The sequence below is a fragment of the Miniopterus natalensis genome, chromosome 14 (genome assembly GCF_054644295.1).
Source record: "Miniopterus natalensis isolate mMinNat1 chromosome 14, mMinNat1.hap1, whole genome shotgun sequence".
Taxonomy (NCBI): Eukaryota; Metazoa; Chordata; class Mammalia; order Chiroptera; family Miniopteridae; genus Miniopterus; species Miniopterus natalensis.
The window spans coordinates 48,125,501-48,269,679 of record NC_142094.1 but is presented as its reverse complement, the minus strand read 5'-3'; the positions used below and the strand labels follow the sequence as shown (position 1 = coordinate 48,269,679).

The 144,179-nt window shown below is 43.3% G+C and overlaps 2 protein-coding genes across 5 annotated transcripts; one reads left to right on the top strand and one right to left on the bottom strand.

The window, feature by feature from the left end:
* The first annotated feature begins 61,896 nt into the window (after positions 1 to 61,896).
* Positions 61,897 to 71,158, top strand: SMNDC1 (survival motor neuron domain containing 1). 2 transcript variants are annotated; one of them, XM_016212125.2, is made up of 5 exons: positions 61,897 to 62,016; positions 66,631 to 66,773; positions 67,357 to 67,518; positions 69,294 to 69,447; positions 69,904 to 71,158. In XM_016212125.2, the coding sequence occupies exons 1-5, from the start codon at positions 61,897 to 61,899 to the stop codon at positions 70,039 to 70,041; spliced, it is 717 nt and encodes a 238-aa protein (XP_016067611.2). In that variant the 3' UTR covers positions 70,042 to 71,158. The 2 variants fall into 2 exon arrangements, with proteins under 2 accessions (XP_016067611.2, XP_087680065.1); XM_087823939.1 differs by lacking the exon at positions 61,897 to 62,016 and adding an exon at positions 64,669 to 64,757.
* Positions 71,159 to 76,430: 5,272 nt separating this feature from the next.
* Positions 76,431 to 142,407, bottom strand: MXI1 (MAX interactor 1, dimerization protein). Of its 3 annotated transcripts, none has more exons than XM_087823938.1 (6): positions 141,939 to 142,407; positions 122,833 to 122,965; positions 106,822 to 106,851; positions 83,991 to 84,105; positions 83,217 to 83,388; positions 76,431 to 78,961 (listed from the first exon to the last, which is right to left on the bottom strand). In XM_087823938.1, exons 1-6 carry the CDS (start codon positions 142,198 to 142,200, stop codon positions 78,798 to 78,800), a joined length of 876 nt encoding a protein of 291 aa, XP_087680064.1. In that variant the 5' UTR covers positions 142,201 to 142,407; the 3' UTR covers positions 76,431 to 78,797. The 3 variants fall into 3 exon arrangements, with proteins under 3 accessions (XP_087680064.1, XP_016067615.1, XP_016067614.1); XM_016212129.2 differs by lacking the exon at positions 141,939 to 142,407 and adding an exon at positions 139,728 to 139,798; XM_016212128.2 differs by lacking the exon at positions 141,939 to 142,407 and adding an exon at positions 125,209 to 125,387.
* Positions 142,408 to 144,179: the final 1,772 nt, after the last annotated feature.

The following is a 144,179-nucleotide window of genomic DNA, read 5'->3' as shown; positions in this document are numbered from 1 at the left end:
CCACTCAACCACCAAAGGGGTGGTCTCTGGGCACACGTGCACTAACAGCAACCCTGTGGGGTCACAGGCTAGGTATTATTATGCCCATTTAATAGAGGAGAAACTGAAGCTCTGTAAGACTAATTGACTTTCCTAAGATCATAGGTTAGAAGATGTGAAGCTGGGACCCAGACCCAGCTGGTCCGAATCCCTGGGCACAGGTCCCGCCAGCCTCACCGCCTTGGACATCAGCTCCAGGCCATGCTAGGCCCACTAGACAGGGGCACAGGAGAAGAACCTGCCATCACCTCAGCGAAGCATGAAAGGGACTTTCGTGATGCGTGTCTGGGCAGCTGCCAGGAATGCCTCTCACCCACATCCTCCAGTCCTGCTCCTGCGACCGCCAAGAACACGTCACCTCCTCAGCAGGTGCTCAGTGCATATTTGTGGAATGAATGAGTTGCCTTGTATCAGTACAGATTCTTCAACAAAAAGTCATAGGCTGCAAAATCCCCCAAAAAGCAGGTAAAATTGACTCCACGTTTCCTCACTCTGCGCGGGATTGGAATGTGCCTTCTGGTAGCAGATTAAGCCTCCTGCCGCCCTACGCAAGCACATGGTAACCATCACTGCAACCATAGGTGCCGCTCATTGCACCAAGCACGTGTGTGCAAATCGTCTCGTTTAAGCTTCAGAACAACCCGACGGGGTGGGTATTACTGCCACCCTCATTTTATGGTTGAGGAATCTGGAGCTCAGAGAGGTTAAATGAATTGACCACGGCCACAGAGCTAGTAGGGGGCATAATCTGATTTAAACCCAGGCCTTTTGCCTCCGTAGAATAAGAGGGGAGGTGCGGGAAGGCTGGGTGGCTGGATCTATAGGATGGGTTGGGGGATATATGTCCTCTCTTTTAATCTGTATGGAGTGTTGACAGGGAAGAGAGAGGGGCTGCTCACAGAAGCAGAAGTGGGTGAGGTCTCGTATGCCCACAGGACTTGTCCTTTCAACAGTCCTGTCTCTGTCCCATGCCAGATCAGCCCTGGTGTGATCACTCAGCCGGCCTGTGTGTGTTTGGGGGTGAGGAGGGCAGTGGATTAGAAGGGGCCGGGCTGGGCTCAAATGATTGTGACTCTCGCCCACATTAGACTCTCCTGGAGGTGCTGGTGATTCATTTACCCTTCCCAGCCAGCGGGGCCTCTATCAGGGTGTGACCTGTAGGGAACAAACCACAAAATGCCATCTGGGCAAGGGGAAAATGAGGAGGGCAGGGTGGCTCAAAGGGTAGCCCTTGGTTTCACCTTGGGCTGTCCGGAGTTCCTGTGCTCCTCCCAACCTTGGGAGGAAACCTTTCCCCGGCTGGGGGAAGCGTGCTGGAGAGTGTCACTGCTGATCTCTTTTTCCACAGAGGTTCCAGGGCCCCCACTGCCCTGGGCTGGACCACAGGTATAGCTGTTCTAGCCTGGGCCATGGGTCTTGGTGCCCAGAGGCCACCTCCCTGGGGGCTTCTGAGAGGTGTGCCTGGGTAAATCGACCTGCACGTGGTCATCGACACCTACTCTAAGTCCAGCAGGTTAACATGGCTGACCTGGGATAGGTGCTCAATAAAGGTTGCTGCCCGACTGAGTGATTAAATGAACCTACAAGAGGAGAAACCAGAGGCGGCATATCCCAGCCCTCAAGGGACTTAAAACCTCACTCATATGTAACAACACAATGAATAGAACAATTAAGTGTTAAGTTGTGGGACTCTCCCTGGGTGCTCTGAGAATTTAAAACTGGGTTTGGACTCAGGCAGGCTTCCTGGAGGAGGTCGACTTAGGTTGGTTCCCATGCAGAGCCTGGAGGTGGGTCTGAGAGTGGAGGGAGTTCAACATGAGAAATGTGATGATTGTATGATCCTTTAAAGTGGAGATGTCCTTAACTATTGGGTCTGATGCCCTCAGGCCTGTATCACAGTAACGGTGCTCAGTTATAGATTTATCCCATGCTAGGAACCCAATAAGCACACGTGCATCCTTCTTAATCCTCATGCCAACGCTGTGGTGATAGTATCATTATTGACCCATTTTACAGGTGAAGAAACTGAGGCTCTAAGAGGCTCAGTAAATTGCCCAAAACCACATGGATACAGAGGGGAGAAGGAACTGCACCTACATGTCCAATATGGGAGCCACTACCTGCGTGTGGCTATTGAGCACTGGAAATGTGGCTAATCCCAGCTGACCTGTGCCGTGAGCGGAAAATCACGCACTAGATTCCAAAGACTTAGTATGAAACAAACAAAAAAGAATATAAAACATTTCAATAACTCTCTTTAGTACTTACGCTATTTCAGATAAATTGCATGAAATAAAATATATTATTAAAATAACTTCATCTGTTGTTGTTTTTTAAATGTGGCTAGTAGAAAAATTTTAAATTACTTGGGTGGCTTGTATATTATTTCCATGGGACGATATCCTGCCACTTGTCGACCTCAGCATGAACTCCTCTAGCGATGGTGTTTTCATGTCCTAGGGGGGCCATAACTAGTGCCACAAACTCGGTGTCTTAAACAACAGAAATTTATTGCCTCGCAGTTCTGGAGGCTGGACGTTTGAAATCAAGGTGCTGGCAGGACTGGTTCCTTCTGAGGCTGGAAGGGAGACTCCGCCCCTGCCTCTCACCCAGCTGCTGGGTTCCCTGGCCGTCTTTGGTGTTCTTTGGCTTCAGCTGCATCACCCCAATCTCTGCTTCCATCCTCACGTGGTGTCCTCCCTGTACACGTGTCTGTGTCCGTATAGTCCTCTCTATAAGGACACCATCATATTGGTTTTAGGGCCCATCCTACTGCAATATGACCTCATCTGCAAAGACCCTATGTCCAAATAAAGTCACATTCTGAGGTACTGGGGGTTAGGACTTGAATCTGTAAATGTGGGGCCACACAATTCAACCCATAACACATGGGGAATGCCCTCCCTCTCCCATCACTCATTCCATAGTATTTGGATCGTCCTAGCGATCTTCCTCTGGGGCCAGCCAGTAGATCCACTAAGGATTCCTCCTTAAATCACTTGCAAATGCCTGGTGCACCTCTGTAAGGTGGCATTAGGGGCCAGGGACATCCACAGTTTTTTCTCTGGAGCCCACGTGTGACTGGCCCCTCCTTGGGTGAGACTATCTGATCATGATAACTGGAGGGCAGAAAGGAGAAAACTGATAAGGGAGGGGCAAAGCCCAGAGGACCTTTGCCCTTTCCACTTTGATTTACAAACAGCACAACCAGGAGGTCACCTGGGTCTGTGGTGGTTGTAAAACCCTCATCGGCTGACACAGCATCTGTTCAGCGGCCTGGGAATTTCCAGTCCTGGGAACACGAGACCATAACACCGGGGCCACTTCTCTTTCTGTGTTCTGGCAGCACCTCAACCCTTCCTAGGAGCGGGAGGGGTTCTGGTGAGGGCTCTGTCTGCAGACTTACCCCTGGCAGAGGGGGTCGGCTGAGGAGAGCAGGCTGGTATCTGGGGCCCAGCTCAGCTCCTTGCCACAGGTGTGACTTAGAAAGTCGCAGGACTTATTTGAGCCTGTTTTCCCACCTGCCAAACAGGAATAAGAAGACAGCTTGCCCTTGTTCGGGTGAAAAGCGACATAAGAGGCATGGCTGGGCCTCAGGAGATAGGAGGGACGGAGGTGGGCACCGAGCCCATCAGCATCTTGGTTCCCTTCACTCGTTGCATGTTCGGTCCATTAGGGCCCTTGCGGCTCAGAGTGTGGGTCCCAGGGGAGCAGCAGCAGCATCCCTGGGAGCCTGTCAGAAATGTAGACTCTCAGGTCCCTCCCACCACCCCACCCCTGGACCTGCTGAACCAGAATCTGCATTTTAACAAGATTTGATGTGTCCTCATGAAAGTTTGAAAAGCACTGTTTTCAAGGACGTTGTTTTTGCCTGTCCTGAGTCCATTCCCCCTTCTTCTGGTAAAAGTGATCTTATTTTCTTTAGAAGAATCATGCCCCCCCACCCCCCGCCAGCTCTGTGTGCTTCACTGGGGCTTATCTATGCTCCAGATCCCCAAGGAGGCATGAAAGCTAGTCCTGGCAAATCAGAGCCAGCCCTGGGACCCTGCCTGGAGCTGCTGGGAAAGAGGAACTCCCCTCATGTAGCCTTTATTTGGCTGGAGCGAGTGGAGCCATCTAGGTCACCAGTGGGGAGAATCTGAGAATGGAGGTCTCAGAGAGAGGAGCTAAAGCCTGTGTGGGTGGGGGTGGGGGTGCTGAGCGAGGGGAAGGGTCTCACTTGACACTGCTGGGTGTACATCGTGAGAGCTGTGAGAGTCACCCGCCATCTACATGGGTCAGGGCAGGGTCCCAAAGTGGCGGGTGCAGGTGTGGGAGGGCGGGCCTGGGGTTATCTTTGCATCTGCGGATCTGCTGTGTGTGCACTTGGTGGGCGGAAGTGAGAGTGGTGGGAGGTGTGAGTGGGGTATTATCTGCTGCCTTTGGGAGCTGCGATGTGGGTAAATGTGATGAGGCTCTGTCAGTTGAGGGAGTGCCAGAGGGGAATATTGTTGTCTCTCTAATTGTTGGATTTAGAGATGAGTGGTGAGCTTGTGTGAGCAGGTGAATCATCTGCTAGATGCACGAGTCCATGCGTCTATCATGTCCCGTGGGTTGGTTGGGCATGACCCCTCGGTGATGTGACAGGAGGGTATCCAGTGTGAGCCCATTGAGTGGATGGGCAAAGTGTGTCCAGCCAGGGTCAGGCCATGCAGTTAGTCAGTGCCCACTACTGCCCCAAGGGCAGGAGTTTCTAGCCCAGGGCGCAAGCTGTCCTCAGTTAACTCCCAGTAACTGCCTCAGCCTGGGGGAGTTGACTATGCCCCTTTGGGCTTCTCCCCCCGCCTCCCTTGGCCTTTTCAGAGCTAAGGAAGCTGCAAACTCCTAGGCTGAAGACTCCCTCATCGCCTGCTTCCAGAAAGTGGCTTTCAGAGCAGATGTGCCTGGAGTGCCTCATGATTCCTTGGCCTTGTCATAGATCTGGGGAATGGTAGAATAGTAGAGCCCCGGCCCCATTGTGAAAGGGGGAGAAAAGATGCCCTGTGCCTTTGTGTGAAGCTGAGGGGAAGCGGGGCAGAGGGGAGGCAAGAGGGGAGGGGAGGGGAGGGGAGGGAGGAAAGGAGCGGCTGGAGATTAGGAGAGGCAGGCTAGGAGGGGCTTCCTGTCCGGAAACAGGGTGACCCGGCCAGTTGTGAGGTGCCAGGGAGAGGCTGGCAGGGATGCAGGGGGCGGAGGGGGGCAGGGAGGAAGGGAGGAGCCTCTGGGTAGGGTCTCTGTACCCCGTCAGGAACAGTAGGAGAGCTCAGGGAAGAGGCTTCCTCGGCACCCACATCCCTACCTGACTCCCAGGTCTTCTCACCTGGTTGGGGGTTGTGGCGCTAGAGTGATAAGTGACATAATTGTGTTGGGCCAGGTGTCAGCCCCACGTCCTCATGGCTCCTTTATCTCAGCCAGAGGAGACCCCAGCAGGGGAGGGTCTCCCCGTCCTGCGCATGTAGGGAGGGCTGGCTGACACCTGGGGCGGGCGTGCTCCCTGGGCCTTACCCGCACTCCAGCCACACCTCTTAAAACAGAACCCCCAGCGTGGCAGGCAGGGCCGGCCCTGGCGCAGTGGCTGGATGGCCGGGCTGAGTGGTGCCAAATGACTTCTCCCCCCGAGTTCCGCTGAGGGAAACTGTGAGGAAATAAATTTCCTCTCAATATGCTGTGGATTGACTCCAGCAAGCTTCCCACTGGCCCATAAAATAATAGTAACATTTATTGGTACTTGCTTTGTGCCAAGTGCTATTAAGTAGGTCTTAAGGAGAGAAGCTATTAGCAGCTCCATTCGTGAGAAGAGAGGGCAGGTGACTCTGCCAACCTCACAGGGACCAGGAAATCCCAGTGCCCAGGGTGGGAGCCCAGGCGGTTGCCCACCAGAGCCCGGTGCTTAATCACGAGGAACCCTGAAGGGAGGTTTGCGAAGCGCAGCGAGGAGCGGGCAGGGCAGCATCTCAGAGGCTTACAGGTGTCTGTCTCCGCCAGGGAGCCACGCTCACTCCCTGCTCAGAGTCTTCGCACTGCTGTTCCCTCTGCTGGAAATACTGTCCTCCGATCTTCACACGCCGACCCTTCTCCTCAAAGTTGCCTGATGCTCTGGCAGGCGTGTCGTGCCAGGTGAGCTCCCCTTTCGGACACCGTAAGCCTAACGTGCTTACCTCCTTGTTTCCGTGCCTATGGCCTGTCCCTGTGAAGGCTGGGCCGTGTCTGTGTTGTTCATTTTGTCCCAGTGCCCGGCACAGTGCCTGGTACAGAGAAGGCTGAGAAAATAGAGACCAGGAGGGTCTCCGAGGGAGGAGCAGGCCACCCTGTGTGCTGTAGAAACACACCCGGCAGGTGGGGCTGGGCTCTCCAGGGGCCTCTGGGAGCAGCCAGCCCGGAGGAGGGGGCCTGGCAGTGCAGCTCCCCCAGGCCAGCATTCAGGGGCTTCTCTGCCCGACAAGGCTCTGCGGCCTGGGGAGCCCTTTACACTCCTCGTGAGAACTACAGGCTCACCAACAGCCAGGGAGGCACGTTTTAAAGTGTGGTGTTTGGAATCCAATCTCAGGTTTATAAGTTTTAGTTCTAGTCTGGAGACAAGGCAAAGGAAGACATTCCCCCAACCCCCCCATAGGTCGCCCGAGGCATCAAATACAACAGCCCTTTATTTCCCTCCCTCATCCCAGCCAGACATCTCTAGAGAGCTGTCCCTCGGTGGGGGTCGTTAACCGTGTGGTCTGTCGCCAGTGACACAACCCAGCTCTGTGCTTTACATCATAGTTAGTAGGGTCACAGGAGGTGCACGGGGTCTCGAGGGTCACGCATCTCAGACTTCCCCTCCCACCCACTGTGGACATAGACACAGCCACCCCCCATCTCTTCCTCAGGCCCCATAATACCCTACCCAGGGCACCCAGGACCATTTCTCCCTCCTGCCAGGAGCCTCCGCGGGCATGCTCACAGACTACAGTAGGGTGTCAAGTAAGAAAACTCGGTCCAAAATATACATCCAGCAGCAGGGAGATGGTTACGCCAACCAGGAATCGTCTAGACAAGGGTTTCTCAACCTCAGCCTGATCGACCTGTGGGGGACTGTCCTACACTGTAGGATGTTTAGCAGCCTCCCTGGCTTCCATCCACCAAATGCCAATAGCACCTCCTATCCCCATGTGACAACCCAAAGTGTCTCCAGATGTTGCAAATCACCTGCTAGGAACCAAATCCATTGGTCTATACAATGGAATTCTATGCAACTGTTAAGAATGACAAATAATAATAAAAGTAATCATAACAAACACTTATTGATGGAACACTATGTACCAGGCCCAGTTCTGAGCTTTACACATAATTTCTTTAATCCTCACAGCATCCCCATTTTACATATCAGGAAATTGAGGCACAGAGAGTTTGGTTAATTTGACCAGGGTCACACAGCCAGTTAGGTGCTCATGACAGTGTTAAGAGAAAAAAGATAAGAAAACTGTACATGTAGTATGATTTTACTTTTTTTGTTTAAAAACACATGCACATACCCCTCCACACACATACACACACACACACACACGCACACATACATAATTATGTATCACAACCTATATGTGTTAACAGTGGTTCTTTCTAGGCCATGAGATTGAGGTTGAATGTTATTTTAGTTTTGTTTCTCTGTAGTTTCATATGTACAACTATATTTATATTTAAATACTTTATTTATTTATATATAAATAACCTATAAATTTTACGTAAATATTTATGTAAGTTATATATTATATTATTTGTGTAACAAGGTCTCATCTGCAGGCTTGGAGGTAAGGTGTCTGCAGCCCCATTTCAAGCCCAGGTGACAGGTGGGGATGCCAGTGTAGTACTTAGGGCTCAGGGTGACTCTGGGGTCCTGTCTGGAGTTGCAGGTTGGAATGAACTTCACCAGACACCGGGGGGGGGGGGGGGGGGGGGGGGCGGAGAACACCTTCCCAGAAGCCCAGACTTTTTGGCCCTTTCCAGAGTGTGGTGAGGTGAGGACACTTTGCCCAATGATTGGCGTGTAGAGAAGATGTCAGAGTACGAACCTGGCTGAGCTGCCCCTTGAGCACGTCATGGGAAGAAAGAAGAGGGCCCAAGTCGCCCCAGCAGGGCAGGGGTGGGAGAGGAACAGACAGACAGCCGCACAGTAACGTGGGCCTGATCCTTTCTCAAACAATTTTAAATAACACACAATGCAATCATTTCATGAGTAAACGATATTATAAATAGCATAACTTGTTATTCCTAAAATACTCAAACCAGCCCACATTTCTAAGGAAATTTTGAAATGTAAAACAATTATTTTTAAGGCAAGACAAATCCAAATATTAACAGCAGCAGGACAGAGGCTAAAATAGAAAACCTGAGCTGAGCCCCCTTCTGCTCTCCCTAGCCTTTCTTCATTCGTGGCCCAGTTTCTCCGGTCCTAAGATGGGGTTCATATTGATGGGGTGCTGAAGGGGAGTGCCCAGGGTCAGAAGCCCAGTTCCTGGCACAAGGTCTACGCTCAATGACTGGCAACTGTTATTACCGGGGGATGGTGGCCTCACATTTAGTTGTATCCCTGTGCACTCTGGTCAGTTTACAATAGGCATGTTAATTTTAGAATCAGAAAAAAAACATATCATGAAACAAAGAAAGGTGAGGACTGATAGGTGGCGTAGGTGGCAAATGATCTCAGGGTGCAAAGGGCGGAGAGACAGCTGCTCTGTAGATACTATGGTTCTGGGGTCTGGAATTTAACCTGCAGTTAACAAGGCTGAGAAAGGCAGGTGGGCGCACCCACAGGTTTCCTTACTGAGAATTTCCTGCCTTTGAGCCCACCCACCTGTTCCCAGTTTACAGATCGGAGGGAAACCCCAGGGTCGCAAACCCCTTCCCACACGCCCACTCCTGGTGAGCAGACCCGTAGGGAGGGCCGGGGTTGGGGTTTACCGGAGCCCACCCAGCCTCCCCCTCACAGCTGCTCTCGTGGGCTGGGCCCCTGAGCTGGGGCCTCTGACATGCAAGTGATGTCATGTAATGAGCAAAGGCAAAGGGCCACAGAATCTGAGTTTTGTTCCACATATCTCTGCCTCACTTTCCTGCCCTTTCTTTGTTTCTTTTCTTCTTTTTGATTGGTAAATATTTTTAAAGTCATTCCTTTAGATAAATTGGGCTTCATCAAAATTTAAAACTTTGTATATGATGGGATTCTACCAACAGAATAAAAAAAGCAACCTACAGAATGGGAGGAAATATTTACAAATTATATATCTGATGAGGGATTAATATGCAAAATATATAAAGAACTCCTAAAACTCAACATCAACAAAACAAACAATGCACTTCAAAAATGGGCAAAACACTTGAATAGACATTTCTTCAAAGAAGATATACAGATGGTCACTGAACAGGGAAATGCAAATTGAAACCACAATGAGATGCCACTTCACACCCATGTGGTAGCTATTATCAAAAAAGCAGAAAGTAACAAGTGTTGGCAAGTATGCGGAGAAATTGGAACCCTGTGCATTGTTTTTGGGAATGTAAATTGGTGTAGCATCTATGGAAAACTGCTTGGAGGTTTTTAAAAAAATTAAACATAAAATTATGTAATCCAGGATTTTTCCATTTCTGGGTATATATATGAAAGGTTTGAATCAGGGACTTGAATAGATATTTGTACACTAATGTTATAGCAGAATTATTCACAATAGTGAAGGTTAAAAACAATCCAAATGTCCAAAGATGGATGACTAGATAAACAAAGGCACTATATACATACAATGCAAAATATTCTGCCTTTCGAAGAAATGAAATTGATACACACTACAATACGGATAAACCTGAAAGACATTATGCTAAGTGAAATAAGCAAGGCAAAGAAGGACAAATAGAATTCCATTTATAAGAGACACCTGGAACAGACAAATTCATAGAGACAGAAAGTAGAAGAGTGGTTACCAGGAGCTGCCGGGAGGGGTAAGGGGGGGGTTAGTGTTTAATGGGGACTGAGCTTCAGTCTGGGATGATGATAGTAGCCATGGTTGCACAACAGTGTGAATGTATTTAATGCCACAGAACTGTACACTTCAAAGTGGGTAAGGTAACACAAGTAAATTTAACGTTATATATATTTTGCGACAGTGAAAAATTTAATGGAAGGACCATTAAACATCTCCTAGTGCAGAGACTATCTCGCTCATGCTACAGAGAAATAAATTGCGGCTCAGAGAAAAGGGAAAAAAGGTCATTCTTTTAAAATCATTTTTGATACCTGAAGTATAACAGGTATTCTTGAATTTAAACATTACAGATAAAGTGAAACCCCCTTCAGGCCACCCTCCTTAACCACATCCCCTCCCAGGGGGTAACCACGGCAAAATCATTTGGTGTGAATTCTTCTAGATCTTTTTTTAGACTTACAGAAATAGAACCATTGGGTACCAGTTTTGCAACTTACCCTTAACACTGAATGCTATTTCTTGGAGATCTGTCCGTGTCAGTCCATATGAGCTACATCATTCTTCGAAACTGCTGTGCAGTCAGTCTTAGAATGCACGTAGTTAGGCGTTACGTGTTAACATTCCCCTACTGTTGGACACTTAGGCTCTTTTCAGTTATTTGGCTATTTAGCATAAATTCCTCTTTGTGCACATGTAGAAGTGTTTCTTTAGGAAATAGTTATTAATTATTTACTTATTAAGGTTTCAAACATACATAAATGAAAGCCAATAAAATGCTTGGCATTTATTAGCGCTCGGGGAATGCTAAGTATTTTCCATAATCATCTCACTCGTTCCTTCCCCAGTCACCCTTGGGAGGAAGTCCAGTCACTCTCCCTACAGATGAGGGAAAGGCCCAGAAAACTCGAGTAATTTGCCCTGGATCACAGAGCCCATGAAAGAGCCCTGGGCCTTCAGGTGTGCCTGGTCTGACCATGCAAGACATCTTCGTCTGTGATCTCCTGGAGATCTCTTTCCTGCTGGGTCCTCACATCTAACACAGGTCCAGAATGTCACGGGCACGAGCAAACACTTTTTGAATATTGTTGAGCAGATGGAGGAGTAGATGGGGGTTGGAACCTACTGCAGCTCCTGGCACTCTGCGCCGGCATATGTTCACCCCTGTCCACTCCCCTGTGCCACCTGCTGTCCCTGCCCTGGGCCCCATCAGGAAGGGGAGTCGGACACTACCAGTCTCTCAATCTCATTCTCAGCTGCCCCACAGCATGTCCCTCAACTTTACCCACTGGGGGGTGACCTCTCCATTGGACACCCAGCCCCCATCCTGACACAGTCCGTGTTTCCAGACACCTGGCCAGCCCAGGTATTCCCAGAGCTCTTACCCTCCTCCATTTTATATACTTCCTTTCTTTTTAAAGTTTAAATGGCCATTATTCTCTTGGAAAATGCTACCCTGTGTGTGTTCAATACAGATGAAGAGGCCAAGGGGCAGAGGGGTCGCACGACTTGCCCAGGGCCCCGGCCAGGGGCACAGCAGTCACACCCAGGTGGGTCTCCGCAGCCTCCAAGGCCGATGCCCTTCCTGCTACACTCAGGCAGCTTCCGAGATAAACCTGGAGCCTCACTTGTTATCCAACGGGAATTGCACAGGATCCAGAGCTGGGAGAAACATTCATTTCCTGATACCAGCTCTGTCCCCAGAGTCACGCAGAATAAATCCCATCCCCCACTTGAGCTGGGGGTTCAAGTGCCTGAGTGGCCGAGGCTGCAGTTACTCGGGTCCAGTGGCCCCGCTCATCCCCTGGCTCCCTGGAGCTCCGTCTTGACTTCTCCACTCCGAGAAATCAGAGGATTATCTATGAAGATGTCTCTTTATTCTTTTAACTTGAATCTATTGCTTTAATATGTTAATTTACCTCTTTAATCGCATTATGTGAGGTTTATAACTGTACTGAGAATTTGTTATTTCTTCTGTTCCTTTGACAACCAAAGGGGTACAGTGGAAGTCATCCGTCTTATTAGGAAGTAGAGCCCTTTAAAAAAAAGCCTTTGAACTTGCCTTTTCCTGCCTTCTTCTATCATTTCCTGCCCCTAAGTTCCCCAAAAACAGGTGGGTACAGAGGACTCAGAAAAATATTTACAAAATGTTTACAAGAACAAGAGCATGCATTCAAAACACGCCTGTGTTCCAGAATCTGGAATCTGGTCTCCTCAGAATAAAAATATATTTTGTGAATTCAAATTTTAATGCGTATTTGCGATTTTACTGATCTTTACATACAGTGGGGGAAACTATATGGAAGCTGATTGAATCATCACCTCAGTAGAAAAGGGTAAAAGAAAAGTGTGAAATACAAATAAAGTTCATTTAAATTTGATACCGAATTTGTATATAAAAATAAGACTTGCTAAATAAATCAAGTAACTCTCTTTGAATAGGAAACGAATGGTTTTCTGTTGTATAATAACCATCTTATCTTGAAAAATAGCTTGGTCAAACAATAAAGTCCATTGTTATCTTAGAAAAGAAAAAATAGAAGTACTTATACACGACACAACAGAGCTGGACCTTGAACACATTACGCTAAGTGAAAGAAGCCAGGCGCACGACAGACACTGTGTGACCCCGTTTACATGAAGGGTCCGGAGCAGGCACATCCATAGAGCTGCTGGGCGGCTGCCAGGGAATTGGAAGAGCGGAGGAAGGGGAGTGACTGCCAAGGGTGCTGCGGGCTTTATTTTAGGGCGATGAGAATGTTCTGGAATTAGAGAGAGATGCACGATTTGGTGAATATGCTAAAAACGCTGAGTTACACACTTCAGAAGTGTGAATGTTATGGTATGTGAATTATATCTCAATACAAAGAAATAAAGAGAAATGAGGAACAGCATAGAAGTAAGTGACACACAGAAGGGGAAGCAGGGTGTGGACAATCATGTCTCTGTGGGGAAGTTTCCCAGAGAGGAAGCACCATCTGAGGCTGGTTGTAAAGGATCAGTGGGATTCATCAGACCGTGGGGAGGAAGGGCTTTGCAGGCAGAGGGAACAGCATATGCAAAGGCCGGACATGAGGACAGGAAGCAGTGTGGTGTTCTCTGGTCACGTCCGGGCCTCTGGTGGTTGTGGATAGAAAATCTTGGTGCACAAACTCGGAGTTATGTTTTCTTATTCATTTCTCACTGTGGGGCCCATTCCTCCAGGCTGCAGAAAAGGTTTGTGAGATGTTCCAAGCTCCTACACTGCGTCAATACCCGGAGTCAGCCACCAGTCTCCATGGCTTAGCATGGAGATGCCATCGTCCCATCTTCTCCCGGTCTCTGTCGTGTGCTGGAGCCGTCAAGGCCAGGAGCCCGGTGCTGATGGTCCCACGTGCCTGACGCACTGTGGGAGCCACCCCTCCCTGGGCTTGCTGTCTCCACACCCCGTGCCAGGAAGCAGGGCTGGGGCTCCTGCTGCTGAGGGCCTCCCGCTGGAGAGTCACTTTCTGGTCTCAGAGCAGGCAGAGTAGAGGAACCTGCTCGCACTGCTCCCCGGGGACATTTGCCCACCCCAGTAAACTTTCTCCCTTTAGCTCTTCTGCAAACTCCCTAGAGAGTCCTCAAATTCTGAGCAAAGGCCCAGCAAGACTGTCAAACTACTCCTGCTTGAACAGGAGAGAGGGAAAGGAGATACCACAGAGAGAAAAAAGAAAAATTAATATTCCAAAGTATCCAGCTTTATAAGTGACCACAGTGTCTGATGTAATGGGCCCAGTAAGGCCACAGGGCAAAGGTCCCGCTGGAGGGTCCCTCTGAGTAGGAGTGTTTGGCTTCCCGAGTCTAAGAGAGCCACAAGGACAGCCAGGAAGAGCAGGTGAAAACGGAAGGGCACAGAGCAGGAGGCTGGTCTGTTACCTTGGCCCTTTGTTGGGTTGGGTGGCAGGAGCCATTGAAAGGGTCAGCGGTAGCAGAAGCTGTCAACCTCAGGACAGACAGCTGGGGATTGCAGGTGGCAGATGGGGGCGGGAGCTTTCCCAGGCGTAAGAGGGGTCTAGGAGGCTGTAGCTCAGGGACAGTGGGGATTGATCTCCAAGCTGTTCCCACACACAAGTGATAGGGGAGAGGAGAGCACAGGGAACCAGAACACAGAGGTGAGAACAGTTGTGGGGTCAGCTGGCCGGTCACCAACTTTACTTTGTGGGGAGGATGTTTATTTAAGGAAAATCACTATGTTTACTCAAAGCTTTGGGCTGCAGCCCTCAGGGGTGGAATTATCAGTGAAAGCTGGGCCGTTAATCAATGGTGGGGCCTGGTGACAGGCCTTTTTGGGGGAAAGTGGGAGGGACAGAGGTGAGAGGGAGGACCGGAGACAAGGGGGTGGCTCTGGCTCCAGCCCGTGTGGGAATAACTCTGATCCCGGGAGCAGGAAGGTCGCATGGGAAATGGCCTTGAGGTGGCGCCAGGGGTGGGAGGGGAGCAGAGGGTGGCGTTTCCATGGCATAGGAGTCATGGGACAAAGCTGGGCGGAAATCACACTTCGGGATGCTCCCTGGCCAAGGCCAGGTTGCCTGAGGAGGAAGGGTAAACTTCCTGGATGGACACCCGGACGCCGAGCCCTGGGGAACAGGGCAGAGGTGGGGGCCGTGGTGTTGCTGGGGCAGTGGGGTCTCTCCAGGCCATTGCCAGGACCTTGGACAAAGCCTGAGCAGAGCTTGCTCTCTGGGTCACCAGCGGGAGGTGGGGCTGAGCTAGAGGCATGGTCCTCAGTAAGTTTCCACTTGCCCTCGACGCCACTCAGCCGGCCTGGCTGGGTGAGGAGAGGGGTGTGCGCCTGGCCCCACTGGTGAGCAGCCTGGGCAGTGGGGCAGGAGCTGGCTGGGCTGCTGCGTGAGTGATGCTCAGGCGTGAGAGCCTGCACAGGAGGCCGAGAGGAGCCTCGGGGCTGGGAGGGCAGCTGGTCCAGAGAGAGGACAGGTGGAGGGGTGAGATGCCCAGCATGTGTGCCTGGGGCCTCAGGCGACTGGGGCCATGTCCCCTGAGCATGGCATGGCAGCAGGTCTCTTTATAGGGGACTCAGGACAGAGCAGGGCTGCTCTCACTGGCCAACTGGTCCATAGTTTGGGGCAACTGCCCTGTGAGAACACAAGAAGTGATGGATGGAAGGAAGGAAGGAAGGAAGGAAGGAAGGAAGGAAGGAAGGAAGGAAGGAAGGAAGGAAGGAAGGAAGGAAGGGAGGGAGGGAGGGAGGGAGGGGGGGAGGGAGGGGGGAGGGAGGGGGGAGGGAGGGAGGGAGGGAGGGAGGGAGGGAGGGAGGGAGGGAGGGAGGGAGGGAAAGGACCTCTCCTAATGAGGACATCAGTAGCACCTACCTCATCACGGTGTTAGGAGAAGGTGCATGTAAAGCCCGGGTCCCAGGACACACTAAGTGCTTAGTAAATGTCACTGGCGTTAAGATTGACTGCTTTTCTTACATGCACTCCCCCACACTCCACTCCCAGGAGGGCCTCCTCCCTCTGCACAAGCCATAGAACCACCAACTATGGGAACATTCAACATGCTGACACAGGTTCATCGGGCCTAAGGGCCCTTTTCCACCTCTTGCTAGCTGTGTTATCTTGGGCTACCTACTTAACCTCTCTGTGCCTCAGTTTCCTCATTTGCAAAATAAGGATAATAAAAGTATCGGATAGTGTCACAGGGACGAAATGAATTAGCACATGGAAGGTGTTTAGCGTAGGGCCTTGGCCCAGAGCAAATCTAGATGAAGGTTACTCTTGTGGTGGTGGTGGTGGTGGTGGTGGTGGTGGAGGGGCTGGGGGTTGCTCCTGCCTCTGCTCCAAGGTGAGGTTCCCCATGAGTGGACCTGCCAGGCTGGGGCCACAGGCAGCGGGCGGACCCTTCCCTGCAGGCTGCCGAAGGGTCATAACATCAGCTCTCACTGAGCCTGGAGACAGAGCTGCAGGAGGACGGCCCTCAAGGTGGGTTTTGTGTCCTAGCTCTGAGTTGGCAAGGGAGAGAAGAGACCTGCAGCCTCCCACCCGCCATCCTTCCCGACCTCCTGGGCAGATCCCTCATCTCAACTGTGAAAGGTCATGAAAGGTCAAGCCAGGAGACCTCTTCAGATAACAAGCCCCCTGAGGATGCTTCCTGCCCCATAAAGCAGTTTCTTTTACAGGAATACAGAGGCAATTAAGTAACCTACCTGGTCCCTCTGTGCTATCTTAAAAACCTTACACACAGCATGAAATGGGGTTAAACATCCGGTCAGGTGTCTTTTGAGGGAAAAGAGAACTGGAGACTGTTCTTTTTAAGGGAAGAGGTGCCTCTCAAGGAGTTTTCTGTGGTGGTGAGTTGGCAGGTGGCAGGTGGGGGAGGGTAGCCAAGGGGGCCCATCTGGCTGGGGAGGGGCAGGGCGAAGGAAGGGGCCTGAGCTGCCCTCGAGGCTTGCTGGGGAAGGGGACCATGGAGTGATTTCCTGGGAAGGCTTTGCAGAATCAAGCTGCTCTTCCCTGCCCCTTCATGGTGGCTGGAGGTGGGCAAAGCTGCCCTGTGCCCCTGCTGCAAGATCCTGGGCATGGCCAGTGGCAGAGCTGGCTGGCCCCAGTCCATTGGCTTCTCCTACTCTTCCTTCCCTACACAGTGATGAAACGCCTTCCCCCGCCAGCTCTGGGGCCCTGGTGGACACCTGTGGCCATTGCAGTTCCCATGGGTGCTTCTTGTCCATCACCACCTGCCACCTCACCACCACTCCCCGCGTGGCCCATCCTGGCCCGGCCCACCCTCGCTAGCACACGGGACTCCAGCAGGTGGAAATATTGGAAGATTCCTCATTTTCTCTCCCACTTCTGTTGTCTCTGCCTGGATGACCCCAATCTTAGACTCCCCCAAATAGAGTCTGCATAAGAACTAGGGGGCAGGTAATTTGTGTGGCAGGTGACCCTGGGAGCGAGGGCTGGGGAAAGCGAGATGGGAAAGGAGGAAAAGCCCATAGGAAGGTGTGTTATCAAGTTGGCCTCCGATGGAGGTGGGGCTCGGCTCCCCTGGAAGCACCTGAGAAGTATTCAGCAGGCTGGCCGGAACTGTCTACCCACTGGCTCCATCCCTCAGGGGAATGAACTTCTGCCCCTGCTGGCCTAGGCTCTCCTGTGGCCCCGCAGGCGCCTGCAGCGTGGGAGATCCTCGGGGCAGGAACTAGAGAGGCTGGGGCTGGGCAGGCGGGGGGGCAGTGTCCACTGCAGCTGGGTCTGGGAGCAGAATAGCCCAGGATGTGGAGGACGGGCACCAGAACCCCCCTGTAGGACCCCTGAAGGGCACTGTGTTCTGCCCATCTTGGTGTTACTCACAAGTGCTTAGTAAATGTGGGATGCCCAGGGCACCAGGGTACAGAGAGCCCAAGCGACCCAGCTATGGTGGAGGTCTCCGGCCGAAAACACTAGGCTCCTGACTTTCCCTCCAGTGGGGCGGGGGATTTCCTCCCTGTTACCCATCTCCTAGCTACTTCTCAGCTTAGGCCATCCTCAGATACTAGATTCCATGGAATGAAGGGAGTGGAAACTCTCTGGGGATCAGACACAAGGAGGAAGGAGAATTGCTGGGTCATATAGTGAGCCCCAAATGTTGTCAATCCCTGCAAGATTCACATCCTAGGAAGAATGTCTGATTGGCCTTACTCAAGTCATATGAACACCCCATGGCCAGGAAAGGGCAAGGCACTTTGGCAGACAGTCTCACAACACAGTGCAATGGGAGAGGGGTGATTCTCAAAGCAAAGTTGGGGTGTTGTTACCAGCAGAAGTGTTGGTGGATGAGGGCAGCCTAAACCCACAGGCTGTAAAACTGGGCACGATAGCTAACCTTCCATGCTGTGCAGATGTACGGCTCCCACAAAATCATGTGTGTGGTGGGACTTAGAAAACTGTGAGATACCCTCAAACAGGCCTTCGCGAGACCAGAGGTCAACTGAGACCAGGAAGGAGCTGACCATGGTGCCAGGATGCAGCCCCCCCTTCCCCTGAACACTGCACTAACTGGGCTGCCCTGACCAGCACCCAGGAATTCTGTCCCCTCTCAGATCTGATGACCCATTGAGCCATATCCTCATGACCAACTTCTTCCTTCTTTGGACGCCAACTATAAACCAGGTCTTTGAGTCTCCAGAATAAGACCTCCTTGCCTCAAGAAGCAAGCAGTCTAGGGGCAGGAATACATGAGGAGCTATTCCTATAAGAGTCAACAGTGATGGCTTCTAGAACCCAGACAACTAAAAGGCATCCAGGTGCTGAAGAGGAAGAGAAGGGGCCTGCTGATGCACTTGTCCAACAGGAATTCAGGGAGGGACCACTGCAAGTTTGGCTCTGCAGGATTTGCAGCGGGCAATGCAGTCTCCTCCCTCCTGGCCCAGGTCGTCCAACCTGTGCCTCTGCCTCCCGAGCCAGGATCTGCCTTCTCAGCTGCCCACACCTGCTGGGAACGTCCAAGAAGTGCCACCTCTTCATTCAACCTGTTCTGGCTTCCCTGGCTCAGAGTGAACACCCGAAACCTCTAAAGCTGTGTTAGGCCGGGTCCTCCAAGGAGCAGATGCCAACACAGGATTGAACACGCCGGGGTCTTACTTGGGGACATACTGTACTTGGGGACATGAGAGAAAAAAAGGAGAGGGAGCCAGAAAGGTTGGGGGGCCGTCCAACACGGATGCAAGTCTTACTGGGAGGGAAGGACAGAGGGAGTTTGGGTGAAAGCAGCTAGACTGTCGTGCAGACGGGCTGGGAACAGCCTGAGGGATGTGATGGATTTCAGAACACAGGGCTGCGAGGCTCATGCAAATCAGCCTCCCCAAAGCACTGGGCTCTACAAATCACACCCTCCATCTGCTGCTTAAGCCAAGATTATTTTCTGCATTTGCAAATCCTTTTAGGTCCATCTTGACTCCTCCACTGGCCTGTGAGCTGCTCAGGGCGAGGGTGGCATTACAATTCCTCATTTGTCCATCTGCATTGATCCGTTTATTTTTTCCAGTGTGTATCCACCCATTGCCCTGGCCACCAAGGGTACGGGACTGAACAAGGTGACCCTCAGGAGCTTAGAGAACAGAGAGTCGCCGCATACGGGGAGTTTCTAGATAAAGGTCAAGTGGGTTTCTATTTCCCCTTCCCCACGCCAGGAGGGGGTTTTCTCTGAAAGGGCGGCTGCCTCCAGGGCCCATCTCCTGCCCTGGGAACCTGAGTCAGCCCTGGCTGGGAAGAAAGCTCAGGCCTGCAGGACCCGAGATGACACAGCCCCTGGGTTCTCCCCGGGGAACCTGCTTCATGCCACTTCCCGGGACCCTGGGGAGCAAGAAAAACATCACTGAGGGCAGCCTTTCTGCAAAGGAGGAAGGAGAGATGCAGCGGGGCTCTCCCCTCCCCCACCCCAGGAGCTTCTCAGTGAGCTCCCCGAAATACCAGGAAACCAAGTCTCTTTTCTTGAAAGTCTCTCAGGAGTGGTCTCTCCTCTCCCACAGAGGAATAAATAAAAATACCCTGAATGAATGTTGAAGTGCAGACAGAACAAAGGAAATCGCAAGCACTAGGGTCTGTCCCCCCGAGTCGGGCTCCGAGTTAAGTGCTTTCCTGGCAGACCCTGGGCAAAGCCACCACAGCCCAGCTGGGGTCCCATTTCACAGAGGAGAGGCTGAGGCTCAGCATGGTAAGGAACTCGCCCACGCTCGCACTGCTGGTGGGTGGCAGAGTTGGGACCTGGCCCCAGAGCGTTTTGGCCTCAGAGCCTGGGCTCTTAACCACCTACCACACTGCCCGCGAGATGCCTCCCTCTGCGGCTTCTCTTCAACTTTGCAGAAGGAGCGTGACCTCAGAGTCTGAGAACCGGGGCTCTCACGGCGGCATCCAGAGACCTCCGGCCTGGGGGCTTCCCAGGACGCTTGCTGGAAGGGCAGCGCCCTGGGTCCTGCCTGGGTTTACTCAGATAGCGGTGAATGCGGCCCCGAAGCTGCGATTTTGAATCTTTCCAGGTGGTTCTGATGCACGTAAGGTTTGAAACCTCCTGCACTGGGCTCTGCTGTCCACTCAGCCGGGAGAAGTGGGTGAGCTGGGGTGGGTGAGCATGGGGTGAGAAGGCCCCAGGTGGCAGAGGGTCCTGCGTGATGCAGTTAGGAGTTTGGGGTACTTCACTGAGCAGGGGCCTCCTTTGGAGAGCTCCCCTTCCCCTGGCAGCTCTCCTTACACTGTCTGCCTTAGCTGGGACCCAACCAGCTACCTGCCCAGTCCCAGGCCCATGCTGTCCAGGCCCACAGGAGATTCCTCAGGAGGCCTGGGTGGTGTTTCTATTATTTTAGCCCCAGTTCTTGCCAGGACTAGGGACAACTCATCCTGAGAACATCTTGGCGTCCAGCCCCCCAACCCTTCCATCAGGAAAGGCTGCCCTGAGATGACTCTCCCCCTTTCTGTGAGCCTCCTCTTGACCTGGCCAGTCTCAGCACAGCTCTTCCGACCAGGTCACTAACCCAGGACGATGCTTCACTAGAGTTAGTGACGGTGATTTACCGGGTGGGGGTGGTAGGTGGTGGTACAGCCATCTTCCGAGGCACAGTTAGAAACAGAGAAGGGGGGCAGGTGCCAGTGACACATGATCAGCCACGCAGGCCTGCCTGACTCACTGAGGCAGTGACAGGTGACCTGTGGGACACAGGGAAACAGAACGACTCCTCCTGGCCTGGAAATGCCAACAGGCGGGGTAGAGGGAGGTCTCTGCTAAGACCCAGGACTCACAGTCCCTTCATAGACTCTATAACCTGCCCCTGCCCCCCAGGATCTCCCCGGGAAATGTGTGGGACCCACTTTCCATAAGCCCTTGTGACTCAACTTTTATTCACAGCTGCCCTGGATGTTAGTTTTAACCTGACTGCACCCGCATGTGGCAGGGACCACATTTCCCTGGACAACTCCATGGATAGGGCTGGTCCCAAGCAGCAGAAGGAGGTGACAAATCCCATTTCCAGCACCTCGAAGCGTCTCTGCCTTGGACACCTTCCCCTTGTGTGAACCTGGGAGAATGAAGCCTGGTCTGCGCGGGAAGTGAAACCACACAGCCCACCTGCAAACTGATCTGCCTTGGCTCCCCCTTACCTGACTCATGCCCTGGCCGTGTTTTGTCTTGGGGTGGCTCCTGGCCCCCCATCTGGCTGGCATCTCCAGGCCAGGAAAGAAGGCAGCCCCAGAGGCCGTAGAGCTATCGGAGATGGAGGCTTCCACGCAGGCCGGGAGCTGCCCGATCTCTCCATCCATTGAACCAACCCCCCCCACCACCACCACCATGCCACCTCCTCATGTCCTCCAGGGAAGGTGTCGCAGATGGACAAGCACTCTGTCTGCTTGGCGATGGCTGGTCCAGACAGCAAGTTCTGTTCCTTCTCCATCTGGTTCCTGGTGAACTTTCCGCTGAACTCCTTCCAGCCCTGCTGGCAGCTCCCCTGCCAGGAGGAGCCGGTGCCAGGGAGAGCAGAGTAATTGCCTCCCGTGTTGTGCATGCGGAGCCTTCATTAACACATCCCTGGAGTGGCATTTGCAGCCCTCTGTCCCAGCCCCCCACCAGTGAACAGTGCGCAGTCCATCACCCCCAGACTCTCCCTGTCCTGAAAGAGCCAAGGAGCCCTGTGTCTCTGCGTGTTGCTTTGGCTCATTTGGAAAGTCACGTCACTGGCACTGTTATTTACAGAGGCGATTTCTCTGTGGCCCTGCTCGCTCGATGGCACGTGTAAGTGGACTGACCCAGTTACTCTCCATTTTCCTTCTGATCTTTGGCACGAGAAAGGGATTCTTCTGATCCACAGAGGACTTGGAAGGAGAGCTTGGGGTGGAGAGGGCGTAGGCAGAACTCAGGAGACCTGGATCTAGTCATGGCCCTGCCAATGGTCAGGTGTGTGACCTTGGGCAAGACAGTATTTCCGAATGTCACCTTCTTCACTCACAAAATAAGGGGGTTGGCATTGACACACAGGCTGATGGGATCTTAGGCTCACCTAGGCTTCCTGTCATTTTACAGTAAGTAAAGTGAGATGCAGCGGGGCCACTCGACTCACCAGAGGTCATGCAGCTAGGTGATGTTAGGACTTGAAACCTCAGTTCAGGCTTTCTGCCTCCTGGATTTGGGTGGTATTGGGTGAAAGACGGAAGCGTTTCAGAACAGGGTGAAGGAATACCACCCTTAGTGCATGGAGGGAACTAAGTAAGGATGACTTTTCCTTCGCATCAAAGATTTGGGGCTATTTTGTCCTGCAGGGGACATCTGGCAAATGTCCAGAGACAGTTTTGCTTGTTAAGGCTGGGGCAGGAGGGTGCGGAGCATTTAGTGAGTAGAGGTCAGGGTGCTACAAGCTCAGGACAGAGAATGACCCAGCCCCCAAAGTCAACGGTGCTGAGGTTGGGACCCCAGTTGGACGTCAGCTCCCTTCTCTACGGCCACCTTTCCTGGGGTTGTGAGAATTTTGCTTCTTTGCCTTCAGCCTAAGGAACTACCTCTTTGCTGATTTTGTTATTGAAGCTGACTTTGAAAACTATTTTTTTCTTGAATATAAAAATCATCCATGCTCATTTTAGAGAATTTAGAATATTCAGAAAGGTATATTAAAAAAACAAAACAAAACAAAACCCCAGAAAACAATCAGCCCCAAATATTCTGGTATTTGGTATTTTTCCCAGATGACCTGAGAGTCACTGAGTGCCCTCTGCTTTCTCCTGTGTCCTGGCTTTTCTCGACAATCCTCTCGCCCTCTTCCCCCACCCCCATTGCCACCTTCGAATCACACCTCCTCCAGTAAGCGTCACCAATCGCTCAGGACCCCGCCTAAGCTGGAAGTGGGCTCTCCCATCTCTATATCCTATGGCACTTTGCACCTCACGAACGTCAATTTTGACAATCTTTGAAATTTGTTTTTATTCCAGTTTTGTGTAAATGCTTTGAAGATGGAGACTGTTAGCCAGTTGAATGTGTGTCCCCTTTCCTGCTGGCTCTCTCACCCCACACACAGCACCTAAGATGGATCTGCCCTCTTTCCTCTTCTGACATCACCATCCTCTTGCTTCCAGACTAAATAACCATCTTTTAGTTCTTAGTCACAGAGAACAGTTCAATCTGTGGCTTTTTTGTTCCGTCTTATGGGGTTATTCTGCAGCTCTTCTTTCTGACTGCATGAATCTTAAAGATATATAATAAAAATGAAAAGCTTTAATTTAAAGAGCCCCTGCTATGTGTCAGGCCCTGGGATAGTTGCTTATGTAAGTTTTCTGATTCAACCAAAATGATGGCAGAGGTGCTATTGACATCTTTTTACGAATCTGAACACTGAGGCTTAGCAAGGCATTGCAAGTTGCTGGGAATATGGGAAGAGGCGCTGGGATTTAACCCAGGGCTGCCTGACTCCACGGCTACCTACGCCTCCCTGAAGTTTCTCAAGCCCTGTGCAACTGGCCTGCGCCTGCCCACCTCTGTTTCTAGAGCAAGAGGCAACAGGCAGGTGCTTCAGAGCCTGTGGTCTGGGAGGCCCCAGGCAAGGCGTCTCCCCAAAGGGAAGTCACAGAGCCCAACCCGGCTCCTTGGCCATGGGAACCTCTGGCCTGCAGCGGGGTGAGCTGCTAGGGAGCCTGGTGGACAAGGTGTGTGCAACCTGAGGTCCCAGGGAGCCGGGCGTTCCTGGTCTGGACGAGTGGCCTGTGGACGGCGGCATCTGAAGTCACACCTCTTGGTCTGGTGCGTCTCAATGCTTTGTGCTAAGTGTACTATACAGGAGGCCAGCAGCGGGGGGCTTACTCCACAAACGTCTATCTGCTGGAGGCCCAGAGTCCTCCTTCTCCTTGGCAAGGGGCTGATCAGCTGGGCTGAGCAGGAGAGGCCAGGGGCTGAGCTCACCAGAGGGGGGCACATCTCTCCTTCACAACCACCCCTTCCTCCCAGTCAGGCGCAGCCCCGCTCTCCATGCTTCTGATGTTTTTTCGGTTACTTCCGAGTGGTCCTATTCTTTTGTGGTGGGGTAGTCCAGGTACAGGCTCTAGGTCAGGGTTAGCTTTGCCTCAAGCCCAGTTCTTTCAATGGAATGATCTTGAGCAAGTTGCTTGCCTTCTCGGAGCCTCAGTTTCTCCATCTATAAATCGGTTAGAATGACACCCAACCTCACAGGCTGGGATCAGAACCATAGGGACGGCAAAGGGAAACTAAGGTGCTGTAGGTGCTCAAACCAACCTCTCTCCTCCTTACTGGTAGACATTGGAAGGTGGTGGGAGGCTGCTGGAAAACATGTGGGAGAGAGAAGTGGGCTGGAATGGGGAGGCCGGGAAGGGCAGGCAAGGAGTGGCCCGTTCCCTCCTGTTTGTTTTTCCACCTGGAGCCCTGGTGGAGGGAAATCCCTTGGCTGGTTGCTGGAAGTCTGGCTCAAGCACACTCAGGCATTCATGCTGATTAAACCCGTGTGGGCTCAGAATCAGCTTCACTCCTTTTGTATAAACAGGCTCTGGACAGCCTGGTACATGGCTCCACCATTGTGTGGCCTGGGGCCAGTTGCTCAATTTTAGAGCCTCGGCTTTCTCTTCTGTAAAATGGGGATATTAATATCTGATTGGGCTGTCCTTGGCACCAGGTTGTGCTTGGCTCAGAGACTGGTAAATAGGACAGGCTTTAACAGGCTAGCTACTAGCATTCATTTTTGTGGTTGTTGTAATCATTCCTGGCCACAGGCTGAGTCCGTACCCTGGGCTGCCTGCCTTGGGGACGTGCTCATTGGGAGAGCGTGGCTGGCTGACCAGAGGTGCCTTGGCCCACACCTGGGAAGCCACATCATTCGACGGGTAAGCCAGCTGGGTCAGCCTCCTGGCCCACGACCAGCAGCCCAGATGTCAGCAGAAGCTGCATTCCAGAGGCATTCCTCCCTGGCAGAAACTTCAAAACCGGAGGAAGACATCACTCAGGCAGATTCGGAGGCATACCAGGATGTCAAACCAAGGCTCTGACGCAGGCGTAACCTGATGGCAGCGTGGAGAGGCACTGGCTGTACTCCCGGCCACCTCCCGGCCACCTCCCGGCCATCTCCCGGCCACCTCCCAGCCATCTCTGGGGGAGAGGGTGGGGCCAAGGATGGCGCCTGACGCGACCCACTCCACCCCATCCACTCCACCCCAGGCCTTACACAAAGCCCCTGAAGACAGTGCTCTGGCTCTTTCCACCAGAACATCCCAAGAACAGGCCTCCAAAGGCTGTGACTTCCTCCTCCTGCCTTTATGAGGAAGTCACCTGGGAGGGGAGGGGTGGCAGTGGTGGCCCCGCTGACCTTTGCTCTCTCCTGGGAGACTGAGAGCCCCCTGGAGCTTCTGTGCTGGGACAGGCAGGCTGTCAGAGGCCGGGCCCTCCCTTGGGGACTTTTAATGGCCCCTGATTGTGGGCCTGACCCCATGCTAGGTTTACTGTTTTGAGCTGGGAAGGACCCTAGGGGAGAGCTCCCAGCACAATGGGAGGGGAGCGGGCCTGTAAACACAGCAAACAGAGTCAGTGAGTTGGCAGAACAGCATCTTGCTTAAGAGCACAGAGCCACCCTAAGGCGGGGGGTGGGTGGGGGGCAGCAGTTGCTGGATTCCAGGTCAGAGACAAGAGTCCTGGCATCGCGATGGGTTGGGGAAGAAATCGGAAGCCAGACACAAAGGCAGGAGGACCCACAGGCCTCTGTGGCTGCTGAACGGGTGGGGAGGAAGAGGGAGGCCTCCACTGCCCGAGGGACCAGAGGGTGAGCACCTTCACCTGGAGACGGTGCGGCCAGAGGAAGGGGAGCCGCTCAGAAAGAAGGGAAAGAGGAGGGGGCAATGATAAGCGCTGATGCCTACTATGTGCCTGGCACACGCTAAGTAGTGTTCCTTTAATCCTCCAAACCTCTCTCTGATGTGGGTGTTAAAGTCCCCTGCAAACGGGAAAGGGAACCCCAGGCAGCATCAGGGACTTGCCCAATTCGTGTGTATCTGAAGAGGGGGGTTCATCATCACCTCTCTTCGGAGAAACTGGACTTGTGGGAGGGGTGCCTGGCCTGTGTGGTGTGAGTGCAGCCCCTCAGAAGCCTGGCCGCAGGTCAGATGTTGCAGACCAACACTGGTAGGTATTTTCATGTATACGTTTATTTTTAACTCAGCCAAGAACCTCCAAGGAGCATCATTCCTGGAGGATTTGTTCATGCACCAGTCATGGTCTATCTAGCTGCCCAGCCTGCAAGCAGGAAGGAAATGGGCAGGTCCAGAGGCCAGAACATCTGTCCGTGTGACTTGTAAAGGTGGGGAGCTGGGACTCTTGTGAGTCAGTGGAGACTGGGCTTCCCTTGGACTTGGAGGGTGTGGCCACCCCAGGAATGGCCAGAAGCTTGGACGGTTGGCCCCACCCTGCATTTGGGGTAGGAGACGGTGCTGGCCAGAGGTGCTCCATCCGGGCCAGTGGTGGCACCTTACCCCCAGCTACTTCTTGCCACTCCAGGAGGTGCACGCTGGGTACTGGTCGCATGGCCAGGAAGGCACTGACGTGCGATTTGAACGGGTCTCCAGAGCGCCCCCTGATCGCCTTCCAGTCCTGAAGGCAGCACTGTGACTCTGATCAAAGGCTTCCTTTGAAGCCCAGCTCCTTTCAGGTGTTACTTTCTTTCTGCGTCTTTTCCTCTTTTAGCCTTGGGGGCTGGGGGGGGGAGACCGAAGCTGAGGCGCTATTTTGCGCAAGCCTCTTGCCCGCGCGTCATCCGCACACCAGGTTCCGTTCGCAGAGGAAGTGAGAGGTGTCCGACTCGGTCATGCAGAGCACAGCTGGGCTGCCTCCAACGACACGCAGCCGCGGCTCCGAAGGGGGTGTCGCCGGGCCCGTGCGGGGGTTGAGTCACAGCACATGCCTCTCCCACGTTAAAAATACCGGGCCATTGTCCCAGGGAGCTTGGTCCCTCATTCAGGTCATTTCCGACCCACTCCCTGGAATCCACGGTAGAGGAAAAGGAAACGGGGAAAGGAAGGTTCAAGACGGCTAAGTTGCCAAGTGAGAGGAGAGCTGGCCAGTGGGAGCAGCACCCGAGTGTGGGACCCCATCCTCCTACCCCCAGGTACCTGACTGCCCCTGCCTGGCCAGTGGTTATGCCCCTTGGGTCATCTTAGTTAGACTTACAATTTGGGGTCTCTCCTTAATAAAAAGAGTACAAAATTATGCAAGCAAGGTTAAGTGCAAAGTGACTATGTGCTTAGAATGAGGCGACCGGAGCCAGGTGCTGAGGCCCCCCCCCAGAGTCAGGTGTGTTTCTTCAGAAATCCCTTCACGCAGTTTACCAGAAACGCCTGCGACACTCCCAGCACCTCCCTGCTCTCTCACAAGACCCTGGGAGCTTAGGTCTCTGCAGTTTTACAGTAAGGACACCTCTCTTGAGACTTCAGAGTCAACAGTCTGACGATTGTGAAACCTGTGGGCTCACAGGTATCACCCAGGGTGGGTGTTCCTAATCCATTTTGGAGTCCTAGTCCCCTTTGAGAATTGAGAGCCATGGACCCTCCCCAGAAAAATGCATAATATTCATGTCCATTAAATTTCACATACAATTCTGGGGATTCTTGGATCCTTCCTTTTAAAGCCTACATATGGATCCCAGGTAGGCACCCCATAATGAAGTGTGATCCATTTATTTCACAGATGAGGCAACAAACACCTGGAAAGGTGAGTGACTTATTCAAGGTCACACAGTCAGTTGGGAGCAGAGTCAGGGCTCAGATTGAGCCCTGGCTCCCTCCTCTCCTGCACGGTGACAGCCTTGCCTTCAGCACCGGACAGAGTGGGATCCCCATGGAAGGAACCCCCAAGTTAGGGCCTCTCAGAGAGTCTTTTTCAAGACTCATGTCTTTTGTTTCTTTCCTAGACATGCATTTCTTCCAGTATAGCTCAGAGAGGGCAAATGATGGCATTGAAGCACAAAGACAGGAAGTAAAAGCCTGCATTATCTGGGTTTAAATGAAACGACAAATATAAAGTTGAGAGAGAGCAAACAATACCCAAACATCCTGATAAACAACCAGGGGCTGCACTGTTTGGTAACTGGAGACCCGAGCCTGGGGGAAACGCAACAACAGTCACATCAGGTTGGGCCACGACTGGGCCCCTGCACACTTCTCATATCACTCTCTCCCTTGAACCTAACTTGGGTCACTGGTGGCCTCTTGGTGGCCTAAGCCACATGCTCACAGGTGTGGTCTCTTCTAACTGCATAGCTTCCCCCTCCCACAGTCTCAGCAGCCCACCCACCACACAGCTACACAGCTACAAGCTGCCTCCACAGTCCCTCTGAGCCTGCAGCTAACTCGGGGCTCCTGGTGCCTCCTTCTCAGCACCCGGCCTTTCTCTTTCAGAGCACATATTTTCATTTACAGTTCTGTGTTTATCTGTTTTGGGTCCGTGTCCCTCAACCTGGCATTCAGCGCTGTGCGAGCAGGGTCTGGGCCCTCTGAGTGGCACACGGAGACTCTCCGTAGTCACTTGCTGATTTAAATGAATGGGACGTTTGCTGGTTTGGACCCGGCACCTGGAACAAAGGCCTCCTGGCCAGCTCACTCACGAAATCCTGGCCAGGCCTGCCTGCAGCTGAGAGCTTGCTTAAGCCTTTTGCTTTAGGCACAAGGGGAACGTGAGCAGGTGGCCGGTAGGGAAAGGTACCCAGCCCCCCAGAGCAGGGGCACCAGCCAAGTAGGCGTAGAGGTGCTGAGGCAGAAGTCAGGCTCTGGGTGTCCTTAAAGTGGGTTCTGGTGCTTCCCCCTTTTCTCTAGAGCCCACCTCTTTGCGCTGTGAGGGTCCCCCAAACCCCCAGCCTGCCAGCTCACCAGCAGTGTGCCAGGGGCTGTCAGCTGAGGTCATGGGCAGAGGCAGATGTCGGAGGTGGATGTCCCCCGAGGGTTGCAGAACTGGGAATGATTAAGCAGCTCAGGAACAGTTCCCTCTCCTGCCTCCAGATAATTGGGCTATCTTGAGAGGGCAGCCTGTTATTCATACTCAAGTATTTTTTCTCATTCCATTTAGTCTGGGGTAGAGGGTATTCTTTTTCTTTCCAACTTGACACTCACTACCCCATGACTGACGCTGTGTGCGATCCTCGCAAGGCCCAGGGAGCCCCCATGGATTCTTCCTTCTGCTGCTTCTCAGCGCTGGGCTGGCGGGGTGGGAGGGGGACTTACGTGGCTGAGCATTTAAGTACAGCCTGTTTTCTCCTCCCAGACTTGCTGCCTGGGGAGCAGGGGTTGTGGGCGGAGAGCTGATACCAACTGAAGACAGTTTCTCTTTCCCCTCCCAGCTCCCAGCAGCTGGGGGTGGAGTGGCACGGGGCCAGGGACAGGTGAATGCACCTCCGCAGGTGGGTGCCTGCTCCAGTGAGCCCTTGTTTCCCCTTCAACACACTGCAGTAGAGTGGCCTCCTTCTGATCAGCATGAAAGCTTGTGTTTCCCAATAAGATGCCAGATACTTAATTTTCTGGCGCCGATCACCTTTGCGGGGGGTGAGAAACAAGCCACCCTGGGATGTTTAGGCAGCTGAACAAAGCTGATTGGCGCTGCTGGGCGGGGTGCAATGCCGGAGCTGGCTGGCTTGCCCATCACTCTTAACCTCCAGTTCATCATGATGCGGCTCTCAGCAGTCCCTCGGTGGAGGGAAGACGTCCTCAAGGCCAGCATGACGAGTCCCTGGGCGTCACGACAGGGCCCCGCAGCCTCCCTCCCTGCCTTACTCAGCTGGTGACTCTGTCTTTGATCACTGCCTCATGGCTTTTGCACTTTGTCTCTGTTTTGGAAAAACCTTTGCATTTGCTCTGTCACAGCTTCCCTAACATCCCAAGGCCAGTGCATCAAGAGATAGTCACCATTCTGCAAATAGTGGTTCTGCTCCCAGGTGAGTGGGAGGGTGTGTGGGGCTGGCAGGAAAATGCCTGGGCAGAAACAGTTGGCTCTTAGTACAGCACCTAGCACTGGGCATGCATCATAGCAGGGCGCCGCACATTCTTGTTGAATGAATGAATGAATGAATGAATGCTCGGGATTCCTAAGGGTGTGGGGAGTAATAAGGAGGCAGCTCCACACACAGCCTCTAGCATGTACTGCTCAGCTCTGAACACTGGCTCTGCCACTTGCTGGCTGTGCAAGCTTGGGCGTGCTGTTCGACCTTTCTGTTCCTGTTTCCTCATCTACAAAATGGGGATGATAGTAATAAACAGTTATGTGTAAAGCAGTTAAAATACTGCCTAGCACATAATAGGTACCACAGAAGTCTTTGCTATTATTAGTAAGACTAGAAAAATAGTTACTCCAAGGAACTGAATGTTACTTTTAACCAGAAGCTGTGGATTTCCTTATATTGTAGGCATCTACCCTCTACCCCCACAAGCTCCTCCCACACACGGACCCATCTACTGCAGTGGTCGGCAGGCTTTTTCTGCAAAGGGCCACAGAGTAAATATTTTAGACTTCACAGGATGCACAGTTCCTGTCACAACCACTCAACTCTGCTGCTGTGGTGTGGAAACAGCCACAGACAATGTGTAAATGAACGAGCAAGTCTGTGTTCTAATAAAACGTTATTTACAGAAACAGGAGGCTGGCTCAACTTGGGCCACAATTTTCCAACCCTTGATCTATCAGGATTCTACCATTTTACAAAACTGCTCAAATTCTACCTCTTCTAAGAAACTTGCCTGGATCCCTGCTGTGAGAATTTCACTTTCCTCTCCTCAGACTTCCAAAAGACTGGTTTTGGAGGGGGCTTAGTGCTATGGAAATAGACAGGAATTTGGGGTTTAAGCTCTGCCCTACTGCGCGACGTTAAGTAAGGCACTTAATACCTCCAGAGCCTCAGTTTACTCATCTGCAAAACAGGTATAAAATGTTTTGCCTTATCTTACAGGGTGGTGTGAATACCAGACTAATGCATGTAGTTCTGACTTGGAAACTTGAGTGCAATACACAATGAAGGGGGTCTTTATGGTGCCCCTGGTGTCCAGGGCAGCGCTTAGCACTTGGTCGGTGTTGACTGCACTCAGTCCCAGTGGTGGTATTAATACAGATTTTTATACCAAACATGTTGCTGTGTGTCTATGTATTGATCTCCTTGACCAGATGGAGAACTCAAGGGACACAGGCCCAGGAAAGAGGGGACAGCGGTTCCTGGGGCAGAATCTACGGAATGCTTGTCAACTTGAGGTGTAGGTTGGGGTCAGAGTGCAGTGGGTCTGAAGCGCATGACAACACTGAAGTTTCTAAAGGGATATATGGAGGGAAATCTTAGTTTCTTGGGGCTGATACAACAAATCACCACAGACTTGTTGGCTTAAAGCAACAGTTCTGGAGGCCAGAAGCCTGAAACCAAGGTGTCAGCAGGGCTGCACTCTCCACAAAGGCGGTAGGCAAGGACCTGTTTTTGCCTCTTCTGGCTTCTCATGGTTCCTGGCATTCCTTCGCTTGTAGCCACATCATTCCACTCTTTGCCTCCATCTTCACATCACCTTCTACACTTGTCTTTTTTTCTCCTGTCTCTTATAAGGATGCTTGTCATTTGATTTAGAACTGCCTGGGTATCCCAGGATGATCTTACATCTACAAAGACCCCCTTCCAGATTAGGATTTGACGCAGACGTATCTTTTAGGGGCCACCATTCAACCCAATACAGTATCTTATTTTCACTTGGTGCTGGAGACCTCATCGGGCATGGCAGCATGACTCGGTGGCAGTGCTTATGTTACCTGACATACGGATTCCTAAGCCTGTCTCACACCCTCCTCCACCCCTTCTCCTGATGACCAACACCAAACTTGTCAATCTCCAAGCTTGAGGGTTGCCATTGCTTCCTGGGGCCCTGAGGTAGACAGATCCTACTTGTTCCAGTCCTGGGAAGCATTAACCTGGTGCTTTATTATCAACTTTCCAGGCCGTAAGTGTCCCCAAGCCAGTGTCTCTTGCAGGAATTTCTTATGTCCTGCTATGATGCATTCCCCAGGGGAGGGCAAACACCTGATGATTGACCAGCTCTGTGTTCAGCATATTCCAGTTGGTGGCAAGGGTTAGAGGAGGAAAAATGGGGGACTCTGAAGGGACTATGGGGAGGCCCCCATATGTGCAGAAAACCCCTGTTCCAGGCTCCTAAAACAGATTACCATAGGCTGGGTGACTTGAACACCACAATTTTTATTTCCCAGTCCTGGAGGTTGGGAGTCTGAGGTCAGGGTGCCAGCAAGGTTGAATTCTGGTGAGGACCCTCTTCCAGGCTGCAGATGACTAATTTCCCCTTGTATCCTCATATGGCAGAAAGAAAGTGAGCTAGTTCTCTAGGTCCTTTTCATAAGGCCACTAATTCCATTTGTGAAGGCTCCACCCTCATTACATAATTACTTTGCCAAAGCCCCACCTCCTAAAACCATCATATTGAGGCTTAGAATTTCAACATGAATTTGCACAAACATGTAACCCACAACACCAAACCATGAGGGCCCACTTCTGAATCACAGGCTCAGTGGGTGGAAGTGAGAGGTTGGGCTCATTTAGAGCCTTCACAGATCACAGAAAGAGCTACTTCTCTAATCTCCTCCTATTCCTGTAAATTGGACTTCACAGTGCACCCACTGTCCAGACTGGCACCATGACTGTCCAGGGAGACAGGCAAGCACACTGAGGCTGCCACATGGTAACCATGCTCTGGGGCTTTCCTGGGTTTCAGTGCAGGGGGAAAGCATTACATCCAGTGACCCTGAGCTCGGGGACCCAGGTGAGTCATCAGAGTTAGTTCTCTCACAGAGCAGAAGAGGCCAATGCTGGGCAGGGCCACCCAGCACAGGCTGGGGTCAGAGCTGGCTCAGCACCCAAGCTCCTGCACCCAGACTGGCTCCCCTCCATTACTCTGTCAGGCCTTCAAAATGTGGTCTGTCCTTCTTGAAGGTGATTTTCACCAGTGGAGGGAGTTTCAGCTTTCTATTACTTGGCACATTCCTTTTTTATTTAAAAATAGCAACGTTGCTGATTGGGTCAGAAAAATCAAAGGATCCATTTAAACCTCAAATAAAAACAATTCAGGTACAACCACAAACATTTAGAAAAACTTGTCCCTACCCCACTAAGTGTAAGTGCTGCTGCGGGCCAGAGTGGAGATGGAAAAAGGAAAAACCAAGGAAGATCTAAGCAAATGACCTTCATTTCAGGAGGAAATGGAGCAAGGGGTTTAAACAGAATGGGGAAGGTGAGAAAAGCTTACCAGAGGGAGTGTAAAAGGGGCTTTCTGGGGACAAAAGGACCCACGGAAGCTGGGAAACCCTCTTCTGCCTACTCATGGTGGGCCCTTAGGACACAGTGGTGAGGGAAAGGATGATGGTATGACAGCCTCTGGTTCACTGAGGTGCCTTCAGGACATCCAGCTCACTCACGAAGGCTGGAATTTATGAATGAACTAGACTTCACATGGTGCAGTTATAAGCTCCATGCTGTCATAATCTGGGCCCTTTGTTCATGCTGTTTTTCTCCTGAAATTCTCCTCCCTTCCACCTCAGTCTGATGACATCCTGACCATCCTTTCATTCACTTCCTCACTCATCAATATGTAATGAGCACTCAAATTGTGCCAGGAGCTGGAGATCTGACTATGAACAATACAAACAGTAACTGCGTTCCCTGAGTTCATGTTTGGGAGATGGTGGAGGTTGGGGTGGGAGGCGGGAGGAAGGCAGACATCAGTTAATAGTGAATTTCATAGGTAATTACTGCAAGACAATCAGATAACTGCTATGAAGCAGAAGTACATGACGTTCTGAGCATGTGACGGAATCCAGCCTAATCTAGGGCAGTCAGGAAGGGCTTTCTTGAGCTCTAGAGGCTGAGTATGAGTTAATGAGGAAGGGGAGGAAGGCATGGCAGGAAGAGCAGCCAGAATGTGTGCACATCCTGAGGGGGACAGCTTATTTGAAGACATGAAAGGCAGATGTGAAGAGTGGGACCCAGTGGGGCCCACTGAAGCAGTGGAGGCAGGGGAGGGGGCATACGGTCAAGACTGAGTGTCATTCTTTGAGGCTATTTACTTCAGAGAAGGAGAAAAGAAGGAGAGAATCAAGGTGATAAAAGTGAACACACCAGCCGAAAGTCAGGGTCAGATAAGGTATAATGGAGCAGGCATGTGAAGGCAATAAGGAGTGGTGGGGACTGTGGAAAATGAAAGGATATATATACTCTACCCAAGGGTATTTGCATTTAAAATGTTAAAAAGTTGTCAATGATCAAACAAAGCAAAATCTGAGGGTTTAGGGTACTTGATTGTTAGGGAATAAGTTGCCTGGAAACAAAAAATGTGAAGGAGGGAGCTGGGAACTGACTGACCATGGAACGAAAAAAGGAGCAAAAGAGCCCCTGGTGTCCTGTTTCCTCCTTAAGGCTGTCAGATGGTCTGTTCTCCACTAGGCCCCTGTGGCTCCCTCCAGCTTGCCTACTGCGGCTCACCTGTCCCTAGAGTTGCCCCTTTCTCCAAAAGCAAAGTCAAGGGCAGGATGGTAACTGCTCACTTATCAGAATGAGATGGGAAAAGGGCCCTGAGCAGCCATGCCTACAGCTCAGGAAGGCCTGTCCACTGATTGCCAGCCCTGCTCGGTTCCCCTGAGCTCAGTGAGAATGACAAGAATATTTGAGGATGGAGTGGAATTGGGAAAATAGAAGAAAGGCACAGAAAGAAGTTGAAACAGATGCATAAGCTGAGAAAATAAGATCAGAGAAATGACCTGCTCTTCCATTATTTCAGCGTTAATTTCCTAGCATAATTTTGGGTAATTTGCATCCCATAATTGGCTCTTTCAAAACTTGATGGTGAGGGAGCTTATTTGGGGACCTCCTCCACTTTTCCTCTGTGACAATAAATGCATGGCTAAGCTTGTCTTAAAAGCAATCACATGTTGGATCAAAAAAACATTATTGCCTTTCTCCTCTTTGCTCTGATTTAAACATCCTTACACCTAAGTGGGGGTTCCTGCACCTGATCTCTGCTGGGTTGTGTGGAGGGAGGATGGTCAGCCTCTTGTATTTGCTTGCTTTCCCTGCAGCTCTGATGAAAAACTAAAATCATTAGCCAGCTCTCTGCAGGGCAAACCTCTTTATTCAACAGGAGGAAGTTTCCTTCTGTCTCATAAAGGAAGAAACATTTTTAAAGCCCATTTCAATATGTGAACATTTCTCTTGCCACACACATGCATAGAATTGTTTCTACCACCCCCTAAAACAGAAAGCAGAGATATTCCTTGACAGAACTCAGCTGTCTGAGCCAGAGTTTGAAATGACAGGCTCATGAAGAGCAAGTCCCCAATTGCAGTGAAAATGTGTGCCCTCTTGATGGTCCAATGTCCACTTAACACCAGAACAGCACTGGGTTTATGTTCATATATCTACTCTTTTCCTCTCTGATCACAAGATGTCAGTGGAAGTGACTCTGCCTTCAGTCCCAGGAAAGGTTGGGACAACCAGAGAATCACATTCTCCAGCTGGTTCAGGGATGGTCACCTGACTGCAGACTATCCAATCAGAGGCAAGGAGCCTCAGTTTGGGTCTTTGGTTTCAGCTACTAGAGAAGATGATTCTCTCCCTTTCCTGCTGTACAAAAGCGCGAGGGGCCATAAGGCTTGAACTATTATGGCCTTTTTGTCCCCACAAGGGGGAGACAGATGAGAATGAAGCCAATACAGTAGCCCTCTCTTATTCACAGTTTCCCTTTCCACAGTTTCAGTTTTCCATAGTCAACTGTGGTCTGAAAACATTAAATGGAAAATTTCAGAAATAAACAATTCATACGTTTTAAGTTGCATGCCAGTCTGAGCAGCATGTTGAACTCTCGGGCCATCCCCCCCCATCCTGCTTGGGATGTGAATCATCCCTTTGTTTAGCGTATCTGCTACCTGCGCATCAGTCACTTACTAGCTGCCTCAGTTATCAGATCGTTAATCAGAGCGAGCGAGGGAGAGAGCGAGAGAGCAAGAGCACGTTCACATAACTTTCAGTACAGTATATTATAATTGTTATACTCTATTATTAGTTATTGCTGTTAATCTCTTAGTGTGCCTCATTTATAGATTAAACTTTATCATAGGTATGTATATATAGGAAAAAACATAGTATATATAGGGTTTGGTACTATCTGCAGTTTCAGGCGTCCACTGGGGTCATGGAACATATCGCCCGCAGATAAGGGGCGACCACCGTACATTACAAGATGGAGCCAAGACAGAGAAACTGAATCCGGTGACATCATTCAAGCATTTGAATCCAGCGGGGCCTAGAGCCAACCCTACCCCATGAACTCCCACACCAGACAACAGATTTCCAATTTTCCCGAGTCAGTCTGAATTAGGTGCTCTCAATTCTGGATACCATCTACCCAGACACAAAGCAACGTGGCTGGTTCCAGGACACAGTTCCAGCAGCATCTACCCCATTGGTTTATAGTCACATCTTCTCCTATCTGTATAACGTTTTCAACTTCTTAAAGCACCCTGCCCAACGTGCTACTGCACCTCACCCAGCCGTTCCCGTGGGTTTCCCCACGCCATCTCCATGTGGTGAGCGGTCTCCCAAGGTGACAGCAGGGCCCTGACTTCCCAGCAGGCCCCGGAGGACCCCTCCCTTCCCACATCCCCTTTTCTGGAAATGAAACCTTACATTTTAATAACTACTCAGGGAAACGCAGTCTCGAGAAGGGCGTCAAAACACAGAGGTTCTTACAGCAGCCTCATTTGTAACAGACAAAAATTAGGAAAAAACCCCTTGTTCAGCCACGGGAGCCTCTACATGGTGGAGCAGTGTGAAGCCTTCCACAGGGAGGAGCTAAATGTGCAGACCAAGGAACACCAAGTGAAAGGCAGGCACTGTGTGTGGTATGCTATTCTTCGAGGTTTTAAAAAGAGCACGGCTACTTGTGCATGCGATCTGCAGTCTTCTACATACAGAGACCGTCTCTGCCAGGAACTGGTGATAGTGATGCCTCTGAAGAAGGGTCTGGGAAGCTGGGGACAGGATAAGAGAGACTTTTTTTTCACTATGTACCCCACTTTTTACCTTTCAAATTTTGTACAATGTACATTTTTACCTATTTTATATTTTTAAGACTGACTAATTAAAAAAAAATAAATATAACAAGTAACAACTATAAAAATACACCCATTTCACTGGCTTCTTCCCCCACCAGCGAGCTGCTGCTGCTCAGCGTCCTCACCAACGTTGGGAGTTATGAGGCTTTCTAGTTTCTGGAGACCTGGGGGTTGTCTGGCTTTCATTGTGGTTTTAATACCCTTTTCCTTGGTGATAGTGAGGTTGAACACTCCTCACATGTTCACCAGACATTACGATCCTCATGTAAAATGTCTGTTCATGTTTTTTGCCCATTTTTATTTGGACTGATTCTTTTAACTCCCTTAATAAATAATGTACTGCAGACATTCCCCCCCCTCCCATTCTGTGGCTTGTTTTTTCATCCTTCATGTGCCTTTCCATAAATAGAATTTCTTGATTCTAATGTTGTCTATATCATTGCTTCTCAAACTGTCTGTGGATGATGAACCGTTTTTGTTTTGTTTTTTTCCCATTTCCATCAGTGTCACACTGATATGTTCTAAAATAAGGTTAGTATAAATTAAAAATAAAAAAACAAAAAAAGCACTAAGACAATTGTCAAGGAAATCTTTGTGTCTTTGACTTTTAATTCTCTACTAGGTTTTCTTCAAGTGAAGCACCTGTACTAAGCCAGACACATTTAGACACTCGGCAGATGCTGTAGAATCTAAAGTGGGGAGGTAAAGATATCACGCTGGCCTGGAATGCTGAAAATGGAGCGTGACAGAATAGAAATTCGAGCTACCAGACATGAAAAAGAGGAACATGAAAACTCGTGTAATGACAAAATGTTCTCAAGCAGAAAAGTCTGAAAACAACCAGACTAAGAATGGAATACATCCGTTTCTAGCACATCTCTTGCCATATGAATGATCTACCAGAATCAACAACAGGGAACACAGTGATCTTACTCATTTACATCACCCAGAATGCTCTATGGGTTTGTATTTTGAGGGAGAGGTCTCCTAGCATCCCAGCTGGGAAATGAAAGCCAATTAGTTTCAAATGTGCCAAGATTATCTACTCCACTTGTTCAGCATTCTTCATTAAAGTTTTGGTTTCATAGCATTCAATGTCAATTAATTTGCCCGTATCGTAAGTGGAGTATTTTCTAAACTTTCAAGCTTTGGGGGAGTAAACTCAGTGTGGCTTATTTTAAACAGTTCTTCTCAAAAGGCCATAGTGCACATTAACTTTTTGTTGAACTCAGTTCTAAATGGATCACCCTTCTGGGCCAACTTTTTCATAATTAGAGCTAGAGACAGAGACAGAAAGAACCACTGGATGGGGTGCATTTCACCAAGAAAGTGTGTGGGGCAGGGGTGGAGGCAGGGCAAAGACAACAAATTGACTGAGACCTTGCTCACAGACTTGTCCAGCTACCTATGTGTTTTTCTGTCTGTTCCATAACAAAAGGGGTAGAATTAAACCTGAACTGCCTTGTTGATGGTAGATAATGATATATGATCATTTCCCCACAAAATGTGGCCCAACTCTTTAGTTCTCAAACTCGACCAGTCATCAGAACCACCTGGGGGAACTCCTAAAATGAAGAGTCCCACCCAAGACCAGGGACTCAGAATTCCCCAGCACAGGGCCCAGAACTTGTATCACCAGAAAGCTCCCTATGACTCTAATGCTCGGCGAAAATTGGGAACTGCTGGCCTCCAGTATGCCAATTCTGTTAAAATCAATGTTTTTTGCAATGTTGTTTCTTATGGCCTCTGAAGATGCTCAAAACATGACTCATGCCAGACAGAAGCTGGTTAATGCAACAACGTGTACATTCTGCCGACACCCTGAACTTGCGCCTATCCTTTACCTTACTTCTGATCTTTCCCTTGCTGTGTACATGGAAATAAGAAAATATATGCAAGTACAACGTGTTGTAAGAAAAATCCTTCAGCTTAAGTACCAATTATACAAATGATCGCATCCCTTCCTTCTCTTTAGCTTTCCTCTCTCTTGACACCTCCTGGAAAAAACCCCGTGTTGCCTCTGCAGGGAGGTCAGGATCATAGGTGGAGGCACTTACACTTATGTGGGAATTGACCAGCCTGCTAACTGAAATGAACGTAGCAGCAGTCAGGTGCTACACCTGCTGAGAAGGCCAGAGCAGTGTGCTGGTCGGGGAAGGAGGAGTTCTCCGCACTCATCTTTAATCTAGAGCCGCCTGAGAAACCACAGTGACCGGGGCTGCTCCGGGGAGGGAAGAGCAGAAAGGCTCAGATGGGGGGTGATGTCTTAGAAGGTGAGAGCTGAGGCAGCAAGAACCAGCCTGTGATCATGATCAAGACTCCCAGAGGCCCTAAAGAAGCCAGCTCTGAGAGTATCACTTTCTCTCATTCTCTAGCCTAGAAAGAACACAATCAAAACAGTTTCAGCTGCGGCCCTCCCCAGAAAAGAAGGGAGAGAGGAGCTTGAGTTCAGGACTTGCTTTGCAATTCGAATCTCAGGAATGCATAAGAAACAGCAGTGCCTGAGCAAGGATGCACTATTGAAAACTTGACTCATCCTTGGCATGTTATTGTGTTTCTCCCCCTCTCCTTCCTCGTGACACAGGACTGAGGTGAGTAATGCAGTGAGAGAGAAATAGATCCCCAAAAGCCTTCCATTATGCTAAAAGCCTGTGTCACCAGCTGTGGCGGCAGGGGGTGTGGTCACCATCTATTACAGGGGAAGAGTCAGAACTTCTGACTCCCCTCTCCAGGGCTATTTGTAGTACTAAAAGCCCAAGAAGCAGCGACTAAAAACTGGTAAGCACAGGGAAGTCTAAAAGCCCTGCTGGGGGTCTTGGGAACACCACAGTGGTCGAGAGCCCTAGCATGTAGGAGTCCCCAAGGCCACACAAAAGAAAACCAGTCAGATCCACTGTCTGCTGCCTGCCATTGCCATCCCCACAGGCCTGAGAACTACCTCTTCTCCCCAGAGTTAAAACAGCCAATATTTACTGAGCGCCTGTTACACATCAGGCACTAAGCAAAGCATTTCTCATGAATTATTTAAACTAATTCGTGTGTGCGCGCGCACACACACACCCGAGGTGGGTACTAACAAGTATCTCCTTTTACAGATTAGGAAACTAAGGCACAGGAGATTTCAGTAACTGGTCCAGAGCTACCTGGCTAATGCAGGACATAGATGCAGGTGGTCTTCAGAAGCAAGCTCTAAACAAACACAGGCATATTCTATTACCTGCCTAGATAAATACAGTTATTTGAACAACAAGAGAAATACAGGAAAAAAATTCTGTTGCTTCACTTACTTGTTTCATACTCTCCAGGTCTTATCCTAGAGATTGGGACACTGGTCCATGACCCCAGGAGGCCTAGGAGCATTTTTTGTTACCAAAGGCCTCCCGAGGAGGAAGCGACGTGGGCAGAGCCAGCACGAAGCTTGCTAATAAGGCAGCACTGGGCATGAATCACAGGTAACTGTGTGAAGCTTCTTTCTCCTTTACAAAAACTTCAAAAACAGCTTAAAAGCCTCTATCTTCCCCTATGCAAGTTTAAAAATATATGTTAAGTTCCAATGCATCAGAAACACATTTTCCCCTTCTGGAACTGACCAAATTACCCTCTTACCCAGCTGGAACCAAGCTGGGGAGAAAAAGAAATGTTTTTCTCAATGGCATTTTCTTATTCAGCTAATTGATTTTTTAAAATAACAGTAATGCTTGAACATCCAGCCGCCTAATTACCAGCAGCTTTTTATTTGTACTGTCATTAACTTCCCAGCTGCCTTGCCGGTGACAAGTGGCACCACAGAGATGTCAGCTACAACTGTGAGCTTCTGAAAGGAGGAACTTGAAAAAGGCCTGCTTCCCCCTCTGCCAAGGTCAGGGAGGGCTTCAGGCTATTTCAGCACAGGTGCCTGACCTTGAATGGAGGAAACCTCAAGTGGAACCATGCTGGGTGGAAGGGACCTTGGAGGGCACCTGGCTCAATCCCCTCCATTTACAGATGAGGGAACTTGAGGCCCAGAGTTAGTGGCTTGCCTACGACCACACAGCTAGTCACCTCCAGTGCTGGAACTGAAGCCCAGGCTTCCTTTTTTTTTTTTTTTTTTTAATTGAAGCATACATACAGGAAAGTGTACATATCCTAAGTATACAACTTGAATAATTATCTTTAAGTGAACACACTTATGTAACCACCACCCAGGTCAAGAAATAGATCATTTCTAGCATCCCAGAAGACCCCAATGCTCTCCTTCCATTCACTACAAAGTCTCCTCTCGTCAAAGGTAACCATGATCCTTCCTGGCTCTAACAAATATACTACTTTGGCTTAGCTCATGTTCTTTCAACAAAGAGCTGTTTTATGTGGAGTTTAGCTATTTGGGCCTAAAAATAAATCTATTTTTTGGAGTGTAGTAGTATATTAAGAAAGCATAAAAAGGAAACCCCACACCCATTAAAGAGTATGGGGTCTCCCTTGGGAGTGATGAAAATGTTTGGGAACTAGATAGAAGCCATGGTAGGACAACACTGTGAACGTACCAAATGCTACTGAACTGTTCACTTTAAAATGGTTAATTGTATGCTATGCGAATTTTACCTCCATTAAAAACTCATCACTTAAGATATGTGCATTTCATTGTATGTAAAAAACTAAAAAGAAACTAAAACTATTCAACTAAAAACAGCACATATCCCTAACAAGGACCCGATCCACTCCATAGGTCCAGCCCGAGGCACCCGGCAGCAAGCCCCACTGCGCCTGGGCCTCCCCGGCTCTCTCCTCACTGCACCACTGCATGGCTTCCGTCCTTGCCCCCACTGAAAGGCTCCCATCAGGGTTACCTCGCCAAAGTCCATGGCTGGTTCTGTCCTGTCTCAGTCAACCTCTGGTTAGCATTCGACCTAGAAGATGACTCTCGCTCTTGAAGCCCTTTCTGGGTTCCCAGGCGTCACGCTTGTCCGGTTTCCTTCTCATCCCACTGGCCCTCCCCCGTGCTCCTTGCTCCTCCCCTTCTCTGACCGGTGCAGGGCCCAGGGCTGTTTTTGACCCTCTCTCCTCTCCTCTCTAGCTGGGTGACCTCGTCCAGCCCACCGGTGTCTATAACTTGCAGATAAGTCTCTCCAGTCTAAACATCCACCCTGAACTCCAGGCATGGCTGACACCACCTGCCCACTTGACATCTCTACTGGGATGTCTCACACACTGAGACAGAAATCTAAGTTCTTTCCTTAAGTTTGCTCCCCAGCTCGGCTTTCTCATTTTTGCAAATGGCACCACCATCCATCTATCTGCTCAAGCTAAAACTTAGTCATTGTGCCTGAACCACCTCTTTTCCTCAAACCTCACTTCCAACCTATCAGTACATTCTATTGGCTCTGGCTCCAAAACGTATCCTAAATCCAACCACCTTCCTCCATTTCCATCTCTGCTGCTTCAACCGTTGCCCAGAGTCCCTCACCATCTTGTGTCTGGACTATTTCATTATCTCCTAATGGGTCTTTCTTACTTCCTTCTAGTCTTCCTTTAGCCCAACCTTCACCCAACAATGGGAATACTGATTTTAAAAGGGAAGTCAGGACCTGTTAACACTCCAGTGAGTACCCGATGCATTCAGAATGAAACCCAAACTCTCACAAGGTGAAGGGGTCTTCCCCAGCTTACCTGTCCAGTCTCACTTCTCTCCACTGTCCCCTAACTCAGCACACTCCAGCCATACTCACCTTAGTTCTGTCTCCTGAACAGGCCAGTCGTATTCCTGGCTCAGGGCCTTTACATTTGCTCTTCTTTCTGCTGAGAGCATTCTTCCCCAGTCTTTGAACAGCTGCCTCTTCTTACCATTATGACCTCTACTCAAATATCACCTCCTCTCAGAGACCATTCCCTGGCTACCCTCACTAAAAACAGCCTCTCCTGCTCATGATCCTATTTAATCTTCTTCATATCTTTTATCTGTAGCTAAACTTATGTATGGCTGACTTGCTGAATGGCTTTCTCATCCTTCTAGAATGTAAGTTCTCTCAGAGCAAAGATTCTATTGTATTCATGGCTGTATCCCCAGTGCTTAGAACTATAGTTGACAATAGACAACACTACATAAATATGTTGACTGGCTGAATCTCATCAATTCATCTGATAAGATGGGAAAGCGAAATTATTTATTATACAATGGTCTCCATTATTTACCATTTCAGGATGCCAAGCTGCAAGTAACAGAAACCCAATCCAGGTTGTGTTAAGCAATGGTAACAGAAGAGCAGTAGACCTGTTTTCAGGCACAGCTGGTATGAGAAACTCAAATTATACCACCAGAATTACTGTCTTTCAAATTCTCCTTTTTGCTTAGCTCTGCTTTCCCCCGGACTGGTGGCACTTGCTAGCAAGCCCTCTCCATGTGGTGGCTCCTGCCAGCTGTGCTCATGTTCTATGTTGTACCATTCAGCAACCCCAGCAGGAAGAGAGCTGTCCCTTCCCAGTTCCAGCAAAAATCTCAGGATTGACTTTCATTGGACCAACCTGGGTCACATGCCTGTTCCCGAACCAACCACTATGTCTAGAGGGATGGAATATGCTAATCAGTGAAGTCAAGTCACACATTCCTAGACAGGAGAGAGTGATTGGGAGCTGGCATCACTTGAGTCACATGGTTTGGGAGCAGAGGAGTGGTGTTCCAAAGAAAGCTGCAATGCTATGGAGATAAAAACTGGGGGCGGGGAGGTGGGGGTTGAAGGTTGGGGGGGAAGATGTCTACCATGATTGTCTTTTTGTTTCAGGGGGCCAAAGTTTTTACCAATTCCAGAAGAACCTGTAATTTTAGAGCTTAAGAATGAAGAACTGTCCGATTGCTGTCACCTTATAGGGCAGCCCGATGAGCTCACTTTCCCAGTATTTACACAGTACTGACCATGCACCTTACCTCACTAGGCCTATGTGAAAACTCCTACCCTAGAAGGGGTCATGCTTTGCCAGTCTCCTATCAGCTGGTGCTGAGTTTTATTACTAAGGCCTGAGCTCAGAACCTTACAGTCAATGTAATTAACTCGTTTCTCTGAGTGTGAGGTTTCAAAGTTCCTGAGCCCTGCTTCACGAAGCCCCATCTCTCTAGGTCTAGAAGGTTTACCTTGGTTTTGCATGATAGTTAATCTTCCCAATTTTGCCCCTCACTTCATTTTGCTGGACTGCTCCTTCCTACCTCATCTGCTGAATCTGTTTTCTGACCACCCAGTCTGAATCACTAAGCCTATTACTCCCCAAACTCTGTCTTCGCCTCAATCATTTTCCTTACCAGGTGATTCCTCCCTTAATCTTCAGTGATGGGTCTACTCACTCACTAGTGTTCACTTCCCCAGAAAAGTAATGAGACCATCCCATCATGTGCACAAAGAATACATGTAAGGTGGTCTTACATGAGAGTCTATCTATACTAAAATATCTCTAAGGCAGGCCAGTTCCAGATTCAGCTGGCACTGGGCAATCTTTAAGGGATTGCCTTCACACAGAGGGAAGACCTGGAGATGAGTTGATCACTACCTCCTGTAACTACCTTTAACATAGTTACAATTTCACCTCTCCAAATTCCACTCATTTATCAAAATCAAGTTTTCCTAACCCTTTCAGATTGTTACTCCCCATGGGGTCCTCTGCAATTACCTGTCTTAGGCTCTGAGGCTGAGATATGATAATAACAGCACTGTAGTTTCCCCTGAGTCATAAACTTGGAGACAAAGTATTCTTCATGATCTCACTTGTCATTTCCTTTTCCTTTAAGTGCAGAAAGTCACTCTGGTGGTCAGGTGAATTCCTAAGCATGATCCTTTGGCACAGATGCTTCCATTCTAACTACTTATGTTGGTAGAACCCATTTCCTTTCTGCGCAAGGAGAAACAGAAAATTTATTTCTCTAGAGAAGCTGCTAACCTGACAGGGACTTTGTTTAGTTACTACTTTATCTCCAGTACCCGGCATATAGAGGCACTCCGTGACTACAAATCCATTCATTCATTCATTCATTCATTCATTCAACAAATGCTTATAGAACTTTTACTAAAGACGGCATTTTGCCAGATAATACTTATAGACTGAAGGAACAAGTGTATCTGGGAGGGTATTTCAGCCACAAGTAATTGAACCATCTTAAACAATTAGGCATTTATTAGTATGTATAAGTGGAAGTCTGAATTTAGATCAACTCAGGTTTGCTTGAGCCACCATTAAGGATCCAGGTGTTTTTTTGTTTGTTTGTTAAGCTTTCCTTTGCATTTATTGATTTTATATTCTCTCTCCTTCCCTCTCTCTCTCTATATATATATGTATGTGTGTGTGTATGTGTGTGTGTGTGTGTGTGTGTGTATATATATATATATATATATATTTTAAGGATCCAGGTTTTTTTCACAGCTGCTTCTTCTTAAGACTTATTCCCACTGGGGAAGGGAAGGGGGCTGGGGAGAAAGATCATAGGTGGCTGCCAGTGACAACCAAGGTAACAGCAAGAGAAAGAGTAAACCTTTCTGTGAGAGAAGACCCTTCCCAGAAGTCTCCCGCATTCCTCCTGCTTCTCAAAGGCCTGAATTGGGTCACACACCCATTCCTGAATCATGGACTTAACCTCAGTCCTCCCCCTCTCCCTCCCCCTGGGGGTAAGGAAGTGTCCCCCCTGAAGCAAGGGGACTGTGTTGAGAAAGGGAGGCCCTCTGAACACATGGAGGCTCTGTTAGAAACAAAGGGAGCAGGAGCTGGGGGCTAAGGGTGGGGTTAGGGGGCAGCATTAGCATTCATTACAAGACACAATTCACATTTATAATTAAAGTCCATAGTTTTAAAAAGTGTCTGTCTCTATATTAGCTTATGTAACCCTTACAGTAATGGCAAAGTGGTAGTTCTCATCCTGGGGTAAGTCAGAGCCATCTAAGTAGTGATTCTGACTCAGAAGGGCTGTTATGGGGCCTGGACAGGGGCTATTCTGATGCCCAGACTGCACTGCACACCAGGGCTGTAAGCTAAGTACCAACCCCCCCCCCCCCCCCCCCAAGGCATGGCAGTAAGATTTCAGCTTGGTCCCTGCCCTGGAAAGCCTACACTCAATGTCAGTTAAGACTTAACATAGGTGCCAGAGGAGTTCAGGGAGGAAAAGCTCCCTCTATGCCAGTGAGTTGGGGAAGGTTACTGGGTGAGAGTGGGACCTCCAAAGACAGGTAAGACTCAAAGAGAACCCGGGGAACAATGTAGCCAGAAGGACCCAGCGTGAGAGGGTAGAATAAGATGGAACACTTGTCAAACTCATGTGCTGTGTTTGTCAGAGCACAGACTGGTCTCTGGTTTGTGGCCGTATCAGTGTGTGAGAAAGGGGAGTTTTCTCATCTCCAGAGTTTTCTCATCTTGAACCACTGATTGGAGAAACTGAGGTCTGTTTCCAGGACTCAGGGAATCACTGCTATCTGACATTCCGGACACTCTGCTGGAACTATTCACCAAGCTTCCTCTTTGAGCACAAAGGGGATTTTAAGAGACAATGAATGGGACTTTCACATATTTATGTTTTAAAAATTAGAATCGTTGGGTGGAAAAACCCTATGAGATCACCTTTCTGCTCTGCCTGACCTGTGCGGGGATACACGACGATCTTAGAGAAGCATTTAATTTCTCCTCAAAGCAAACTGAGATAAACCTGATCAGATGTAGCCAGGCTGCAAAGTGATGAGGAGGAAGGTTAGAAACAACCAGGAGAATACGAGAATACGGAAAAAGTTCGTAAATTGGCTGGCAATTGGATTGCATTTAAAGATTCAATTAGTGATAGATTCAGAATAGTTTCCTTTAGTGAGTCTGTTAACTCCCAGGCAAGGGCTGGCGTTTCGCTGATAGCACAGAAAGTGAGTCATGCAGCACTGGCTCAGCCAGGCTGGGACAAATGTCACCCACTCACTTTGATGAAGGCACCCCATGCACAGAAATATGTGGACAGATACTGATTTTTAAAAACTCTACCATTACTCATTGATCTTGACAACTTGTTTCCCTTCTTTGGTATACCGTCATTATTACCATTTCTGTTGCATCTAAACTGTGAAGTCTCAAGCGGTCTCCTTCAAACTAAAGGAGCGTCTCAGATGTAGAAAGAGAATTGGCAACAGACTTGCCATGTGTGGTCTCAGCTGGACATTCTGCTGGAATATGGCCTCTCCCAGGTTTCAAGAGCTCTGCCTAAGTTTATGTATTAAGTAGGTTCAGGGTGAGAACTCTGGGTAGGTCAAGAGGTATCTACAGAAAATACAAATGTGGTAATTAGATACAGCAATTAAAAAAAAAAAGTGCACACTTTTAAAGTAGGGGGTGATACTATAAACTTTCTAAGAGCCTGGTTATTGTCTGGAAGCCCCTAGAAAGAAATCACCAGGCCACAGAGGAGTTGCATAAGCCAGTGAGGGCAGAGGTAAGAACCGGCTGGTTCCCAACCCTGTACCCAACCAGTTTTGGAAGACAGAAGATGGAGCAGAAGCAAGAACAGGCATGTGCAAGAGGGCAGCTGATATGGGGGTGATGCTGTGGCAGAGGCCTCCCTACAAAGTTAAAGATGACTCCACTTGTTCAGCTGGAAGAGACAAACCTTTCTGTGGTTCCATCTTTCCTGGACTGAGTGGATTTCTAAGTTCAGAGAGAATCATTTCCCTAGTGTCAACTCTGTAGTCTTCTCTTCATAGTGGATCTAAGAGGCTGAAAAGCTGAAAATGAAAAGAAAATATTTTGAAAAACTTTGGGCCTTGTTTTGGCAAGTGAGTTGCTTAAACCCATTCTAGGCAGACTCACAGGGAGGCCTACCAAACACAGGTTATAAGCAAAGACCCCATGAAGATGGGTGATGGGCATGAGAACTATTCCATAAAATGTGGTATAAAAAGCAAATAAACGTAGTCTATCACCTATAGCTGGGAAGAGTACAAAAGAAAATTTCACTGAGAAAGATTGCTCATGTGCTAATGATCAAAGGAGGTGATCACCTAAGGTGGTGAGTCATTGAGCCCTCTTGGTGGGAAAGTAAGCCCAGTATGCCTCACTATCCTAAAATCTCCTTGCCTAAGCATTTGTACAAATTTCCTCTCCTTGGGCATTTGCTTTTCTCACCTGGATATTTTTATCTTGGGAAAGTTTGAGATTTTAGTGACTAAGAATTGGATAAGATCGATATAGGTAATCAATTAAAACTCTATTTCATTTAGGCATTCACTCATTCAACAAACATCAAGCATCTACTATATGCCATATTCTGGAGACCTACAGATAAATAAGACCTGACCCTAAAGGAACATCACTGATGAGAGCACAGTAGAACACTAGATATAACAGAGGTAAGAAAGCACAGGATGCCAGGACATCAAAAGGAGGAGCACAGAGACATCTAATTCCACCTGGAGAAAGGGATCAGGAAACTTTTCCAAGAAAAGGTGATCCTTGAGCTAAGGATTGAAGGACAAGTACAGCTTAGCCAGGGAAATGAGAGAATCTTCCACAAAAAAAGATCAAGATTGGCAAAGCCTACATCAAACTAAAAAGCTTCTACACAGCAAAGGAAACAATCAATGACATGAAAAGACCACCCACTGGATGAGAGAATATATTCGCCAATAATATATCTCATAAGGGGTTAATATTCAAAATTTATACAGAACTTATAAAACTCAACACTGCCCAGCTGGCATGGCTCAGCGGCTGAGCATCAACCTATGATCCAGGAGATGGAGGTTTGATTCCTGGTCAGGGCACATGCCTGGGTTTTGGGCTGGATCCCCAGCAGGGGTTGTGCAGGAGAAAGCCGATCAATGACTCTCTCTTATCATTGATCTCTCTCTCTCTCTCTCTCTCTCCCCCTTCCTCTCTGTGAAATCAACAACCAAAAATTATTTAAAAAAATGGACAAAGGACCTGAATAGACACTTCTCCAAAGAGGACATACGGATGCCAATAGACATATATGAAAAGATGCTCAATGTCACTAATCATCAGAGAAATGCAAATTAAAACCACAATGAGGTCTCTCACCTCACACCTGTCAGAATGGCTATCATCAATAAATCTACAAACAACAAGTGTTGACAAAGATGTAGAGAAAAGGGAACCCTTGTAAACTGTTGGTGGGAATGCAGATCGGTACAGCCACTGTGGAAAGCAGTATGGAATTACCTCAAAAAATTAAAATGGAACTGCCGTTTCACCCAGAGGTCCCACTTCTGGAGATATATCCAAAGAAACCTGAAAAACTAATTCGAAAGAATATATGCAACCATATGTTCATTGCAGCCTTATTTATACCAGCCAATATTTGGAAGCAGCCCAAGTGTCCATCAGCAGATGAGTGGATAAAAAAGCTGTGGTACATTTATACAATGGAATACTACTTGGCCATAAAAAAGAAGGAAATCTTACTCTTTGCAACAGCATGGATGGCCCTGGAGAGCATTATGCTAAGTGAAATAAGCCAGTCAGGGAAAGACAAGTACCATATGATTTCACTCATATGTAGAATCTAATGAACAAAATAAACTAACAAACAAAATAGAAACTCATAGAAAACAGGCTGACAGCTGTCAGAGGGGAGGGGTTGTGGGGCTGGGTGAAAAAGGTGAAGGGATTAAGGAAAAAAAAAAAGAAAGAAAACAAGTGAGGGGATTAAGCAAAAAACAATCAAACAAACAAACAAAAAACAATGACTGAGCCTCAGACAACAGTATGGTGGTTACCAGAGGGAAAGGGGGTTGGGGGAGGTAGAAGAGAGTAAGGGGGGTAAGTGGTGATGGAAAGAGACTCGACTTGGGGTGGTGAACACACAGTGCAATATACAGATGATTATTATAGAAATGTACACTTGAAACGTATATAATTTTATTAACCAATGTCACCCCAATAAATTTAATAAAAATTTTTTTAAAAAGATAAGAAAGAGCCCTCAGGAGATTTGGTGGTGTGATTTTCAGCTTTCACCTTCTAGTCTAGGATTCAATTTTATTTTATCTAATCAATTATTTATTACTTTAAAATAAATGATGATCAAAGCCACAGAGGTGCGATACCATGGCTCATTCAGAAACCTGCGAATGACTGGTATGACTAAGGCTGGAGATTTCCGCAGGACCCAGATCCTGAAGGACCTTCTAGGTCATACTAAGCTGCAGAAACTACTTCCAAAGGGATGGAAAACCACTGGAAGATGAAAAACTGGAAAGTGACATGATAAAATAATGATTCTGGCAGCTGAGGGAACAGGATGACAATTTAGGAGGCTTTTGGGCTATAAATGACAAAAGATTGGACTAAGACAGCAGCTGTGAGGGGGAAAGGGTTTGAGCTATGTAATGGTATAATAGATGAAGTTGGTGCCCCAATGAGGTAGAGAAAAAAGGAAAGGATGAGTCCAGAGGGACTGACTAACTAGGCTTCTCTTCTGTAGGAGAAAGTGGCAGGTGGCATCATTTCTTCAAACAGAAAATATAAGAAGAGGGGCAGCTCTGAAGAAAAGAAGATAAATTCCATTTTAGGCACATGTATGATAGGTAGCTCATCCAGGTAGTGGTCAGTTGATATTTAAAAATACGTTATTTAAAAATATAATATTTTTTAAATGTATTAGCTGTGAGTACAGGAACTATAATTACCTTACTCATTGTTTAATTCCACTGCCCAAAACTGTGCCTTGTACATAGTAGAATATGTTTAAGCATCTTTTTGTCTAAATATGTTTAAGAATCTTTTGCTCTTAGCAGTTTGAGTATGATGTGTCTAGGTTTAGTTTGTTTTATTTATTTATCCTGCTTAGTGTTTACTAAGCTTCTTGACTCTGTAATTGCAAGTCTTTCACCAAATTTGGAAAAATTTTAGCCACTATTTTCTAATAACTTTTTATGATTTTCTCTTTCATTGTCTTTGTGGTTATACCACTAGGTGTACCACTAGCCACAGGTACAATTATACCTATGTTATAACTTTTGATGTTAGCCCAGAGGTTAAGTAGCTTTAACATTCACTTAACAAATATTTACTGAATACCTACTCCATGGCAATGTTAAGGATATAGCAGTGACAAGACCTTGTCCTCACGGAGTTTATAGTCCAGTAGCAGGAAACAGAGCTAGTAGAGACAGAGATAGATACACAAAGATATTCAACTGCCTCATTGGCATTTCCACTTGAATGTATAATAGGCCTTTCAAATGCAACAGGTCCCTAACTGGAACACTTCTGCCTCAGAGTCTTCGCCCTCACCCTTCCGCTGCATGGAATGATCTACTAGACAGCCACATGCCTCACATTCTTACTCCCTTCAGGTCTCAGTCCAAGCCAATTTCTCAGTGAGGCCTTGCCGACCATTTGCTATAAAGTGAATACAACCCGGCCCCTCCTTCTGCACCACCTCTCCCTATTCCCCTTTATTTTTCTCCATAGAGTTTACCACCATGTAAATGCTGAAGATCTGCTTTTTAAACTGTTGCTGTCAGTCTCCGCTCACTAGAATGTAAGCTCATGAGGGCAAGGCCTTGTCCCTGCTGCATTCCTAGGACCGAGAAAACCACCTGGCATGGAGTAGGTGTTTGATAAATATTTGCTAAGTAACTATTGACGCTACTTGAATAGAAGAGAGTAAAGAGAAAACATGAGTGAAGAAGGAATACTAGCACTCACAGGCTGGACAGCAGAAGAAGAGCCTGTAAAAGACGAATGTCCGGGCAGACATAGGAAGGAAACTCAAGAGAGAAAAATGTGACAGAAGCCACAAGAGGAGTTTTTATAAGGCTGGTGTCCAATAGTGCAGATCTGCTTTTCAAACTGTTGATCAGGTGAGGTGAGAACGCAGAGTGGCTCCCTACCTTTGAGAGTTAGAGGGTTTTGGTGACTTTGTGGATGACAGTTATTTCAATGATGTGGTGGAAGAGAAAAGCAGGCCACAGTGGGATGGAGTGGTGGCAAGTAGAAACATAGGGTCAGAGGCTGGAAGAAAAGGCAGAAGCTGCAGGAATGCTGGGACAATGATAGAAGAGGGGAGAGGGGAGACGGGCTTAGCCCTGGAGGGGTCTGCCTTGGGCGGGAAGACCTTCGACTTACTGGATAATGCCAACTTGCTCTCCACTGTGGATATAACAATATGTACTCCCATTGGTGGTGCATGAGTGTTACCATTTTCTGGGTTTTTTCTGACTTTTGCATTTTATTTATTTGATGGCTTATAGTTTTTGTTAGCATATCCCTGATTATTTACAACTCTGACTGTTTTTTATGTTTACTGGCCACTTTGGGCTCTTTTTTTTATAAACTGTTTGTTCGAATCTTCTCCTCGGACTCCTCCTCCTGTTCTCTTTACTTTCCCACTGGGTTATCTGTTTTCTTAATGATATATAGGACTTAAAAAATATTTTGGTTACTAAATCTTTATTGCAAATATCTTCTCATGGGCTGTGGCTTGTCTTTAACTTTTTAATGATGCTTTGGTTGTATACATGATTTCAACTGTAATGTAGTCATTTTAAAAATCTTTTCAAGGATGAATCAACACAAATAGTTTTTAGGTATGTGTGCTGGATGGGGGAATTATCAAAGGAAGTTGCTGCCAAACGACTGTTCTTTTTCTCAGTAAAGTAAAAGGAGAAGTCAACTCTTAAGAGACAGCTTCCTTCTTTAGCCAACATGTATCAAGTCTACAACACATCCCTAGATCTGGGAGCTGGCGGGGGTGGGGTGGCAAGAGGGGAGGAGAAGGGATTTCATACATGGAAATTCCTTGTTAGAGCTTAGCATCAGAGAACTAGTATGGGTTAGACTACTGAAGCCCTGAAACACCTTAGTAGAAATTCAGAAAAAGGAGAGATGGGGGTAGGATGAAGTAATTATCTATAGGCTGGATTAATCAGGGAAAACCATATGTCAGCTTTCTTGACACCTTGTAAATTTAAGAATCACAGAGTCTCAGGGTTGGAAGGAAACAGATTAGGAAATGTGGGCCCACCAAAGTTAAGATCTTCCTCCTGAAGGTCTCACAGCTAGAGGCAGAATCCGCACTAGAACTACAGGTCCCAGGTCCATTGTACTGTTTCATGGCAGTCAAGCATGTTCATATGTCTTCCTTTGATCAGAAGATAGAGATCTGACAGCAATGCAAAAGAAAAGCAGTAAGAAAAAACAGAATGTCAATTGCAATAGAAAAAGCCCATGACAATTTAATCTAGGCTCACACACTGTTAGAAGCAGCTTTTCTAGTCACATCAACTTGTCTTATGAGGATACAGGGAAATATCCTTTTTTTCCAGATGGGACAGAAAAAAGTAACAACACCCTAGGCACTTTACAAGTAATAGCAGGAGAGAATAAATGAACATGGGCTCTGCGTTCATAAACCACAAGACAAATGGCCACATAGCTCTATAAATCGTAGCCACTTTCTTTGTCTCAGTTGCATGAGCTTTGTTCTTCCATTGACTGTTGGGTTAATTAGTTCTACTTCACTCTGCCTGTGGAGAAAGCATCAAATTAGGCAGTAACACTGGAAAACAAACAAAAAACCAGAGATACACTGATTAAATTGCTCATACTCAAGCTATTACAATCCTGTATGTCCTATATATATCCTTACCAGCAAACACAAATGTCAACTGCTTGGAAAAAGACACACCATTAATTAGGATCAATCAAAAGCTCTCTCCACCAAGAAAATGCTTCAAAACGTAACTTACTACAGTAATAATCTTTGTCTGACTATAGTAATAACCTACAGGAGAAACTGATATCACGTGCCCATATGTCAGAAAAATATAACACTAATTACAAGAAATCTTTCGAATATTCTCCAAAGTCAAATATAACGTTCACTGCTATCAAAAGTTTGCTTCTTCCATGTTTTCAATTCTACTCGTGCTAGGCAAACCTTGCCAAGTGTTAAAGATGCAAAGGATAACAAGGCGTCATCACTGCCCTTTGGATATAATGCCTAGAAGAACTCTAAACCCAATGTTCCAGGGTGCTCTTGCTAGATGTAAAAACACTAAAGGAAAGGAGAGAAGCAAGGAGCTCTGCCTGTGAAAGCTGGTGAGCAGTCATCAATGCTCCATCAGAACTGGGCCTTTAAAGATATTCTTCCAGGCAAGGAAGTGGGGAAAAGCATGAGGGGCCAACCAGTAAGGCAAGAAAGAGCAGGGCAGGTTTGTACAGGGAGTAGGTATGTGGTCAGCACTCAGGCCAAGCAGACCATGGTCATATCATCAATGGCTTTACATGGTGGGCTAACGAGATTTTAACAGGTAGGTGTAGGCATGTTGAGCTTAGTGTTTCCAGAAAATCCATCTGGCAGCTGTGTGTGGAAGATGCATCTCAGGGAAGGAATCCCATTCTTAGTCTATTGCGTCAAGCTAGGTGAGAAAGGATGACAGCCTGCCTGCAGCATGGAGAAGAGGGAATATATACATCTAAAGGACTCTGAGGCGGTTGAATTAGTCAAATGACTATCAGATATGGGGGAAAAGAGATTCCTTTAGCTGAAACTGTCAAAAAGTTAGTAAGAACCTCAGTGTCACAGAATACAAAAGGAGACAGGCAAAAGTACAGATTTAAAAACTTCTTGATAGATAGTCAATTATGCATTTTCTCCCTGCAAAGAGGCTATTTTCAGAAAATATTATTCCTTTTTAAAAAAATAAAATAAAATTCACCCTAATGGCTTTTGATGTGCTGGAATAAATAATCACCAATTGTGTCCTGGTCAGTGTGGCTCCGTGGTGAGTGCGCTGGCCCTGATCAGGGCATGTGTGGGAGGCAACCAATCCACGGGTCGCTCTTACATGGATATTTCACTCTCTCTCCCCCTCCCACCCTCCCTTCCACTTTTTCTAAAACAAAATCAATGGAAAAAAATATCCTCGGATGAAGATTAACAAAACAACAACAAACAAACAAAAAATAATCATGTTATGCCAAAAAATTTTGGAGCATTCTTCAACAGAGGAAATGCTTAGTCTTTGTACCTGAGATGCTCATGCCTCAGCACACTCTACTAAAGCATAAAATATATATATCAGAAGTCAATTTGAAACAAACATGATATCATCTGCAGGAAGTGCCAAGGCATTTTTCCATTAGCTTTTAATGCGAGGAAAACAAGATTGAGAAGGTAACATTGTTTCAGTTTCTTATATGGGTAGCTGCTGCAAGAGAGGCAGCTTCAGAGATGCCAAAAATAGGGGATGTGTGGTGCACTGCCCAGATTCCCCCTTGAGGACAGAATCTGGGCAGCGCCGATTCTCCCAGACCTAGGGAGTATTGGTGGCTGGCAGTTTTCAGCTGAATTGCTCCTAGCACCCTCAAAAGGGCAGCCTCCATCTATTGGCTGATCATTTGCGGCAGGGTATAAAACCCTGGCTCCCTTAATTTAAGGGGTGGGATAGCATCTCTGAAGGGACATCCCAGCTCCACAGCTTCTAGAGGATTGGCTGAGGCCTCTGCCACCTCTCACAGGTGATGTTCCCAAGGGCATTCCCCAACAAACCTGCACAGAAATCTCAGAGTACTTTTCCCTGGAACCCCAACCTATGACATGTACCAGGTCCGCAAAGAACCTTTCATGAGCACTGATTATAGAGAATGAGGGTGTCACTGTAAAAATCCGTATTAAAGGTAGTGGGGTCTTGAATACAATGAGCCACACTTCACACAAATGATCTAATGGACTTTGGATATAAAGTTATTTCATTAAAAGGATCATAGCAAGGACAAAAAACAACATGTATATTAAAACCAAGGACAGGAGTTGAGTACAGGTGGCTATTTTTTGGCTGTTCGTTTTCCCTTGCCTACTGCCCACAAAGCTGCTGGGCAATGCTCCCTCACTAAGACTCCAGCACTGGGGGGAGAAAAATCAGACATCAAAAGATGCCTGTGTCCCCACTGCCACCTAATGGGTTCTTTGGGCATCAAGGTCTCCATTTTGTAATTTTTTTTCAACTGCTGACACTGTATCAATAAAATGGCTAAAATTGGCTATGTCAAATTCTGGACAAACAGCCTTACTGGGGCAAAACTCTGGGTCTCATTTTGGCTTGTCTCCTTTTTCCTCTTTACATTTGGGAACCTATATCCCCTACCACCTGTTGTTTAAGTATCCTTAAAAAGAGACTGTTCTATTATCCACTGTGCAATAAAAATGATGTGGAATGTTCTAGGCTTTTTCTGCGATAAACTTTTTCTAGAATAAATAAACTGGTATATGAATGTTCGGTGGGAAACAGCCAGATAAGGAAGGTACTTGCCGGGGCAGTGATGCAGGTGAATCCAATTAACTCCCGGTTTAAAAGACCATCTTAAGACTACCTCTGGAGGCTGTTCTATGAGAAAGCCAAACAGGGACAAAAGATGAATAAAGCTCTGGTCACCACATCAGAGGGCAAGGCCCACTGGAGTCTCTCCTATATGTGGGGAAGTCAAAGTAATTCTTTCTCATGCTTTCCTTCCTGGCCTTCAAAGAGATCCTGTGACTGCTTTGGCCTCCACTGCCCACATCTTCCTGCTAAGCCTTGACCCATCTGGCTTTCCACAGCCTTTTGTTTCTGACAATCACATAGGCTTTTGTAGTCTTCCATATTGCTTCTGAGTTGTTAAACTACTGCTAACTCCTAGAGTTCCCCTCGACTATGCTTTTACCCCACTATTCTCCAAACACACATCACCCCTCAAAACGATTCTAGCTAGTCTATGAACACTTTTCTCCACATTTTATTTTGAAATTTGAAACATACAGAAAGGTCGAAAGACTAGTACAATGAACACATAAGTCCTTCCACAATGATTAACATTTTGACACATTTAAATCTTCTCTCCATCTATACACATATATAATACATACACATGAATATATATATTCATACACACATGAATTCTATACAAATTTATATAATTTTTTGGCTGAACCATTTGAAGATATGTTATATACGTGTCATGGCACTTCATCTCTAAATACCTAAAAGGACATTCTCTTAAGTAACCTGCATAAATTTCACACCTAATAAAATTAACAATAATTCAATATCCTAATATCCAGTCCATATTCAAATTTCCCAAAGTGTCCTCAAAATTTCTACTATAGCTTTGTTTTTCCAAACTAAGACTCAATAATCAAGATTTACCCATTGCATTTGATGTCTTTCGTCTCAATCTAGAATAGTCTTCCACTATTTCTGACACACTGGCTTTTGAAGACTTTAGGTCAGTTTTTTCATGGACTGTCCCACATTCTGGATCTGCCTGAGTTTTCCCTCAGGGTCATTCTACTTGTTCCTCTATCCTTGTATCTGCCGTAAACTGGAAGTTGGTTCAAAAGGCTCCATTGTACTCAGATTAAGTATTTCTGATAAGGTTCCTTATGTAACCTTGCATCAACTCAAGAGGCCTATAAAGTCAGGCTGTTCCACCATTAGTGGTGGTGTGATCACTAGGTTAAGTTGGTGACTGTTGAATTTCTTCATTACAAGGTGTATCTCTCCCTTTGTAATTACTAAGTAACTGTAGGGTGATATACTCTGACACTGCAAACATCCTCCTTTCCCCCTATCTCCTTTTACAGAATTAGTTTTAATTTCTACTGATGGCCTGTGCCCAAATCACTGGAGACAGCACATGGTGATGTTTCCAATCCTATCATTCCATCCACATTTATTGGCTGGAATTCTTCTATAAAGAAAAAAATCCCTCCCCCCACCTTTTTGATTATCACTCTGGACTTATGGATTTTAAAAATATATTCAATGCTTTGATAATATATGGCAGTCATTATTTAAGACTCATATTGGCTCACATCTGGCAAGGGGAGTCCCCTCGAGCTGGTTGGTGAACTTTTGACTTGATCTTATTAGTTTTGGGGCACTTTCTTGCTTTCTGGCAAGATGTTCCAGGTCACTTTTGTATTTTCCAGGCCTGAGACCTGAAATCAACCATTTCTCAAAGAAATGTTGTGTCTTCGTGGGGAATGGTATCTAGATACCAAGATATGGGCACTCTCCACTGGGATAACATTACATCTAGGAAATACACACACACATATCTATATATACATATATACACACACAGGTCATCAGAGGGCTTCCCCCATAAAAACTATTTTCTACTTTTCTTTCCTCTTAAGAGTTTTAACTAACATATTTTATCTACACTAGGCATGAAAGTTTCAAAATTACATTATCAACAGTACTGTTAGCAATACATCTGTAACATTTTTTGGTTTTGTTCTTTTTGCCCTCAGAATATACCCCACAAAGAATATATGTAAAAGTGCTATGAAACACCACTTTCAAATAGGCCTAAAGAACCCTGAACGACTGCCATTTCTGATCCTTGTAAAGCCTCCGATCATAACCTTTTCCAAACTGAAGGAATCCTTGCTGTTTTCAGTGGCCATTTTCTGTTCTTTAGTGGTACACATAAAACAGAATAGCTGGAAATGCACATCCTGAGACTAGCAGGGCAATGTAGACTGACATGAACAGATCAGGAATGCTGTGACTGATGAACACCTGCATTGGTCAGTATCCATCTAAGGCTGTTTTTACATCCACCTTAAATGAATGATGCCATGTAAGAGTCACCTCAGGATATGTTTTCAATGCAATGCACCCCAAAATACTCAGTAAGTACAAAAAGCTAGTAGCTTGCTCTGCAGCAAATCTCCATTCAAACATTCAAAATACTTATTATGACTAAAGAGGGCAAAGGGCATAAGCAGTTACTACGACTATGTGCACATCTCTAATTCTTCTCCTTAGGCATTTGTCAAGGGAACGAAAGAATGTGGGCAAACCTGGGGCTACCCTTAGGAAGGAATACAATAAAAGCTAAATTAAAGAATGCAACCTCCTATTTAACCAGCATGGACTGTATTAGTTTATTGTGCCCTGTAGTGGACTGGCACATTTCCAAAGGCCGCTACTATCCTTTAATTTTTCTTCAACCATTTAAAATTTTTCTTTGAAAGGAAGATAAGTAAAAGTGAAATAGTATATTCTGATGACAATCTGGAGTCAGATAAAGAAACCTATACTGGAGCTTTTAATAAATATTTTCCTATTTTCTGATCTAGAGGGTTCACGAAGAGTTCTTATTTGAGAGATTTTTACACAACTGTGTAAAGTTTACTTTATATTCAAGGGAGATCCTTCTGGTGTTAGTTTTAACAACACACAACTAGAATTAAGAGCAGTTCTCAAAAACTACGTTATATTTTAAACGAATTTGTACTACATATTAAAGAAAAGTTCATCCTTTCCGGTTTGTCGTCCCCTTTAATGCTACAGCTACACACTGCTGCCCTCTGCAGCCTTTCCAATCCTTGCACATTGCTACTCCCGTCATCACAAAACTGGTTTCCATCTCTATAGGTTATCTGACTCAATATGAGGGGTATGTGTGCGTAAGTAAAGAAAAGAGAAGGTCCCTTAAAAAACAACAACAACAAACTCAAGAAGGCACAAGGGGAAGACGTCACTGCCCAAGAGAGTCCACGCGAGAAGAGGGCCTTCTGGAGGTTCCAGCAACAGGCCCCCAGCTCCCAGAGAAGGTTCTTGCCCGGCGTCCACCTAGCAGCCTTTTCCTGCCACAAGTCTGTTTTATAACTAGTTTAACTGGGAAAAAACTACATGCGTATGGGAAGAAGGGTAAGCCGTAAAAAAAAGTAATCAGTGAGAACATTCGGCTTCCACCCCAAATCTCCAGGTAGGTTTGGGTGTCCCTTCAGAAGTAACCCAATATATACTATTAGAAACACGCACGCCTAACGCGCATTTCTTTTCAAATATACACGGAAGTAATCACACCGTTTGTCACTCGAGAGTGTGACCTGGAGAGTGCTCCTTATCGAGCGAGACTGACCGATACAGTTCACTTAAACCACGTAGGTTCTAACAAAATTGATTTTTAAACCAATCTCCAACAGGTTCTGCCACAATTAGTTTTTTGTTGTTACTGCTAAGGTTTTTGTTATTATAAGAAGCGGTGGTTCTCAGACTTGAGGGGACATGGCTTCACCCGGAGGGCTCGTTGAAACAGGCTGCGGAACCCGTCCCAGTTTCCGATGCACTCGTGGGGGGGGTGTGGAAAACTCGCATCTGTAAATACACTACCAGGCGGCGTGGACGCTGCCGGTAAGGGGGCCGCACTTTGAGAACCAACTACTAGCGCGAACGCTGCATTAAACCCCGTTACTCCCACCTCCCGGCACTGCTGGCCTAAGCGGGTACGCGCGAGTACGCCCCGGGCCCCTCAGGAATGGCTCGACAACACCCAGTCCCAACGGACCCCCACGACTCCCCCACTCCCGGCCGGAACTGGGAAGACGACCTGCGCTGGGCGCCCGGCGCAGCCCAGCGACGCCATTTCCTTTCGACGAAAGCCCGCCCACTCCGTGTGTTCCTAACGCGAGTTCAGGCGGTCGGTCCAGTGGGCGCTACGAGTCACGTGATTCGAGCGGCGTCTCGCGATGGTTTTTAACTCTCGCGAAACTTCACTCGCCTCTGTCTTTTCCTCCTCCCAGTGCCCGGCTTTCGTCCCCTCCCCCCCTCACCGCCGACCGAGTTCTTTTCAGACGAGTCGCCTTGTTGTCGCCGGGGAGATTTTTCTTGCTGCTGCTGCCGCCGCCGTCGCTGTTGCCGCCGCCACCCCTGGGCTCATTTGCCCGGACCCCTTCCCGCCGCCCCGCCCCTAACCCCACACAAGGTAACAAACCCGGTGAGGAAGGAAGTAAGGCCTCGCCGGGCCGGGGCCCCTCCCGAGGCGAAGGAGGCCCGAGGCCGAGCAGCCGGCCGCGCTGGAGAGGCCCGGGCGCCGGCCACAGTGTTAGGAGCCCGGGCCTCCCCTCCCGCCCACAGTTGAGCCCTGACCGGGCCCGGCCGGGGTGCGGGCCTCGGCCGTGGCCGGAAACCCGGCCGCCCCGGGGAACCCGTCGGGTGGGGTTGGGACGTGGGAGGCCTCTGAAGGACAACCTCGGCCGTTCCGGGCGGAGCCTGTTTGGGAGTGTGGGGTCCCGGCGCCGCGGGCCCGCTCGGTTTCCCTGGGAGCTGATGTTTGAATTTCAAGGTCTGAAATAACCGGCTAAGTTGTGGCGGGCTCCGAGGTCGCGGTGGTGGGAGGAGAGCAGCCCGGCTCTCTCACCCTCTCGGAGCCCTTCCAGATCCCAGGCTGTCGTTGGACGGGAACTGAGGCGGAGAGGGGTCCTCTGAAACCCCGTGTGTTTGCCTATAAATCGTATCTTATTTTCGGGAGAGGAAGAAGGGTTTGGTGAAGGGCACGTTCCTTAGAATGCCTCAATGGGGGAGGGTCTGGGCTGTTTCTTTTACTGACGGATGTACACCGCGCTGTTTGAGTGACTGGGCGAAAGATTTCTGCTCGGAGAAAAGCTTCTAAGTGTAGTTATTTGTGTAGTTAATCCAAACGCCATCAGTATTTGGTTTTGGAAGTATTTTTTAGTGCTTATAAATATTTTTTTAGAAGTCTGCTCTCTTCCAACAGATACAGTGGTGTGTGTGTTTTTTTTGGGGGGGGGTGGAATGAAGATATAACAACCCTTTTAAATGACCCCAACACGGTGCTGTCCTTATTACAGGAGTTTAAAGAAAATTAGAAATTATTTTTTTCCTCTTAGCAACTTTTCTCTGAACTAAGAGTAGAGGTGATGGTCATAAACTAAGCTGCAATGAATTACAATGAGTTGGGAGCAAAATTGGTAAGGTTATTTCAGGCAGACAGGGAATTAAATGTTTTTTTTAAGTTCAGTTTTCATGGCCTTCCTCTTTTCCCCCTCCAGATGTCAGAGGATCTAGCAAAACAGCTGGCAAGCTACAAAGCTCAACTCCAGCAAGTTGAAGCTGCACTGTCTGGAAATGGAGAAAATGAAGATTTGCTAAAATTAAAGAAAGATTTACAAGTAAGTATGAGGGGACACTTACAGTTACATTGTTCAAAAAGAGTAGTTCTGTGTTTTTCAAGTGATTTATTGCTTAGAATCTTTAGATGTCCAAAGCTCCCCTTGGAGGTGGTGTTTACCCCCTCCCTTTGTGTATATTTGCATAGGTTTGTAGATGTAGGGTTGTTTTCCTCAGTTTGCATACACGAGTGAAACGTCCTTTGTTATGTAAATCTTGTATGCTCTTATAATGAAAAAAAAAAAGTCGATTTTAGAAGTCCGTCAGACTTGCTAGAGAAGAGATGCATACTGCTGTACAGTGGAACATGTTTTTACATTTAAAGGCCTGGCAAAGGAAATGTAGTTCAAAAAGTAACTAAAATTAAAGGAGAAAAATGAAACCTGATTAAGATTCTTTTTAATGCCACAGGATTCTTTGTGTGTGTTTGTGTGTGTCAAAGCTAGCAGGTAACACCTTGTATTGAAAACACATTATAAAAGTATCTAAAAGATACTTGTTTTCTGCATAAATGTTACATAATATTTGAACTTAAGGGTAGGTTTTACAGTGTAGTTGTTGACACTTGAAGTTAAATTGCATCTATGTGAAAGGAATATCGTTTTGTTTGTCATGTGTATGACACCCGCTTTTAAAGACCTACCTGCACTGGGCAGGGACATTTCAAGACAAAGTCATAGTAGTAAAATATCTGTTATTTCTCAGAACACTTGGTTGATTAATAAAAACTTCACGTGTAAGATTTGTAAATATACATGACTTTTCATCTTAACAAATTTGAGAACTTAAAATTTTGAACCTGATGTTTTGGAAAGTTTTAAAAGGTGTTTTGATTAGATGGTCTTTATTGATTCAGTTCAGAACTTGAATCATCTTTGTCTTAAGTAATCCTTTCCTTCTCTTTATCATCTTTTGCCCGTCAAAGTTATTAATATTTTAAGGATATTAGAACTGCAAACAAATAAAAATTATCTTACGTAGAGTCCAGATTCAGGATTCTGAAAGAGCTTATCTGGGCATAATAAAGATGTAGAATATTTTCAGGTTCAAATTCTAGATTTAGGATAAACTCATGAAGTTGTGATGGTGTGTTATTTTTAAAAACACAGAAAACAGGACCCTTTTTCAATATATAGAAGTCAGGGCAATATATATCAGGGTGCAAATCAATAAGGAAGAGATGCCTGGGGAGCAATTTTTCCCACTCTCAGGCCAACTTTCTTGCCTCAGAGATCCTGGCATGCCCCATCATCTTTTTCCAGTTTAAAAGCAGTCCTTTTTTTCTTTGAAGAAAATGAAACATTGTGTGCAGTGTTGTGTGTATTGGCCTCCTGGGAATTGGGAGAAAGGGTCCATGTGGAGCTGGTCCAAGGGAAGTTGGGAGTGAAAGTTGAAACAGCATGATTGTGTGGTCTTTTTAATATTTCTAGAATTGTTAGAGCCTGGGCAGAATCTCCTTATAATGACCTGATCTGTAGTGGAAGTACTGTAGGGAGAGAGACCAGTTGTGGTAGGCCTTATAGTAAGCATGTAAATGGCTTACTTACTTAGGATTCAGTTAATAATGCCCTGGGGGTCGTTTATCTATAAAACAATCTTTTCCATAACCATTTGGGACTGCACTGTACAATAGAACTTTCTGTAATGATGGAAATGTTCTACATCTGCTGTGCAGTACTGTAGTCACTAGGCACATGTGACTATTGAATATTTGAAATATGGCTAGGGTGGCTGAAAATATGAATTTTTAATTTTCTTAAACAGCCCCATATGACTACCTTATTTGATGGCATAGATTTAGAAGCTTAAGTTTTAGCACTTTAGGTAGTAATAATACAGAATATTTTTCCTGACCAAACTTAATCAGTTTCTTTTTCTCTTAATATACCATGAAAAAAAATAATCATTTTGGTTACTAGATTTAGGTCTGTTTTGAACTAAAAACTACTGAAAGATGGAAGGCATTATAAAATTCTGGAAAGTGTTTGGATATCTGCTTCTACCTAGTAATTGTCTCCATTGACTACAGTTGCAGCTTCTATTTAGCATGGGTTTAAAGTTATTTACTTTTTTCTTCTCTGCTTTCTAGGATACACCTCAGGTCATTGATATTTAATATTGCCTTTTATGTTTGCTGAAAAGTCTGTTCAGACTGACTGACTTTGTGGCCTCCTTTGTTTTCTTGTGTTCTTCTCATGGGATGTCCTTATTCTGGTTAAGAATTTGTTTGCTCTTTCATTTATGACAAATACTCTTTCTGCATTTTTTCAATGACTTCCATTTTGCCAGTAAGGCTTCCATTTTTATCTCTTTATATACTGTCTTTCCTATAGAATAAAGTTACTCAGCAGGCAGCAGATTGATCTACTGAAGTTCTAATTGCCTTTTTTCACTTAAAAAAAGTGGGTATAGTAAAATCCAGGCTAGCTAGCTGACTAGCTCCCCAGGCAGTCTATGATAATCACAAAAATAGTCAATTTATTAAGCTGTTTTGCTGAATAAAACTGGTTCTAAAGGAGGCAGGGGTCAAGTCACTTGTCTCATATATTACAGTGGCTCTCTGCATCCCCGAAACGCCTTCCTTCAGTAAGCAGAGTGCTTGAGTGCATCCCCTTTGACCTGCTGATATGTAGATCACAACATCTGATGCTTCCTGGAATTGCCGATTACTGTAACTGCTGCCCATCTGTCAATGAAGGAGCAGTTTCAGAACTCAGACTTGGGGGAGGAAAAGTAATTAATGGTATGTACCTTTAAGAACCCCCTCATACATAAAATAGTTTCTCTACTACTTTGGTCCATATGCACATGTGAAGGAAAAAATTCTGAAGGGTCTTCATAGTTTGTTGGGCGGGGTATGTAAAATATGGCAAAGTAAAAGGACAACTAGGGCTAGATGCTGTGGATTTTTTTAAAAAGTCATTTCAGTGCAGGGCTCTGAAAATTCTTCATAATGTGTATAGCTTTTCAGGACCCTTTACTTTGGTGAAAATGTATTTCCTTATGAAAACAGAGTAGGAAGGTATTCTATCCTAAGAGCAGTAGAGTTCTAAATCTGCAACCTACAAATGTAGACTTCATGTTAGTGCTTTAGTAGGTAAATGATCCCTAGTTAGATGGAATTATTTAATGATAGAGGTTGTATGGGCTCTTGAGTCAGGCTTATATTAGATTACATTCCTGGCCCTAAAAGTGGTTTATTAAAAACAAGACTGGATAATTTTTACTCTCCTTTGTATAGTACATGATACATTTATTTGGAAGTTCTTTGCTTTATTAGCAAAGGTTCATCTAATTAAAAGGTATTTGAATGGCTACTTGGCACCTAATAAAACTGCATTAAAGATACTGTGCTGAATTTTTAACTCAAATCTGTGTTTTCTATTTTTTTTTATTCACAAAATTTTTTAATTCACAAAACAGACCTTTCTCCAAGAACTTAACATTCCCTCCTTTTTAAGGCTCAAATACTAGTTTTTCAGAAACAGCCAGGAAGATTTAGAATCTTAGGCAAGAGGTAATATTTAACTTTTCTTGGCTACTGAACCAGTACTACTATTTATAAAACCTCAGTGGGAGCCAGAAGAAACTCAGTACAGAGTTTAACTTGGTAATTTTTCTCCCCAAATATATAATGTGATGTTTTAAGACATTTTGTATACAGTAGTGGGGGAAATTTAAGAATTTATGCGGATTCTTAAATCAGATAAGATGATGCATAACATGGGTCATCATTAGAGTAAAACTCTAGCAGATAGGTAGCAAATCTATCTATACTATTAAGTTTTCTAACCAGCCCTACCAAATACCTTCGAAGGAAGCCAAAAAGTATAAGCCTGAATTACAAAAAATATTTGCCACACAGAAAGATATTGATTGCCTGTGTGTGTTAACATTTACTTTTTTCCCTTTAAATGAAGCTATGTTAATGTGCTTAACATTAAGGTATTGGGATTTTTTTCAATCTAACCTGGTAACTTGCTTACCCAGATGAGGTAAGCTTTATAATAAACAAATAGGAAGACTAATGGCTTTTTATATATGCCTACCGAATTTTAGTAGAAATATGTATGAACAGAAACATTTTCATTACTACAGTAATAAGGCTGCTTCATTATTTTGTGGTTATGGGTGTGTGGGGGGCATGCTGGCTAGGCAGTTAAGAGTACTGTGATGCCCTATAAAATAGTACAGTTATATGAAAACACATAACGATGGTATGAGATAAAAGTGACCTTGAATCTAGCTCAGTCCTTCATAATTGACTATTTCTCATCTTGACAGAGGTCTGTTCAGCTAAAATTGACAGAAATAATGCATGGTATAAGCTCAAGTCTACCCTATTTCTATTAGTTTTTGAGGTTAAGTTGAAAGGCATCTGTCTGGGTTTAAATCCCAGCTCCACCACCCACTGTATATTGGATCTCAATTTCTACATGGGGATAATCACAGTACCTACATCATAATATTGTTAGGAACTGCAAATAAATGTGTAGAGTACTTAAGTGCTATGTGGTGAGAGAGCTGTCGTCATCAAAAAATGAAAGAACTTGCTGAAAATAGGTGACAATGTGAGTTATAAAAATAATGTTACGGTTTTTGTTTTTCCTTTTTAGGAAGTTATAGAACTAACCAAAGACCTTCTGTCAACTCAACCTTCAGAAACTCTTGCAAGTTCAGACTGTTTTGCTTCTACTCAGCCCACTCATTCATGGAAAGTAGGGGACAAGTGTATGGCAATCTGGAGTGAAGATGGACAGTAAGTGTAGAAAAAAACTAACTATAACATGAAATAATAAAGTACAATGGTAAGATGTTTTTATTCAGTTTGAAGTACCCTATTTTAATCTTTCTATATAGCCTATGTAGTTAATAGGTCCAATTTGTTTCTTGGATAGTTACCTTTAATACAGTTTAGTGTTTAGCTTTGGATTAAGTTTTGGGGCAGAAGAATGGCTAGGATCCTAGAGGGAAAAAACTTAAAAGCAGAGGAAAATTAATAGAATTCTTCTTTCCTCAAATTGAAAATTGATTTGGCTGTCTTAGATGTCTATGAAGTACATACACTGAAATTATTCTTACAAGAAATATCTTTTCTCAAAGAGATTGACTAAAGTACATTTAGTAAACATGTAAGAGACTTTCCTGACAAATACTGACTAGGACTTCCTTTTAGGATAACAGATGGCTAACTCCACTCTTGCATTATCTTTGCCAAAGGGCCATTTGATTACAGAACTTTGATTTTAGACGCATGTAATAGTTGAATCACTGCAGTATAAGTCTTGTAGGCTGAGTACTAAACCTTTACTCACCTGCTTACAGCCATGATATCTTTACAGGTGTTACGAAGCGGAGATTGAGGAGATAGATGAAGAAAATGGCACCGCTGCAATCACCTTTGCTGGCTATGGCAATGCTGAAGTGACTCCACTGTTGAACCTCAAGCCTGTAGAAGAAGGAAGGAAGGCAAAGGAGGACAGTGGCAGCAAACCCATGTCCAAGTAAGTGACCTTTTGGCGTTTTAAGTGTGATCGTCCCCATTTGGGTATTTGAGGTGGTCTGCAGAATCTGTGCAGGCTAGTTTAGGGTAAGAAGGTTATAATACTATCATCCTCTGTATTTGTATGCCTAGGTAAGGTTAGAACATTTGGGTTCCCATTTAGGCATTTAATAAATATTTATTAAGTGGATACGATGTATACTATCACTAACCCAAATGCTTCACAACAATGAAGATGACCATCTGGGGCCTTGTCCTGACTGAGTTTATAGTCTAGACAACAAAGTACATAATTAAAGAACTTTAATAATAAAGTATAGAACTTATGAAGGAAACGTAATGGGTACTTTAAGGGAACAAAGAAAAAGTACCTAAGCTGTACTTAGTCTTAGAGCAAATTTCTTCCGAGAAAATGACATTGAAACTTGAGAGATCTGAAAATAAAAGGAGTTAGCCAGCTAATGCACTAGAAGGTATGACTTTGAGCAACCTGCTTATTGTCTGTTTCCTCGTGTAAAACAGGGACAATAGTATCTGCATTATGGGGTTGTGAATTTTAAATGATAGTATTAATGTAGCATGTAGCATTATGCTTGACATGTAGTAAGAGCTTAGTAAATGTTTACTTTTAAAAAGGACAGTAAGGTTACAACATAGAGGTAACCAAGAAATTCCTGTGGTAAAAACTTGAGGCTTGAGGGTGGGTGAGTTGATAGACGTGGTTAGACAGGATCATAACTTGAAAGCACTGATGCGTTGCTGATGCATTTGAAGTAGAGGAGATACAGTGTGATCAAATTTGAGCTTTCCAATGATCACTGGCAGCAGAGAGAAGGCTGCTGCTGTTGTGATCCAGGTGTAGGTGGTGGCCTGAACCCACGTAGTACAGTGAAGATGTGAAGTATACAGTTTGACAGGTATTTAAGAGGCAGAATTAATATTTTGGTTAACTTCTGCATGTTTGCTACAATTTGCTCTCTCGGATTTGTCAGAGAGTTTTCAAAACTTAAGTTGCGACATAAATATATTTGAATTTAAGAAAATTGTCATCTATTAAAGTGACATTTGATTTAAGCATTCCAATAAGAAAATCAGATTGTAGAACAACATAACATCTCTATTAGTTTTTGATGTCTCTGTAAAAAGCTGCATTTAGCTTCCTAGTGGTAATTATATGAAACAAAGGAGCCTCGCTCTTACTGCCTGTTTTAATCCCCTCTTTCTTCCTCCTTTCTTGGTGAGAAGTCACTGTTAACTGAGAACTTACTGTGAGAACTTTAGGCTTGTTTTTGAAAAACTCCAGTTTTTGTGTTAAGAATAGTTACCTCTGATTTCCCTTTGTGGTATGCTCTTCCAATCTAAATGAAATAGAGTTTCGTATTCATCTAATCTCTTCAGACACTTTTTCCAAATGCAGCATATTACAATTGTTAACGGTCCCTTTAGAAATTGATAGGTTTAGACGTTTGTTGACACTCATCTTATTCCTAAAACAACTGGTAAAAGCTATGTAAACATCAAATAAAAAGTCACAGGTGAAATGTTTGACTTAAATGGATAATAGATTACTGTTACATTTGAAAGTTTTCAAGGATGCTATATATTTCAAATAACATTCAGTAGTAGCACTAGGTGATTGGCATTAATGGTATTCCTGGGAAAAGACTGTCAGTTTATTAGTTTTTCTTTTTTTTTTTTTTTTGCACTGCTAAATATCCCCAAGGAAATCATCTTTTAAATCTTAAGAGTTGACATTTAGTTGTTATATCCACACAGAAAAGAAATGATTGCCCAGCAGCGTGAATACAAAAAGAAGAAAGCTTTGAAAAAAGCACAAAGAATAAAAGAACTTGAGCAGGAGAGAGAGGACCAGAAAGTGAAATGGCAACAGTTCAACAACAGGGCCTATTCTAAAAACAAAAAAGGCCAGGTTAGTAAATCCTTGTATCACACTTCGTAAATTTGAAAAGTGCAACTGTCATTAAAGTAACAGTAAAATGAAAAAGGAGGTATACATTTTTAAAAATAAATAGCTGGATCTTAAATTTAGAATCCTCTTCAATCTTCAGTTTGGCTTATTGAAAAAAATTTTCATTAGCCACTATCTCTGCAATTAGCAGCACTATGAATGAGTGTTTATATCAGGAATTATAAAAGATCTAGGTTTTTTCCTTCTGTAAACTAACGTTTGAAAATTTTATCACTTAGAAGGGAATGTTGTATTGAACCACACTTGCTTTGTTAACATGCCTTATGCTGGATATCACTGGTAGATTTTATTTAATAGAACGCTCAGGTTCCCTTGATGTACTTTTCCTTCTAAGTGTATTCGGTAACTTTTGTTTCCAAAGCTAATCAAGAACGGTTTCTGTTTCATTTCCCCTAGGTAAAGAGGAGTATTTTTGCTTCACCTGAGAGTGTAACTGGCAAAGTTGGAGTAGGAACTTGTGGAATTGCTGACAAACCTATGACACAGTATCAAGATACCTCTAAATATAATGTCAGGCATTTGATGCCTCAATAATCAGAAAAACTGTTGGATTTCATCTCTGCAGGGCTTTACATTTACCTTTTTATCCTTATATTTTTCTAAAGGTAAATTATTTGTTAGATGAGTAAGGAAGATACCATTGTCGTCATTGTTTGCCTTCAATAGAATGAAACTTGAAGAAATTGCTTTGATAACTGCTATTCATTTAACTTGCTTCATTACTACACCAGTTTCCTCAAAGTTTGTTGGGTAAAGCAACTTTTCTAGATAGATGGCTGCTTAAATAAAGCACTTAAAAGATGAATTGTCGATCTTCTAATATCAGGCCCATACTTTTTGTAAAGTTCTAACCTGGAACTTTGAGAACCTTTGAACTTCCCACATATTCTAGCAATTCACTGGAGCATCAAGGCAAAACCCCAAACTTCTAGAGATCTTTTAAATTTTTTTCTTTATCTTCCACTTAAACTTAGTTGTTGGCCAGTTAAGCCTAAAAATAGGTTAATTTATAAATGACAAAGGCCATTTTGAGGTTTTTCCTTCAATAACTTGTTTCCTAAGCCTGTTAGGCCATCTCTAAAATGTATCCAGCTGTTACTTTCATTGAGTTTTAGTTTTATGTAAGAAACCATGTTTTAGGACCAGCTACCTTTTCTAATGTTTTGGGGGTTTTTTTTGGTTTTTTTTTTTTTGTACGTTTGCTTTTTTCCTGTTGGTTTTTCACTTATGGTAGTGGTACCATTTTTTTTGGATGTGAAATGTTTATATGAGAAAACAAAAAGCTGATGTATAGCCCTGTATACAGTGTAGATACTATTTTTGTAAAAAAACAAAAAAAAAAGGCTAAATTAATGAACAAGAGTACTGAATGTTTCATCATTAAAAATTTGCTGTATTTCTTGTGCATTAATCTGACCATAATTTCCTTGTATATTATGTTCATGTAGCTGAGTTTGTAATTTTTTGTTAACTAGATCAAGTTGTCAGCATTTGCTGGTGTAAGTAAACATAGTTATCCTGCGTTGAGTTTAAGCCAAGTATATGCATAGAAAAGTGTCTTCCTGTTAATGGAAGACGGTGATTTTTTGGATGTGTTAATTTCAGTTTTTGTATGTTTAATTTTTATTAAATAAAGTGTTTTTAAAATCTCCAGGGTGTGTTATCAGAAAGGCAAAGTCTTAGCTGCCAGCATTGATAATGATTAAGCCTCACTGTACTTGCATACATCATTTCCGCAGAAGAGAATAAGTATAAAGATTTCGATAAATCCTTATGTACTCCCCTTCCATTAGACATAAGAAATTCAATTCTAAAGGGCAAACCAATTTTATTTTAAGGACTTGTGCTTTGTAGAGTTGTCTGTAAATTTTTGGTGTAAGGGGAAAATTTTTTATTTCATGAGTTTTAAATTTTTTGGTAAAGTCAAACTTTTAGGAGGATAGTGGTGAGAGGTGTAATTTTTCACCTTGCCCTTCCCACCTCCCAACCCAGGATATTAGTTTCCACCTTTAATTTTTGACCACTGGGTAGAGAGCACGTAGGATAGAAAGGTGAAATATTTTTTTAAGTATGAGGTACAAATTACAGTAGAAAAAGGGCCACTTAGCTTGAAAAACTTATAAATTATACAAATGCTCTTGTTACTGGTTGTAATGTACTAATCAACAGTATCCTTGAAGGCCTGCAATGGAACCCTTTGAATTAAAAGCACAGGACAGACATTTGGTATAATTGAGTAACCACACCAAATGGTTTTTGGTGAGATTACCTTGGCATGTTTGTCACTTACCTGGTGTTTGTGTAGGCAAGACTCGTGTTGAGGTTTGTGCCTTGTTTGACCATATGGGCCTTCCTTTCTGCACATTAATTTTTCTGAAGGGCTTTGCAGTAGGAGGAGAGAGAAGGAGTAAAGGTGACCATATTCTATAAAACATATTTTTTTAAGTAGACGTATATAGCATGAGATCAGGAGCCCTTGTCAAAGACAGCTGTGGCTCTGAAAAGTCCTAAGTGTCAGGATGGCGGCAGTGTCTCTAGACTGAACTGAAAGTTAGGACGCTTGAGGAGTTACCTGTCTTGTGTCATGTTAAAGCTGAGAAGATGCTTAATGAAAAGCATCTCATGATACCAGTAGCATCTTACAAATGATGGTGGTGAAGCTCTCAATATTCTGAAACCAAATATAAATTGGTCTTATGAAGCTTTGTTATAAAATTTGCTGTACAGTTTCCTGTTAAGAAGGACTTGACAAGCTCAGTAACTGACAGATTGTGTCCTTAGTCATTTAGGGCCCCCAAGTAGCTATGGTTGCATGCATCTTTTCAAAACTTGACATTTGACTTTGTTATTGAACAGTTCAAGAAAAAGACAGTCCTAACACCCCAAAAATAAGCAAACAAAATTTAAAATTTTAATATTAGTCACAGATAACATGCTTTTTAAATAACATGTAGAAAGACCATATTAGAAGAGCAAAGACTCAAGCCAGACTGCTATTACCTGTGTGTATAATTCCTCTTTCCTTCAGTTTTCAGCTGTAGAATGAGAATAATTCCTGTTTGATTAAGTTGTAAGGATGAGTAAGTTCATATGTATAAAGTGCTTAGTACAGTACCCAGCATATGGTAAGCACTATAGAAGTGTTTGCTGTTACTGTGCAGAGTGGTAATGGTGAATATCTGATCTTTTTTCCTTAATTTGAACAATAATTCATATTAAAATGCATAATGCCCATTGCTTACAACTTGTGGCCCCTAATTATAAACATACTACTGACATGTCAAATTACCAAACTTAAAAGAAGTACATCCTAATAAAGGTTAAAAATTTTATATTAGAATATATTAGGGCATGTTTCTTAATGGGAAGGGGGTACAGGTTATATAAAATCATCCCTAATGCTCGTTTAAAATTAAAGAGAGATTCCTGGGTCCCTTGGCCCATCTAGGCCAAGGTAGATCTGTCACTCTACAGGTGATTCTGATGCGCATCCCTGGCTCAGAATCATGTTTTTGAGTAAATACAGAGGTGGGCAAAGTAGGTTTACTGTGCCATTGTGACATGCTTTTGAGTTAATAAAGCTATATCATAACTTGCATGTCTTTTACCATATAAACTATAACCCTACTTTTGCCCACCCCATATAAAAGCAGTTTGATTTGCAAAATGAAGGAAAAATTACCTTAATAAATGGCAGTTTTCTTAGCCCAATTATGAAGACTAGGCATCAAACTACAATGAAATACATACATTTATTATAACAACTCGGTTTTAAAAAATACTTTTTTCACACAAGGGTGTCCAATGTGTACGTATTTCCATTACAATGCAGTTTTAATGCTGAGTGTGCCTGCCTTTAATATAGCAAAGGAAAACTCTCAGATAACAAAAGAAATATCATAGTTTTGTAGTATATGTCTGTAGATTATAATTATAAAAGGTGACAAATATCATTTGCAAATTCAGCAAAAAATATTTTTAAAGCTGATTTGACTTTCCTGTTTTGGATATTAAACAGATATTATATTTGAAATATAAAAGAAAATTACTAAAACCAACAAGGTTTTATGTTTGTTAAAAATCTTTAGAGTTCAATAAATACCTGCTGAATTGTATTAAGTATTTGTATTATATGAAGCAACCAATTACTATAAATGGTAATTTACAAGTAAATGTGAACATTCTTTATATTTAGGATTTTTAGGTTGCAAGCTAAACTGAATTTTTACTGAGTGGAAAGGAAGAGCATAGCAGGCAAAATAACAGGTAATAATGTAGTTTAAACAAACCCCAAATAATGTAATCCTCTTATACTATGATATTCAAAAAGCTCATCTGTGTATAGATATGATCTTAAGAGGTTCAGAAACCAATATTGACATTCTAAGAATTTGCTTTGGCCTGGCTAAAAATAAATAGTAAAAAATAAGATGGAAGGTATTAAATTTCTGTGAGGTTCTTCAATTTCCTTTTCTGCCTTTCATTTTATGTATATAGAGGTAACTCTTTTGTGGCCTTGAGTGAGGTGAAGTGGATCTGAGACTAACAACTGGGCTTGTGGTAATTGACAGCTGAACTAACTAAAAATATCAAATTATGTATACTTAAGTTATCTTTCAGTTCCCAGGAAATAAAAACGGTAATTTACTTCCACCAAGCACCTCACCAGTTCATTTTTATGAAACCAATACAGACTTAAGTTACTGGAATTATTAAAGTTATAATTTGTATCCTCAGTCTTTTTTAAGAGCACAGCTAAAGCTACCATGGTTATACTCATTATGAGAAAAGGTTTGCTTTTTTTTGAAGTGGTTTTTTTCAACTTGAGGCCAAAAATCATGGTTATTTTGCTGGCTCATAATTTCCCTTTCTTGATGAAACTGATGTGCTTTTGTTTTGTTTTTCCCCCTTTCAAGCCCTGTACTCACTTTAGCAAGATGCAATGAATTTCTGACCAGAGAAACAAAGAATTCAGGCTTGGAGGAAACGCTTGACTCTTAAGTCCTTGGAAAACTAAGAGTTTGAAGCCTGAGATCTGCAGCTAGGCTAGTCTTTAATAGATGGTAATTGTCCAGTTGTTTGCTCAGGAGTGTGCAGGAAGCAGGAGTAAGTATCCCTTTGGTTCCTTTGTCCAGTTTTTCCCTCCAAAAGTACTGTCTGGTTCAGTTGACCAAGCTTTTAGAGTAAGTGACGAAGCTGCTAATTGAGAAGAAACTGACTTCTTAAATTTGTATTTTTACATACACTTTATAGATATTTTATGGCTTTTGTTACATTTTTACAATGCTACTCTACGCCTTGGTTTGAAAATCCAAAATAAATGTCCCAGGTATTGCCCTACCAATACAGACTTTAAGCCTTCCTCTCCACAGCAAAGAGCTTACTTAGAGCTTCAGGAACTGGGAAAAAAAATTCCAAATTTTAGAAAGTAGCTGGCAGTACTTGAAAAGAGCTTCATTTAAGCCATTTTCCCTAATAATTTATGATTTTATAGAAAGGTAAAACAGAAACAAGAAATGGTCAGCCACTACATGTATTTTGAACTATACTGATTAAAAAAAATCAGATTATTCCGCAAGAAAACTAGTTTCCTGTTAGATCTGATACATGGGCCAGGAAGATTTTTTTCCTTGGCAAGGCCAGCACTAAATATTAACTAGGACATTATTACCCAGTGGTTACTATGAAGTGTAAAACATACTCAAAGCTCAGGTTAGCCATCACCACCACCACCCCTTTTTTTTTTTTAGACCAGGTAATCACTAAAGCCTATGATACATCAATCTTGTAAAGGCTTTATTTTAAAAATTCTATAGGACATCAAAATTGACTTCTTACAAAGTATAACCTCCTGTGGAATTTTGTGAAAATGAACCATTTTATTTAATAGACCTACTCAGAATAATATTCAGGATTAAAGATGAAGAGATTAAAAGATTGCATTCATCAGAGAAAGTAGAGAAGTTACATCTCTCTTAATTTCCTTTTGGTGCTATAAACTCCTAGATTGAGAGGGTGGTGTAATTTACATATATCAGTCTTAATCCTTACAGCCTTTTGTGAGAGAGGTAGTAGTAATCTTTTCAGGAGAAAAGAATCCCCATAAAGAAATTAGGTAACTTGCCCAGGGTCCTCAGTAAGTGCTAAAACTGCGATTTAAAGTGACCAAAACCCTTGTTCCTATCACATTATGCTGTTTTTGGTAGGGAGTATGGAATTTTTTAGGTGGAAGATAAAGGGAAAAAGGCAGCTTGTTGCTTCAAATGGAAGAAAAACTCACCAAAAAACCTTCCCCAAGGGACTAAACAATATTCTCATGAGAAATGACCCAAGAAGCAGTGTGGCCTTAGGTTAGGAGCTTTGCCTCAATAATCCGCTTTTAAAATTCCTTCATAGTGCTAAATGCAGTCATTGTCACTGGAGGAGTTATACTTACTCTAATCAGAAACACATAACAATGACAGCATCAGAATCTTCTTTGGTAATATGCACTGAAATAGGATTTCCCTGTACCATTACTCAGGCATTTTACATACAGAGTAGCGTTAAGTCGGGTAATTTGGGACTAAACAAACTCCCAGACTTGTTTTCAATGTGAATAATATGTGTAGCCAAAGGGATTCTTTAAAAAGTTATGTGGAGAACAGATAAGAATGACAAATGGCTTTGTGTCCTACCTGAAGCAGTTAAAGATTATCGCGTACTGTAAACCATCTGCAATTAGGTTATGTGGAGTTATCAGTCAGGAAGGCACCTGTTTAAATTATAGAACAGGAAATGGCAATGATTGAAATGCCATTGATTCTGGACTACTGTAGTAGTATCAACACAGACATTTAGGTGACAGTTGCCTCTCAAGGTGTGGATGCTCGTTCATAGATTTTTCCTTCATAGAGAAGGGTGGCACAAAAAGCACTCGGGTATTCTTCATTCACAATTTTTATTTCTTGCAATTGACTTTTGTATCTTCAAAGTCGATTTGTCTTTTAAAAAATTAATACTTCTTATCATACAGTCCATTCCCCTCCCCCAAGTAAAACAAACCCAGGGAAGGCGTAATTTAGGGGGCAGTTGAAATAGGTACTCATTGTTCGTGACAAAGACTTCTCAGCCCACGATCCTATACATATACAACAAAACGCCAGCACCTCATGTTCACCTGAATGCACTGTCCCAAATTGTAGCCCCAGGCAAGTGATGCAAGTGAATGCCACGGGAATAACAAAATGGAAGCTTAGTCACTGGCTTCCATTTACTTTCCATGGTAGACAGAAGAGTCTTCAAACTGTCTTACTTGGGAAAGTCAAAAATAAGCAACTATATAGAGCAACATTTTGACCCAGCCAAGAATAATTTAAAATGAAACCAGAAATAATTTACCTGGGCCACAGAAATGTGAACTTACGTTTTTCCTTAAGTCCCCAGCACCTGAAGTAGCAAGTTCTAATAATGGGCTTCTAAAGGCATGCAGTTGTTCACACTTCTACTTCAAAGAATTTCTCCCACTCAAACACAGCACAATCAAGGATAAAATATTTTTGGAGGCACAGGAAGAGCACAGGAACAAGTAAGTGTATGCTGAGGCCTTGTGTATGACCAAACCGGAACGCTTCCTGTATAGAAGCAGTGAACGCTGTTCAAGTGCCGCTTACAAAGGACAGTCTAACGTCACACACGCCGCACTGCTAAGTATGGTTGTCTTTATTTTCTTTTTCCTTGTCCAGCCCTATCTAAACAAAATAAAACTACAGGACTGAAATTAACAACCCATTAAAATCAGCAATAAGTTATGAAAATCATAAAGCTTTTTTTTTTTTAAGTAATTATGGGTAGTTAAATTATTTAAAGTATACAAAGTTCAAAGAGCCAGGGGTAAGGTCTCCAACAAGGCTTCCTGGGGCAAGGGGGAGAGGAGAGGGCCAGGGGGTAAACTTGGGGATTTGAAAGACAAAGGGAACACATGACATCAAAGTGCAGGCTAGGAATTTCACTTAAAATAACATTTCTGAAAATATTGATAAGAGCAACAATAGCACCTGCACAGTGGGACTGTGAGGAAGGAGAGAGACTGCCTGTAGGAAAACGGAAGCAAATCTTTACCTTAAAATGAGACAAGTGCAGAACTTAACTATGTTAACTATGATAGTGTGTCTACTATAAATATCAGATGGTTAAAAGCTGGTAAAAGGTAATGATTCTAAAAGAAAACAAAAACAGCATTGACCTTTCTTCTACCTAGCCCAGACCTCATTCATTTTGTGCACTATAAAGAGTGAGGTGTGAGGTGTTTTATCATTATCAAATGCTGCATCAAAATAGATGATTTTTCCCCATGTTTTTCCACTATAAAAGACATCTATGTTTTTTATGGACAAGCTTTAAAAAGATGTCATTTTGGTTTTCAACACATACAAACGGTTATCAAAATCTGAAATAAAAATGCTGCCGTGGCTCAGACCTTGGCCTGCTAATCTGCGTGCACAACTCTTCTGGTCCACGCAGACACAGAGGCATGTGGAGCTTTTTCCTTCTGGCCCCCCAATCCGAACTCAGGCCCTGTGTGGTAGAGGCTGTCATGCATGGACTGCCCCCCCCCCCCCCCAATGCTGCCCAAGGATGGCTGTAGAGTTGGCGGTTGGGTGCCCTAGTGCTAACAATGCAGGATAAGGTTAGCTTGCATGGAATCCAACAGAAAGCTGAGCTGCATGATGATCCCTTTCAAAAGGCTTCATGGGAGTCTCTCCTTTTGCAGAGCATGAAATGAGTTGGGTTTTTTTAAATTAAAGAATTCATCATCCACAGGCTTCATGATAAGCTAGCCCAGGCTGAGTTTTAATAGCTCTTTAGCTATCCAAGATTAATGCCTGATTATCATGTCTTACCATTACTATAGATGTGATTTTGTTTTTAGGACCATAAAGCTCAGGAAGGGCACAGAATCCCATCCTTAAATGTGTCTGTACAATGCACTGTGAGCAAACTAGAAAAAAGAGAGGATGGGATTTCAAATGTCCTATCAATCAAGAAAACTTCACACAAGTTTTCTGCTGCCATTGGAAACTGTGATTTTCAAAAATGAATATTATGAATATTTGTTCTGCTGGGGAGGCTCTGCCCCACTTTTTGCTAAGTATTTGCTTAAATAAAGGTCTTCTGACCCTTTTGTTCAAGTATGATTTTGTTTAGGTTAGTTTTAAAGGAGACTGCATCATGAACCCAATTTAAGAGATTGTTTGGATTGAATTGGCCCAGTGAATATTCTGCCCTGCACTGTTATGTCATGCTGGGTTCTAGGAAGTGAATGAAAGTTTGACACTGGCACTGGAGTAACCCTCATCACTCCCAATACTCTGCAGGCTGCTGTGGTCATCAATGTCACTGATGCTGGTGGTACTGATATTGTCCACTTCTCCATGGGAGAACTCTGTGCTTTCAACATCCACTTCAATCTCCTCTGCCAAAGGGGAAAAAGAAAGAATGTTAGTAATCTAGTATATGGGCACTTTAAAAAAAAACAGAGGAAAAGTGATTACTTTTTATAGTATAAAATAACTGTTAAACAAGCTTATTATGAGTGATGTCTGGAGAACAGAAAGAACCAAAGGTGAAGAGACATGGACATATTTTGCAAAAGGGGATGTCTGGTATACAGTGGTGGTCTCAATTTAGGCAGCAAGTTTACTAAAGCCTTTGACGCCAGTCTGTCTGGACCTCCCACCAAAAGCACTTGGCCTATTTGGGAATTAGTGCTTAATATTAAAAGATCCCAACCCCAAGTGGTTTAACAACATCTGTTTTGCATTAAACTAGAAACTAATTCTCAGTGCTGTTTATTAATCAGAGTTGCTTTAAAGGGGAGAAAAAAGCATAAACTTAATGTAGGCAAACTAGAAAATTTATCCATCCAGGCCTTTGGTGCTATCATTCTACAGACAGTTCTTTAGACTTCTAGGATTCATCATTAAGACCTTTGACTGACTACTCAGTAACCAAAATAAGCCAGTCAAAAAATAAAAAAATAAACCAGTCATAAAGTAGACTCTATGGGATTTGTCTTCAATTTAATTTTGCATCAAATATAACTTGAAATGAGGGCCTGATGCCTAAAGTCTCTGGATGATAGTAAAGATTACAGTAAAGACATTTCAGTGGTGGCATTTAACTTTACTTCAAAAATCAAACATGATGGAAAAAACCCTAAATATGTATGGCCCAGCTATTGGTAGATATCTTAATTGTTAAATACTACATATACAATTACCAATAATATATAAAAAGCAATACACATTTAAAAAAATAAAAGGCATTTGAAAAGCTGTTTTCTCCCATAACAGAATGAGCTCAAGGTTCTTCAGTTCTCTTAAAACAAACTCAAAGCCTGATGTTTCGTACTTGGCACTGACTTTAAGGGTTCACACTGATCACAATTGCTTTAGGAAAAGTGGATTCTTGCTGAGCCCAAGAAGACAGAGTAAGTTAGTTCAAAGAGTATAATTTTCAAAAGGGCTTGCTGCTTCAAAAGTTTTAGAGGTCTGTTTTTAAAATGCAGGCAGCTGTCCAAACAAGCTGTACAAATAATCCTATGAATTCATAACTATTTCATACCCATAATGCTTCACAGGCTATTTAGTGTTTCCCAGTATCATAAAACACTCACCCAACCTCCAATTGGGAAATAAAATGAAGACACCGTATCTAATAAAGCATGCTGAACTCAATCAAAACAAAATCAAATGGGACACTGCTCTAGCCAAATGGACTAGAGATGTTACTAAAAGTTACTGGGAAAGAGGGCTGCCAGATAAGAACAAGGACAATACTAGAGAAGGTTGCTAGCATACTGGGGATACTAAAAAAAATGAGAACTATAATGAAGAAGATATACTCTCTCTAAAATTTGGAGCTGGGTAGGTACGAGGAGGAGATAACAGCAGGAAGAGCAGTTAACGCCTGAAGACCTGACAGGTCACAGAGCTCATAAGGAGTAGAAAAAAGACTAGGATCAAGGTCTGCCTCCTAATTCAGGGGTATTTCTGCTATACCTCACTGTCACTCAAATGTAGCATGTCCTAGAGGTTCTTGCTGTTGCCCCTGGTAAACTTGTTCAAAGCTGAGTGCCACATAAAAATAAACTTTTACATAAGCAAAACAACAAACCCAAGGACTCCCAGTGTGTATTAAAAGGGTCAAAAAACAATTTGAAAGGCTCCTACAGAATATAGGAAATTTGAGTATTAAAAAGAAAAAGAGCCCGACTGGGCATGGCTCAGCGGTTGAGTGTCAACCTAGGATCCAGGCGATCTGGGTTCGATTTCCGGTCAGGGCACATGCCCAGGCTGCGGGCTGCAGCCAATCAATGACTCTCTCACCATTGATGTTTCTATCTATCTATCTCTCCCTGTCCTTTCCTCTCTCTGAAATCAATAAAGATATATTTTTAAAAAAGAAAAAAAAAAAAGAATGACTACAATGGATCTGAACACATTCAATACGTGAAAACATGAGTTCATAAGATAATAAAAAAGAAACAGCACAACAAAAAGCCCTGTTACCTCTGGAGGTTGCCAAGGCACCAACTTACTCAGAAAATGGATAAGGCAAAACCAAAATAAAAACAAGCACTTATCTTCATAAGGAAGCGTTTTTTGTTTGTTTGTTTTTAATCTGCACCCGAGGATATTTTTTCCATTGCTTTTTCAGAGAGAGTGGAAGGGGGACACAGAGAGAGAGAGAGTGAGGGGAAAACATCGACGTGAGAGAGAGACACACTGATTGGTTGACTCCCGCATGTATCCCGACCAGAGCCGGGGATAAAGACTGCAACCGAGGAACCTGCCCTTGGCCAGAATTGAACCGGAGACCCTTCAGTCCACGGGCAGACACTAACCACTGAGCCAAACTGGTGAGGGTGCAAATGGTTTTCTTTATAGAAGAAAAAGTTAAAAGTAAGAAGAATGAGAGAATTAGGAAATATTTTGTAACACCTCATGAAATAATGATCGGGGCAATTAATCAATGATTGCTAAAACTATTAAAGTGAAAGGTTGATACATTTACATCTGAACCCACTAACCAATGTTTTCACGAGAGTGGGACAACTAGACATAATACTGATGCACCAGGACGTGCACAGGACCACCTATGAAGTATTCTTGTCTCAAAAGAACCTGAATTTAACCAGTCCTCTAGATCTACCAACCAGTTTATAGGAAATAAGAGGTACTCTTAAATGACACCATGAAGACTGAATTGTCCAAATCTAAAATGTGGGAAATTCTATAAGAAAAATGACCCAGTTTCTACAATAAATGAGTAATTAAAAAACTGGGGAAGGGAAATTTTATTGATTAAAAGTATCTTAAAAGGCACAAACAAATGCAATGTGGACTTTGGATTTTAATTCAAACATAGCAATGGTAAAATGCCATTTTTGAGAAAATCTATCATAACATTGAATAAGATCACCTGATTTTACTAATTTTGTGGGATGTTATAATGGTATAATTATGCTTTTTAAAGTCCTATTTATTTAAGATACACATTGAAGTATTGAGGGAAAGCATTGTAACATTATCTGGGATTTGATTTAAAATATTCCCCAAAAAATGGTGAGGGTGAGGGTGGTAGAGAACAGATGAAATAAGAATGAATGAATGTTGACAGCAGTTCAAACTGGATGATGGGTACATGAGAGTTCATTATTTTTATTCCACTTTTTGTATATGTTTGAAATTTTCCATAATAAATCAAAACAAGAAACTTTGCAAATTTTTTAGAATCCTCAAGAATCTCGTGAGCTCAATTTTCCCAAATGTAAAGTTTAAAATCACCAGAGTTTACCTCTGGGATCCTTTATTGTGGTGAGAGGCCTGATGTAGTGGGAGCTACAGATGAATAGATCAGTAAAATTCAAATAGTTTTTTTGGGGGTTGACTTTCCTTCTTAATCTCTGCCAAAGACAAATGTTCTGGGACCGATGGGAAGAGAAATGAAGGGAATGGCACTTTAAAATATAGGTATAAAAATTAATATCACTAGTAATAAGACAGATCAACATCATGTATCTTCCTGACAGAATAAATTGAGAAGGGCACAATATCACTTGTCTGATATTTCTTCCCCCAAATGCATATAACCTCAATCTAATAATAGGAAAACATCAGACAAACCCAATTTGAGGGACACTATCTATATAAAATAACAAGCCCATATTCTCCAAAGGTGTCATGGTCATGAAAGAAATACTGAAGAACTATCTAATGCAATATGGAATCCTGCACTGGATCCTGTATCATACCAAGGACACTAGTAGGAAAACTGGTGAAATCTGAATAAGGTCTACAGATTAACAGTATTGCATGAATGTTAACTTCCTGGTTTTGATAACTGCATTATATGAAGATGTTAACATTAGGGAAACCTAGGTGAAGGGCATATGAGAACTCTCTAATTTTCTACAGAAAGCTTACAACTTTTCCTCTAACTCTAAAGTTGTTTCAAAGCAGAAAATTAAAAATACACATATAATCAAGAAAAAGAATGCTTCATATGGGCATTAACAGACAATGTTGTGATTGCATAAAATCTAGAATGTTACAGTGTAGGCCAAAGAGTAAAAAGAAGCAAATACGGTGCCTCCCAATCTACCCTCCCCAAATCCAGATATAGGGATTCTTAGTATTTCATTAGGGAAGAAGCACACTGCCTACCTCGCTCCGAATCAGAGCGATCTGAAGAAATAGTTGATCCGATGCTGTCCATTCGTATTCGTTCCATCTCCTGAGGACCCTGCAGCTGTTCCAGTCGCCGCTTTAAAAATCTCTGTTCTCTTTCCAAGTTCTCTAGCTGGTGCTGGCTCTTCCTTTCAGCTTCTTCAAGTTTCTAGAATGATATTTCAGTTTGTGCTTAGACCCAAGTGCAAACAGCAAAACTGATTTTTACCTAACATCTCAAAAGATTTCTTTGGCAGACATGAATATATGTGTACAAGTATGTATGTGTATGTACATATAAAAACATACATAAATACATATTTTTAAAAATCAAAAATAGTTCTTCACTGTGTGTGTGTGTGTAATGCCACATTACTAGCACAGTATGGAACTCCCAAAGTCTGTAAAGTTATTTCCATGAAAGAGAAACTTGCTCTGCAGTGCAGTTTGATGGAAAAATACTGAGGGACACGGCTAAATGAAGTTCTCTCCACCAGAGGGCACAACTGCCTGCCTTCTGGGTATCACCAGAGAAATTGCTATTTTCCTAGTATTCCCAGCTCTTCAAATGGCCGTGCTGTCAAAACAATTTGGTTTAGTCAGGTTATGTTGCTCCCTCCCATCAGATTAGCTGATAAGTTTTTAGATTTCTGGAGTCAGTTATTAAGGAGGGCACAGTGAGCTAGTTGATGTACATGAGCAGGAATCACTGCTTCTAATGAAACCAGGACCAAGAGAATCGTGTGCAAATATGAAAGTAAAAATTCTCACCTTGATATGTGCTTTGGCTTTGTTGAGCAAACCAAGTGTTGTGTGCCTGGTGCAGTCTGGTCCTAGCGGAATCAGAACTTTTAAGCGTTCTAAACACAGGCGCAGATGAGCTCGTCTAAGAAAGACAAAAATGTCAAATAAGCACAGTCTGAATATTCCACTAGAAACATCTAAAACCTATTTTAAAACAAATAATAATTCACACATTATTCAGCCTATAACCGTGCTGCACCCCACTACTTCCATGCCTGCGAGTGGAGGCATGCCTACTGATTTTCCGTCTGCCATTTCTGCTGTACTCTACAGCTACCAGTCACTTCAAATTATTATCCTCAGTGGTGATCTCTGTCAGAGATGATTTAATTTTAACCCATCCCATAAACTATCTCAACTGTATCAATGTGGAAGTAGGTAAGTGTACTAGGGCAATTGTATTTGACTCTGAATGCCTAAAACTGCAGCCTAGAATAGGGGTTTTCAGCTGGGGTACCCCAAGGAGGTACAAAATGCTCAAGATTTCCAATATCCTCCCTTACCTTTTACACACATGTACACACAGTCTTCCCACAGTGTTACATGTTGTTATGTATCAGTTTGAACCATATGAAATTTCTGATAATTCAACCATTTCTTACTTATAAAGGCAACTTCATGTGATCCAACCCAATAAAAACAGCAAAATTCTGTGACCAGCTAGGATAGGATTAGGCAAAATACATGGCTCTGTGGTCAATTCTAGTCACTGAAACCACGACCTATAAAACAGCCCCTCACTTCCTAATATCTAAATGTACCAGCTCATTAGTTTTTTATTTCTGTCTCTCTTCCTCTCCTCTTTCTTACTACCCACCTGCAATTTTCTACATATGGGAAAAAGCCAAGTGAAAAATTCTTTACTAAAAGTCACTGCATTCTTTAATTCATCTATCCTGTGGGCAAGTTGGGGAAAATTTCTCCTGGAAATGCTAGCAGACAGCCTTATGAATTTACCTTCCCTGTACCCTAAAGGAACTATGATCACCATGATGAGAGATACGGGTACATAATTCCACCCTAAAACATTACTAGTTCACATCTTTGGTCCTATGTTTCATAAGGTATAATGTAATTCTGCAGTTAATAATATATCTGAAAAGAAAATTCATAGATGTGTTCATAGTTTACCCCATCCCTTAAAGAGCTATATAACTGAACATTTAGCAACTGTCTCCACTGTACCAGGAACAAAACACATCTCTCATTTTCTCCTCAAAGAGGGCCAAAATGGTTTTATTAGCTTACTTACCCAACTATGCTTTCTCTGTCTTAATATACATGAAATAATGTCAAGTGAAATTCCAAATGCTAGCAATCTGAAAGGGGTAGGCAAGCAAGGATGATTCAAGATAGTGAGGTCAGAGACTTACTTGGCTGATGAATTAAGATTCTTCCGGTATTCACTAGCCCAGCTATAAAAGTCTGTTAGTGTTTCCATTCCAAACCTCTCTCCTGAATTTAATAACTCATATCTAATCATTAGCTTCAGGCTGAAACCTGACATACCTGATGTGGATAAAGGACCTTTTTTATTTTCCCTAAACCAATGGATTCCCCTTAATGTGATTTAATAATTAAAAAGTCACTCTCCTCCCCTGCTGTGCTACCCCAAATCATAGAGCCTTTGGTAAAATTTTCATTTTTAACTGAAAAACCTCATAGGTGAGGTTTCTCATATGACCATGGAGTGCTCTTGCTGAGCAGACTAAAAACAAAACAAAATCCACACTAAATAATGCCTTTAAACTCATTAGGATTATTATAGCATATGCCTAACAACTGCACTCATCTGATATGACTGGAGGTTGGAGAGACTGGGCTCTCTTACTTATAATTAGAGGCTCCCAAGGGGGCTCTGAATTAAATCACGTAAAAAAGTTAACAAAGCAACTAACTAGTCAGGTTACCAATTAAGTATGTTGCTACAAGAATAACTTGTCGATTTTGTTTAAATTACTTTTAAACAAGAAATTCACTGTATATATAGGAAATATCTTTAAGAAACTTCAGAATGATTTCTTTATATCAAGGAAAAAATGGGTGGGTCAATTTTCTATTTTGTGAGACATAAGTAAAAGTCATATTAAAATCTGGGCAGAAATCCACTAACAATATTAAGATGTTTATGTTTTCTCTCTCTTTTGATCATTCAGTTGTATATTTATTACGTGGCTTTTGTGTACTTAGCAATGATCCAGACACTTGAGTGGGAGAAGTAAAAAAAAGAAATGTCAACTTTAAGAGTGTATAATCTAGACTACAGAACAAAACATATTGTTTTGTTTCATTTGGTTCATAATGAAATGAGTCATACAGACAGCAAGGGCAACAAAACCTGAATAAAAGAAGAGATTGTAATTGGAGGAGGTAGACTTACAAAAGGTTGAAACTCGACTTTGGACTTCAGGGATATTGAATTTGTCTATGAAAAAGCAGGGATTTTCCAGGTAATTAAAAGAAGAGTCCAGGACACAAGTTCATATATTGGGATCAAATTTAATCCTAAAATTAAAAATACCTTAAGTTTTTTTTTCACTTAAGGGAAAAACAACTGAGTTGGAATTCTATTTTTTAAAAAAGTATGCGCGAAGCCCAGGAGTCTGGTGATCTGCAACAGTGCAGTCAAATCAGGAGATGCACAGGCCAAGGGAGTCAAGGGGTAAGTAATGCCTAAATGAACAGGGAAGGCTCACTGTCCTCTAAAATACTTGTTATCAGCCACTATTGAACATTTCTTCAGTCAAATAATTATAAGTGAGCTCCAAGATACAGCTTGCACCAAGAAAACTGATATCCTGAGATATCAGTCTCACCAAGACCAAATGATGCCATATTCTACGTTTCATAAATATAGTCCTCCAAGACAGATACTAGTATAAAAGATGAGTGGTGAGCCATGTCCTCTGCTCTCCTGCGTAATAAGTGTATCTGTGGGAGCCAAACGTCATTTCTTACAGTTTTTGTACTTGTAACTGAATAGGCATTTGGAGAGTAGAATGACAAAGGGTTAACGGCAGTTGAAGGCTAGCAGCCAACCAAGGGGGAGCCACACTTTTCAAAGCTGCCACCCTAATATTGCACAGAGTTTTCCACATGTGCTTACATGCCACATTTAGGTGAGCCCTTCCAAGAGCAATGGACACCCTGTGACTGGTAAGCTGTATGGCAGAATTCCTCCCTTACAATGGTGCTGTGCTCCTCACCACCCTTTCTCCCAGTCGCCCTGCTGGTAACCAGATTGCAAGCTTAACCACCAACGACCTAGAAAGGCATATCTTTTGATGCCATCTGGTCCTTTCTTTTCTTGCCTTCATGCTCATGTGACTGGTGGCTCAGGAGCCTCCTGCATGTGGCTGACAAATCATGGGCTGTAAGATACTGGAGGAAGAAAAGAGGTCAAGAGACAGAAGAAAAAGGCTTGGGTTGATTTGAAAATCCTTACGCACTGAGAAAAAAATTGCAAGTATCATAAAGACGATGTTTTTCAAATCTCCAAGGAGTGGAAGAGCTGACAGACGACAAGGATTCCTAACAGGCACAATCCTGCACCTTTAATTAAAGAAAGGTAAGAAGGCTAGGGACAGTTAAGGCTGCTGTCCTGGCTATTCTGATGAACACTAGACTCGCAACCAACAGAAAAAAACCAACACTGTAACATCTATGGAACTAGACTTGATCAAAAATGAGAAAAAGACTTAGCTCCCCACTTGCACTTACTTAACTTTTCACAACACATGGAGAGCGCAATAAAAACCATAAAATATTTCCTAATTTAACGTGAGTGACTGTAAAGTAAATTTAGGATTAGACACTGCAGCAGACATGCCCTATGGAAAAAAAACTGAAGTTTCCTTGCTGAGAGGGGACAAGAGAATGGAGAGATACCAAAGTACTTTTATTTTCAAAGATACTTTGAGGTCTATTTTAAAGTGAGATTTAAAAGTGGGTTTTACCCAGGGGAAGAGGCACGTCCCAGTGACTAACCCTGTTTGAGAGAAGGTCCTATCAAAATTACCCACACCTTCAGAAAGGGCAAGCCCCTTGTGGGAAAAGGAACAATTAGACTCTGTTTAGCTTTTATTTTGGTAGATTGGGATCATTTTTCTCCGAAGGAACCAATGCTGCTTTTGATTTCAAACCTTGCAAACTTTACTGCAAAACTGAAATATCACAGAACGTGAGGGGAAATGATCTTGCTATTAAATGGCCCCTCTTAGTAGCTGTGCTATTTTAAAGCATAGGTATATTAACAACAAGAAGCACACAGTGTTGAACGAGAAGAAAGAATTCTCTTTCAGGAAAAAAACTGCAAGTATCATACGATGATGTTTTTCAAGTTGTCTCTGGAAACTCTAATCCCTCTGCCCAACAATAAGAAATTTAACGCGCCTGCCCAGCCTTACAAACCATCCACTGGCTAATGCCCTTGAAGGCACGGTCCTTCATTGGAACTTGTCTTTCATTCCTCCACTACAGGATACCAAGACTTTGCCAAGTAACTAAATCAAAATGGAAAACAAGTCAAGTGATAGGGACAGTACTTGCATTTTCCTCTCTGCTGACTGTTACGCAACGGGCTTTGAGTTCTCCCTCGAGCCACATTCTTCGAAGCTGCAGTGGCTTGTGGCCAGGTTTCCCAACTTGCTCCACAACACTTTTGCACGTGACATCAGCTAGATACTTATCCTACACATTTTATATGCCAACGTTTCTCTAAAGTTGAATGTGTTGCGAATCTTCTGAAAAGCTCCGAAATTTCAAAAAGAAACAAAGCAAAACAAGAAACCCTGCCCGCCTCCTTTTCTTATGAAAAATGACATTAAACATGGACCCAGAGAGCAAGCACCTTCATGCCACTAATGAATTTTATTTACAAAAACAAACATGATCATATCCTACCATTCAGTTTATTCTGTTTGTAAAATAAGAACGCTTAGACAAGCAGTTCCCATAAAATGGCATATGATAATTATGTTTCACTTAAAACCTATATATGTTATCTCCTTCACACAAAAATAAATGGACTCTTAACTCCCAGTAGTAACCTGGTAAATGGCATTTCCCTAGAGCTAGGCCTGACTGTGGTGTCATGGGGTTTGACAACAACAAAATAAAAACTCAGGAGAACAGCTGGGACCCTCCTCTCAGTTTTCACAGACGCTTTCATCAATATTCCTCTTAATTCAACTGGTATCTTGTAAAATAACCAGATAGGAATATCAACAAGTGTTATAATGAAGTTTCAAATTATATAATTTATACACACACACACACACACAAATTATTCTACAGTCACATTACCCACCTAAGCACTAAAGGGTTCCTTTATATACAAATAAGAAATAAGATCAGTAAGGCAGAGATACCTGTTATTCACTCTTGGAAGACTTTTAAAAACCACCTTCTCCTAATAAAATCTAAGTAGTTCTTCGGGTAGGAAGCCAGAGAATATTGAAAACCCGAAGGTTAAATACAATGTGCCTTCTAGAAGTCATAGTTTTCCTCAAAGATTTGGAACGGAAACACTTTTCTATAAAAACAAGCAAAGACAATGCAAAGTATACTTTTAAGATGAAAGAAAGACTTCATATAAATCTCGTTCTTTCACACTGCATCCCAGGACCTACAAGAATCCATGTTCCAACTACTAGAGCATATTACTCAGATCACTATCACAGCTTTGGATCTCAGAACATCATTTCTGAATCACGGCTGGGATTATGTCTTTCAAAGATTTAGAGAGGGAGGAAGAGTGGAAGGGGAAAGGGAAGGCAGAGAGGAGAGTGGAGAGATGAGAGTACTCAATACATTAATGATGACAAAATAGTGGCATTCTTTTTCAAACTACACAGATTCCACACAGGCTGAAATTTATTTGGTCTTCACATCTCGGAGATACGAAGGGGATGAAACTGCTACTCAGGCAACAACAGTGATCATCAGCAAACAATGAGCTCCACCCTATTATGTCACTGAACTAGATGTAAAGATTTTTAAAAGATGCCGGTAGTAATCTTTATCCATTTGAAGACGCTATAATTTAGCTACCTTTCCAGCCCCACTTCCCTCTTGAAAACCTCTTCCACAAACTAAACGTTTGTGCTTTCATATGTACCGATTTCTCTACCTGGAATGCCTTCCTCTCCACTGTCCAACTAGTGGGCATCTAACTCATCTGTCAGCCCAAAGCCCAACTATTGTTTCTCCCATGAGACCTTCCTTGCCATACCCCTTCCTCAGATGATTCATACCTGATTTGCACACCAATCACACTATATTTTAATTATCTTCTAGGTAAGACTGAATCCATACTTTTAGTCATTTCAGGTCTTCAAATACCAAACAAAAAAGCTGGCCCACAGTGGGAAAGATATAACAATCTCTAGTGGGTGTATCTGGGACTCTAACTCACCACGGTTGAGGTAACAATACTGGGGTCTCTAAGCAGAATAATCAGATGCCAGGCCAACATTCATCAGAGATCTGCTTATGGATGCCAGAACTCTACACTGGGGTTTTTTGTGTGCAAGTGAGGTCACCACCAAAGATGACTACATGTAGAATAACCAACGATCTCCAACTTAACTCTTGATTAGATCTGACATCTCCTTTAATAGTGAAGCACAGGGTTAAGAGTTGCAGACACTACAACAGAGTGACTTACCAAAGGATTTACAGTGATGGGAGCTAGGGCAACAATGCCCAAGGAAATTAAAAAACAACTTTTTTAAATTCAATTTTTTGGCACCTATTTTGACTTTTAGACTTTATTAACATCAGGCTTCCTAGCAAACAGAAAATCGGACTGATTTAAGTTTGGCCTCTGTTCTATCTGTTGTTCAATAAGTAGCGATAACAACAAGTATAATAGTACCAAGAAGAAAATAGAAAAGAAACAGCTAAGAAAACCCAGGCATGAGAGGGAAAAGTCTAAAAAGAAGTAGTCCACAGTGCACAGCGGGGGAAAAATTAAATGAACAGTTTTTATCCCATCTGGTAATATGAGAAATTAGTGTTTGCACAGTTTTACAAGATCCCAGGACTGCTGATCAGATGAAACCTACAATGCAGAACACATAAACAAATTATTTTTTCACTGTCATGCATTCATCTCTAAGCAAGACTTGACTTTTGACAGCCTCATTTGAAAAAAATAATTAAAATCTGGTTCCAGAGGCATATATTCTTCACTGAAACCCCCACAAGAAGCCCTGTCTCCAAAGTGATTTAACAGAAATTGCTTACTTGACGTCCACTCTGAGCTAAATTTAGATTCCATGCGTATATCTCATCCTCTCTACGTTTATGAGGATTTGGTTTTTAAAAACAAAACAAAACACAACAACAACAAAAACTTATTCATTCTCCATATTTCTTCTTTGGTCACACAAGAACTTTCTGTATTCCAAGTTTCAAAGTCTGGGAAATAGGGCTGCATCACTGGAGAAAACAGTGGCAATTTGTTCTAAATACAAAATAGCTTATTTTCCTTTGGCAACTCTCCAGGGGTTTCGGTGGAGGGAAAGGATACTCTTCTCTAGAGAGATCAGGAGAGATCAGGCTCTGAACCTGGCCTACTGTCAAAACTTAGCTGAGGGTGGAAGAGACATTTTAAAAATTATTTACCTTCCACATCAATTTGGAAATTGATTAAAGGCTTTTTGCATTTGTAACAGTTTTTCTACTCTTCAGCCTTTTGTTGGTGTTCATCCCTACTCTGGCAGCCCCCATTGGCTGATTTAATGGTACCAAGGGGCTGAGAAGTGTTGCTGTCCAAAAGAAAAAGCATTCTCACAGGGACTGGGAAGGCAATCAGCAATCACAACAGTAGCTACTTGTTAATTTTCTATTTGAAACACAGTGATGTCAATAGTATTGTACCCTGCCAGCCACCATGGGGTAAAGTACATTTTGAAACCAAAACAAACTTCCTACGTGCTGGCAAGTCAGATCTGAGACACAGTGATAACGTTCTGTAAGACACTGCCCTAGTTTCATACGCAAAATGCACATAACAAGCATTAGTCTACTCTTCTACAAAGTTTAACTCTCACAGCCCATTCCTACCCACAGCCCAGTGAAGCTATTTTGTAATGTCAAATTATAGTCAAGAATGGCCGAGGGAAATGAAAAAATGTTGTTACTGATCTCTAATAAAATGGTGAGCCTACATAGCACAAATAGCACACTAAAAGAATGCTCTGTGATGTAAATGTTCATTTAGAAGCATAAAATGAAAATAGCACAATGCCTTTAAAAAACCGCCCTGCTAATACAATGGTTAGTATAATGGTTCATTTTAAGGGGGTATAGCCTCTTAGAAGGAAAGACACGTTTTATTAAATGGAACAGGAACACTCTGGCCTAAGAATTAATGCATCCCTGGAAGATGAATATTCACAATTTGTACTGAGTATGAGTAACCTGAAATAGGGAGCTAAATGATTAAAAGTGGTGACCACGCTTACTACTGGCAGACAGCAAATGGTTTGGCATTGCTGGGTATCTGCCAATTCAGTCAAGCCAGCCAAAGGATTATTTTTAAAGTCCCATTTTAGCACAATTTCCCCAAAATCAAAATACAGGGAGTTTTATTTTTATTTTGTTTTGGGGTTTTTCGGGGGGGGGAGGTGTTATAAAATTTGGGGCAGGAAAAGGTAACAAGGAGCAATTGTTGGCCAATCTGTAATTAATCCATTGAGCATTTGGAACCTCTGGAAAAATAGGGTTCATAGAATTTTAAACATCACAGTTATGACAATAACAGAAAATTAATGTTTTGGTACTCTTTTTATTTCAAAGTTACTTAACTCTTCTGATCTTTCTCTTTCATTATACTATATCACATTTTTTTTCTGACCACAAAGGGCCCAACTGAAGAGTAGTTTTTGAGAGTTACTTTTGGAGGCAGCCTCGCATAACACCTGGCATCAATCCTGGGCATGCTCTCCTCTGATAAAGCAAAAAAAAATTTCAGTATTGTATTTGGACACTGACAGATGAGCATTTTTAGGCAGGTAGAAAGTGAACATGCCTTGAGAACTACTTTACTTTTTAAAACCCTTCTGAAAAGGAAAGAGTAGTCAATGGATTAGCGACAAATGCAATAGTCTCCTAAAAGGGAAACTCTTACCAGTAAAAAACTGGGTTCAAATTATGACTGGGTTGCACCACTATACTTTTTGACTTGTTTCTATTTATATGGTCTAAGTTTTAGTTTGATTTTCCTTTGGATCAGCCCAGGAAAAAAATTAAATAAGAGAAGAATCAGAGATCTAATATTTATTTTGTGTGATTCCAACCTCAACTCAATACCATTATAGTTTTCTGTCCAAAAAGGACTGTTATACAGGCACCATTACACTCTGATTCCAGGGGAACAGCCCTGAAAAATCTATCTTGTTCTGTAGCTTTGAGAAGAAGGAAAAGCCAGGATGAGGGAACATGTTCCATTTTGTTACCACTACCAGTCAAAATCCTGGCTGTTTATTAGGGCACGTTGTGTGGTTCTTTTGCCTAAATATCACTATATCCCAACAAGAACATTCAAACTGGTGCTCCAACCAAAAAGAAGGTGGTAGAGTTTGGAGGATAAGTTTGCCCAACTTGGCTACATCTTCTTTCAGATTTTAAGAGATATTATAGGATGAAAGCCCTAAAACATATCCAGGATTACCAACATCTCTCATCTCAGGGAACAAAAGATACATGAAGGGTCCTTTAAAACGATGAAAAATAAGACCCAAGATGTATTCAGTATTTTCTTTTAAACACACCAATATCTCCTGAACATTCAAGCCAGCAAATAACAGTTCATGTTTCCTCCGCATCCGACCCAATACATGCAGCAGTAAATTCCAACTGCTTCCAAGGGAGCTCTCAGAGCCCAGTATCACCAAATTGCTCTTTTCTAAGCCTCCTCCATTACAAAAATAGCAGTCTTGCAAAGTTGTTCGGCTCTATCTAATTTGTGTTATGTTTACAAATGTTTTAACTGCAAAGATGAAATTTCCAATTGAAAAAGATCCTTATTTAGAAGAGACTGGATTTTTTTTTTTTTTATAGTTATGCCAAATACAAGCTGTTCTATAATTTGTGAATCAGGCTGGAATAAAGTGAACCAAAAAAGAAAAAACCATACAGACGTTACAACCCTAGAGAAAAATGCCATAATTGGTCACACCAATGACCCAAACGCCAGAGTATGTTTTTGTCAGGGACACCAACAGATGGCCTGGGAAAACTATGAAGGTTGCCCTCCACGACGATACATGTGTATTACAAAAACATACTCCTAATACCTTTGTAATAAAGCATGATAGCAATATTTTATCAAAGAACTGATCTTAACTGCTCTGATTTTAATTTTTTAATTAGGGTAAGTAGTGCCTATGTAGTTAACACTCACTGGGTGAAGTAGGACTGTCCTCTTCTATTTGAATCCAAAAATTCTTCCTTCGAGCTTCAAGGGAGTATACGCCCTAATTCTAGTCATTATAACTTTGATGAAAAAAATCTTAGCGTACTCTTTCTTAATTTCCAGATTTCTCCCTTGTTCTAATTTAGCTATTGCACTTCCAGATGAACTCATATTTTTCTCATTTAATTTTAGATTATTTTAAAGGGTCACCCTTGTTCTAATTACTTTTGGATAAAGGTATTGAAAAATAAAGAATTCTATGAAAAACAGACTTTTTTTTTTTTAATGGCATAAAATCCTTTATCAACCTCTCGTATCAGTTTTTAGGCAAACTTAAAAGAGACAGGTTAGGTATGTTGAAAATTTTAAAAGTCAATAATCTAAGGTTGATGTACCAGAGCAGGCAGAAAGTTTATAAAGGCACAGAACTTCCCACAGAAACATCTTGGTTGGGGTTCTCTATTAAAGAGTAAACTGAGAAGCACTCAGATGAAATGTAAGTTACAAAGGTAAATACATGGTCACAAAAGTTACTAAGCTCTTCATCACACAGGGCTTACTAGAATAAAATGAACATCTTCAACAGTACTCCAAACCAAAATGACACCTAAGAGATTCTGGAGAGCTACAGAAACTGGGCTTTTCTTTAGCCTTATTTACCCAAAGCTATAGCAGATTTATCTGTCCCAGTTGAAGCTTTTGGTTGTTTTCACAAGACACCTGGGCATTCGCCAATATTGCCACTACAAAAGGGGGAGAACTGTAATAGACCCTTCTTCACAGGGAAATGACACTGTATGTCAGTTATCATCAAGGACATACCAGGAGAGCAATCCTACATTAAGAGTAAGAAAGTTTTATCACATTCTCTAAATGGAGTCCCAGGCCCATGTCTATCTTATCCAGGCTGAATAGCTGTAAGTTTACTTTCACCCCAGAATACATGACAAACTGTACTTGAATGATTAAGACAGAGCAAAAAAAGCTTCAGGTGCAGCATTTCCCCTGAAAGCCCTTTCAACCATACTAAAAACCAATTTTGGCAAACTCCTAGAGAGGAGCATGCAAGTCACAGGAATAATCACTCATAACTAGGTTGTTCATACTAACTTCAGCCCATGATAACGCCCTGATATGAGTTTACCTCAACTCTCATCTGGAACACACACACTTAACACTTCATTACACATATTGCTTATAGGGGCTTTATAATAATCTTTTGTATTCTACCTACTTAGACTACACATCCTCAAAAGCAGGGCCTAGGACTACTTTTACCCTGTCCCCAGCACCTAGCACACAATCAGTGCCCAGTAAGTGCTTGTCAGTTGATTTGCAGTTATCATTAGGAGTCCTTTGTCAGTGCCAGGAACTAATAAGCTACTTCACATAAACTACCACTACCACCAAAGATTTTAAATAAGAAAGCACGGTCTTGCAGTTAATGGTATATAAGACAGTTAAAGACATTTGCATGGACAACTAACCATTACCCACTGCTTGTAAGTCATCCTAGATTTATTTTCAATGGAAGTTTAAAACGTTGAAAGCCCTAAATTTTCAGTATCAAGGAAGTCTGAAACAAGCCCTAAACGTAAAATTTCAACGTATTTCCTAGTTATCACACGAAAAAGTGCTAAGGGTGGGGAACAGGACAGAGCTAGAGGGAGGCATCAAACTGCACTTTAATGGAAATAGTAAAACTGCTGCTAAGAGAGAACAATTCTTGGCCATTGCTTATTCCTAACCACTGTCTGTTGCACCTGTACGCTAGCATCTAACTGCTCTGTACTGAAATACTCAAAGCTCTATCACAAATATTGAGAAACCTCTAATTAACTTTCACTTGCCAAGAAAGATAGGGCCATTTTGCAAACTGAAGCCGCCAAGTTCAAACATGTGCTTGAGCTCCAGCTTGCTATGTCTAAACTAAGAAATCCTAGATAGATGTAGAATATAGTTCTTTATATTGTTTCTTAAAACGCTTCTCCACTGAGAACCACCAACTGAAAAAAAAATTTTTTTTAATTAAAACACTAAACCAGAAAATGCCCTAAAGCTAATGTTTAAAAATTCATTTTTTTTCCTATTTCATTCAAATGACTATTACCAAAACTCAGCACTGTTGAATACAATTTTAAAATAAAAAGAATTTTACTGTAGCAAATTCTAAGGCCAATTAAACATTTATAAAATGACAGGCAAGTGCCTATTAACTTTATCACAAGTACATTAATCTACATATCTATCTGCCTGAACATAAAGACTCTACGATCTCAAGAAGAGTGAAAAACTCATCACAAAGATCTTTTTTTTTAAACACAGCAGATCAAAATGTGGTAAACATATTTTGTCCCTCTTATTGAATTTATTGGAGTGACACAGGTTAACTAAATTATACAAGTTTCAGGTGCACAATTCCACAACACATCATCTGTACACCCCAAGTCAAATCTCCATCCATACCATTTATCCCCCCACACCCTCCCTCCACCTGCCCCCAACCCCCCCTTCTCTGTGGCAATCACCACACTGTTGTCCGTGTCTAGGAGGTTTTTTTCTCTTTTGTTTTTGCTCAGTGCATAATTTTTAAAAATTTCTAATAAAATGCTCAACAGAGCAAGAACCAGTTTTAATATACCATATTTGAAATATACTAAAGTAGTTACAGATCATTTCCTATTTAATAAACTCTTGTATTCTCTATTTTAATTACTTCAATCTTTCAAACTCATAACTGCTTTTTTAACAGATATATATATATATATATATATATATATATATATATATATATATATATATATATATTCATCCACACATATACACATACATACATACATACATACATATTTTAAATTCTGGCATAATAAGAAAGGCTCTAGATGAATACCTGTGAGCACCAATTGGCTATTTCAATACAATCTCTTTAGCTAGAAGCATTTATGGAAATTCCCAGCATTCTATGATGTTTTCCTAAATCTACTAATTCTAAACCAAGAGAGACGTTAGCTTTCCAAAAAAGAATAAATCTTCCTAAGGCTCCACCCAAGAACAATCTTCAGTTGATTATGGAAACTTCCATGAAAGAATCTGTTTAAATAATTATACAGGCTTTTAATGATGTCAAATTAAACAGCTATCAAAATAAACCAAGTTACCAAAAAATCAGAAGCAAAACAGGATGAACATACTGCAGATATTAAAAATAATAGGGAAGAGTCAGTATCTCAAAAAGCAAGCTGAAATTTATTAAGATGCTAATATCAAGTAATAGAGCTAATGCAGACAAAACAGGGTGACAGCACATAAAGGGCAAAACACGTATAAATTCCAAACATTTTGAGGAAATGCTTTCACAATAAAAAAAAGATGCCACAGCTTCTATGTCATTTATAGTAAAATTTTAAGTCACAATTGAGTTTCTTGATCTGCTGTACAAATTCAAATACAGAAAGAAATGCACTTTCATCTGTATAACCAGCTCACTCAAGAGGCACTTTCCTGTGGTACAACAACTTTAGTAGAGGTCCCATTATGAAGCACAATCACCACATATTTCCTAAGTGGGTCATATTACCTAGAATATCCTATGGGGACAAACTGTTCTCTCTGAAGCAGGGGTGGAAGACAAAACTATTTTCCTTGGGAAGGGAAGATATTTGCAGGGTAGCAAAGATCTCACTACATGACTTCCTAAAATATTTTCTATCTTGAAGTGGCAGGTCACATACACACACACACACACACACACACACACACACACACACACACACACACACAGCAAACAAAAAAAACCACACAGCTATTTATTTGACTTGGCACTTAACTTTTTTCTCTTAATCTAACACAAGGTGCATAGCCTACTACAAAAATCAAACAAACAAAAATGTTAATTATTAATTTACTAAGTACCTGTTATGTGCAAGACACTGTGTCAGACACCAAGAAAGCAAGTTACAGTCCCTCCCCTCTAGATATGTAATCTAGAAAGGAAGGATATTATGGTATAAGGGGGTGTAGATTAAAATTCATACAAGTGACACAAACAGTGAATAGATAGGAATTTAGAGGAGTTACCACACTTTGGAAATCACAAGAGACTTCGTGAAAAATGTACATATTAGCTGTACCTTGAAGACTGTGTGAAAAAGCTCTGGTTTGGGAATCAGAATATTCTCATCCTGACTTTGTCATTAATTAGCTCAGTGGGACAGATAACTTGGAGGGACTTAGGTTTCCTTATTCATAAAATAAGGATACTAGACTAGATGATTTTCTAACACCCTTCTAGCTTTATTATCTACAGAAATGTATAGGTGGGATTACCCATACGTTATTGCCTTTTGAAAATCTTTTTTAAATTCACAAGTAACACACTCTTACTACAAAACTCTAGTGATAAAAATCAACATGATAGTTTCCCCTTGGCTCTCACTTACCTTTCCCAGGGGTAACAAGTTTATCAGTTTGACATGCATCTTTCCAGAACTTTTCCAATGTATTTATATGTATGATTGTGGTATTTTTTTTTTAAACATAAATGAGATCATACTGGGAATACTATTTTGCAATTAGCTTTTTTCACTTAATATGGCTTGGAAATCTCTTCACATACACACATAGAGGTCTCCATCATTCTTTTTATCTGCTCCAAGTTTATGGACGTATTATCACTTATTTAGCCACTCCCCTATTGGTAGGAGTTCCGATTCTTTCTAAATTCTGGTTATTACAAACACTTTTGTTATTCTTGTTCATGCCTCTACATGCATTAGAAGTTCAAAAGGGGCGTGGGGAGAGAGCAAGTCAAGGAATCTGAGCCAAAAGTATAAAGGTAGAAAATATAGGGGAAGATGAAGAGGTTTGAACCAGGTGTCTATATTTTCAGCAAAAGAGGAAATAGGAGTCACAATAATATTCAGGGAAATACCTTTAGACCAGGAGTTAGGACATATGGGTCCTAGCCTTTGGTTCAAAAACTAGATCTGAGAGTAAAAAGTGGAACTGAGTACTTAAAATCTCAGAATTTTTTCAGACTAGAAGAGATCTTAATGATCATTCCATTCTACCACCTAATTTTAGAGAAACTAAAGCCCTACCCTTAAACTATAATGTGACACTGATAATGCCTAGCTTTGTGCTTTTGCCTCACACTCTGCTGAAGGGATTTTTTTTTAAAGTTTGAATAGTCACTGTGATAAACATTACAGGAAAACAATAAGCAAAAGACCCAAGATGGAATTATCCGATGAGGAACTGAAGGCCCGTGTCAGCAAGGCCATGCTGGGTAAGCTCACTGTGCCCATGCTGAAGGTAGTCTGCAAGGTGTACGGGCTGAAGGGCAGGATGAGGAGTCCCAGCGGGAGCTGCTGGGGCTTCTAGAACTGACCAGAGACTTGTACACCCAGCCACCTTTCCACACTGTTGCCAGGTTGCCTGGTTTTGTTCTCAAGTTGAAAAATGTTTCTCCTGAGCCAGAGAGAGTCTGCCTGACAGAAGCCAGGGCTTTACGTTTATGACACTTTCTGCTGCCATGGAGAGAGCATAGCCCTCCCACTCTGCTGTGCCTTATTCTACTGTCTGAAAAAAGAGCCCTAATTTTGTACTGTAAAAAACATTCGTAGAACTATAAAACTTTTCATGTAAGGAAGGAATTCACAGATCTAGGTCTCCTTTTACAGCCAGGGAAAGCAAAACCCCAAGAAGTGAGATAACTTACATGACATCCACAGTCTACCAGTAGTAGAAATAAAAGGAAAAATTACCTTCTAACTTCTGGTACAATTCTCACATCAATGTATTATATATCCCCAAAGAAGTCATCTGTGTTGGATTCCAGGGATCTTTCTGACAATTTAGCTCCTAAACCATGTACAGTATTAAAATATACCTTTTTTCATTTGCTTTCCCCAAAATAACAACAAAAGTCACTTACTTGTGAGTTCATTAAGTTTCAACTTTTCTTGATTTAGAAGATAGGAATATAAGCAATGTGTTATGTGTTTGCCCTGGGGCTGAATTAATTATTCTCCAATCAAATTTGTCTTCAAGAACTAGTTAGCAAATAACAATATTAGGAAATTTTATTCTCATTACTGAATCCTCCCTGAAACCTGTGGTTTTTCACTAGTAACACCCATGGGACTTTCAATTGGCATTATTTTACTAGAACACACCGAAAAATATAAGCGAGTACAAAATAACTATCCTCTTCTCTCAAAAGCTAAAAATATAGCAAAAGACTAGGAATCTCTTTATTTTTAAAAGATAAAAAGTACTAAAGAAGTCACTCATTTAATAAAAATATTTCTTACTAATATACCTCTTGGCATGCCTGAATTGCCAAATTTGTACCAAAATAGAAATTTCTTCAAATGAAGATGCTAGTTTAAGAAAAAGTATTTGAATTGCATCTATCATTACTAAACCAATGTTTATCAGAACATTTACACTGCAGTAATTACTATATACAACAAAGGAGTTTAGTAAACTAGCATATTGCCTTAAAGTCTAGTAGAATTCTGCTGCTGCATATTATTATGAGCATCAGTATAAAAGGTATAGTCAGTTTTGTGGATCAAACACAGTTCTCAAAGTTACATATAAAATAAATTTTTGTATACTGCATCATCTAAAATATATCAGGAAAATCTATTAATTAACCTATTCCTTTTTTAAATTACAAATTCATAGTTTGAGAGGAAGTATTTTGTTAAACAAGTTATAGCTGCACTCAGATATAGTCTCTGCAATCACTTGGATAAAAAGCTACTACATACATCACTATAATATTCACCATGTCAATTATTTAAAGTCTGACTTAATTATTTGTTTATTTCTAGAAATAATTTTAGAATCTGAATTTCAAGTTATAATATTTCTGAGTTATTTTTAAGACTAATGATCTCATCTCTTCCCATGTATCAGTTGTAGAATTGATTTAAGCTTTAGCAACTGGATAGCTGAAGTTCTGAGAACACATGGTTTCTAGAATGCAACCCTCGTCTGAGTCAGCCTCTGTCACCTTGCAGCCTGGGTCAGGGAGTAGAAAGCTTAGCCTTAATGAGCTATTTCTGACAAAGGTCAATATAAAGACTGTGAATGTATCTAGACACTACTGCAATGACTTCATTGCATAGGCTGCATTTTAGATGTGTAATTTCATCCTGGCTATGCTTCTTCTATTAACCATAAATTTTATCTCCAAAACCCACCCATTACTTCATCTCTATCTCATATAACATTCAATTCTTACTCTAACAGGTGCCTATCTCTGTACTCCAACAGCTATTTTTATAGTTTGTCTACAGTTTTTAGCATTCCTACCCATATGAAAATAGTTAAAATATTCATTTACTTGCATACAAAAATGAGTGCACCAATTACATGTCTCTCTGTCAAATGACATTACCCTGCATACTGTTTAATAATGTTAATTTCTATATTTATCTGGTCCCACAGCTTCATAAATAGTCAAATTCTATTAAGTAAGTGTCCTATACTTACCAATGCTTAGCTACTTTTTTAGTGTTCTATAGTTACCCTTGAAAACTGAGTACTATAACTGGACTCATACTGTTGAAGAACTACAAAGAATAAATTTTTCTTAAGAATTTTACATAAATTAAAAATAAGGGTGTTGGTTTTCTATCTGTAGACTAAAAAAGGAAATTAACCATCAATTTTTATATGCCAAATCAGAAAACCAGATCAGTAGCTATTTCCTGGTCTCTGGACAATGCTGTTTCTTCTTCCCTACACAATTATACTTTTTAAATTTTGTTGTTCATGATCTAACAAATACAGTCAAGTTATATTTTATTATACCTTAAGTGAAACTAATACAATTGCCACATTTGTTCAATATATGGTCTTAATTTCATAGATTTCACTGTTAATTAGAGGCTTTTAAAAACCTTTAACTATATACCTTTTTTATATTCTACAGAGGCTCATTCTTTCCTCATTGTCAAGTAAACTACATTAGGCAGCAGGACCATGTAATATATTGTAAACTTATCTGTGGTTAATTACATGTCTTAAACAATTGTGAAGTGTTGAGTCATTTGTGCAGTGCCATCAGATGATGACATCAGCACCTTTTAAGGGCCGAACTGCAAAGTTAGTGGACTTTTCAGGACCTTTCCCCCAATCATCGGTGGCTGGTATGATGAATGGATGACCACAAAGTTGGTAACAACACTAATTAGCTATTTCGGTGAGTATGAAGTGGTATCCTGTAGTTTTGATTTGCATTTTCCTAATGACTACTGATGTTGAGCATCTTTTCATGGGTTTAATGGCCTTCTGTATATTTTCTTCAGAGAAATATCTATTCAGATCCTTTGCTTGTTTTGTGTGTATGTGTGTTTTTAAACTGATTTGAGAGAGGAAAGGAAAGGACGAGAGAGAGAAACATCGATGTGAGAGAGAAACATCTATCAGTTGCCTCCTACATGCACCTCCAGTACCATGTTGAGGAGAAATCATGAGAGCAGACAACCTTGTCTTGTTCCCGATCTTAAGGAAAAGCATTCAGTCTTTTACCACTAAGTATGATATTAGCTGTGGGTTTTTCCTAAATGCCATTTATTGCGCTAAGGAAGTTACTATAATGTATTTTCATACTGAGATTTGTATCTTAGCAATAAACCAAGGTTAATACCAGCTTTTGATTAAACTTGCCATAATTATCAGACCCAATTCAAAACTGTAGACTCCTGGTCCAGCTACAGTTATATATATCAAACCTACAATAGAGGTTTAGTTTCCTTAACCCCATAACTTGTTTTTAATGCAAGTTCTGCCAAATCACCCTTGCTATTTGTTTTTCCCTCCTAACAAAACAAATGTACATTTTTCTAGAATGTGCACACTGTATAAAAAGTGTATGTTCTTTTTAAACAAATGTCATACAAGCACCCAAAATATGCAGCTAAAACCAGTTATATTCGTTCTGCAAGGAATCCTAAAAAGTCAGGTGATGTACTAAGAAACCACTGCCTTATCCATGGTCACAAAGATTTACTCTTGTATGTTGTTCTAAGATAAGATGGACTAAAACACTTTGTCAAAATTTCCATGTCAAATGGAGACATGTAGATAATCTAGAAAAAAATACTGTATTCATTATCATGTCCAAACCATTAAGATAAATATAACTAATATATTAAAAATTCTAACACAAGAAGTTGAAATTATTTATGACATTCTAGTCTCCAAGCATACATGAATCTTTACCTCATAAAAATGCTTACCATTTTCAACTCATGGAATGAGAAAAGAATAAAGACCTCACAAGTGGACCATATACTACATCAGGAAAATTGTTCCCTTTACAAAATCACCTGTTTTTATTTCAGTGTACTATATAATCCTAATGAATTGAAAGAATCAATTAGCCTCTTCAAAAAGGTTATTGACTCTTTTCTTATAAGCAAGATAAAGTCCTGCATAGTAAAAATCCTTTAAGATGTTCCCACTTATCAAGTTTTTTCATACAATTTACTTTTTTTAAAAAAAATCCTCACCCAAGGACATGCTTAGAGAGAGGAAGCGGGGAGGGAGAGCAAAACATCGATGTGAGAGAGAAACATCAATTAGTTGCCTTCCATACACTCCTCAACTGGGGATCGAACCTGCAACCCAGGTATGTGCCCTGACTGGGAATTGAATTGGCAACCTTTCAGTGCCCAGGACAACACTCAACCAACAGAGCCACTCTGGCTGGGCCATATAATTTACATCTTAAGAATTCATTAAATATTCTATTATCTCCTATGAAATTATTTTATTATAATGTCTGTTATGCTCTCAAGAGTACTTTATATATTTGTCGTTCATCACTTAAGTCATTATAAGTTCAGTACATATTATTGGTTACAGATATACTCAATAGTACACAGAATCATTTTGTCACTCAATATTTACTGAATGAGCTGCTATATGTTAAGGGTAAATAAGACAAAGTCCCTGCCTTCCTGAAACTTCTAGGCTAGTGAAAGAAGTCAGATAACTCAAACAAATAATTCATAGATAAATGGTATGGCAACAGAAAACACAATGTGATAGGCAGTGACTGGGGGGCCATTACTATCCTCTAAGGAGATGACCTGAGAACTAAATAATGATGAAGAGTTAGAGCAAGAACTTTCTAAGCAAAAAGAAGAGCAAGTGCAAAAGCCCAAGATGAAAATGAACATGGTGTGTTTGAGGGGGAAAAAAGAAAGCAGTGTTAGCTAGACCCTAGGAGATGAGGGACCGAGCAGTAGCACTCCGCAGGCCACAGATTTTATCTAAATGCAGTGGGAAGCCAGTGGAAAATTGTAAACAGAAATGACGGGATATGATACATCCTTTGAGAAGGTCACTGTTGCTGCTATGTGAAGACTAAAATGTGAGAAGGAATGAATAGCAGTCGTTGATGGAAAACAATCTTTCTTCATATGGTTTCTTGGTCCTCTCTCTTGCTTTCTGTTCCCATTTCCATCACCTGACTGCTGATTCTTATATATTCTACTACACGGGCTACTTCAACAACATCCAAACTAGTCTGCTTCTATAGCTAGAATATACTTTTTTTTGAAAATGCTTTGATTGTGCCTATCTTTTTGCTTCTAAAGCCTCAAAAACTCACTACTGCCTACAAAATAAAATCCAAATTCCTTGACATTCAATAACAACATTCTGCAATTTAATTCTAAACCACCTTTCCAGCCTCATTGCCTACTATTAATTTGGTAGGCTGTCCTTCCCTCAATATGGTCTACTCACTCTTTGAACACAGCTTATGACACCGCCTCCCTGCTTCCACGGACTGCTCCCTTTCCTTATTCTTTCCTTAGATTCAAATTGTTTCTTCTTCATGGCTCGGCATACATTCTCCTTGACTATCTGCAGCAGTGGCTCTTTGACTGTGACCACAGTATTCTACATCATGATATATAAGTTTCACAATTTTACGTTTAACTTTACTTCAAGCAATGCACTCTGATATTTTCTATTCTATTCCTTTTGCAAAGTGACTCACTAAAATGACTACACAGATCACAACTGGGTTTCAACGTCCAGCCTGAAAACCAATTTTAGTGCACCTTTCTAGAATTCATTGCTAACTTAACTAGATCCTGGTACTGAAAGATGAAACCTGTAATTACCAAACTATAATGACCTTAACCTTAAAAATGGATAGGGTCAGTATCTCATACTTCATTTTATCTACCACGATGCCAACCACAGGGTTTATTAATTATTACTGAAGAAAAAGGCTGATATTAAACACAGCTATCATATTTATGATCAGATAGGATCATGATTAGGTCTGTTTTGTATTCCCATCATCTTATTTCAAATTGTAGTTATGCTGGTCAAAATGGCTAGTTTTTAGTATTGCATAGTGGAGGAACACAGTAAATATTCCATAAATGCTTATTTTCATTTTTGCCTCAGAAGCATGACAAAGTCTCACCACCCTTCACTGGACATGCTTTTTTTTCCTAAAATCAAAAATACTCAGGCACTTCTACTCTGCCTAGGAAGGCATTATTAGTCCATTATCCTCCTTTGGGCCTTCTAGCTTTGCCAAAGTTGCAATAAGAGTGAGCCTTTTGTGTCAATAGAATGACAGTTATTAACGTTGAATGGCCTCTCCTGCCATCAACACTAAGGTTCTTAACAATTAGGGTCCTGTTAAAGCTGTTGTTCTTTCAAGAACACCATCAGTAATTTTAATTTAATAAAATAAAAATAATGAAGCAATCTAAAATTTGTACTGGTTTCTACTCTGGCAAAGGACCCAACACATAAGATAATGTAGCCCGGCTATCATGGCTCAGTGGTTGAGCACTGACCTATAAACCAGGAGATCTGGTTTGATTCCAGGTCAGGGCACATGCCTGGGTTTGGGGCTCAATCCCTAGTAGGGGACGAGCAGGAGGCAGCCAATCAATGACACTCTCATCATTGATTTTTCTATCTCTCTCTCTCGTTCTCCCTTGCTCTCTCTGAAATCAATAAAAAAAAATACTTTATTTATATATATATATAAAAAACTACAGCTTTGGCCAGTGTGGAGTCATCCCAGGCACCAAAAGGTTGGCGGTTCCATTCCTGGAAGGGAACATGTCCAGGTTTTGGCCTCAATTCCCAGTAGGGGGTGTGCAGGAGGCAGTCGATAGATGTCTGGCTGTCACATCAATGTTTCTCTTTCTCTCTCCCTTTCTCGCTTTCTAAAAATCAATAAAAACACTTAAAAATATATTCTCTCTCTCTCTATATATATATGACTACATACGCATTATTACATTATTTTCACAAGTAGAATGTCGAGTTTGCTTTTTAAACATAAATGAATGCTGCACCTCATCACTGACTCACCGATTCTTTTCCAGCTCATTGTGCGTAGATCTAAAAAGAAAAGAAAAAAAGAGCATTAGCCATGTTTTGTTGCTAAGGCCACAGAAAGGGGGATTAGTTTAGTTACTGCTATACCACATTCAGTGAATTTATTTAATAATGAAATATGTAATCAGATTTCTATAAGCTCACTCATCAAGAAGAAATAGGCTACACTCATTAGGACTGTTCATTCAGATATGTTTTCAGTTAATAACTAAATATTCTGAAACTGGAGTTTAGTTGTTATTTTAATAAAATTAATACTAACGCATGTTCTTTTGCCTATTTCTAGTATCCCACATTTTGTTGCTTGGTAGACATTATATCAGAAATTTAAATTCAAATATAATCTCATTTTTGTTTAAAATGTGAGAAAGAAGTCTATGTACTTCTATGTCCTCTTCGATCTCCACTTGCTCCTAACATAGGGAGAAAAAGTTTTGGCAGCAAAGCAGCTGAAATAGCCTTGCCTTACTGCTAAGTGATACAGACAAATTCAAGCCTCCCTGCCTTTTGTGTAAAACATAAACAAGAAAAAGTTATAGAAGAAAGAAAAATAACATAAATAGAAGATATAATGATAAAATAAAGGCACATATTTTTAAAAGACTGGGAGGATATACCTCAAAACGCTAAAAATGGTTGTTTTCTTTTCGTGACTTTTTTTGTTTTGCTTATCAGTATTTGTTATAATAATACCATCTATTGAAGAAGCATAGTGTCTGCTAAAGAGTGTGCCAAGCAGTTAACATATGTTATGTCCATTTTATCCCCCAAACAGCTCTTGTTTATATATAAACAATATTACTGAGGCTCACAGAGGTCAAGAGAGATGCTCTTGTCCCAAGAGTGTAAGTAACAGCCATGATTAAAGCCCAGGTCTTTCTTAGTCCAAAGCCCAAGTTCTTAACCACCTGGTGACAAGCAATACTGAAGAGAGGTTTAAGGGCACAGACTCTACGGCCAGACTGCCTGGGTTCCAATACTGAGTGGTCTTGTTAAAGTGCTTTCATTTCTCTGTGCTCAGTTTCCTAATCTATGAACTAGGAAAAATAATAGTACTTCCCTCATATTGTTATGAGGAATAAACAAGTTTACATTGAACAGCAAAATATAACAAACTCTGAAGTTAGCTACTATTAAAACTATGTTATACTAGCTCTCTTGAATGAACATGTATTACTTGTATAATAATTTAACATTAATAATTTAACATTAACAATAACAGGACTTTTATAAAGGAGAATTTAAGTTCCTGTCACCAGAACTAAAATTTTAACCATTTAATATAGTGTATTCTTGTTAATGTCAAACGCCTTCAAAATACTGCATTACTGATTACTTTAATCTGATGTATTTTTCTAATGGATGTTTAATAATCAAATTTCTAAATTTTAACAATAAGAGTGTTTTTGTGTCTCATAATTTTGTGGAAATTTTACCCACTGTCTTAGTTCAAGAGCGAAAAGACTTCTCTGAGTTACTGTCTCCTGTTCACCTTTTGCTTTCTTGGCAGTTTCATAAGGTCCAAGTGACACAGGATGAAAAGGACAGACGTTCATTTTCAAGTGATTATCTTAATTAAGGGACTTTTCTCTCAAAGGAGGTAAAAAAAAGAATCTTAGGATTCTTTGAGAGTTCAGCCAAATTAAAGACAAAGATATGTACAATTCAGATGGTAGAAACTATAAAAACAGGGACTCAAAAAGTTCAATACCTAATAAATAAATTATATTACAACTAAATCTCTATTATCATATAGGTGTTTATAAAAAGTTTTAAGTTCTTTTTTGTTTAATTGAAATGTCAAAGTAAATCAATAAGTAAGAAGAGGAATGGGGCATTTTTAAAGAGATTTAAAACAAAAAATATTCAAAATTTGAGTGGGTAATCAATAATAAAATTCCCTACTCCCTCTTAGTAAGTTTTGGTTTTAATTGCCATTATCTGAGAAGAAAACTTAGAACAAGTAAGATTAAAAACAATGAAATACCAGAGTAAGTAATACATGGAAACAATCTATTTAGAGAGAAGTAGACTGTGTACCATAAACCTATTCTAAACAGTTCCACAATCCCATATACAGCCATAAATACAAAAGAGAATATACCCAAAGATAACCAACTGTTGAATTCCAATATTATATTGAACCTATTATCAAAGAAGCATCAAAAGAACATAATCTGACTCCCTACTGTGAACAAAATTAAAACAGCAGGTTCTTCCCACCTCCCAGACTTTTCTTTATTATTTATCTTCTGTCTAAAAAAATAGAAAGTGATAACTAAGACTATGAACTTTTTTACCAAACCAGGAAATGCATGCCATATCTAGTTATACCACTAGCAAAATTAAACAAGATTTCCAAATACCAAGAAGCAAAAATGATCATTGTATTTGTACAAATCTTTATCATACTGCCATGTTCTTGAAATTAAAAAAAAATACATTAGTAGTGTTTACTCCTATTTTGATGGCTGTTTTTAGCCTGTAACCTCAAGTCAGTAAATACTGAGTATCTTAAATGTTCAAGGCTGTCTTTGGCTGTGAGGAACAAAGATAGTCTCTAGTTGGTAAATTAAGATATGTATAGAAATAACAACTAAAGGCAAAGTACATATATGAAAAAAGGTACAAAGTATTGTGGGGGTTTAAAGGAGGCAGAGTTTACTTCCAAATGGGGCTATCCAGGAAAACTTTAGAAAAAGGTGGCATTTTAGTATGGGGCTTAGATGATGAGTACATGTGCTACTAGCAGAGACTGGACCTGGTAGGGTGAGGACATTCCAAGTGGAAAGGACAATATAAGCAAATAATCAGAGCTGTGAAGTCCAAAGCAAAACCAGAGAACAACAATGTATAGGTCATAAAGGCCCATGGTGTTAGAGGAAAAAATTCTAAATATTAACTCCCTTACACTAACAGCGTAACTTTGGACAAATTCTAACCTCTCTGATTAACAGTTTCCTCACTGTAAAATTAGAATAAAAATCACATGACTTGGCTGGGTTACTATGAGAATTAGGGAAAAATACGTAACAGCATCTAGCATGTAATAAGTATTTGGTAAATGTTTACCACTGCAAATATTCTTATTATTTTTATTTCTTTATTAATTTTTTAAAAATATGTCTTTATTGATTTCAGAGGGAGAGGGGGAGAGAGAGAAACATCAATGATGAGAGAGTCATTGATCGGCTGCCTCCTGCACGCCCCCCTACTGGGGATCGAGCCTGAAATCCAGGCATGTGCCCTGACCAGGAATCGAACCGTGACCTCATGGATCACAGGTAGATGCTCAACTGCTAAGTCACACCGGCCAGGCAATATTCTTATTATTTTTAATTAGTATTACTAAGTATTAAGTATATTGGAATTAGCCTGGAAATAAAAAAACATAATGATGAAAAAAAGAAACTGAAAGAAAAGTTGGTGTTTTCATTATTTAGTTAGCTGTGAGGATAGTACAAGATTTAGGGTACAACAGAGAGAAAGAAACCTAATACATACACAGAGAAAGTAATAATCTAAGTAGTGCTGGCAACAAATGAGTAACTGAACTGATCACGTACTGGCACATTCAGAAACCACCTCTTTGCTCCTCTGAGCCTGTGTGTCCAACCAAGCCCTTCCAATAATGTGCCACCGAAATATCCAATTGTGATAAATTCCCTGTAAGGCTGAGATGTTCTGAATAATCTATCTGGTTAACCCACTGTTCTTCTCCAAAAAAAATGCACCTCTGAGAACAAACACTAATGAACTGTCTTTCTTTCAGACACCCTTACTCTGAATGCTTAACAACTTCCAAGGACAGAGAGAATGACATTTCTATCATTTTACCATTGAATCACAGGTAATCTTTTTTACAAATAACATCCTATAAGACAGATATGCTAATGCACTTCCTATTTGATTGGCAGTCATTATCTCAATCAGATCTGTGACTTTTCATTGACTACAACACAGCTCTAATACATAAACTTTCAATTCTTTAGGGTACAGTTTGGTGACAGTAAACAAAAAGCGTAGAGTTAAAACTGCACAAAATAGTACGAGTAGTGCCACTGTGGAAGTAAAATAAAAGGCCTCATTCCCAGAATTAATATTCACTTTTAGCAAAAGAAAAAACCTTTATCTTTGTTGAATTAATGAGCCAACTCCTAATTTATTAACATTTTTTCTTTCACTTACTTTCTAATCCTAAAGTGCCTAACGGATGTTGCCCTCCACACAATGAAAACACATTCTATGAAGCTAAACAAATATCTCCTAACTGTATCCTAAAGCTTATACTTCATATACATATACTGAAAAGGCAAGAAACACAGAAAACTTCACCTACATTAGAGAAAGGGCCTGCAAAGTATATACCTGAAGGGGGTTAAAAGAATTAGTGGGATAGTAAAACTTCTACTTATATTTATTATTCTTAAATTATCTTGTATTTCTAAAATATCAGTACAGTAATACAAGTATACAATTATAAATACATTCTCATATATTGGGGATATAGAATATTTTTTTAATATTTCAGACTTTTAGAAAAAAATGCATCATGAGAAATTTATTGCTTCTTCTTTAACAATGACAAAAACATCACCACCACAATTAAGACCACAAAAAAGCAAGGGTCTAAAAGGATGCACAACAAAAACTACAATAAATTTTTCCTTAAAACTTATATATCAAAGCTGAATATATGCATACCTTATGACTAAACATTTCCACTTATATACCAAACTAATATATGCATATATGTTCACCAAAGGACACACAAAAGAAGGCTCATTTTTTTCATTAGCCCCAAAGTGAAACAACTCAGATATCCATCAGTAGTAGAATGGATGACTAAATTGTGAAATATTTGCATAATGTAATACTATATAGAGCACTGAGAACGAGCAACATTATGCAATAACATGGATGAATCTTCATAATTTCAACATAATGTTGGATGAAAGAAGGCAGACACACAAAAATCCATACTGTGTAACTCCATTCATATAAAGTTTAAAAACTGGCAAAATTAATTTATGTTATCAAAAGTCAGAGAGGGGGATGACAGTGACTGGAAAGAGTCAAGAGAAGGGCTTTTAAGAAGAGTCGGTAATATTTTATTTCTTCACCTTTGTGAAAACTCATCAAGCTGTACACTTAAGGTTTGTACACTTTTCTATATGTACATTTTCAATAAATGGAAAAAATGAAAAAATTACATATACATTGAATTCTGTAAAAATCAATACATTTTCAATTATAGCAAACACCTTAATTTAAGTCTCTGACAAATCCTTTGGCATACTGCATAAATATCCCTAAGTTATGTACAATTTTCAATAAATGTGTAAGTACGAAAATCATACATAGTAAGTTTTCTAAGCACAATGGAATTAAATTAGAAATCAATAACAATAACATAACTAGAAAAAAAGTCACTATTTGGAAGATGTGTCACAAATCAAAGAATGAATTGCAGAGAAATTAGAAAATATCCTGAACTGAAAAATAATGAAAACACAACATATCAGCCCGGCCAGTGTGGCTCAGCAGTTGAGCATCAACCTATGATCCAGGAGATCACGGTTCAATTCCTGGTCAGGGCATGTGCTAGGGTTGAGGGCTCCACGCCCAGCGAGGGGGAGAGGGAGTGCAGGAGGCAGCCGATCAATGACTCTCTCTCATTGATGTTTCTCTCTCTCTCTCCCTCTCCCTTCCTCTCTCTGAAATCAATAAAAATATATTTAAAAAAATAAACAACCAACAACATATCACATTTGTTGGATGTAGCTAAAGCAGTGTTTAGAGAAATATGTTTAGCTTTAAATCCTTATGTTGCTGCTGTGGGAAGCTCAAAATCAATTATCTAAGATTTCACTTTTTTTTTTTAAATATATCTTTATTGATTTCAGAGAGAGGAAAGGAGAGGGAGAGAGAGAGAAACATCAATGATGAGAGAGTCATTGATCGAGCCCGCAACCCGGGCATGTGCCCTGCCTGACTGGGAATCAAACCCCGATCACCTGGATCCTAGGTCGACACTCAACCGCTGAGCCACGCCCGGCCAGGCAGATTTCACTTTTAGAAGCTAGACAAAGAAACAAACTGCACCAAAAGAAGTCAAGCAATGATTCTCAACTGTGGGATATTTTGCCCACCAGAAGACATTTGGTTATGTCTAGAGACATTTGTGGTTACCACAATTTGGGAGATGCTACTGGCATTTTGTAAGGAGAGGCCAGGGATGCTTCTAAACATTTTATGATGCTCAAAACAGAATTATCTGGCCCAAAATGTCAATAGTGCTGAGGATGAGAAACTCTGAAGTAAAGAAATAACAATGCCAAGAACAGGAGTGGAAAAAATAGAAAACAGGAAACAATAGAGAATATCAATAAACCTGAAAGCTTACTTTAAAAAAAAAAATCAGTAAAACAGATAAACTTCTTTTAAGACTGATGAAGAAAAAAGACAAAAATTACTAATATGTACAAGAAATAACCAGTATCAAAAGTGAAAGAGGACACACCACTACAGATCCTACATATATTAAAAGGATAAGAGATTATTATGAACTTTACACCAATCAATTCAGCAACTTAGATGAAATGGACAAATTCTTAGAAATGCATATTATTAAAACTGACTCAAGAAGAATTAAAAACCCTGAATAGATTTGCATCTATTAAAGAAATTAAGTTTGTAATAAAAAATAAAAATAAAAAACTTTCCCCAAAGAAAACTCCAGGCCCAGAAGTCCTCATTGGTAAATTTTACTAAGCATTTAAGGAATAAATAATACCAATCCTACAGAAAATATTTCAAAAAATAAAGAAAGAGGGAACATTTCCCAGCTCATTTTGAGCAGTGTTATTACCCTGATACCAAAAACCTGACAAAGAAACTACATTGGGGAAACAAACAAAAAACCAGACTACTATACCTCATAAACACAGACATAAAAATTCTTAAGAAAATATTAGCAAATTGAACCCAACAATGTATGGAAAGAATTGGTTTAACAATAAACAATTTATCTGGTCTTCGTCCCAACTTCCTGAGACAGAGCTTCTAAAACCTTAGAAATTCCCAAGTTACAGTAATGTCTCCATTACTCATGGTGGGCCCTTGGACCACACTTGAGTTTATGCTAAGGAGATGACTCACACTGGAGTCTGACCATGCCAGAAAGACCAAATATGTGATTAGAGGGTTGCAGCCAGTTTAATATACACATATTATTTTACATATTACTTTATGTTACTACATATATTATATATACACACACACACATATGCCTTCTTCCAACTGGCTACCCTCACCATTTATTAGTTTATTTCAAGTGTTGAAGGAATCACTGCTTAATATTCATTCATTCCACCTCTAGTTCTTTTTAGCATTTGTCACATGTTCAAGACTCTTCATTATCTTGCTGCAATAAATAAAAACAATCTTTTCTTTTAAACAGTTTTACTGAGATATAATTTAAATAATATAAAACTCACCCATTTTAAGTATACAGTTCAATGAGCTTCAGTAAATTTATACAGCTGTGTAACCTTTACCACAACCCATTTTTAGACCATTTCTGCTAACCCAAAAGTTTCTTCATGTGCATTTACAGTCAATCGCCATTCCCATCCCCTAGTCCACCACTTAAGACTGCTTTCTATCTCTATAGTTTTGCCTTTTTTATAAATCTCATATAATGAAATCATGTAATATGTACTTTTATGTACATATTTTTTTTGCAAAAAAAATAAATAAGGCAGGATTTTCTAGGAAAATCACAACTATAAACCATACACAACAGCATTATATCCTTACATTGTTAATCTCCATATAATTCTACTTAATTTATATATACTTAAAATATTCAATTTTATACAGATAAATCATTTTGTTTCTTTAAAGAGAGGATTAACTATAATACTGATGAAAAATTCCATAAAAATATTAGACTTTGAGTTTTGGTAATGTCTTGATAAACAATTATTCTATAGAAAAATGAAATTCAAATACTTCTTTTTTACTCATAGTGCTATTTCCAGGAATGCAACCTGCCTTCCAAAGGACAACTGAATGGATAACATGTTAAAATGATAATATTAGGTTACACCAAACAGTTTTAGAGCCAGGCCTAGAAGTCTATATTTTAAATTGTAACTTACATGCATTAACTGTTAACAACAAAAGGCTACAGAAAAATCCCAAGGGACTTAGTATTAATCACAATATACTGTCCAGACTTTTTATAGAGACTGAATATCACTTTTATTGTTATTCATATAGAAGATATATATTATCACACAGGACTATGATGATCAAAATTAAAAACCTGAAAATTCACATTTCTTCTAAGACCAAGGCAAAGTTACCACATTTACTCCCTCTAGTTGGTTTTATTGCATAAAAGGAAAGGTTCTTTACAGTTCCTCAAAAAGAATCCTATTACTGTCCTTTTCTAATTAATCAAAATAAGAACAAAGGAAAATCAGTTTCTTTATCAAAATATATGACTGACTAGAGACTGAAATTATGTTCTATAATTTAAAAATGCCCATTTCAAATGGCTTCAGAGGTTTCATCATGTGGCCTCTACAAATGGTGTTCAGTGTTCTCAAAAGACTATAAAAAATATTTCCTGTAATAAACCAAATGCAAGCAAATAAGTGTCACCCTTTTATCCAATGTCATAAAAATAAAAATAAAATCCATAACACTTTCCCCTGAAATGTATGCAGTAATATTAATAACAAAATTATCTAACAAACCAAATATTTTCTCTTATAAAAAATTAGTTACTTAGATTAAAAATATAAGGAATTTCACTCTAATACCAAGTTAGGGAATCCCTATATCTCCTTGAAGGCATGGTAAAGTTAATCATTGAACAGGTATATTCTGTGAGTCTATATAGCATTTCTATAATAACCTATTTTAATCTTTTTCTATAAACTTAAATAATTTACTCTCTGTACTGTAAGCTGACAAATAAAAATGACCCTGTTATAACATATAACTGACGTGTTACCATTTTATAATATTCATATCATATCTTTCCAAATATACCATAAGCTCCTCTATGGCACGGAAGCAAGTACAGCAACAGTTATATGTACATAGTCTAACTTCAATAAATTTGGTTACTAATTAGTTTTAAGAGAGTAGTTTCAATCGCTAGTAAAAAAGGAAGCAAATTGCAAAGGACGAAAAAGAGCAGTGGTGGGAAGTCATTAAAGCAGAAGGTACAGGCCACACATTTCAGACATTCAGCAGAGCAAAAAGGAGAGCACTAACCCATAAATTTCAGGTTATAGACACTGAGTCTTGATTTTTAAGTATATTATTACTAAGGACTATTTGCTGATCCTAGAAAAACAAATCCCAAGGATTAGTTTCATCTCCTAATTCTACCTGTGGAAGTTACTTTGCATACCATTTGAGTTTCCTCACCAAAAAGAGAAGGAAATTCTACTTTAGCTCAAAGAATTGTTCTGAAATTCAAATGAGATACTAATGTATGTTAAAGAGCTTTATACACAAGTAGTATATTACATGCAAGGTGTTACTATTATTGTTATGATTATTATTGAAGATGGATTCTACCGTTTAACCCAGCACTCCAATTCTTCATGTTTATCCTAAGGATCTAGGTGAACAAATACATAAAGGTATCTGTACAAAGATGTTCATAGTAGCCTGTTTGGGCTGAAGAAAAAAATCTAAAAATAAGTTAAATGTCATCAATGAATGATTGGCTTAACAGATTATGGTACACAATTGAAACAGAATATCATGCTGTAATTAAAAATGATTTAACAGATGTGTATGAACATAAAAAATGTTCAGGATAAGTGAAAACAAGATTACAAAAGGTGTAACCCTGAGATCATCTCTCAGACTTGATAGGGTTCTCTATTTTCCCTATACTAAGCTCATCACAATTTGAAATAATATTTTTATGTTTACTTGATAATATGTGTTTCCTTTACTAGATGGTGATAAAAATGATACACACACACACACACACACACACACACATAGTGGGGAAAGGTCAGTGAGTATTTTAAAATGTAGGAAGCCAAAATGAAAAATTAAACAACCTAGCATGCTTAAATTACATCAGCACTATTGACCAAAAATGGGGTCTAGAAATGTATTTTGTCAAATCATACCATCCAACCTCTTTGACTAGATTAGTATCTGGAAAACTGTCTTCACTTAAGAAATGACAAAGAATCATGCTATATCCAAAATGAAGAAATGCCGTTTCATTTGTAAGAAGAAATTTAGAAGAGAAAGCTTTCTTCAGGTCGACAGTCTGCCTAGTTAGAATGGTGTATATACTGCTTAAAATCCAACTTGATTAAACTCAACTGCCACTTACATAGCTATCATGCTTAGGCAAATCACTTAGCATCTCTAGGCCACATGTGCTTTAATCATAAAATGTGCTTTACCTTCATAAAGCAGAAAACTATACGAGATGAAATCTTGAGTTCCCTTTCTATGATTTGTGATCTTCCACATCATATATTTAATATTCTGGCAAAAGGCCTCTCATCAAATAGGAACAAAAGCAGTTATCCTACTGACTTACAAGGCATGATCATTTAAGTCTCCTTCAAAAGATATTTCCACCAAGGAATATATCTCTGAGAAACCTAGCAACAACAAACTTATGCTTCAATGAAGCATTTAATGGAACGTCTGCATTTGTTTAGAGTGAGGTATATATATATATAATTCTTGAGAATTTTTCATTTAAAATCAATTTTAGTGTAAGACAGAATATCACAGAACATACCACACAGGTTGTGTTAATCACTCAACATTTGGAAAAGACTGAAGAACAATACTAACATCATTAAGAGTTTAACTGCTACTAATCTTCACTTTTGTCCTAAAACTTTGGGAGTTTTCTATTGGACAAAGAATCAGAAGCTATTGCTTATTATAGAAAATTTGAAACACATAGTAGAAAGAAACTTCACAAAAAATAATAAGGCTTTATCCAATTACTCTGTGAACAAACTGGTACATGTTTAAGAATAAAAATAGAAGATATTGCCACAAATTAAATGCAGAAGCAGATATAAAATCCAAGTATCTTCCATTAAGTCAGACATTAAAGGTATTTGTAAAAATGAAAAATAAAATGAGAATAAACACAGAAGATATAACAAATCTCAAATTATTTTCACTACGGGGGTGGGGATCGTCTACAACTATCCTAGGAAAAGAATTCACCATCACCCCCCCCAAAAAAAATCTAATGATCCATGTTAATAAGACAGACAAAAAAGATATAAAGAAGAAAATATAGCAATACAGTATATTCATTTCCTATAAAATAAGATTAAAACATTTCATTATTCTGTAGCTGAAGAAAAGTTAAACTAATGCCATATAAGCAAAAGGTAAGTTGTTTTGTTTTTTAGTGTTCTCAATCTTCACAGATGGAACTGAAATATTGCTGCTGCTGTCATGAGATTCTTTGGTATCCAAAAGATACTAAAGAGGAGAAATTTTTCATCAGCTTGACATTCAAACACAAATTGGTGCTCACTACTTTCTAGATCACTTGAAAATAATGCAATTACTAAGTATATGTCACAGGTACATACCAATATTTGACAAACATAGTTCTCTGCATATACAGTTTTGATATTTTATTTTTCATGACAGAGGGTGACAATAGAGTTTTTAAAAATTAACTGCAGCATTCTGTAGAGCTTGTGGCTTGAAGATTTTTATTCTTCAAACATCACATATTGTTTTCCTTTCCAAATCCATTATCATTAACATCTTGAAAATACAAAGTAATCAAAGAGTTTGCTAAAACAAGAGTTGTATATTCTCCCATCATTTCTCCTTCCAGAGTCTAATACGGTAGGCAGCACAAAAGAGGAAGTCAGTTTCAACTTAGAATAGTCTACTTGGAGTTTTAAAACCTTGCATTCTTTGAGAAATATCTATTGTACACAGGGCACTGTGATAGGTACAAGGCATAAAGCTTTACGTAGAAGAGATTCAATTCTTGCCTCCATGGAGTTTTTAGTCGAACGAATGAGGCAGGGATTAATCATACAATCAGATTTTATTTCTACAAACTGTAGAAGGAAAGGTAAGAGTGCCATGAGGTATGTGAACATCTGATTTACTTTGACAGGTGAGGAAAAGCTTTCCTGAGGAAGTTATGATTGAATGGAAGAGTGTTATTAGGCAGAGATAAAGCGGCAAAAGGGGAAGAAAAATTATTCCCAGCAGAGCCCTAGCTGGTTTGGCTCAGTGGTTAGAGTGTCGACCCACAGACTGAAGGGTCCCAGGATCAACTCTGGGCAAGGGCGTGTACCTAGGTTGCAGGCTCAATTCCTGGCCCCAGTTGGGGTACGTGTGGGAGGCAACCAATCGATGTGTCTCTCTTACATCGATGTTTCTTTCTTTCTCTCTCTCTCTCTCTCCCTATCTCCCTCCCTCCCACTCTTTCTAAAAGCAATGGAAAAAATATCCTCAGGTGAGGATTTAAAAAAAAAATTATTCCCAGCAGAGAACAGAGTACGTGCAAAAAAATAGGCGGAAACATTAGAATTATATTTGGGGTAAGAGTGGTTGCAGAGATACCAGTTAGGAGGTTATGGCAGTTGTCCAGGTGAGAGATGATGGTCTTCTGAGATTAGGAGGGTAGTAAGGAAGATAGAAGGCAGATTGAAGAGACAGTTAGGAAATCAGTGTTACACGCTGAAGCCAGAGTAGAGTTAGGAGCGTTTCAAAGACTACAAATTTTGAGATTTTTTTTTTCAGTTGTGAAACAAAACAGTAAAGAATCTGGGAATGTGAGCTATCTGATACTCCTCAATGAGCCAGGCAGCGACTGTAGCAAGGTTCTCTAATAACAGTAACATCTCAGCGAGGGTGACCTCAGGAAGTAAGTCAGAAGGCCATGACCAAGAATACAGTAAAGTCGGCCATGTATTTAAAAAATAATTATATATTATAGATCCCAAATGTCAGTCAGAAGGATCCCAAATGATAAAATTATAAAATTACTGAGGTTTTTTCAAGGTACAAGTTTGTAACATTACGTGATAGCACTTATTTTCTTCCCTTTGTACTTCTATGAAAATAAGATTCAAGACTTGGGGGAAAGGAGGAATAGGAATTTATAATATTAGGAGTCAACTAGCAACATAAATTTATAAAATAACATTTTACATCAGGAATATCTTATTAGGGAAAAAAGGTCAACCAACATTGTATCTTAAAGATGCTACCATGTCAAGGAAATCAATGTCATTTTATGACATACTATACCAATGTTCAAAATGCATAACAGGAAAAGCAACTTCCACAGGGGTAGCTTTTTAATAAGGAAAATAAGACATATATACTCATCAATTCTATTCCTTTCCTTGTTTCAGATGACTAATAAATGGAAAATTTTTACAAGCCTTCTTTCTTTCTGTTTTATGTAACCAGTATAACAAAATCTCTATTAAATCCAGTAATAGTCTTAAAGTTAACAGAAGTCTACAGTTTCCCCTTACAAATGGACTAACAACACTATTTCCCAAGTACTCCGGTACTGGAATTTGGTCTTTGCTCCCCTACTTCATGAAGCAGAATTTTTTTTTAAAATAGTAAGGAGGAATAATTTCTAGTGCTTCACTTTAACATACTAGTTTTTAATCTATAGGCCCCAGCTTATATCCCACTCGAGTGAACCTTGACATAATATATTCTGAAATCTACTTCTCTCTCTATTTATATTCCCATGAAAAGTCATCTTCCTTAGCCTTGGGTAGTCCAGTGAACATGTAGTTATCTTCCCTTGGGTACTAGAAGAACATAGAATGATTGTAGTTTTACAAATTTTCTGACGTGCTGTGTTAAAACACACAGTAATTAGCACTGTGGTCCCATACACAATAACAGAATCCTAACAGGAACACTAGCATGAAAGAGAAACATCACTTAGTCAAAACCCCAAACTGAGCAAAGTATGAGTCAAAAGATGACAGACTTATTAATGACTTGTAACATAATTGGTAAAATCTAGAAAGGCACATTTATTTATGTCTCTATAATCTTTGAGATGTTAATAAAAATGTCACATCTGCAGTGACGGGGTAGTATGGCGAATAACTAATTGAGTAACTGGTCTCTAAAACTGTGAATAAATCAGTGTCATAGAACTTGAAGGAAGAAAAGACCGTGGGGAGTATGTATATACTCTCACTATATGTAGTCTATCCTCTCATTTTAAAAATAAGAATGTCAAGGGACAGAGAGAAAATGCAATGAGATCATATATCTGATTTCTACTAGATAAAAAGACTCAATAAATACTTGTAGCACGACAGAAACCAAGTCTGGTGTCCTATCTGGTATTCTTCCCAGGTCTCCAAATTAAAAAATAAATTTTTTCAATCCATACATGGATTGAAAAACCCACCAATTCCTGAATATAGGTCTTACTTGCTAATATCTTAACCACAGAAACTATGAAGAGCATGAAAATTTATACTTATATTTTTAAAATGCTGTGTATCACACTACATATTTTCATCCCAAACCTACTATATATCAAAACAAACCTTCTAGACCCACACATGAACATAAATACAGCATATTAGCCTTATGGTTATTTTTAAATTAAGTTTAAAAAATGCAGAATAGTCTTGAAGAAACGAAAAAAGGAAACATACAGCTTTATAGACGAGTTCAAGAGAGAAGAGCAAATCCTGGTTTTGCTTCAGTGATGTCATAAATGGAAGACCTAACCTTTTGAGCTCTGTCATCTACAGGAGTTTCATGTTTTCTGCATCAGTTAGTAAAAGCACCTACTCCTACTGCCTACCTAAGTGACTACCCAACTACCTATCTGAAGTTTTCCAAAGCCTTCAAGCAATCTTAGTTACCCAGAGACTGCTCTATGGCCCTCCAAAATGAATATTTATATTCTCTAGACAAAGCTTTGGGAATCGGGGAAAGGTCTCGATTCCTCTCATCCATGGAAAAGGCAGCATCTGCTGATTTTCTTTTAAGACAGCCTTCTGAAAATTCAAGAGATGAATCCTTAGAATTCACTGGCCCTCTAGAACAAAAACACTGAAAAGACAGCCAGACACTACCAAAAATTTTGAAAAAATGGAAGTCAACTGTGTCTGAGTATACCCAGACAAGCATTTTCTAGGGAAATGTTCTGACTGAAGAATAAGCTACTTTCCTTTTTTCTTTTTTTGCTTTAAAAGCTCCCTTACAAATTCACCCTTAGTAAATAAGAGGCAAAACTTTCACAGTATGGACTTCCCCTTCATCCTTAAGCAACGAACAGACCATGCCCACTAACTTCCTACTCTGCCTAATAATATTTCTGTTCCTTTAACAAAACCCTTAATTCTGCTTTATATCCTGCCTGAGATACTTCTGAGTTTTAAAAATTCTTCTTGAATCATCCAAGCTTAAAGCTGGCCCAAGGTTACTTTAGCATGTAGTTACACGCATGTACACATGCTGCGAAGCCTCTCAACCTACTGTCCCTCTAAATCATAGACTCCCCACTTAATAATCCAGCAAGAACTTCTTTGGTTGTCTTTCTAGATTCTATTCCTTCCCTTCCACACAAAGACAGGTTATGATTCCTAGACTTTATTGTTTTAAAAGGGCCCAATATGCACAGCCCAAGGACACGAACAACGGTGGGGAGAGGGACTGGGGAGAGGAATGGGACGGGGTGGAATGGGTCATTGGGGAGAAAAAGGGACATCTATAATATTTTAAACAAAAATAAAATTTAAAAAAAATTTTTAAAAATAATAAAAAAAATAAAAGGGCCCAAGGTTGCTGATAAAATGAACCCATTTGGCCCTTCCGTGTTGCTCCAGACTTGGTATTAGAGGACTCAGGTCAGTAGGTCTGGCACTTCTGCCTGAGCGTGCACCCCCTCCCTCCAGTTGTCTTTTCTAAACCTCCCCAGCTTGCTACCTGTTGGCAGTGCTGGTGTTGCTGCTCCCGCTGCTGTGTTTCTGTGCCCGGCTCAACCTCCGTGGGGGCTTTGAATGCTGCAGCCGGGGGCTCGGCATGGAGGGAAACGTTGAGGCGTAGCCATGTTCACACTCTAAACAGACAGCAAGGAAAAAAGATATGGTAAGAGGAATATACCCAAATCCATGGATCCACAGATCTGAAGTCCTTGCAGTAACAGGTTGTTAAAACAGGAGAAAAAAGTGAGGTGATATTTTTCCTTTTTTTTTTTTTTTTGGTTGCAAGATAAAATTCCCAGTCCTTTCCTGGACATCAATCCTATGACATTACATACAGACGGACCCAACCAACCACCTGGAAGGTGTATGGATGCTTCCTCTAAATCAAGTCATTTATCCCTCTACGAAATCCTTTTCTCCAGGAATTCCTGACTTACCCTAATTTCTGAGCCTGGTTACCATTCATCTCAATTACTTCACTTGTCTCAAAATTCCCCTTCTCCTTTAACTCTCCCCATTCTAGAAGGTGTCACTCTAAGCCCCACATCTTCACTACTTAAATAATTCAATCACCTAGTCTTAGAAAGATATTTTCTCTCCCGACATCACAATTCCCACTGTTCCTACTCTTCATACCCCCATCTCTTTACATCTCCGTTAGTATCCATCCCTAAAGGGATCAAGGCATCCCGTGTGGTCCGCCTTGATCCATCGCAGAGGTCGCTTCCCAGGGAGCCTTCTCCTCCCTGCCCTTCAGCAGGCATTCCCTCACTGGGCGCCGGGCCTTGTCTCCCCCTCCCTGTGCCTCTTCCACTCCTGCCTTCAGTTCTCCCGGTGCCCTGGCCTCCCAAGTTCTCAGGCTCCCCGCACCCTCAGCGCGCTCCCTCTCCTCGGTCCACCTGCTCTCCTCCCACAGCTCCCGGTTCCCAGCTCCAGGTGCGCCCGGCCCCCCGCTCCCCCAGCTCCCACCGCCCGGCCCCGCCCGCCCTCACCTCCTGCGCCGGCCCTCACACGGGTGCGTGCTGTGTACACCTCCCCACACACATGCGCCGCCTCTCACGCACAGCCGCACAAACTCACACGCGCAGTCACCCGCATCCGTGTACCCCTCCTCACATGCGCATCCCCTCACACACACATCTCCCCACACATGCACGACCCTCGCACGCGCAATCGCCTCACGCACACACGCCTCCTCACGCACCGCCCTCACACACACATCTCCCCACACATGCACGACCCTCGCACGCGCAATCGCCTCACGCACACACGCCTCCTCACGCACCGCCCTCACACACGCATCTCCCCACACATGCACGACCCTCGCACGCGCAATCGCCTCACGCACACACGCCTCCACGCACCGCCTTCACACACACATCTCCTCACACATGCACGCCCCTCGCACGCGCAATAGCCTCACGCACACACGCCTCCACGCACCGCCTTCACACACACATCTCCTCACACACGCACACCCCTCGCACGCGCAATAGCCTCACGCACACACGCCTCCTCACGCACCGCCTTCACACACACATCTCCCCACACATGCACGCCCCTCGCACGCGCAATCGCCCCACGCACACGCCTCACGCACCGCCCTCACACGCGCACCTACCCCCACGCGCGCGCTCATACGTGCACCCCTATTCATACACGCACCCTCCTCACACACACGCCGTTCACACGCACAATCGCCTCACGCACGCACCGCCCTCACACGCACACCTCCCCTCACACGTGTGCCCTCCTATGTACACCCCTCTTCATGCACGCACCTTCCTCACAAGCGCACCTCCCCTCACACACACAAGCACACACGACTCCTCACACAACTCTTTACACAAGCACTGGCCTCACACGCACATCTCCCCGCACGCGCGCACCTCTCATGAGCGCATCGTCCTCAAACGGGCGCCCTCCTCCTATGTGCACCCTCTTCACACGCGCACCTCCCCTCATATGTGCAAACACCTCACCCACACACGCGCATCTCCCCTCACGCGCACACCCTCCTCACACAAGCATCTCACCTCACAGGAACACACCCCTCCTCACACGTGCCTCCTCCTCACACGCGCACCTCCCCTCACACGCGCACGCCTTTCACAGGCTCATCCTCACACTCCCAGTGCCTCACACACCCAGGCGTCCTCCCCTGCACACTCCTTCCCATGCGCACACCCCTCCTCCCACGCACACCTCTCACACGTGCAAACGCCCCACACAGGCGTCCTCACACGCCGCACATCCCTCCTCACACGCGCACCTCCTCTCACGCGCACCTCCCCTCACCCGCCGCACCGCACTCCCCGCGCGGAGCAGGAGTGCGCGGGCTCAGACGGTGGTGGAGGCGGCCGCGTCCAGCCGTTACCTCGGTCCCGGCGCTCCAAAAACTCGGCCGCCTCCAGCAGGCGCTGCACGTTGATCATCCGCACCCGCTCCATGGGCACCGCGGTGGAGACCCCGGCGTCTCCACACTCCCTTCCCCCGCCGACAGGAGGCGCCGCAGGCGGCTACAGTCCGGCACTGCCCCGGGACATGTGCGGCGGGCGGGCGGCCCAGCCCGGCCACTGCTCGGCGCGCTGTCCGCGGTCCCCCGGGGCCCCGCCGCGCCTACCGCCCGGATGCCCCGGCCGCGCCGCCCGCAGCCCGCGCGCGGTTTGTTTACCTCGCCGCGCGAGCACGGGGGAGGGGCGGGAGCATCGCCGCGGCCCGCCCCCTCCCGCCCCTTCCTCTGCCTCCTGGGAAATGTAGTCCCGCCCAGCCTACTGCACGCCGGGAGCTGTAGTACACACACCGCTTTGGCGCGCCTGCGCTCCGCCGAATTCCGCAATGGCCGCTGGGACGTGTAGTCCCGGCAGGCTTCTCCATCCAGGCTGGCAACACTAAGCAGTGACCTGGGCTTTGCTTCTGTCGCGGCAGGGTTTGGGCGAGCTGAGCGTCTACTCCCAGGAAGGCCCTCTCTCAGCGACTACCGGCAGGTGCCCAGGAGCTGGAGCATTCTTCTTCCCAAGTTCCAGCCCGCTACCCAATACCACTTTATCCCGGAACGCCTGTGCCTCAGTTTCCCCCTCTGCAAAATGTGCTTCTCGGACAGCACACACGGAAACATTTGGAAAGCCAACGTCACTGCTCAGAAACGAGGCATGATCCCATCAGAACCAGAGAGGCTTCTGAAGGCCCTTCTCCCACCCCAGTTTCTATGCAGAGGCAGGTGTTTTCTAACTTTATGTTTTAAAACTCCTTTCTCCTCCCTCAGCCCTGCGCCCGTGATTTTCGAGGCTGGAAAGCCTCTCTGGTGCTGCAAGGGAAGAAGGGAATTCAGCGGGAGCGGGTTTGGTGCCGACGACCCACGGGGTCAGTTCAAATCTGCGCTCTGCCACTTACACGAGCTGGGGGCGTTTCGAGCCTCGTGTTTCGCCTGTGAAAAAACGGATATAATGGCTCCATTTATCCAAACGTTGAAGGCCTGCCATGTGCCAGGCACTGTACTAGACACAGACTGCACAGCAGTGAGAGAGACAGACGGGGACCCTGCCCTCAGGGCGTGTAGAGTCAAGCCAGCCCGGCTTCCTGCGAAGATTAAAGGAAATAATTCCAGGACGTAGTACACGGCACTCCATACGTGGAAGCTATGACGATTGTTTCTGCTCATATTTTCCAGAGAAGGAGAACTGAAAGCAATGGTTAACGACAGCTGGGACCACATGAAAAGGCCGCTGCCCTCACGGTAACCCTCTTTCCAAGCCCTCAGTTTAACTGGTCCTCAAAGTCTAGACCAGAGTTTCTCAGCTGCAGCATTATTGACATTTTGGGGCAAATAATTCCTCGGGGCGGGGCGGGGGTAGCGGGCGACCTGTGCATTTGGGATGGTCAGCAGCGTTCCTGGCCTCTAGGCATTTGATGCCAGTAGCTCACCACCAACCCCCCCAGGTGAGACATCCACAAATGTCTCTAGACATTGGCACATGTCTTCTGAGGAACAAAATCACCACCTCCCTTTGCGAACCACTGGTCTAGGCAGAGGAAAGGTAAGAAGGTCGTAACTGCTGAACGCTTGAGGACCAAGCCAGGAATTGTGTAAACATCTATAACGTTTCCCCACCCTGATTATTTTAACCTTCTGGTGGACATCCAAAATAACAGGAAGCTCTTGGTGAGGGGAGAAATTCCAGTGGCTACTGCAGAAAATACCATCTCAGGATGAAAATCTTACTCTCAAAAATGTCATGGGCTTCATACTGCATTTTAATAGCCTCTCTCTTTTTTTCCAAAGTGAACAAGGTTTCCAATGAGGTCAAAAATGGCAAAATCCTGCCATCCTTTTTAAATGTTACACTTGGCATTGCATTTAAGAACCAAATAGATGTTCCATCAAGTGCAGGGAGACCCAAAGTGAGAGGTGTTCACAAGCCACAGGAGAATTAATTTTTTTGTAAAGGCTTTAAAACAGTGAGAGTGCTTTTTCAGCTGTTGGCTAGGTCGCTTCAGATCTGGACTTACCCATTGGGTGTTGGTAACAACCACCCTCCACTCTCCAAAAGGGTTATGTTGGGTAGGGGAAGAATAGAATAATTTAAAAGAAAATACCTATTCACTCAGAGCATCTGTTAGTTGAGGGTAGAAATTACTAGGTTGAAAGTTTCTACCACCTGGAGAACCCCTTTAAGCTTTAGACCCCAAATTTCTAAGAGCTATCTGAAGAACTTAAAAGAGGTAGTTTTATGACAAATAAAAGCCTACCCAATGGGAGTTAAGCCATGTGACATGCAATCAAGAAAAAAAGTGCAAACTGAAAACACACATGGAGTTTAAATCCATAGATCATAAGCCCTAGGAGGTTATTAAGAGAAAGTGGGATGCTTGGTTCACATGCCTGGCCTTTCTCAGTTCACCTCCAGATGAATTAGCCAGCACTTCTTGTTTTTTTCCCCCTGAAATTTTTATTGTTCACACGGTGGGGGAAAAAAATCAGTTTTTCATTTGAAACATACTGGAAATTTTAGTTAGCCTAAAAAGAATAATTATTACTGGAAATCTTATAAAGTAGATACAAAAAGTCTAACCTGGATCCAATATGTCTGTAATGATTTTTAATAATATATTCTTAAGTGAATATATATTATATAAAAAGTATAAAAGAGAAACATACAGATTAAAAAGTCACAAAATAACTCTATATTCTTGTCTTTTGGTATATTTTTCAAAATAGGTGGGTATTATAAACCAGGTAAACTGTTGCTTTGAACCAGCCCTTTTTTAGAGCCATGGCCAAGAGGCAGATAAGGAGATGGAAAGCAGGGAAAGAGCCACCAGAAGGCCACCTGCATACACTGAAGAAGAGGAGAGATGATGGTGATGGTGGGCAGTGGAAAGTGTTAAGGGCTGGTTTATATATAGAAATATCCAGCCTTTTCTAACAGCAATTGAAGGTGCCACTTTCTTCTCCCTACTCTGGGTGACTCTGGAATTCTTGCTTGGACATGGGCCACAAGGGCCTCCTACAGCACAAAGCTTGGAGCTTTAGCCTCAGGAAAGTGATGCTACCCACAAACCATCCCTCAGCATCAGCCTCAGCCTGGAGGAACCCAGGGGCAGCCATGGCCTTTCTTTTGCTCACACGAATCCTTCTGCATGACAAATGCAGATGGGGAAACTGAGGAAAAGTATGGTTTCCAAAGTCTACTGACAAAAGAACCTGGAATTTTGCCCAGCAGGCGTAGCTGAGTAGCTGAGCATCGACTTATGATCCAGGAGATCACAGTTCAATTCCCAGTCAGGGCACATGCCCGGGTTGCGGGCTCGATCCCCAGTAGGGGGTATGCTGGAGGCAGCCCACCAATGACTCTCTCATCATTGATGTTTCTCTCTCTCTCTCTTCCTCTCCCTCCCTCTCTCTGAAATCAATAAAGACATATTAAAAAGAAAAAAATAACCTGGAATCTTACCTATAGTCTCTGGGTCTGTCTTCTCCTTAAAGTAGCTTTCTCAGGGGGTCTCACTGAAGAGAGAAAAAGCCCCCAGGAGTCCTCCAGGCCTATAACAAATGTAGCCCAATGGGCACAAGCTGTCTTCTGGAGGAAGCAGACAGAATGCTCCGTTCTTAGGGGTCCCTTCCCTGCACAGTTTACTGAATGCAGATTTTCAAGTGATTTATTGCATATTCACAAACAATGGAGGAAGCTGGTCTGTGTTAGATCTTTTCTGCAGATAGAAGAGATGCAAACGGGGGAAGGGACCATGAGGTGAAGCTACAAGTCCAAAGTCACTGTGTTGGTGACACCTGGGGCTTAAGAGAACTTTTCTGAAACTGCATGGTGCTTACTGTGCAGAGCACCGTTTTCTGCAATTATCTTTAAGGATGGGGGTTTTGAATTATCAAGGTTGGAGAAAGGCGAAGGTGAGTCCTGAGCTCCTAAATGAGACTCATAACAGTTATACATCTTTCCATTCCCCCCAGCCCAAAATGACAACCGCAGCCTCCTCTCCTCCCCTCCCCTCAGAGCCCAGAAACGTGAAGAGCAGCAGAAAACCTTTCCCTCCACCCAGTGAGTCAGCCTTGCCTAACTTCATGCGTAAGCTCTCCTCAAGTCAGTGGCAGCTCAGAGCTGCGGGTCTGTGTGCAGCCGCGATAAATTTGGGTCTAGAAGGGATGACGTAATGCTAAACCCGAGAGGTAGCTGCTGCCTCCCAGAGCTCCAGTCGCCAGGGCAGTCGGCTGACATCCCAACCACAGAGAAAAAAAGCGACCCAGGTGCCTGAGCTGGGGAGAGAGGGACAGAAAGGACTAAGGGGTGGGAGGAAACAGCAGGGGGAGGCAGTATTAATCTGAGCTCTCTGAATCTGGAAGTTTGTTGTTTTTTAACTTCAGTTTTCTGGTGAGATCAGGCCACTGGCAGAGGCTCAAACAGCTGCACTTGACTTGCATTCTGACCTATCTTTTCCCCCTTATAGAAAAGGGCTTCTTACATTATATTAAATCGCCCTTATTACAGTGATTATAATGGATTTGTTATTAGTTAATCTCTGTTGTCTCTTTCCTTCTTTTCTGCATCAACTTTGATCTGAGAAGAAATCTGCATTGCAGGACTCAATACTCACATCTGAGAGGCTTGCTTACTCTGGAGCACCCCACTTGGGGGTGCAACTGATAAGGTGTTCCGGAGGATTTTGCTAGATCCATGCGAAGTTAAGGTTTCCCCAAATAGCATTTCGTGGTTTATGTCATAGACGTTTATACCATTAAGCTTATTGCTCAATCCAGTCTTCATTTTTCAGATGGGAAAACTGAGGCTCAGAGAAGGTATGGTAACTTACCCAAAGCCACACAGCTGTCTATCAAGCAAGGGTTAGGACTCAGGCCTACAGACTCTTGCTTTGCGCTCTCTTCCCATCTCCATAATTCTTTTTCTGGCTGATTCATGTTTTTAAAAATATATAAATAAAATGAAGCAAGTTTTCTGGTCTTTTAAATTTGTGGAGCCCCACTCCTTTAAATATCAAGATCAAGTTACACTCCAAAGGGATCCAAGACCTGCTTTTGTTTTCTGTTCAAGGCTCATTCTTCTCTAAGTAAAAGATTGGCCTCAGAATCAACTCCTCTGCTGGTGATCACCCTGGTCCCAACTTCACGTTATACCACTTCAGTGAAAAGACCACCACAAGTAAATAACCTCTGTTGTATGGAAGTACATAGTCTCCTTCATTACAGATGCCCCCCAAATACTTTTTTCAAATGACATTTCATCCTTTGTTGCTGTAGTCATGGACTGTTCTCTAATTTGTGGTTATAATCGTTTATAACAATAGATTTTGTGACTTTGGGCCATCTCTGGCAGCCATGGTATGTTATTCATCTGAAACACTGCATTCTATGAGTTAATATTTTGTTTAGAATGTTTGCATCTATACTCAAAAGCAAGATTATACTATAAATTTTTGTAGCATTTATTGGGTTTTGGATGTAATGACCTGTTCTTTCAAAGTTAGATGCAACTTGATTTTAAAGCCTTTAAAAAAAAAAAAAAAAAAGGGTTACCAGAGGCCTTCCCCAGCTGCTAAGAGGATGCCCCACATTCTTGCCACAGCCCTGGGTAACCCTCCGTCCCCTGCCAGGATCCTGTCTAGAGTTGCCCTGCCCCCACCTCTTGGCATCACCACTCCCTTCCAGGCAGCAGAAACTTGTGGAGGTCACTCTTAAGCCCAGCCAGGCCCTGGACACTAAATCACACACCCAGCCCTGCTGCCTTGTGTCTGAGTTCTCAACCTTAGGTGCACCATTTAATTTAAAAATACCAGGTCCTTGCCTGCCCAAGGACATCGGCATCTCTTCCAACTCCAGCATTCCGATTCTAGAATTCTGGGATTCTCCAGAGATCCTAGAATAATATGCCTCCATTTGCCTAGTAGTTGTCATGTAATGAGAGTCAATTAGGTGTATGGTGTTGCTCCTCTGGTCAGTTCATTTAATTCCCAGCACACCTCTGAGATTCCTGTTTCACAGACAAGGCCCAGAAAGATTAAGTGATTTTACCAAGGTCACATAGATAGTGAATGGATTCAAGCCTGGATTTTCTAACTCTTGGACCCCACAGCATACACCAGGGTATGTTCAATTGGACAAGGTCCAACAAAATTAGTTAGGGCAATGATCTCCACCAGGGGTTTGGAAATGTGTAAGAGTATCTTCCTTGAGTGTCAGAATGAATTGGGGGTCCTGCTAGAATTTAGTGAGTGGGAACCTCAGATGTTAAATCCTGCTGTATTCTGGATGAATCTGCACACCAATAGCTCTCTCACCAACAGCTCCCTTGTTGAGAGACACTAGGTCAGAAGGTTAAAGGCAGAGAACTCATCATTCATTTAACAAATAATTGCTTAAGCATCCACTGTGTGCTAGGCACTAATCTAGGTGCTGACGATAGAACAATGACAAAATTACTTATGGTCCCTGTCCTCAAGGTGCTTGTAGTCTAGCCGATTATGAGCAAGTAAAATCACTGTAAATTGTGATAAGTTGCATAAGAGATAAACAGTAAAGGAGGGGAGGGTAGCTTTAGGTGGGTGGAAGGATTAGGGAAATCACAAGGGCTTTCTAGGCCAGCTTCTCAAACTTTAATGAACACACAAATCACCTGGGAACTGTGGTAAACTGCAGATTGGGATTCAGCAGATCTGGCTTAGGGCCTGGCAGTCCCATTCCTGACAAGCTCCCAAGGGATGTCAAGGCTCCCCATCTGCAGACCACACTCATTCTAAACAGCAAGGGTGAAAGCCATGCAAGGAATTTGGATTTTATTCTAAGTGAGACAGGAAAGACACTATTGAAGGGCTTTAACAAGTAAGTGACATGAACCCAGTTATATTTAAGATGACTCTGGTTTCCTAGATCTCGATCGAGGAAAGGAAGGGGTTGGACCTATGCCGTTTGACTGGAACCAGCTGGCCCGCACTGTCACGGTGACAGCCAGGGCCTAAATCTCATCTCTGCTGCTAGCACTTGCATCTCTCCTCTGGCTTCTCTGGCAGAAGCCCTTGGCTCTAAGTGTGGGCCAGACCAGTTGCCCTATGAGCTTGGGCTCCTTAAGGAAACCTAGTACAGCCTGACAGGGTGTGGATGCACAGCCCAACACCCTAACATGCAGAGCCACAGGAGCCCTACTGGTTGGGTGAGTTCCCCAGGGGTGCCGGGCAAGGAAGTACTGCACGTGCAAATAGCAACACCCAAGACCATTGCCTTCCAGAAAAAAGGTCCCTATCTGGCTTCAGTGTCAACACCCAAAGAGGTCTGGAAGACTTTGGCTGCCCTCTCTCTGCCCTAGGATGAGTGGGAAGTAAAGGAAGTCGCTCCAGGGAGGCATCCTCACGGGGACCTTCAGCCTGGACTTCAAACATTCTAGATTCCATTTCTTGCCTCTTGCTTCCTGAGGCTTCTCCCAGAGCCCTAAATTCTAGAAAGAAAAACCTGGGTTTGAGTCTCAGCTCCACTCTTTGTTAGCATGTGGCCTTGGGAGTCAGTCATCCTTGCTAAGGCTAAGGCTTTCCTCATCTATAAAATGAAGATAATTATAGGACCCTCCTATTGGATGGTTGTGAGGATTTAATACAAAGCACTTAGCATTGTGCTGGCTCAATGCTAACCGCTCAGTAAAAGGGGGCGCCATTATCACTATTCCTTTGGAAAACAAAGAAAACTTATCAGCAGCCCCCTTGGACACAGGTTATCAGACTCCCAGGAGACAGACAAGCATTATTTCTTGGTCTCTATTGTCTATCATGGGCACTGGAATATGGACTGGCCACCATCCATACTGCGCTTTGGAAGCACCAAGTGCTTCCATATAACCTGGCCCTTGGCAGGTATAGAAATTATTTGTTGAATGGAGCTAAATTTTACAGCTGGTGGAAAGAATGAAAGAAAGTTGTATGCAAGGCACTCAGAGTCTTGGGAGTCAAGAAATATGATAGGGGTGGTCAGGAGAAAACACAGGGAAGCCAAAAGGTAGTTCTGGGTCCCTGCAGAAATAAAAACAAAGGCCACACATGAGCTTCCACTGGCGACCTATGGCCAGAAACAGAGCAGCCCTAGGCATGCCCTCTATTTTAATACTGTGGTATTATCTTATTCAAGTATCCTTGCTAATGGCAATAAAGATACAAAGTAGAATATCTTAAATAGTAGGTAATCCAAGTCCCTTTTTATTGGCTTTAGTTTGAATTTCCCAATCTCCCTCTCTCTCAGGACACTGTTTATCTTTCTATTTGCTGTGTTTAAATTTCCTTAGCAGACACTGGAGTTGGATATTAGAGGTATGTGGCCAAGGGCATGTTCTATGAGAGCAGGCTTGGTAGGAACACTGGTAGGGACAATCCTCCAAGTACCAATCTGTAAAGAACTGAGAGTGGAATGTGTTTATTTACAAGACTGCTTACACGGGACTTGGTTTCCTAAGCTCAGGCAGTTTAAAAAAAAAAGTCAGATCTGTAAAAATTACAAGGACAAACACAAAAACACAAAGGATTTTTAAACATGGGGGCCCACAAAAGGGGAGGTTGGAGGTACAGGGAGGGCAGAAACTATTCCTTTTGGAAGCCCAGTATATATTTTGTTTTACCTATAACGATAGCTAGAACCAAAGACACAAAACCCAAGTCAGATGCAATCCCACCTTGCTGAGGTTCACTTTAAGACAACTGAATTTCTAAAACCTGGTACTGGATTAGAGTATACACTCCATGAGGAAAAGGACTGTACCTTCGGGACCTAGCACAGTGCCAGACAGAAGCAATATGTGCTCCTTAAATACCAATTTAATGAATGAATGAATGAATGAATGAACTAACAGAATAAATCAGGGAGAATTCCTGGAATGTAACATAATTCCACATTTTATAAAAGTATTTGCCACAAGGGCCTTTTAAAGAGAGGTTCTCTAATTTTTTTTTTTTTTTTTTTAAAGGGAGATCCTATTTACATATATTTCATGGAGATGTATTGCTCAAAGCAAGAGGCACCTGAACTTTCAAAATATTTCGTAAGCGAGGGGCCCAGCACAGCATTCTGCCAAGATGAGGAAGCAAAGAAGGAACCTCCAGTTCAGGAGGATGGCAGCAAATGCCCCATTATTTTTGGCCGGAGAGATCAAGCCAGCTGTTGACAGCTTTAACACCTCCAGCCAGGCAACTCAAGGGCAATTATATCAGAGACAATTACTTCCCTTTAGTTTAGCAGAAAAGCCAGAGAGCAGGTGTCTGTCCCTGCAAAACTGAAGCCTCTCTCCAGTGTGAGAGCCCAGAGGTCCACCCTCCACCCCCAGAGAGGGGCCCCCTCTGGGAAGACTTGAATTCCACCTCCTCAGCTAAGGCTTGCGTAGCCATCCTGTCACTGTCACTGCCTTCCCACTCCCAACCCTCAATATAAAAGAAAATATTTTTTCTAAATGGCAAATTCAAATTAGCTTCATTTTGAAAGACTATTGAGAATGTTGCAATGACCTTTGCAATAACCGGACACACCCTAGAATCAGTAAACCAGGTTTGAGAATTGCTGACTTTATGAGCACCTGACCTGTAAAACGAAAGCCCAGTTTGGTGCTCAGCTTGGGACCCATTCTCATAGCAGGCAGGAGAGAACACAGCCCAGAAGGACCTGGTTCTGCCTCTGCTGTGTCCTCTTGAGCAAGCCACTGTCCTTCTCTGAGCCTCAGCCTCCCCACTGATGGATGCCTTGTGACCTCTGGGGCTCCTTCTGGCCCTGAAGCTCTGTCTTACCACCTGGCTCCTTTCAAAACAAAACCCAAAATGGAGTGGAAGGAATACCGGGCAAGGGAAGAGAACAGTTCAGAAGGCCAGACGGCAATCGAGCTCGCTCTAAGGCCTGCCTGCTTTCTTCCTTCTGCAAGAGGAATCCCATTTCATCCTGGGTTGTCGCTTTTTTACTTTTTTTTCTTTCTCTCTCTCTCTTTTTAAACTCAAAAGCCACAAAACCACAACTCATCTCCCCCAAACAGGTCATTTGGAAGCCAGAGCTGTCGGGGGTTAGGTGTGTCAGGCCTGGCATCCTGGTGGTATCTAAGTGAAGACCAGTCCAGGGCAACCATGTGCTCCTCCTCCAGAAACCCAGTTTAAATCAATATTTATCTAACTGTATTTATAGAAAGTGGTGGTGGTAGGGAGGAGGGCGTGGGGTGGAGAGGCAGGGGGGGATCTAAAACAGAACAAGCCACAATGACTGATGCAAATCTTTGTGGCCAATTCGTTTCTGCAGGGGCGGGCTTTTTTTTTTTTTTTTTTTAAAGAGGAAAAAGACCCAGCTTTTGATGAACCTGCTGTTGGCTCCAGTACCATAGCAACAGCCCCAAGTCCTCTAATATGTCCAGAGGACAGACTTTAGAAAGACAGCAGGAGGGGTGGGGGGGTGTTTCCTAGGAGCGTAAACTTGAGTTAGGGCCAGGAGCTTTGAATGACTCTGAAAAGCAAGAAAGCCTCTCTGGTTGGCTATTCTATCTCCAGCCTAACTTCTCAACCTTCTGTAAGCAAGGTGTGTACAAGAAGACCTTGGACAATCAACAGGGTATTTCAAATACCAGCTCTGTTCCAGGTTGCTAAGTGACCTTGAGTAAGTCGTTTCACCTCTCTGGACTTCATTCCTTGGCTGTAAAATTCATACCTGCATATATGGTTAAGACCTCAGGCTCATTCTGGAATCAGAGGCCTAGGTTCCAAACTCAGCTCTGCCACTTACTAACCAGGTGACCTTTGGGTAAATTACCCAGCATCCCTGATTCTCTGTAAATGGGTGTAATAAAGTTGCTTGTGTCAAGGGGTTGTTGTAAAGATTAAAGGAGATAACGCATGTTTAGCCCCATACTTGGTATATAGTCAGTGCTCAATAAATGGTAGCCAGTATTGATACTATGCAATGCGATTAGTTGCTGCTGCTGCTGCATGCTGGCACGCTCTTCATTTCCTTCATTTTTACCTCCAGACTTTTGCTCAGCCATCCTCAGATGAAAATCCCCATTTCTGGGTATGTCAGTGGGAGAGTGTTTTGGTCAGAGAGGGAAGATAGGTGAGCAACTGTTGTTTTGCCTTGGAGCTGATAGAACCTCCTTTCCCCCCTGCAAACCAGGAGTGTCTCAGTTTAGCTTCTCCAACTTCCTAAGGCACTGCCCCCTTCCCTGGGTCCCCTCCACAGGGTACCTAGTCCCTGGGACCTCCAGGACTCTTAAGAGCCACAACAATATCCTTGAAAGCCTACTTCTGGCACTTAACAAGGGGGCAGAGATCATATTTAAAACTAGAAAAAAAGTTGAATCTGGGGAACATAATTTAGGATGCAGAGGAAATAGGAGCCTGATTTAAGAATGTTCTTTACACAACTCCACCAAAAACAAATATCCCACTCCACCCCCAGCACAAATCGATCCAGAGAGTTTTCAGGGAAAAAAAAGCACTTGCATATAGTAGGTGCTCAATACATATTTGTGGAATGAATGAATCATAAGACGTCTGCCATGCAGAAATGTGATCTGCTTGAACATTAGTTGCCATCAAAGCCCTCAAATTTAGCGTAAGTTGCCCTAATCCCCTGTTCTCTCAGCCAGTAACTGATTCATTTTCAGAGTCAGAGCTGATCTCAGTATGCACTTTCAGCTCCTCCGGCCTTACATACCATCTCCTTACAGGTTGTTTTTTACAGGCCCAAGGGCAGTCTTCCTGGATTATAGGAAACGTCCTCCCTCATTGGAAAAGATGGGCATTTCCAACTCTTCTCCCAGTCTGTCATGTGTCCCCTGGCCTTCAAACCTGGTCACTGTGCCACAGCCAATAAATGACAAGTCCAATCAATCAAAGAATGTATATTAAGTGTCTACTGTATGCCCAATGGTATGCTACAAGCAACAGTGACATATACTGAAAAACGGTAGATAATCTTTTTCCTTAAGATGCTAATAATCTCCCTGAGGATAAAGCTAATGCACAGGAAACAAACAGAATTGCATGATACTGATTATCAAAGCTAGGAGAAGTGACTGTTCGCTGAGCACCTACTGTATTCCAGGTACTTTAAATGTTTGAAGGGAGTGCTTCATTTAGCTGTTCAGCAATGTTGTGAAGCTATTGTTATTCCCACTTTACAAAAAACAAAATGGAACCTCAGAGAGGTTAGGTAACTTGTGCCTAAGTTCACACAGCCAGTAAGCAGCAAAGGAGGAATTTGTTCCCTGCTCTGGTGATTGTAAAACTTTCATTCTCTCAACTACCCTGACTTAAGAGACAGCCAAGGGAGGCTTCCTGGAGGAGGTGGAAACTGACCTAGGTCTTGAAAAGTGGGTAAGATGCACCTAAGCCCAAGGGAGTAAGAGAATGAGGGCATTCTAGACAGAGGGAAGAGTCTGACTAGAGCACAGAGGCATGACTGTGAACCCTGCTTGCTGGTAGACCTGCTGAACAGGAGCAGAGGCGATTAAGTCAGGAAGGCATGGTGGGGCCAAATGATACCACACAGCAGCAGCTTCCTCCATGAGGGAGGAAAAGGCTGCTCCTTGGCCTGTTCATGTCCCCAGGAAAGTACCTCACCCTCAAACCCAGGGAACCCATTCCAGACCAAGGCTTCGAAGCCCACTTCTTTCCTCTAGACCTCCACTTGCTGTAGTTTCCACTTGCCTACCGAACAGCTTTTATGCACACAGCACCCCTTGGTGAATCTTTCACTTTTAACCTTCTTCAAAACACAAAGCAAGTATCTGTTTATCAGTCAATCCTAAACTTTTGCTACCCCTCCACTGGACCCCAAACGGATTTAGGTGATGATGCCAGAGATAATTATCTATGTATAAATTATGAACGTGTGGTAACAGAGTCACAGTCTCCGTGCATGTTTCTGGAGGCCTTTGAGATTCTTAAGGATTCACATTAGTTGGATGCACCTGCGTAGCCCAGGGAATCCTTGCCTTGCACAGCGCAGTCAATACCGAGTGACTTAATTTGGATCCCCTCCTCCCAAGGAAACTCGCCATATCTACTGGGAATCATTTAGCACTGTGGCCACAACTTGGTGAGCACTCCTAGTACGGAAACCTCAAGCAGGCAATGAAAAGCAGTTCTGACGACAATGGAAAATAAGGCAAGCTCCTGCCAAGTTCAGTACTTTGCAAACAACAGTAAAAACGGAACGTGTGAACTCATGACCAGGGCCTATCGGTGCATTTCGGGAAGGTCTTACAGAACCCGAAATGGAGAATCCAGGAGAGGCTCCCGGCCATCTCCCGGGAGAAAAGCGTCCCTTTAAGAAGGGACTGTACCAGCTGGCCGCACTACAGCTCCCAGAGATTTCCTGGCTCGCCTCCTGGCCCCACCCCCTGTCTCTGGCCCCGGCAACGCGTGACGTCATAGGAAGCTGCAGCTGCCGATTGGCTGAACGGCGCAGCTAGGTCAAGTCCAGTCAGGGGAAAGAAGTTTGTCTCCATGTGGAAACCATGTGTCTCTAGCTGGGAGGGGGAGGAGGAGGCGGAGAAACTAAGATCAAGTGATTACAGGGGAACTGGCTGAAAGGAAGGCGGGGAGGTTGTGCACCTGAGCCGGCCAGCAGTGCCCTTAGCAGTCGTGACCTAAAATAAAAAACCCGAAACTTGCCCAACAAACAAAACTTGAGCCCTTCCTCCCAGCATAATAATTAGAAAGCCAGGGTCCCCGCTTCCTTCCAAAAACCAGGGACCTGGAAAATGCTGGAATCCTATCGGAACGCCCAGAGCCCCATCCCTCCTCCCAACGACGGAATGATGTAAGCTTTTCGGAAAGCGGGGCTCTGAAGCAAAACAAGCCCCGCGCGCGCGGAGCGACCCGCAGTGCCCGAGCCGGGAGCACGCACGACCCGCCCCCGACTCGCGTTGTTGCTGTGCACACGCGGACCGCCGTGACGCGCGGGCATTGTGTGCGGAGAGCAGCAAACAACGGCGAGCGCCGCGGGCGCGAAGAAGCGCCCCCGACGGAACGAGGCAGATGTGGGGCCCGCCGTTTTCCGTACCCAGACCGGGAGTGGGGGGCGGCGGGTTGTGGGGGGGAGTGGGTCAAGTGGCTGCCGTGGGTCGCTCCAGTTTGCAAGGAGGATGATAGAGGGCCCGGCGAAGGGTCGCCCGTAGTGTGCCGGAGGTCGCCCTCGCCTGCGTGAGCTGTTGGGGAGCAGAGCGAAGGCCTGGAGTGGGGTGTCGGGAGCCGAGCCGGGCACGGCGCGGCGTCCCACGCTCTCGGGGAAATCTGGGGGCTGTTGACATCACTTCATACAGAGCCAAACAGCAGCGGCGAAAAGAGGCAAGAGAGCTAAAAATACTCCCGCGGGGAGCCGGCGGGAGGGGAGGGGGCACTGGGGCCGAGGGACCGATTACGCACTCGAAGTTGACTTTGGGGCGCTGAGGTTCCGAGCCCCTCTCGGGGGCTGGCAGACGTGCAGCGCGGACGCCTCGGGACAGGGACCGGGAGGGAGCCACTAGGCTTTCTCAGCCTCGGGAGCCCAGCTCTGCTGCTGCTGTGCTGCCCCGTGCGGGGCAGCCAGGCCCGGCGCGCCCGGCCCTCTGCTTACGTGACTGGTGGCCACGCCGGAGCCCCGTCACGGGGTAAACAAGGAGGTGCCGGCGGCCAGCGCGGCCGGGGGGGGGAGGGTTGGGGGGGCGGAGGTCTGCGATTGTCTGCGGGTGCGAAGGGGTGACGGGACGCAGGGGAAGCTCCAGCAACCACCTTAGTACACCTCGCTGGGGGAGGGGGGCACACACTTCCAAGGTGCCCTCTTAGGGTGCACCCCCCCCCCCTTTCGCAGAAGCCGGCGCCGCGGACAAACTCCAGAGAACCGGGAACCCAGGCTAGGGGCCGCTAAAGAAATCGCTCCCCTCCCCCCTCCAACAAAAGCAAACACACCAAACAAAACCACGTCTTCACCCATTTCCCCACCAGCTCTGGCTTTTCAGTAACTACCCTCTTGACGAATGCACGGCCACCAGCACCGTCACCCCTCCCACCTACACACACACACACACTCCGAATAATCACAATCTGATTTGGCCACACAGCCGGCGATGCGCCTTTCTCGAAACCCAGGCAGGCACTCCGAGAAAACAAGAGAGAAAGAAAAGACCGCACCACCGACCTCCCGGCACGAATCCTTGGGTGTTTTGCTTTACAGCTTCTGCAAAATTGCGTCGCCAACACAGGCTTACTTTAACCCTGGAGGCCTCGGGGTGTCGGTCGGCTAAGGTGTTTTTGTGTCTGGGGGTTGTTGTTGTTGTGTTTTGGGGGGGAGGAGGTTACAAGCTCTGACACGTTGCAATCGGACCACTTCCCCCCCCCCCCCCATTGATCTTCCTACTTGTTCGGACAGATTAAACAGGCTGGTTCTCTCTCGTCTGTCGTTCTACCCACCGCAGCCCCTTCCCCCTTCTCGCAGCTATTATTTGTGAGGACCGAGCTAGAGACGCCGCACACGCGTGCCCCCGTCAGGGCGCAGAGCCGGCTGCCTGGGGAGGGCTGGGGGTTCCCGGCTGGCGGGGGCAAAAATGAAACAAACACATACCAAAAAAAGGAGGCCAGGCCGGGGTGGGGCTCCCAGCAACCCCCGCCCCCTCCCACGCGTCGCTCTCCACCTGGGTCGGGGATGGGGGGTTGGGGGTGGGCCAGAGAAATCGACCAGAAAGGCGTTCGCCTTCCTCTCCCTGCGCGCTCGCTCCGGAGCCTTCTCCCGGAAAATAAAGAAACCGCACACAACAGCCCACACCTTCTTCCCCAACTATTGTTTCCTGCGAGAGCCCAAAGTTTCCTTCTAGCTGCGGCCCCCTCGCCAAGTTTCCCCGTAGGACGGCGGGTCGGGGGCGAGCTGCCGGCGCGGCTTGGCCCTGCCGGCCTGTTTCTTGGGGGGGGGGGGGCGGACGGGGGGGGGGCAGGTGGCGGCACCCCAGGGCAACCGAGGCGCAGGGCACTGCATCCGAGGACGCGTCGGCCCGAGCCCAGCCCCGCTGCGAGAGCGGAGGAGACGGCGAAGTGGACGGCAGGGGGACCTGAGCCGGGGCGGCCCGACCCACGCCGCGAGGGGCTTTCGGCCGCCGCTGTTATTGTTGTCGCGCACGTCTCGGTGTTTTCTTTCTGAAACCGCTGAACACTGCCTACGGTTTCCAACTTTCGGCTTCTAATCCTCCCCACCCCACCCAGGAACGAGCGACAGAAAAACAACACTTGTCTGCCGGAGAAGGCTCCGGAAAAAAAAAAAAAAAAAAAGAAGAAAGGCGACCTCACAGAGATGAGCTCTGGGCTCAGTTGTCAGAAAACAACAACACTCCCTTGCCTCTGCGCCCGGCGATGCCCCAGCCACCGGGAGACCGACAGACAGATGCCCGGACAGGCCCCCCCGCCCCCCCTCCCGCTCGTCTTTGTTACATCTTTAGCAGCTTTGTGCGTGCGTGTCCTTTCTCCCGTGTCATCGGCTTTCCTGCCCGGAGCTGGATGTGTGCTGGGGGGAGGGGGCCGCGGGCCGAGCAGGCGACAGGGGTCGCCCAAGTGGGCGAGGAAGAAAGAGCCCGGCGCCGAGGAGGAGCGGGGGGGGGGCCCCAAACTTACTTTTGTTTTCTTTCTCGATCTGCTCCAGGTAGCTGGCGGCCTCGAGCAGAATCTGCACGTTCTGCAGAAAAGTGTTGATGTGCTTCTCCATCGAGTTCTCGCTGGTGTTGAAAATGTCCGAGAAGGGGCACCTGAGCTTGGCCCCCGCGGGCTCCTCTGGCTGGGCAGGGGGCTGGGGCGCGGCCACGGCCGGGGGCGCGGCGGGGGCCAGCCCTGCGCCCTCGCAGCGCGCCTCCTTGCGCGGCCGCCCGCGCTTGCCCATGGAGGGACCGGGGTCCGCCGAGCTCCGGGCCCCAGGGGAGACCCGGCTGGCTGGAGCGGGGAGGCGCCGAGGCGACGAGGCGACCGGACTCGCCGAGCCTCGCTGCGTGCGGTGTGTGCCCGAGTGTGAGTGCGCGTCGGTCTCGCAGTGGGTCTGTGTGTATGGGAGATTGAATGAACCTACAGGACGCACGGAGGCTCGCCGGCGCCTGGGTCCTAGTGCGAGCCTCTCTCCAGCCGACGGGTCAAAATAAAAGGTGGAGACTAGCGAGGCAGGCACCGCCCCCTGCGCGTCCCTGCACCCTTCCCCGCCTCTCCCCAAATCTCACCACAGGGTAGAGCACTGTATTTTAACCGGAATGGAAAAAATACTCAATGCCTCTGATTGCACCTGCATGAAAACAAACTACTAAGCTATTTTTTTTCTTCACATAAAAATAATACCTCGTAAAGCATCCTGCACAAGGCTTGGCACAATAAATGGTAGCAGCTGTGACTTAAAAAAAAAAAAAGCCCAATCAAAAAAACCCATCACATGTAATTTGAAGTTCCCTCCCCACCAATACACACACCCTTACACACACACACACACAGAGAGAGAGAAAGAGAGAGAGAGGCAAGGCCTTGTGCTTCCAAAGGGACAATGAAATCCCCAGGCCAACAAATCCCAGGTTACAGATTTACTCAGTCTTTCTTTCTCCCTTCAAATGCAAAGTTATTTTCCAGGAAGGGGAGGAGATGTAAGCATCTATCTCCAAACTCCTCTTCCCAGCCTTGGTCCAGCTGTGCAAAGCTCACACTAGGATGCCATCTCACCTGGCCCCCTTTTATTTGACAGAGAGGCAAAAGAGGCAGCCCAGGACCACACCACCCCAGCTGAATTCCACCTTTTGGCTCTGAAGACCCCTACCCCATGGAGGGACCGCTGGGGTCCGCATTGTTTTCACTGCTGCTGCTGTTTACCCAGTCAGGGTCTACAGGAACCCTGGATGCTTTCCAGGCCTGGGAAATGCCCTTGGAGTCAGGGATATTTGAAGGCCTCTGGGGAGTGCCATAGAGAAGGGTTTAAGTCCCACTTCTGCTGCATACAGACTGTGAACTTGGGCAAGTCCCCTAACCTCTCTGGCCTAAGTTTCCCCACCTGTGAAACATCTAATAAGAGTCTTGTTCTGATTAACTTATATCTTCACTGAGCACACTGCCTGGCCCCTAGTAAGATATTTTTCTTCTAATCCAGACCCAGACAAGAGCCTGGGTCCCCTACTTGCATCCAAGAGAAATACATTGCAGGAAACAAGAGTCTTCTGCACTTTGTTGGAAAACATCTCTGCAACAATCCCATCGACATATTGTCACCTTGCAAGGCAACCTGGAGTTTTCCTCCAAGGGAACAATTTTCATAAAAGGCATGAGAATGCTGTCCCCTAGAGTTGTGCCACCCAGCCACCCTGCTTAGAGGCAACTTCATACACATTTGTCAGGCAAGACTCTTAACTGGAAATGGAAACTTTTTGAAGGAAGGACAGAAAGTGCATTTCTTTGTAAAGCACTCACTAATAAAAACTGAGTACACACACTCTCACAGAGCCTTCGAAAAAGTCTTTTGTACTTTTATAATACAGCAGGTTCTCCAATAACATCATTTTGTTATAATGTTAATGAGATGCTGTAGGAATTTAACTCTCCTTTATGTCAATTAGCCAACGGAAAGATGGGTTTGTTTTGTTACGTCATTTGGCTTAAAGTCACAGAACCTATCGATGTTAAGTGGGGACTTACTGTGTACTAATAACATGCTGCTGGTATGACAGGAACAATCAGTAACTGACACTGTAAAGCCAATGTGTTCCTAAGAGCAGTGAGATAAAAGTTCACCTTCCATTATCATAACAATTACTGACTTTTTTGTTCCTGTCAGAATCACAACTCAAGTTATTCATGTTTAAAAGTTTATAAATGTCTAAGGGCTTTAGAAAGGTA

Excerpts from the sequence above, each read along its gene's own strand:
- SMNDC1 (XM_016212125.2), top strand. The coding sequence starts at position 61,897 with ATGTCAGAGGATCTAGCAAAACAGCTGGCAAGCTACAAAGCTCAACTC. Across the intron at positions 62,017-66,630 it reads AATTAAAGAAAGATTTACAA|GAAGTTATAGAACTAACCAA; the intron begins GTAAGTATGAGG and ends TTTCCTTTTTAG. Across the intron at positions 69,448-69,903 it reads CTAAAAACAAAAAAGGCCAG|GTAAAGAGGAGTATTTTTGC; the intron begins GTTAGTAAATCC and ends CATTTCCCCTAG.
- MXI1 (XM_087823938.1), bottom strand. The coding sequence starts at position 142,200 with ATGGGCAAGCGCGGGCGGCCGCGCAAGGAGGCGCGCTGCGAGGGCGCA. Across the intron at positions 122,966-141,938 it reads GATCGAGAAAGAAAACAAAA|AGTGTGAACATGGCTACGCC; the intron begins GTAAGTTTGGGG and ends CTGTCTGTTTAG. Across the intron at positions 83,389-83,990 it reads AAGCCAAAGCACATATCAAG|AAACTTGAAGAAGCTGAAAG; the intron begins GTGAGAATTTTT and ends ATATCATTCTAG.